The 144179-nt window shown below is 39.2% G+C and overlaps 7 protein-coding genes and 1 long non-coding RNA gene across 13 annotated transcripts in view; 4 read left to right on the top strand and 4 right to left on the bottom strand.

The window, feature by feature from the left end:
* Nucleotides 1–18877: 18877 nt before the first annotated feature.
* On the bottom strand, nucleotides 18878–27576 carry LOC131936949 (atrial natriuretic peptide-converting enzyme). Its single transcript, XM_059294131.1, has 7 exons — nucleotides 27486–27576; nucleotides 25396–25509; nucleotides 24622–24735; nucleotides 23175–23294; nucleotides 21907–22020; nucleotides 19884–19988; nucleotides 18878–19005 (listed from the first exon to the last, which is right to left on the bottom strand). Exons 1-7 carry the CDS (start codon nucleotides 27574–27576, stop codon nucleotides 18878–18880), a joined length of 786 nt encoding a protein of 261 aa, XP_059150114.1.
* Nucleotides 27577–29599: 2023 nt separating this feature from the next.
* Nucleotides 29600–32107, bottom strand: LOC131939702 (uncharacterized). The gene is made up of 3 exons (XR_009386463.1): nucleotides 32010–32107; nucleotides 29735–29878; nucleotides 29600–29645 (listed from the first exon to the last, which is right to left on the bottom strand). It is a non-coding gene; the product is annotated as an uncharacterized LOC131939702 (long non-coding RNA).
* Nucleotides 32108–52205: 20098 nt separating this feature from the next.
* On the bottom strand, nucleotides 52206–62018 carry LOC131938769 (tubulin alpha chain). The gene is made up of 4 exons (XM_059296974.1): nucleotides 60887–62018; nucleotides 56496–56619; nucleotides 55056–55219; nucleotides 52206–53017 (listed from the first exon to the last, which is right to left on the bottom strand). The coding sequence occupies exons 1-4, from the start codon at nucleotides 61819–61821 to the stop codon at nucleotides 52882–52884; spliced, it is 1359 nt and encodes a 452-aa protein (XP_059152957.1). The 5' UTR covers nucleotides 61822–62018; the 3' UTR covers nucleotides 52206–52881.
* Nucleotides 62019–62178: 160 nt separating this feature from the next.
* Nucleotides 62179–78219, top strand: LOC131938525 (glycerophosphocholine phosphodiesterase GPCPD1). The gene is made up of 16 exons (XM_059296624.1): nucleotides 62179–62584; nucleotides 63305–63430; nucleotides 64500–64583; nucleotides 66682–66858; nucleotides 67397–67616; nucleotides 68241–68356; nucleotides 69018–69108; nucleotides 70201–70296; nucleotides 71566–71648; nucleotides 72296–72404; nucleotides 73327–73479; nucleotides 74326–74424; nucleotides 75271–75471; nucleotides 75747–75967; nucleotides 77179–77322; nucleotides 77966–78219. The coding sequence occupies exons 1-16, from the start codon at nucleotides 62439–62441 to the stop codon at nucleotides 78009–78011; spliced, it is 2112 nt and encodes a 703-aa protein (XP_059152607.1). The 5' UTR covers nucleotides 62179–62438; the 3' UTR covers nucleotides 78012–78219.
* Nucleotides 78220–79545: 1326 nt separating this feature from the next.
* Nucleotides 79546–88806, top strand: LOC131938837 (aquaporin AQPAe.a). 5 transcript variants are annotated; one of them, XM_059297304.1, is made up of 7 exons: nucleotides 79546–79592; nucleotides 81540–82050; nucleotides 82827–82969; nucleotides 83582–83660; nucleotides 84328–84522; nucleotides 85032–85112; nucleotides 87976–88806. In XM_059297304.1, exons 2-7 carry the CDS (start codon nucleotides 81583–81585, stop codon nucleotides 88093–88095), a joined length of 1086 nt encoding a protein of 361 aa, XP_059153287.1. In that variant the 5' UTR covers nucleotides 79546–79592; nucleotides 81540–81582; the 3' UTR covers nucleotides 88096–88806. The 5 variants fall into 5 exon arrangements, with proteins under 5 accessions (XP_059153287.1, XP_059153219.1, XP_059153076.1 ...); XM_059297236.1 differs by lacking the exon at nucleotides 79546–79592 and adding an exon at nucleotides 80205–80280; XM_059297093.1 differs by lacking the exon at nucleotides 79546–79592 and adding an exon at nucleotides 80232–80328.
* Nucleotides 88807–89455: 649 nt separating this feature from the next.
* On the top strand, nucleotides 89456–98596 carry LOC131939298 (aquaporin AQPAe.a). Its single transcript, XM_059297557.1, has 7 exons — nucleotides 89456–89566; nucleotides 90794–91173; nucleotides 92228–92370; nucleotides 93014–93092; nucleotides 95692–95886; nucleotides 96434–96514; nucleotides 97888–98596. Exons 1-7 carry the CDS (start codon nucleotides 89563–89565, stop codon nucleotides 98029–98031), a joined length of 1026 nt encoding a protein of 341 aa, XP_059153540.1. The 5' UTR covers nucleotides 89456–89562; the 3' UTR covers nucleotides 98032–98596.
* A 2105-nt stretch (nucleotides 98597–100701) lies between these two features.
* LOC131936876 (uncharacterized) lies at nucleotides 100702–130541 on the bottom strand. The gene is made up of 38 exons (XM_059294014.1): nucleotides 130373–130541; nucleotides 127966–128125; nucleotides 127056–127195; nucleotides 126253–126348; nucleotides 124992–125106; nucleotides 124562–124686; nucleotides 120693–120825; nucleotides 120374–120510; nucleotides 119340–119381; nucleotides 119075–119128; nucleotides 118191–118305; nucleotides 117052–117176; nucleotides 115972–116004; nucleotides 115694–115793; nucleotides 111951–112096; nucleotides 111462–111557; nucleotides 110591–110705; nucleotides 109978–110096; nucleotides 109520–109552; nucleotides 107775–107859; nucleotides 107069–107211; nucleotides 105735–105797; nucleotides 105146–105202; nucleotides 104455–104569; nucleotides 103611–103729; nucleotides 102805–102861; nucleotides 102380–102504; nucleotides 101945–101947; nucleotides 101849–101851; nucleotides 101729–101731; nucleotides 101633–101635; nucleotides 101489–101491; nucleotides 101393–101395; nucleotides 101297–101299; nucleotides 101201–101203; nucleotides 101105–101107; nucleotides 100989–100991; nucleotides 100702–100734 (listed from the first exon to the last, which is right to left on the bottom strand). Exons 1-38 carry the CDS (start codon nucleotides 130410–130412, stop codon nucleotides 100702–100704), a joined length of 2751 nt encoding a protein of 916 aa, XP_059149997.1. The 5' UTR covers nucleotides 130413–130541.
* A 9721-nt stretch (nucleotides 130542–140262) lies between these two features.
* The window catches only part of LOC131939360 (uncharacterized), a 4854-nt gene continuing 937 nt past the window's right edge, over nucleotides 140263–144179 (top strand). Inside the window, exons 1-6 of one of the 2 annotated variants that reach the window (XM_059297756.1) lie at nucleotides 140263–140444; nucleotides 141256–141337; nucleotides 141674–141771; nucleotides 142217–142325; nucleotides 142791–142979; nucleotides 143499–144179. The exon at nucleotides 143499–144179 is cut by the window's right edge and continues 937 nt beyond it. In XM_059297756.1, the coding sequence (XP_059153739.1) occupies nucleotides 141265–141337; nucleotides 141674–141771; nucleotides 142217–142325; nucleotides 142791–142979; nucleotides 143499–143728 (699 nt within the window). In that variant the 5' untranslated portion in view covers nucleotides 140263–140444; nucleotides 141256–141264 and the 3' untranslated portion in view covers nucleotides 143729–144179. Of the gene's footprint in view, nucleotides 140445–141252; nucleotides 141338–141673; nucleotides 141772–142216; nucleotides 142326–142790; nucleotides 142980–143498 lie in introns of both variants that reach the window. The other variant, XM_059297680.1, reaches the window with a different exon arrangement.

Raw genomic sequence — 144179 nt, 5'->3', positions numbered from 1 at the left:
GCTAATAATAATAAGAGTAACCAAATGATTCATTTTTGAAACGAAATATGATCTTCAATTACTCGGTTTTAATATGGAAGATTCACCCTTTTAGACACACACTTCAACTATAATCACTTAGTTTATTTTCTCTTAAACATACATTATTCTAAGAATTGTTTGAATTGTCCATAAAGTTGTGATGAATTGGTGTTTGTATGGGTGTGTGAGTGCTCGCTGAGAATAGATGCCCCCATTGACGGACACATTCTGACACGCCTTGTCAAACAGTAAAACAGTGTAAAACAGTATCGATCTTTGTATGTATCGGCTATAAAATAACGGTAGTCGTAAGTGGGAAATGTTTTGCTGTGTTTGAATTCAACAGATAGCGAGACGACAGGCAGGATTTAACACCCTATAACCACTCCCTTACAAATTAAATCTAAATTCACAGTTGCGGACACGTGAGTACAAACAATTACAGATACATACACTTGTATTTATTACGTGTTTTCTATTTCATATTTTGTTACACAATACTTGACGTGTTGAACTCGTGACAAATCAGGTTACCTCACCCTGTGCCAATAGTCCCAGTATCACCACTGGGTTACCTCACCCTGTGCCACGAGACCCAGTATCACCACTGGGTTACCTCACCCTGTGCCAATAGTCCCAGTATCACCACTGGGTTACCTCACCCTGTGCCACGAGACCCAGTATCACCACTGGGTTACCTCACCCTGTGCTACGAGTCCCAGTATCACCACTGGGTTACCTCACCCGGTGCCACGAGACCCAGTATCACCACTGGGTTACCTCACCCTGTGCTACGAGTCCCAGTATCACCACTGGGTTACCTCACCCGGTGCCACGAGACCCAGTATCACCACTGGGTTACCTCACCCTGTGCCCATAGTCCCAGTATCACCACTGGGTTACCTCACCCTGTGCCACGAGACCCAGTATCACCACTGGGTTACCTCACCCTGTGCTACGAGTCCCAGTATCACCACTGGGTTACCTCACCCGGTGCCACGAGACCCAGTATCACCACTGGGTTACCTCACCCTGTGCCACAAGACCCAGTATCACCACTGGGTTACCTCACCCTGTGCCACGAGACCCAGTATCACCAATAGGTTTGACGTAAAAAAATCTAGACTTCTCTCATAATGCAAAGATTTGCTTTCCAATCCGTGACTCTATACAACTTAGTCGTGCAGTTCCGTTCCGTTCCACAAGCTAGTAAAACTCTGATACAGTGGCTAAAAACTAGTATAAACCTAACCTGTACTAACCTTGGAGATCTGTATGAAACTGAGGCAATCACACACGTACTTGGACGTACGCCTGGCTAGATCCTCCCCCCCCCCATGGCTTCGCCACCGAACGTCAGGCCAAACCACCCACTAGCCTACTTGGTCAGGGTAGTTCTCGGGGCTTCTGGTTCTATTAGGACTCGGTTATTCCTTAGCCTCTTTCTTAAACCTAACCGTGGTCCGCCTCGTGGTAGAAGGAAAGGACAACAGCTTCTCTTACGAGGGCGCCTACCTCCCTAATTTAAACCCAGATTTTTATAGAAGTACTTGTCCACGTCGGAAATCCCACTTAAATGCTCCACTGTCTATGCTGGACTAACGCTGGGCATTCAACAATGACATGCTCCATTGACTCTATGGCATCGCTGCAGTGCCGACATTAGTCATCGTGGCCAATTTTCTGACCGTGCAAGTACGATCTCGACGGGCAGTGTCTTGTTCTTAGCTGGTTAACCATAGACTGTTGCAGCTGCAAGGCCACTAGACAGGAGGATTGGGTCACCCAACGTTCCAGTGCTCAATGTAGACTCCGTACCCCGCCCGTGTAAATCTTTTGGTGGCTGATCCATCGGTGTACGCTCGCATGCACAGGGCGGGGTACCGCTCATTGGCCGCTTCCGCGGCATTCAGTAAAGCCTTCATGTCTTCCCCTTTCTTAAGCCCACCCACCCCCCCCCCCCCCCGGCAAGGTGAGGCAAAGGTCAGGACATTCCGACAGTTCCATGGGGGGTCTGTCGGCCCCAGCGCGGCTCACTGTTCGGTTCGTAGGCATCTTATATTTCTCCTGCAGAGCGCCCTGCAAAGCTCTGTCTCTTGAGCCGCACCCGTCCTTCAGCCAGGACGGAATGTGTTAGTTCTCCTTAGTCTAGCCGTTCGAACCTTTTCGCTGCTTTTAGGACTGCCTTCTGTACCCTGAATTTCAAGGGTTCAACGATTGCAATCATTTCACTGGTGAACTCGGAGTTGTTCTGTACGTCCCAGTAACAATACGCATCTCTTGGTTCTGGACTCTACCCAGGCGTTCCAGGGCAGTCTTATTTGCATGGACCGGAATGGGTAAACCTTTATTTTAACACTCTCAAATCAGCCGTGTTAGTTGCGGGACCACAGAGGCAGAGGCGTAGCTTGGGGGGGGGGGCGTCAAAAGGGCTGGACAATTTTTTTAAAGCTTTTCCAAGTCGATAAACGTTACCACTATTAAAACTTTTATCATGACGGTGCAAGGGTGGGGGGGGGGGACTTTTATATTAAAATGAAATCGCAAAATTAAACTGGATTTTGAGTAAACAACCTTTAGTATTTAGAAAGAAACTAAGTGTACTTTATTTCGATTTTGTCACATCTTTAAAAAAAGTTAGTTTCGTTAAAACCCGCTCTACAAACTTTATCCAAGATGGTTTGGAAGAGTGTGTGTGTGTTGGTGGGGGGGGGGGGGGCGCTTTTTTCGCGAAAAAAATGGCAAGTTTTTGTACTGGATTGGTGAGTAGACAACTCTCTTAACACTTAGTAAAGAAACCAAGTGTATTAACGCGTAATGTACTATTTCACAAGCCAGTTTTGTTAAGACTAGTTCTTTGTAAGATTCTTACGATTCTCTCAACTTCAACGTGAGAGATCTGATACTTTTGATTGATTGCATTACATCTTGCCTGGATCACTGTATTAAAGAGAAATAAATATAACGGATTCTTGAATAGCTATCCGATCAGTAAAATGACATACGGTCGAAGCGAATGGGCGGAAGACGATACTCTTGCCGGAATTTTAAGAGCTAAAAACATAAGTAGAAAATATATTTTTTATATTGCTTGTTTTTTATAACAAGTCCAAATACTTCAATTTTTAAATAGTTCAGTCCACTAGATATACTAAGCAATGTAACAAAAAAGATAGAAAACAACACCAGCTGATGCTTTTTCACTTTTTTCAACCTAACTGATGATTTAAAACAGGGGTCTCCAAACTACGGCCCGCGGGCCGGATGCGGCCCGCGAGGTCCTCTCATCCGGCCCGCGGATATCTTTTTGTCCATGGAAACGAATGTTTGTTGGTGTTGGCTAAGGAACTTTGCCCAGAAAATTAATAACACATTTGAAAATATAGCTTTGGGTACAACTACCGTTGCCTACCGTGTTGCAGACATTGGTGAAAACATTGTGACTCAAATAGCGAAAAATGCAAGCAAGTTTCGCAATAATTTTTCAATTGCAATGGATGAGTCGCTGGACAGCGGTTCCACCTCTCAACTGCTTGTATTTATTAGAGGTGTGGCTTTTATGACACTGTTACCGGAGAGGATACACTCAATGAGTTAAAAAAAAACAACATTTGCTGATTATAACTTAGACTGGACTAACCTCAGTTATCTAACTGTTGATGGAGGAAAGTGGCATAAAGAAAGGCTTGATTGGACAAGCGGAGCAGATGTGTAATGAGAAAAAACATTCTACAACCAATGTTCCTGCACTGTATTATTTATTTAACAGCAAGCTTTTGTGTTTCTTTCAGACTTTTTTCTCCAGGGGGAGGGGGTGGACGACGACACTTGAAATTTGTATATATTTCTATATAAATTATATTTCGTGAGGGGGGGGGGGTGCTCTATTACCCCGAAGAGATGCCTGGAAAAAAAACCTGGCTCCCGGACTGATTTTTGATAGTTAATGCGGCCCTCGGGCTGAAAAGTTTGGAGACCCCTGCTCTAGATCGTACCAACTTTCGAATAGAATCATAGCTGAGATCAACTACGTAATGACCTATAAAAGGAAATTTTCGTTTGGACTGAACAATCATTATGTCTCGTCATATTGGTTTAGCATTTTGATCCAGGGTCCCATATCGTCATGCTTCATCACGCAGTCAGAAATCTGCATAAATAATATCACACATTCCCCCCCCCCCCTTCCTCCTTTAAAAAAAACCTGATTACAAATCGCAATATTTTTTCTTGAAAATACATGATTTATATCACGTCATAATCCGCGAATATCCTACCCAAACGGTCACTTGAGATTGAATCCCACCCCCCTTCCCCCCCTCCCCCCCCCCCCCCCCCCCCCCCCCCCCCACCCCCTCCCTTTCTAGGTTGTGCGATGTCAAAAACAATTTTGATTAAATGTTGCTAAGTATATCACATACAGACTGATAAGAGATTGGTGAATGTTTTTTAAAAAATTCTATTTCCCCAGATTATGCGATTCCAACTTGCCAGTGGTGTTGGCGTCTGTCTGGTTTTAGCCTGCGTGGTTATTGGTACAGTCGAGATACAATGGGGACCCGGCAGAGACCGATGTAGCCCAAACGTGACGACACGGCGTCCCTCTCCACCGGCAGCCAAACGGGATGACGACGGGATTAAGCTCAGTCAGCTTATCAAAAGGAGTTTCAGATACAGATGCCGATCAAGCTTCAGATACAGATGCCGATGAAGCTTCAGATACAGATGCCGATGAAGCTTCAGATACAGATGCCGATGAAGCTTCAGATACAGATGCCGATGAAGCTTCAGATACAGATGCCGATGAAGCTTCAGACACCAATCCTGAGGGATCCGAAAACACCAATCCCGTGGAACCCGCAGACGCCAATCCCGTGGAACCCGCAGACGCCAATCCCGTGGAACCCGCAGACGCCAATCCCGTGGAACCCGCAGACGCCAATCCCGTGGAACCCGCAGACGCCAATCCCGTGGAACCCGCAGACGCCAATCCCGTGGAACAAATACAAGTCGACCCTGATGAACCTAATAATGTTGACCAGGATCAAGATCAGCCTGCTCCCCCATCAAAACCAAAGGGTGAAAAGCCTTCTAAAGACAAGAAAGATGAATCAACTGGCAAGAAGGAAGGCCTGATGGATAAGGTGCTGCAAATAGTGAAAGCAGGCATAGAAAGCGGCATGAAGGAGCTAGGAAAATCCTATGAAAATGTGAAGAAGCTGGTTACTGAAACGATGAAAGGTATTACAGAGCAACTAGTTGGTTGGAAGAAAAAATGATTCAACTATTTATGTTTGAAAAATTAAATTGAAAGAAATTAAATTCTTATATCTGATGTTTTATTTTCCTGAATTAAAATAGGCTGATCGTATAAACTTTAGGGGTCGAGTCGGTAAAGCTCATGGTTGCTAAACCGAAAAGTCTCGAGTTCGAACCCAACACTCGGGCAGATGAGGCTTGATAGCAACTATACTGGGACAGACAACTCTTAAATCAAACAACTGAAGATTGTTCTTGGTCGAACAATGGCTTTTGAGGCAAATCCAAAAAGAAAAGCAGGCCGAAATCGGAGTCAACGACCTCTATGGTGCATAACCAGTTGACACGTAATACTTTATTGTGTTAGAGGTAATCCCTCTACCACTAGAATTAAGAACGAAGAAGAAAGAAGTATGAACGTTTTTCACAATAAATGAAGGGTGTACCTTGTTGGTTTAATAACGCGGTTAAGGATAGTCATGCCACTCTTTAGGTGTTCTTACAAATATTGCCAAACAGTTTTTGTCGAATATTACAAACACAGCGCAATCAATGCCGATAAAAATAATTTGTTTTTCGTACAATCACTAAACTTAGTATAGAACACTTAACAAACAAAACAGTGAGGTTCAGGAATAGTGCATCTCCATCGTTAATATTGACATATCACTAACCCTAATCGCAGTCGTAATTCTAACCCTATATATATAATAATACACTACTATTTAAAAAACTCTAAAGAAAGGAGGTGGGCTGGGTATGTAGAGGGTTATGGAAGTGGGCTGGGTAGGGTAAGGTTATGGAGATGGGCTGGGTAGGGTTAGGATATAGTGGGCTGGGTAGGGTAAGGTTATGGAGGTGGGCTGGGTAGGGTTAGGATATAGTGGGCTGGGTAGGGTAAGGTTAAGGAGGTGGGCTGGGTAGGGTAAGGTTATGGAGGTGGGCTGGGTAGGGTTAGGATATAGTGGGCTGGGTAGGGTAAGGTTATAGAGGTGGGCTGGGTAGGGTAAGGTTATAGAGGTGGGCTGGGTAGGGTAAGGTTATGGAGGTGGGCTGGGTAGGGTTAGGATATAGTGGGCTGGGTAGGGTAAGGTTATGGAGGTGGGCTGGGTAGGGTTAGGATATAGTGGGCTGGGTAGGGTAAGGTTATGGAGGTGGGCTGGGTAGGGTAAGGTTATGGAGGTGGGCTGGGTAGGGTTAGGATATAGTGGGCTGGGTAGGGTAAGGTTATGGAGGTGGGCTGGGTAGGGTTAGGATATAGTGGGCTGGGTAGGGTAAGGTTATGGAGGTGGGCTGGGTAGGGTTAGGATATAGTGGGCTGGGTAGGGTAAGGTTATGGAGGTGGGCTGGGTAGGGTTAGGATATAGTGGGCTGGGTAGGGTAAGGTTATGGAGGTGGGCTGGGTAGGGTTAGGATATAGTGGGCTGGGTAGGGTAAGGTTATGGAGGTGGGCTGGGTAGGGTTAGGATATAGTGGGCTGGGTAGGGTAAGGTTATGGAGGTGGGCTGGGTAGGGTTAGGATATAGTGGGCTGGGTAGGGTAAGGTTATGGAGGTGGGCTGGGTAGGGTTAGGATATAGTGGGCTGGGTAGGGTAAGGTTATGGAGGTGGGCTGGGTAGGGTAAGGTTATGGAGGTGGGCTGGGTAGGGTTAGGATATAGTGGGCTGGGTAGGGTAAGGTTATGGAGGTGGGCTGGGTAGGGTTAGGATATAGTGGGCTGGGTAGGGTAAGGTTATAGAGGTGGGCTGGGTAGGGAAGGGTTATGGAGGTGGGCTGGGTAGGGTTAGGATATAGTGGGCTGGGTAGGGTAAGGTTATAGAGGTGGGCTGGGTAGGGAATGGTTATGGAGGTGGGCTGGGTAGGGTTAGGATATAGTGGGCTGGGTAGGGTAAGGTTATGGAGGTGGGCTGGGTAGGGTTAGGATATAGTGGGCTGGGTAGGATAAGGTTATGGAGGTGGGCTGGGTAGGGTAAGGTTATGGAGGTGGGCTGGGTAGGGTTAGGATATAGTGGGCTGGGTAGGGTAAGGTTATGGAGGTGGGCTGGGTAGGGTTAGGATATAGTGGGCTGGGTAGGGTAAGGTTATGGAGGTGGGCTGGGTAGGGTTAGGATATAGTGGGCTGGGTAGGGTAAGGTTATGGAGGTGGGCTGGGTAGGGTTAGGATATAGTGGGCTGGGTAGGGTAAGGTTATGGAGGTGGGCTGGGTAGGGTTAGGATATAGTGGGCTGGGTAGGGTAAGGTTATGGAGGTGGGCTGGGTAGGGTTAGGATATAGTGGGCTGGGTAGGGTAAGGTTATGGAGGTGGGCTAGGTAGGGTTAGGATATAGTGGGCTGGGTAGGGTAAGGTTATGGAGGTGGGCTGGGTAGGGTTAGGATATAGTGGGCTGGGTAGGGTAAGGTTATGGAGGTGGGCTGGGTAGGGTAAGGTTATGGAGGTGGGCTGGGTAGGGTTAGGATATAGTGGGCTGGGTAGGGTAAGGTTATAGAGGTGGGCTGGGTAGGGAAGGGTTATGGAGGTGGGCTGGGTAGGGTTAGGATATAGTGGGCTGGGTAGGGTAAGGTTATAGAGGTGGGCTGGGTAGGGAATGGTTATGGAGGTGGGCTGGGTAGGGTTAGGATATAGTGGGCTGGGTAGGGTAAGGTTATGGAGGTGGGCTGGGTAGGGTTAGGATATAGTGGGCTGGGTAGGATAAGGTTATGGAGGTGGGCTGGGTAGGGTAAGGTTATGGAGGTGGGCTGGGTAGGGTTAGGATATAGTGGGCTGGGTAGGGTAAGGTTATGGAGGTGGGCTGGGTAGGGTTAGGATATAGTGGGCTGGGTAGGGTAAGGTTAAGGAGGTGGGCTGGGTAGGGTAAGGTTATGGAGGTGGGCTGGGTAGGGTTAGGATATAGTGGGCTGGGTAGGGTAAGGTTATAGAGGTGGGCTGGGTAGGGAAGGGTTATGGAGGTGGGCTGGGTAGGGTTAGGATATAGTGGGCTGGGTAGGGTAAGGTTATAGAGGTGGGCTGGGTAGGGAATGGTTATGGAGGTGGGCTGGGTAGGGTTAGGATATAGTGGGCTGGGTAGGATAAGGTTATGGAGGTGGGCTGGGTAGGGTAAGGTTATGGAGGTGGGCTGGGTAGGGTTAGGATATAGTGGGCTGGGTAGGGTAAGGTTATGGAGGTGGGCTGGGTAGGGTTAGGATATAGTGGGCTGGGTAGGGTAAGGTTATGGAGGTGGGCTGGGTAGGGTTAGGATATAGTGGGCTGGGTAGGGTAAGGTTATGGAGGTGGGCTGGGTAGGGTTAGGATATAGTGGGCTGGGTAGGGTAAGGTTATGGAGGTGGGCTGGGTAGGGTTAGGATATAGTGGGCTGGGTAGGGTAAGGTTATGGAGGTGGGCTGGGTAGGGTTAGGATATAGTGGGCTGGGTAGGGTAAGGTTATGGAGGTGGGCTGGGTAGGGTAAGGTTATGGAGGTGGGCTGGGTAGGGTTAGGATATAGTGGGCTGGGTAGGGTAAGGTTATAGAGGTGGGCTGGGTAGGGAAGGGTTATGGAGGTGGGCTGGGTAGGGTTAGGATATAGTGGGCTGGGTAGGGTTAGGTTATAGAGGTGGGCTGGGTAGGGTAAGGTTATAGAGGTGGGCTGGGTAGGGTTAGGATATAGTGGGCTGGGTAGGGTAAGGTTATAGAGGTGGGCTGGGTAGGGTAAGGTTATAGAGGTGGGGTGGGTAGGGAATGGTTATGGAGGTGGGCTGGGTAGGGTTAGGATATAGTGGGCTGGGTAGGGTAAGGTTATGGAGGTGGGCTGGGTAGGGTTAGGATATAGTGGGCTGGGTAGGGTAAGGTTATAGAGGTGGGCTGGGTAGGGTAAGGTTATGGAGGTGGGCTGGGTAGGGTTAGGATATAGTGGGCTGGGTAGGGTAAGGTTATGGAGGTGGGCTGGGTAGGGTAAGGTTATGGAGGTGGGATGGGTAGGGTTAGGATATAGTGGGCTGGGTAGGGTAAGGTTATGGAGGTGGGCTGGGTAGGGTAAGGTTATAGAGGTGGGCTGGGTAGGGAAGGGTTATGGAGGTGGGCTGGGTAGGATAAGGTTTTGGAGGTGGGCTGGGTAGGACGAGTTTATGGAGGTGGGCTGGGTAGGGTTAGGTTATAGTGGGCTGGGTAGGGTTTGTTTATATCTTTGTTTCTCGGGGGCTGGGGTGATAGCACGAAGTGCCGCACCCTCTTTAAAACTATAATACGCTATTATCGAAATAGATCTAAAGACACAACCAAAAGTAGGCTAAATAAGCTTGCATTCTAAAGCAGTGGTTCTTAACCTTTTTTGGAGGAATCGAACCCTACCAGTTTCATATGCGTCTTCACGTGAATCATATGTCGGGTGTGTGTCTTGACCTCCGCCGAAGCTCTGAGACTAACATAGCGAACCTCTTGGAGATAAAGTTGTACCTTAAACACAAACATGCGGGGCGAAATTTTTTCTCTCGGTGTGATTGGCGCTTCTTTCATGACGCCTATATCGCCTTCCCCTCCCCTTTTTTCCACTAAATGCCTCTCTTTTCCCTCTACGCCCTCGAATTTTTTACCCATCCCCCTATTTCTTGTCAATTGCCTCCCCCTTTTTTCATTACCCCCTCCCCCCCCCCCCCTCCACACACACCCGTTTTTTGTATCCACCGCCTTTTTACACCCAGGTTAATTGATAAAATACATAATAACCCTATCATTCCTATTTACTACTTTACTAGTGAGATCTAAACACGAAAACTACATGGAGACCTTGAAAGTTTGTATGCTGGTCGTGATCTTCTTATTGGCTGTGGGTGAATGTCGGATGGATGAGAAAAACCAACTTGAAAAAAAACAGTTGTACAATGACCAAAACATCCAAGGTAAATCTAGTACCCAGACTGTAGACATATGCCCAGACTGTAAACATGTACCCAGACTGTAGACATGTACCCAGACTGTAGACATGTACCCAGACTGTAGACATGTACCCAGACTGTAGACATGTACCCAGACTGTAGACATGTACCCAGACTGTAGACATGTACCCAGACTGTAGACATGTACCCAGACTGTAGACATGTACCCAGACTGTTGACATATACCCAGACTGTTGACATATACCCAGACTGTAGACATGTACCCACACTGTAGACATGTACCCAGACTGTAGACATGTACCCAGACTGTAGACATGTACCCAGACTGTAGACATGTACCCAGACTGTAGACATGTACCCAGACTGTTGACATGTGCATAGACTGTTGCCATTTGCCAAAACTGTAGAAATGTACCCAGACTGTAGACATGTACCCAGACTGTAGACATGTACCCAGACTGTAGACATGTACCCAGACTGTTGACATGTGCATAGACTGTTGCCATTTGCCAAAACTGTAGAAATGTACCCAGACTGTAGACATGTACCCAGACTGTAGACATGTGCACAGACTGTAGACATGTACCCAGACTGTAGACATGTACCCAGACTGTAGACATGTGCACAGACTGTAGACATGTACCCAGACTGTAGACATGTACCCAGACTGTAGACATGTACCCAGACTGTAGACATGTACCCAGACTGTAGACATGTACCCAGAGACATGTACCCAGACTGTAGACATGTACCCACACTGTAGACATGTACCCAGACTGTAGACATGTACCCAGACTGTAGACATGTACCCAGACTGTAGACATGTACCCAGACTGTAGACATGTACCCAGACTGTAGACATGTACCCAGACTGTAGACATGTACCCAGACTGTAGACATGTACCCAGACTGTAGACATGTACCCACACTGTAGACATGTATCCAGACTGTAGACATGTACCCAGACTGTAGACATGTACCCAGACTGTAGACATGTACCCACACTGTAGACATGTACCCAGACTGTAGACATGTACCCAGACTGTAGACATGTACCCAGACTGTTGACATGTGCATAGACTGTTGCCATTTGCCAAAACTGTAGAAATGTACCCAGACTGTAGACATGTACCCAGACTGTAGACATGTACCCAGACTGTAGACATGTACCCAGACTGTTGACATGTGCATAGACTGTTGCCATTTGCCAAAACTGTAGAAATGTACCCAGACTGTAGACATGTACCCAGACTGTAGACATGTGCACAGACTGTAGACATGTACCCAGACTGTAGACATGTACCCAGACTGTAGACATGTGCACAGACTGTAGACATGTACCCAGACTGTAGACATGTACCCAGACTGTAGACATGTACCCAGACTGTAGACATGTACCCAGACTGTAGACATGTACCCACACTGTAGACATGTACCCAGACTGTAGACATGTACCCAGACTGTAGACATGTACCCAGACTGTAGACATGTACCCAGACTGTAGACATGTACCCAGACTGTAGACATGTACCCAGACTGTAGACATGTACCCAGACTGTAGACATGTACCCACACTGTAGACATGTACCCAGACTGTAGACATGTACCCAGACTGTAGACATGTACCCAGACTGTAGACATGTACCCACACTGTAGACATGTACCCAGACTGTAGACATGTACCCAGACTGTAGACATGTGCACAGACTGTAGACATGTACCCAGACTGTTGACATGTACCCAGACTGTAGACATGTACCCAGACTGTAGACATGTACACAGACTGTAGACATGTGCACAGACTGTAGACATGTACCCAGACTGTAGACATGTACCCAGACTGTAGACATGTGCACAGACTGTAGACATGTACCCAGACTGTAGACATGTACCCAGACTGTAGACATGTACCCAGACTGTAGACATGTACCCAGAGACATGTACCCAGACTGTAGACATGTACCCACACTGTAGACATGTACCCAGACTGTAGACATGTACCCAGACTGTAGACATGTACCCAGACTGTAGACATGTACCCAGACTGTAGACATGTACCCAGACTGTAGACATGTACCCAGACTGTAGACATGTACCCAGACTGTTGACATGTGCATAGACTGTTGCCATTTGCCAAAACTGTAGAAATGTACCCAGACTGTAGACATGTACCCAGACTGTAGACATGTACCCAGACTGTAGACATGTACCCAGACTGTAGACATGTGCCCAGACTGTAGACATGTACCCAGACTGTAGACATGTACCCAGACTGTAGACATGTACCCAGACTGTAGACATGTACCCAGACTGTAGACATGTGCCCAGACTGTAGACATGTACCCAGACTGTAGACATGTACCCAGACTGTAGACATATACCCAGACTGTAGACATGTACCCAGACTGTAGACATGTACCCAGACTGTAGACATATACCCAGACTGTAGACATGTACCCAGACTGTAGACATGTACCCAGACTGTAGATATGTACCCAGACTGTAGACATGTACCCAGAGTGTAGACATGTACCCAGGCTGTAGACATGTACCCAGACTGTAGACATGTACCCAGACTGTTGACATGTGCATAGACTGTTGCCATTTGCCAAAACTGTAGAAATGTACCCAGACTGTAGACATGTACCCAGACTGTAGACATGTACCCAGACTGTAGACATGTACCCAGACTGTTGACATGTGCATAGACTGTTGCCATTTGCCAAAACTGTAGAAATGTACCCAGACTGTAGACATGTACCCAGACTGTAGACATGTGCACAGACTGTAGACATGTACCCAGACTGTAGACATGTACCCAGACTGTAGACATGTGCACAGACTGTAGACATGTACCCAGACTGTAGACATGTACCCAGACTGTAGACATGTACCCAGACTGTAGACATGTACCCAGACTGTAGACATGTACCCAGAGACATGTACCCAGACTGTAGACATGTACCCACACTGTAGACATGTACCCAGACTGTAGACATGTACCCAGACTGTAGACATGTACCCAGACTGTAGACATGTACCCAGACTGTAGACATGTACCCAGACTGTAGACATGTACCCAGACTGTAGACATGTACCCAGACTGTAGACATGTACCCACACTGTAGACATGTACCCAGACTGTAGACATGTACCCAGACTGTAGACATGTACCCAGACTGTAGACATGTACCCACACTGTAGACATGTACCCAGACTGTAGACATGTACCCAGACTGTAGACATGTGCACAGACTGTAGACATGTACCCAGACTGTAGACATGTACCCAGACTGTAGACATGTACCCAGACTGTAGACATGTACCCAGACTGTAGACATGTGCACAGACTGTAGACATGTACCCAGACTGTAGACATGTACCCAGACTGTAGACATGTGCACAGACTGTAGACATGTACCCAGACTGTAGACATGTACCCAGACTGTAGACATGTACCCAGACTGTAGACATGTACCCAGAGACATGTACCCAGACTGTAGACATGTACCCACACTGTAGACATGTACCCAGACTGTAGACATGTACCCAGACTGTAGACATGTACCCAGACTGTAGACATGTACCCAGACTGTAGACATGTACCCAGACTGTAGACATGTACCCAGACTGTAGACATGTACCCAGACTGTTGACATGTGCATAGACTGTTGCCATTTGCCAAAACTGTAGAAATGTACCCAGACTGTAGACATGTACCCAGACTGTAGACATGTACCCAGACTGTAGACATGTACCCAGACTGTAGACATGTGCCCAGACTGTAGACATGTACCCAGACTGTAGACATGTACCCAGACTGTAGACATATACCCAGACTGTAGACATGTACCCAGACTGTAGACATGTACCCAGACTGTAGACATATACCCAGACTGTAGACATGTACCCAGACTGTAGACATGTACCCAGACTGTAGATATGTACCCAGACTGTAGACATGTACCCAGAGTGTAGACATGTACCCAGACTGTAGACATGTACCCAGACTGTAGACATGTACACAGACAGTTGACATATGCCAAAACTAGCCATTTTATTTTTATGTAGACATGTTTTATTTTCCTTTTTGAGTTATAAAACGTAGGGGGAGTTAAACGATAAAAGTTCAATTATTTTTAAATTACTGAATTATCTCCCCTACAATATCAACACTGTTATGATCACTAAATGATTATATTTCCACAGATCAGCCATTATCGACCAGAAACACGGATCCTTACAACATTTGCAAGTATTTTTTAACAGCGGTAAGACTATATGTGGTACGGGTTAGTGGATCATGCTGGAGACATATAATGGACACTTCTTTACGTATCTCAGGTCAAGTAGACACGTCATTGATTCTTAATGGTTCTCGCTAACTTAGACATCAGTAGCGTATATCTTTAGACGTCAGTAGCGTATATCTTTAGACGTCAGTAGCGTATACCCTTAGACGTCAGTAGCGTATACCTTTAGACGTCAGTAATGTATACCTTTAGAGGTCAGTAGCGTATACCTTTAGATGTCAGTAGCGTATATCTTTAGACGTCAGTAATGTATACCTTTAGAGGTCAGTAGCGTATACCTTTAGAAGGCAGTAGCGTATATCTTTAGACGTCAGTTATGTATACCTTTAGACGTCAGTAGCGTAAACCTTTAGAGGTCAGTCGTGTATACCTTTAGAGGTCAGTAGTTTATACGTTTATACGTCAGTAGTGTATACATTTATATGTCAGTAGTGTATACTTTAAGACGTAATTTGTGTATACGTTTACACGTTAGTAGTGTATACCTTTAGACGTCAGTAATGTATACCTTTCGGGAGCCGGACGTTTTCCCGAAAGACACTTGCCCGAATGCCGTTTGCCCGAAGGCCGATTTCCCGAATGGACACTTGCCCGAATGCGACAAAAGCCCGAATGGACACTTGCCCGAATGCGACAAATGCCCGAATGGACACTTGCCCGAATGCGACAAATGCCCGAATGCCACTTTCCCGAAGGCCGTTTGTCCGAAAAATGTTAACATTATATATTACCAAATAATCATTCGTGATCAATTTAAATTTAAAATGTTGATAAACAAAACATATCTACAAAAAAGAACTGAAAAAAAAATATTTTATATTACCACGCAGACATTTTATATTAATTTTTATTTGCTATATAAAAAGTGTAGAAACAAGACAAAAAATACCATTTTCGTTTATAACAAGTTTTTAAAATGAATTTTGCTTTCTTTATTTAAGTAATCGCTTCAAAACATTGTCTAAACAAGGTGCATTAATTGGAGATCAAACGTATTTGACTACCTTTAGTTTTTAATTGCCACCTAGACCGCGGCTAGTTCTGTTGTGAAATGATCACCCCACAATTTTACATAACAAGATAAATCAAACAAACCCGTCTCTGTTCAATGTTGCGAGACGCCGCGACGCACACACCGTGTCATAAGCGCTATAAAGCCACCGCAACACGTCGGCTAAACAAGGTGTTCAAACTTACATCAAAAGAATGTTAGGACATCGCCGCCAACATCACTTTACATTTATTAAAGAATAAAGATTTTTTACAGCCATTTCTCAATTTTGAAAAAAAGAACACAAAACTCTAAATTTTAAAATTATAAACAATTTTGCTTTTATGCTTAGATTTGTGTTTATTATCAAAATTTCAAACTTAAATTGATAAAGAATCTCTATTTAGTAATATTATTTATTATCTAATATTAACATTTTTCGGGCAAACGGCCTTCGGGCAAGTGGCATTCGGGCATTTGTCGCATTCGGGCAAGTGTCCATTCGGGCATTTGTCGCATTCAGGCAAGTGTCCATTCGGGCATTTGTCGCATTCGGGCAAGTGTCCATTCGGGCATTTGTCGCATTCAGGCAAGTGTCCATTCGGGCATTTGTCGTATTCGGGCAAGTGTCCATTCGGGCAATTGTCGCATTCGGGCAAGTGTCCATTCGGGCATTTGTCGCATTCGGGCAAGTGTCCATTCGCGAAATCGGCCTTCGGGCAAACGGCATTCGGGCAAGTGTCTTTCGGGAATTTGTCGTAGACCCGATGTCTGACGTCGCGCTGTTGACTGCTAAAGTCAGTAGATTATACCTTTCGAGGTCATGCTGTAGATTGATGACGTCACTGCTAGTCGCCTTATGACGTCACATATTGTCAGATAGTTTGAGCGCAGCTTTAATCTAGAAACGAAACCTCAGCGACCATTGTTCTTTAAACTAGAGCTCCGTGACTATCTATATCAAGATAGCTCTAATCGAGTGTTTGGCTTCATTGCAGGACGAGTGCGCCCGTGAAACTGCCAGAATCACCGAGGAGGCTAGAAAGTCAATAAGTGGTCCAAGAAAGTTTCCCGGCTAAAGATCGGACCCTCTGTCGACGTTATCGAGTTCCCTCAGAGAGGATGAGGCAGACGATGACGTCACATACTGACCTTTCCACGACGTCATGAGCATTGGGCGTTAATGATTTAATTTTCATTAAATATTGCTCAAATTATTTTTGACTACTATTTTTAAAGTGTCTTTAGCTGATGTTCTTGAGTGGTCTATTAGAAATGCAATGAGTCGAGAGTTTACTGATCAGATTTTTAAGGTTGCTACTGGGTGGCACGGTGCCCTATAGAGCAATCTGCCCTTCTAACTACGACGCCCTGTCAATAATTAAGTAATTAAATTGGGCCTACTTATCAGTTTTGAGTCAAACGTTGATCAAGATGACAGGGAACCGAGATCAAGATATTGGATTATATGACTAAGCAGCTCCGATATACCCACTGTGAGCTGTGTAAGACATTTAAAATATTGGTCTATTACAGGCAGTAAAAAGCTACACAATCCGACAAATTAAATAGCAATGTAAGTACCTTACTAATAATCCACAATGTTTCTTCATAATTTTATCAGAATACCTGATGACGATCACATTTCAACTATTTGTAGCGTTTCGCGGTTCGCACCGAAAAACCTATGGCCTTAATCGAACGGGCAAAGACATGAATTGATCATTTCCATTACATGTTGCTTATAGATCCAGACAGAAATTACACTTGAGTCAACTCTTTATTACATTATGCTACAATAGAACACCAAGAGCGATCACCTAGCAATATTCTAGCAGCTTAAAATACATGAGCTAGTTTAGGTGGTTCTGCAATTTAAAAAAAAATGATAATCATCTAATTACCTGCGTTAATTGGTCTTGTACATAAACATAATATATTCTACAATAAAAGACACGTGATTTGATAGGATGTGGGTGGGGTATGTAATGTGTGGGTGAAGTAGGAGATTGGGTGAGATAGGCGATGTGTGGGTGAGGTAGATTATGTGTAGGTGAGGTAGGTGATGTGTGGGTGAGGTAGATTATGTGTGGGTGATCTAGGAGATGTGTGGGTGATGTAGACGATGTGTGGGTGAGGTAGAAAATGTGTGTGTGAGGTAGGAGATGTAAGGATGTGTGTGTTATTTATGCATTGTTTGGGTGAAGTAGCTGCTGTGGGGGTTATTTAGGCGATGTTCTAGTGAGAGGTGATGTGTGGGTGAGCTTGTTGGTGTTTGGGTGAGGTAGTGGATGTGTGGGTGAGGTAATCGATGTGTGGGTGAGGTAAGCGATGTTTGGGTGAGGTAAGTGATGTGTGGGTGAGGTAAGCGATGTTTGGGTGAGGTAGATTATGTGTGGTTGAGGTAGGTTATGTGAGGGTGATGTAGGAGATGTGTGGGTGAGGTACATTATGTGTGGTTGAGGTAGATTATGTGTGGTTGAGGTAGATTATATGAGGGTGATGTAGGCGATGTGTGGGTGAGGTAGGCGATGTGTGGGTGAGGTAGGAGATGTGTGGGTGAGGTAGGAGATGTGTGGGTGAGGTAGGAGATGTGTGGGTGAGGTAGGAGATGTGTGGGTGAGGTAGGAGATGTGTGGGTGAGGTAGGAGATGTGTGGGTGAGGTAGGAGATGTGTGGGTGAGGTAGGAGATGTGTGGGTGATGTCCGCGATGCGTGGGTGTGGTAGAAAATGTGTGGGTGAGGTAGGAGATGTGTGTGTGAGGTAGGAGATGTGTGGGTTGGGTAGGTGATGTGTGGGTGAGTTTGATGATGTGTGGGTGAGGTAGGAGATGGTGGTGTAAGTAATGAGTGGGTGAGGTAGACGAAATGTGGGTGAGGTATGTGATGCTCGGGTGAGAGAGGTGATAAATGAGTGACGTATAATAAATTATAGACTACTATTTAAATAACTATAAAGAAAAGCGTGGGTATCTTCCTAAACATTAGTAAAGGTATCCAATAGATACTAAAGTGATTTAAATATTAACAGACCTTAATTGGAACAAAAAGTGTGTGCAAGGTTGAATAAAATAGGCTACAATTTATTGTCTCTCTTTGTTTATTTCAAAATGCAAAAGCAAAGAATAGTGTTGTTAGCTTATCCTAATATATAAAAGCCCACGTTTGCACTTCTCTCTCTCTCTCTCTCTCTCTCTCTCTCTCTCTCTCTCTCTCTCTCTCTCTCTCTCTCTCTCTCTCTCTCTCTCTCTGTCTGTCCGCAACATATTTTCGCCGGATATCACGTCAGAAGCGATATATGGAGAACTTTATACGGACTTTTGTTGAAAATAATATGGTAGATGTTTTAAATGTATAACCACAATTTTATTTAAAGAAGAGAAATAAAAAATAAAAGCGTATTCGAATGTAGAAAAACAATGTTAATCATGAAACCGGAAAAGGATGATGATCGGATCGTTTCCCGACCCACCGGAAAACGCAGCATCGGCAACGATCGACGATGTTGGCATAGTTACAAGAGGGACAAATGCAGGGATCACGAGTTACTGGACCTGCAGACAAAATGGTGAAGAGCGTAGAAATAAGTAAATTAAGAAAGTTTGTAAAGCAAGTTACTAAGTAGTTTCATTGGTCGAGAAAGTGCGTGTGGAATATTCTCGAACCCAACTTTAGGCAGTGAATGCAATTTTAAAATAAAATAAAATTCAAAACTTCGTTCACTTGGATTAGCATTTAGATTTGCATTTTGCCTGATTTGGTTACCAAATGCGTTACCACATCGGATGACATCAAACCTTCTCACGCCATCAGTTCTGATTGCGTGGTCATTCGAAGAAGGCCATTTAATGACCAAGGGTTGAAGTATATTTACAGAAACACTCCTGAATTTTCTATTCATTAACACCATAGAGCTATAGGTCTTCACTTTAATAAATCGGTCTGTGTTTATAATGTAATTACATTTTTTTTAATAAGAGAAGATTTGGCGACACAACACATATATAAAACTTTCTGAAATGTAGTTAACATTTTTTTTCCTGTTTTAAAGCTAGCGAATTATCTATGGGGCCCTCCACAAATCGGTTTTAATACTACGTCCCATTTTTAAATACGGGCTTTACTTGATAAGATTACACCACGGCAATAAATTAATTAATAATACGTCAATAAATATAAATAAATCAGATAAAAAACAACAACCTTATTAAAAGAAATGTGTTTTGTGATATAAACAGCGCCATCAAGATATAAACCAAGACATCATCTACATATTTTTTAAAATATTTCACCCGTATATATTGTATTTAATCTCCAAACAGTATTACAATGTTAATAAGATAAAACACTCGTATAAAATGTTTTGCAAAAATGTAATATCAAGAGTACCTAATGATATTACGTTTTAATACATGGTATGTCTTTGACTTACTGCAATTTTTTTCATCTGCTCCGTCTTGACAATCAGGAACACCATCACATATGCGCCTATTTAAAACACAATGCTGGTCGCAATGGAAGCTGTCTGTACAGTTCGCTGATGAGGATTTCAATTTCAACTAAAATTGTTGCCAACCATGGACTAAATCTATTTTTAACTTAACATTAGAAAAGTAAAAAAAAAAAGGAATAATTTAAGGGTATAGGCTCCTCAAAAAAATAAAATAAAATATTTATATATGTATATATTTGTGTATCGTATATAACATAAAATATTTGCATATATCAGTTATTCTTAAATTTAGTATACATTTTTATGGTATTTTAACATACCAAATTTTGGAAATTGAAAAACTTTTTGAGGTTCTTCTGCTATAAAAACTAGCCATCTGACTCTATTAGAGTTAGTAAATGAATGATTAATGATTATATGACCAATATATATGTTAGTTTTAAATCTTGAGACCTTCACAAAAAGTTACTTTTCCAAGATGGCTGCCGTTGCCATTGCAACCATACTTTAAGAAGAGTTCCTTTAATTTAGTAACCGTATTTTAGATAGACTCAAATAAATAAATTAAATAAGGGTTAATAATTAGAAATCGTCTTTTTTCCGGTGTCTAAACCCTTACTTACTTTAAGGTAATATCTGTTAGTCAATATGTATATTTTTTAATCAACAAGTGATGCAAATCAATTGTAATTAAATCATAAATATAAAAAAAACATTTTAAGCCAAATAATATCAAACTATAATTTTATTGGTAAATGCTACAATATTTAATAAATAAAGCGTATAGCGGTTTATCTAATAAAAAAGCTCAAATGGTTTCTGTGGCTCTGTATGTAACGGACAGCGGATAGACGCAGTTGAAGAATATAGTAAAAACTCGACTTGACAGCCATAGTTTAATAGTCTTAAAGCATAACATATTTAAATTAAGGATTACAAAAATAATGTCGATGGTTTTGTAAAACAAGTTTTATTTAATGTCAAGTAAAGTAAACAAATTCGAAGAAAATGTATCATCCTTCACAAAAATTTTAAAAGTGTAAATTTTTTTCCTTTATTTTTTATATTTTCATCTTTTTCTTTTGATTCATTACACTTTTCTTTTACCTTTCTTTAAAAAAAAAATTACATCGCGGGACAAAAATACTTTTTAATAGTTTGTTTTGGTGTTAGAAACAAAATTCTGCTTGCGTTTGAGTTTGTGTTTGCATTTGTGTTTGTGTTGTGTTTGCGTTTATGTTTGCTTTTGTGTTTGTGTTTGCTTTTGTAATTGCGTTAGTTTGTGTTTACATTTGTGTTTTTGTTTCCTTTATTGTTTGCTTTCGTTTTTGTGTTTGCGTTTGTGTTTTGTTTGTGTTTGTGTTATGTTTACGTTTGATATTTTGTGTTTTGGATTTGGTTGGTTGTGGTTATTGTTAAGTTTAAAATTACAGTTGGGTTTCGGGTTATGTCTTCATTTGTCAAACGCCCATACCGGGTATATGCTGCTAAATAAACACGGCCCTTTACTGATAGGTTTTTCACAGAGGCCAGTGCAGGGCCTGGTCGGAACGGCTAGTTTATTTATAAAAATTGTTAAAATTAAAATTGACAAGCTTATTTTTTTTTTCTAAAACTAGTTTTGAAGTTAATTATTGTAGATTTATATACTAGTAATAAGCTCTCAGTTTTATTTGTCTTTTAAATTAGACTATAACAGGAAACGCGCATTTAGAAATATCCATATCTAAATATTTCATTATTTAGAATATCATATCACTATTCTGAATATTGAATAATAATTTTTTTTAAATTAGTATTAATACATGTGTAATAGCTTTATAGATAAACCATATACAAATGATATCAAGAATATATTAAATTATCGTTAGCGAAAGTTTTGTAATGAGATCTAAATAATTAACAGCCAGGTTAATATTACGAATGTATTATTCCATGTTGAAACACGTCATGTGTATAACTCTGACAAAATTATACAGGAACATTGTTTTGTCATACTTACTACAATTTATTTCATCAGATGAGTCAGAGCAATCTTTAACACCGTTACACCTTAGTTTCTTGTCGATACACTCTGCGCTATTGCACTTGAACTCTTTGGAAGGCTTGCAATGTTCTGGTAATGAGTTTATTGGAATCAAACGCATCTTAGATAACTAAGTCTATATCTCGATCTGTTCCTATACATTTGCATGTGCATTTGCATATACCTGTTCTCAAAATTGCATATGAAACTGCAACTCTACATTTATTTATACATATACGTCCATCACACACACACACACACACCACACACACACACACCACACACACACACCCACATCACACACACACACGCACGCACGCACGCACACACGCACATACACACACACACTAATGACGGATGAGCCGTCACTGCGTTGCATTATGGCATTTTTGCTGTGATCAATTGACATCCCTATAAAAAAATATTACAACTTCTAACATAGCACCAACACACCTGTCTAACGCTGAGGAAGTATTGTAATCGTGCACAAAAATCACATGAAATGTCGACAGTTTTCATCGTTGTACACCTCAGTACTTCATCATATACGGAGTATAGGGGACTTATTTTAATCGGGCAAAAATAATAAATGCAGATTTATCAAAATTTCAGCTTTCTATGCGTAATCGAGTCGGAAAAACTGGGCTTTGTAATTCTGTACATATGTTTGTGTGTGTGTATATGTGTGTATGTGTGAGTACAATTACAGCTAGGTTAATGAAATTTCATATATAAGTATTATATCAAATTTGTAGTTCCTTAACAACTTTTCAGCGATTTCCGGTAACCAAAAGTGGAACTTAGTCTACTTTTGGTTTTACATAAGCCTTTAACTTGACTACTCTTCCAGATAGATAAATAAAATTGTACATGTAAGTAAAAGATCTAATTCAAAGTTATAGTAATATCCGTTGACCGGAAGTAGTAATTTACGCTATTTCCGATTTCTTAAAAAGAAAACAACCAAAAAAAAACTCGCTTATGAATGTATCAAGTATTAATAATATTCCGCACTATTGTACATATATTATTTGCCATTCACTTGGTGCGCAATTCTTTTTCTACGAGATTCTATTCTATTTTAAAAAGTTTAGGTAACTAAAAATGGTTTAAAAATTAAGTCCATATCCCGAGTTACCACCCACCGTTGTTTTAAATAAGAATATTCAAGAAAGTTTAGGGGAGATCACTCCCGGTATATTTAGTTTGCTGCGAACAGAAAACGTAAGTCTTTTCATACTTACTACATTTATCATTAAACTCATCAGAAAAGTCGCCACAGTCATCTATGTGGTTACAAACTTTCGTTTGATTGATGCAAAAACCGCTGGTACACTTGAAGGAAAGCGGTTCGACGCAAGATACTAGTGGCAAAAGTCAATTACATTTTATTGTAGTAACACATCTATGTGGGGGTAAATAAGCCTCAAGTAATTAAATATTTATAAGTTACTAATGGGACGGCGTGGCCTAGTGGTAGAGAGCCAGGCTGATAACCTGAAAGTTTCGAGTTCAAATCCAGGCTCTAGTCAGTAGACGTCCCTAAGTCCACCCAGCTATGGCGGCTGGGCATGATGGGCATGATGCTGACTACACTATCCGTTCATAATCTGAGGATTCTGAAACAGAAACAACTCTACTTCATTTTACCAACGTCTTGTACACAAAATGGAAAAGATGATTATTATACAATAAAACTTATAGCTTATCACTAATTGTGTCTTTTTAATTTTTATTTTCTATTACAAAGTAAAAGTACACAACATAATTCAATAACAATTCTGTAGAATACTAAAAGCCTCAACTTAAAAGCTAAATATAGACAGAGTTTCTTCCAGGCATCTCTTCGGGGGGAAAGTCTTTCGAAGAAAGTCTACCGCCCCGTACGAAATAGAATTTATATAGAAAAAATATATATTTTAACAGTGTCCGACCCCCCCCCCCCTAAAATTTCAAGTGCCACCCCGGAGAAAAAAGTCTGGAAGAAACACTGAACATAAATACATTATTTTTCCGGTTGTCAGATGTTTGGTTTAAATAAAATTTTGCATCTAAAAATGTGTCACTTGCTTGAACATTATGTAATTATTTATTGGATTGTTATCTTTCTTACTTTTGTCCATCGCCGAGGTCAATTTTATTATTGGAAATAAAACGACTCGGTAGCTCACAAAATACCGAGGAAATTAATGTATAGTTTCTAATGGAAACCAGTTGCGTTTGTGTATGTATAACTTAGCGTTTTAAGAATGAGAATATTTTTGCAGAATCATTGTATACAAAGGCCGTTTGTGTAAGACTTGACTGGAAGAAACTCTGGGTATTTCTTCCTTATTGGTATGCCTCTTTTGATCTTTGTTTTTCTTGTAATCAGCGTCAGTCTATTTCTTATTTGCTTTCAATTTAAACGTTCGAAAACATTCATACAAACTTTAATACGATCTAGATGGCAAGCACACAATTTCCTACATACATTTAGACTAATGGAGGGGATCTTGCAGTGATTTGACTAATTAATTATCTTTCACTAAATGATGGCACAACTTAAAACGTATTAGTTTAAAAAAAACTACTCCCTATTTACTGAAAGTTATAATTTTCTAGATACTGAATGTTTTATAATTATATGAAATATTATCTTAATAAGTCGCTGTACACATTTCTTATAAATAAATGAAATCTCGAACTTACCGCAGTTTTCTTCATCCGATAAATCGCCACAATCATTATGTGTGTTACATCTTAACTTGTTGGCTATACAAACATTGTTTAAACAATGGAAGCTCTCAGTACCTTTACAAGATTCTGGTAGGAGAAGTCAACAATTAGGGCATGCATACAAATTCAGGCATTTTCTGACAGCGTATTTTCAATACATTAAACACAAAAATAAGGAACCAAAAACTAAAATCTATCTATAATCATTTTTATAACATTTGTATTAGCGTACTTGCTTCACTGATTTATACCTATATATTTTTAGCTTATTAGAAATCGATATGTACGAGCCGTATCGGCTAGGATTCGTTCAGGCAATTAATACCCATGTTTAAATTTAATTTTTAACGTAAACATATATATATATATATATATATATATATATATATATATATATATATATATATATATATATATATATATATATATATATATATATATAATGTATTTATATACAGGCTGATATATATATATACATATATACAAATATACAAATATATATATATATATATATATATATATATATATATATATATATATATATATAATGTATTTATATACAGGCTGAAATATATATATACATATATACAAATATACAAATATATATATATATATATATATATATATATATATATATATATATATATATATATATATATATATATATACATATATGAATGGCTGATTGTATTGATCAGTATCTACACATACTTGAAAACACGAGAATGATTCTATTGTCAAACTTACTACAGTTGGTTTCATCTGATCTGTCACCACAGTCATCAACGCTATCGCATTTATTATCTATGTGTGTGCATTTATGTCCAGGACATTCAAAACCATTAGGTCTTTTACAAGTAGCTAGATACACATTTAATAAAACAAATGTTATTGACTGAAAATTTCGATTAACTTATACTGAATTCAATAAATACAAGCTATTCGTAAGTAAGTAAAGCACGTTTTCCAAACGTTGATGCACGTCAAAATTTTGTGAAAAAAGCATACGTACAACAATTTACTTCATCTGATCCGTCTTTACAATTTTTGATTCCGTTACACTTTAAGAGTTGGATGATGCATTCATCGTTGGTACACTTAAATACTTTGGAACCTTTACAGCTGGCTTAAGTGCAAATTAAAGAAGTTTTAAAACATCTATTTATTATAACAAACATAACAGAGTCTAAAAATTATCTCTTCAAAATAATATTTTATATTAAAAATCATTTTTATGATTTGTTACAATTAATCTTTTCCCAAATATAATCAAGTTTACATTAACGGATTAGATTTTTACAAAAGTTATCAACAAAGAATAGTTGACAATAGTTTATTCCGTTTAGATATTATAATAATTACACATACACGTTGAAAGCTATTTAAGAAAATACTTTTTTGACTTAAAAATAAAAATAAAAATTGAACGATGTATTATTACATCTATTCAAATAATTGTCAATTAATTCTCTAAAGTCAATTTGGACAGAGAATTTTTTAAAGAATATTTCATTTACGCCTTGTAAGATGAGATTAGACGCTGTGAAGGCAAAAACTGTTTAAATAATACATCCCACTATGTTCAGTCGTTTTAATAACTATATTAATTATATTTCTTTAAAATATTGAAAAGTTTATTTTAGCAGACCATATACAACAAATACTATGATTATTTCATCTCTTTACACTTACTGATTTTAAAAATACGAGCTGACCCGCGGCGTATCATACGCCGCTACTTAGTTTTTTTATTTTCTAATTTTCAGTACTTCATAGTTAGTGAATTCGACACTACCCTAACTTCCACTCCCCCCCCCCTCCCCGCCACCGTGAAAACAGCCGTCCGAGACGACAGTTTACGGACGACAATGAAAAGATCAAGCAGAACTTCTTTTATCTCCTTAGTTTCAAATCATTTAAAAGCTAAATTATCTGCCCCTAATAATTCGACGATTGTAAACATTCGGGGTGAACCTTAGCTCACCAGAATGGTGGGGGTGGGGGTTGGTAGCTATATGTATATGGAGCGGGGCAGTAACGGCGTGCGTTTACGTGGTGTCTCGCATGGTCGCCATGAAGAGAATTATATATATATTGGTTGCCAGTCATATTTTTCAAAAATAAAATATCAAATACTATAAGTTAATCTACATCACCCCTTTAGCAAGCCCCAGGTTAGGTGTTTGGTCAAACTTACTACAGTTTTCTTCGTCTGATCTGTCACCACAGTGATCCGCGCCATCACAACGGTATACTGAGTGTTTGCAAAGCCCGTTCCTGCACTTGAATCTATCAGGATGATCACAGGTGTCTGGGGTGGGTGTGTATGTTGGGGGGGGGGGGGGGGGGGTTAGACCGATATTTTTAAACATTGTGTTTTTTTTAAAACCTATTTTATATTTCGAAACGTCGAGATGAAAAATAACTTTAAAATAACTTAATAATTAAAACTATTAATAATGACAAATACTAGCACTATTTATAATACCTTTACATTAATCAAAGCACAGATTTAACAGAATCAAAGTACATTTTGTATAAAGTTCATGTAGAGAAAAGTGTTATTTTTCCCAAGATTGCAAAGCTACATTTTTTAATGTAATTTCGCCATTCATTAATTTTTTTTGTCATGGGTATTGCATATAAGAACAAATTAATAATCCATACCATTTTAAATACTTTAAAACATCAGTTTTTTTCCGGAGTTCCTTTAATGTCTATATCGTTGAATTTTTAAACACAACACAGAGAGCACGCAAAACGAGTGACTTTTGATATTTACCACAGTGTTTTTCATCTGACCCGCCGTCTTTACAAGTATCGACACCGTCACAAACATTTCTTGTTCTGACGCATTTCTTGTTGGCGCACAAGAAACAGTGGGGGCTCTTGCAGCTGTCTGGAGGCAAATTGTAAACATGTCCTCATATTCTTGTTTTAATGAACTCGCTTCAACACATACAATGTGTGGTATAAGCATGCTAAGTAATAGTATGACTATAAAAATAAAGCGGGAGTGATCTCCCCTAAACTTTCTCGAATATTCTTATATAACACTACATGGGATGTCAACTTTGGATATAGATATGATTGATCTTTAATCAATTTTTAAATTCTAATACTTTTAAAAATAGAATAGAATCTCGCAGAAAAAAGAATTGCGCACCAAGTGAACAGCAAAAAGTATGTGTAGTAGTCTATAATTTATTTTCTACTTTTTAGTGCATTATTACATAAAAGCTTGTTATTAAAAACTTATTTTTGAATTTGTTTTCAGTACTTTACATGTTTTATTTACAATAGAGTTACATGACTAAAAACCATTGCGCGCCTACTGAACGTGATGGCGCAGCTATTAAACGTGATGACGCGTGTGGTGTGGTTGGATAGACATGCCTACTAATTCGGTCCAAATTTTAATTAATTCATAAAAAATTAATTAGGCATCCAATTAAGTCAAATATAATTTCAGATTGCATTGTCTTCATATCTTGACCCACGTGCCAAATGTGAATCGTATCGGTCAAGAAGAAGTGTCCGAATTTTCACTCCGACGTTTCGATCTAGACAGAAAGACTGATGACAGAGGAGGCGAGTTAATTCATGTCTTTACCCGTTTTATTAGGGCCATTGGTTTATCGGTGCGAACCACGAAACGCAACAAATAGTTGAAATGTGATAGTTATCAGGTATTCTGATTCAATTATGAAGAAACATTGTGGCTTATTAGTAAGGTAATGACATTGCTATTTAATTTGTCGGATTGTGTAGCTTTTTACTGCCTGTAATAGACCAATATTTTAAATGTCTTACACAGCTCACAGTGGGTATATCGGAGCTGCTTAGTCATATAATCCAATATCTTGATCTCGGTTCCCTGTCATCTTGATCAAAGTTTGACTCAAAACTGATCAGTAGGCCCAATTTAATTACTTAATTATTGACAGGGCGTCATAGTTGGAAGGGCATTTTGCTCTATAGGGCACCGTGCCACGCAGTAGCAACCTTAAAAATCTGAACAGTAAACTCTCGACTCATTGCATTTCTAATAGACCACTCAAGAACATCAGCCAAAGACACTTTAAAAATAGTAGTCAAAAATAATTTGAGCAATATTTAATGAAAAATAAATCATTAACGCCCAATGCTCATGACGTCATGGAAAGGTCAGTATGTGACGTCATCGTCTGCCTCATCCTCTCTGAGGGAACTCGATAACGTCGACAGAGGGTTCTATCTTTTTCCGACCGTGTTCCATGCACCCTGTATTGTCTCCGCCGAACCCTCCTGGAGTAACTTCTTGTAGAGTTTTGAATAAAGACGGAGGCAATCGTCCTGCAATGAAGCCAAACAATCGATTACAGCTATCTTTATATCGACCGTGACGGAGCTCTAGTTTAGAGAACAATGGTCGCTCAGTTTTCGTCTCTAGATTAAAGCTGCGCTCAAACTATCTGACAATATGTGACGTCATAAGGCGACTAGCAGTGACGTCATCAATCTACAGCATGACCTCGAAAGGTGTAATCTACTGACTTTAGCAGTCAACAGCGCGACGTCAGACATCTAAAGTTATACATTACTGACGTCTAAAGGTATACACTACTAACGTATAAACGTATAGACAACTTTCGTCTTAAAGTATACACTACTGACGTTAAACGTATACAGTACTGATGTATAAAGGTATACACTACTGACGTCTAACGGTATACACTACAGACCTCTAAAGGTACACGCGACTGACATTTAAAAGTATACGCTACTGACGTCTTAAGGTATACATTACTCACTGACGTCTAAAGATATACACTACTGACGTCTAAGTAAGCGAGAACCATTAAAAATCAGTGACTTGTGTACTTGACCTGAGATACGTAAAAAGTGCCCATTCTGTCTCCTTTATGATCAACAAACCCGTACCACAGATAGGCTTACCGATGTTTTACCACTGCAAATGTTGTAAGGATCCGTGTTTCTGGTCGATAATGGCTTATCTGTGGATATATAATCATATAGTGATCATTACTGTGTTCTGTAATTTCTTATGTATTAAATTTTGTTTAAAATAGTAAACTAGATTTACCTTGGATGTTTTGGTCATTGTACAATTGTTTTTTTTCAGGTTGGTTTTTCTCATCGATCCGGCATTCACCCACAGCCAATAAGAAGATCACGACCAGCATACAAACTTTCAAGGTCTCCATGTAGTTTTCGTGTTTAGATCTCACTAGTAAAGTAGTAAATAGGATTGATAGAGTTATTGTGTATTTTATCAATTAACCTGGGTTTGAAAAGGCGGTGGATACGCAAGGCGTGTGTGTGTGTAGGGGGGGGGGGGTAAGAAAAAACGGGGAGGCGATTGACAAGAAATAGGAGTTTGGGTAAAAAATTCGAGGGCGTAGAGGGAAAAGAGAGGCATTCAGTGAAAAAAGGGGAGGGGATGGCGATATACGCATCATGAAAGAAGCGCCTATCACACCGAGAGAAAAAAATTTCGTCCTGCATGTTTGTGTTTAAGGTACAACTTTGTCTCCAAGAAGTTCGGTATGTTAGTCTCAGAGCTTCGGCGGAGGTCAAGACACACACCCGACACGTGAAGACGCATATGAAACTGGTAGGGTTTGATTCCTCCAAAAAAGGTTAAGAACCACTGCTTTAGAATGCAAGCTTATTTAGCCTACTTTTGGTTGTGTCTTTTGATCAATTTCGATAATAGCGTATTATAGTTTTAAATCATCAGTTAGGGTGAAAAAAGTGACAAAGCATCAGCTGGTGTCGTTTTGTATCTTTTTTGTTACATCGTTTAGTAGGTCTAGTGGACTGAACTATGTAAAAATTGAAGTATTTGGACTTGTTATAAAAAACAAGCAATAAAAAATTATCTTTTCTACTTATGTTTTTAGCTCTTAAAATTCCGACAAGAGTATCGTCTTCCGCCCACTCGCTCCGACCGTATGCCATTTTACTGATCAGATAGCTATTCAAGAATCCGTTATATTTATTTATCTTTAATACAGTGATCCAGGCAAGATGTAATGGAATCAATCAAAAGTATCTGATCTCTCACGTTGAATTTGAGAGAATCGCAAGAATCTTACAAAGAACTAGTCTTAACAAAACTGGCTTGTGAAATTGTACATTACGCGTTAATACACTTGGTTTCTTTACTAAGTGTTAAAAGAGTTATCTACTCACAAATCCAGTACAAAAACTTGCGATTTTTGTTCGCGAAAAAGCGCCCCCCCCCCCCACCCACCCACACACACACTCTTCCAAACCATCTTGGATAAAATTTGTAGAGCGGGTTTTAACGAAACTAACTTTTTACTTTCTCGTATATAAGAAGTATAGAGAAAGTCTTGTAATCGTGCAAAAAAAAAACGGTCAGAAAATTGGCCACGATGACTAATGTCGGCACTGCAGCGATGCCATAGAGTCAATGGAGCATGTCATTGTTGAATGCCCAGCCTTAGCCCAGCATAGACAGGAGCATATAAGTGGGATTTCCGACGTGGACAAGTACTTCTATAAAAATCTGGGTTTAAATTAGGGAGGTAGGCGCCCTCGTAAGAGAAGCTGTTGTCCTTTCCTTCTACCACGAGGCGGACCACGGTTAGGTTAAAGAAAGAGGCTATAGAATAACCGAGTCCTAATAGAACCAGAAGCCCGGAGAACTACCCTGACCAAGTAGGCTCGTGGGTGGTTTGGCCTGACGTTCGGTGGCGAAGCCATGGGGGGGGGGAGGATCTAGCCAGGCGTACGTCCAAGTACGTGTGTGATTGCCTCAGTTTCGTACAGATCTCCAAGGTTAGTACAGGTTAGGTTTATACTAGTTTTTAGCCCCTGTATCAGAGTTTTACTAGCATGTAGAACGAAACGGAACCGCACGACTAAGTTGTATGGAGTCACGGATTGGAAAGCAAATCATTGCATTATGAGAGAAGTCTAGATTTTTTACGTCAAACCTATTGGTGATACTGGGTCTCGTGGCACAGGGTGAGGTAACCCAGTGGTGATACCGGGACTCGTGGCACAGGGTGAGGTAACCCAGTGGTGATACTGGGTCTCGTGGCACAGGGTGAGGTAACCCAGTGGTGATACTGGGTCTCGTGGCACAGGGTGAGGTAACCCAGTGGTGATACTGGGTCTACTGGCACAGGGTGAGGTAACCCATTGGTGATACGGGTCTCGTGGCACAGGGTGAGGTAACCCAGTGGTGATACTGGGTCTCGTGGCACAGGGTGAGGTAACCTGATTTGTCACGAGTTCAAGATGTCAAGTATCTTGTAACGAAATATGAAATAGAAAACACGTAATAAATACAATAAGTGTATGTATCTGTAATTGTTTATACTCACGTGTCCGCAACTGTGACTTTAGATTTAATTGGTGAGGGAGTGGTTATAAGGTGTTAAATCTTGCCTGTCGTCTCGCTATCTGTTGAACTCAAACACAGCAAAACATTTCCCACTTACAACTACCGATATTTTATAGCCGATACATACAAAGATCGATACTTTTTTACAATGTTTTACTGTTTGACAAGGCGTGTCAGAATGTGTCCGTCAATGGGGGCATCTGTTCTCAGCGAGCAATCACACACCCATACAAACACCAATTCATCACAACTTTACGGACAATTAAAAAAATTCTTCTTAGAATAATGTATGTTTAAGAGAAAATAAGCTAAATGATTATAGTTGAAGTTTGTGTCTAAAAGAGTGAATCTTCTATATTAAAACCAAATAATTGAAAATCATATTTCGTTTCAAAAATGTATAATTTGGTTACTCTTGTTATTATTAGCCATTTTAGCAATGCACTACTTATTACGGAACAAACCATATAAGAACAAACAGGATTATGCTTTGCAGTAAATAAACAAACAAGATTTTAAAGATTGTTTTGTCTTATTTCATTTTCAATTTTAGCGTATTTATAACTTTTGTAATAAATTTTTAGTGAAATACAATTGTGATAAGAAAAAAAGATTCAATTAAACACATACTTTACCACTCACCACAAGATCAAATAATTATATTGTACACTTTAAAAAGTTGTAATTAGCATTCCAACCTCTGCCTCCAACTTCGAATTAATATCAGAATAGTTTTAAGACAAGATAAAAATTCGAAAAATGGTTTTAATAACGAGCTTTTTGTAATTATGCACTAAAAAGTAGAAAATAAATAAATCTCGTAAAATATATAATAATACACTACCATTTATATAACTATAAGGAAAAGAATGGGACACTTTATTATTATTTAGATACTTTTACTAATATTTAGGAAGCGACCCACGCTTTTCTTTACGTTTATATAAATATTAGTGTATTATTTAGAATAATAGTTTCGCTGTCTGTCTATGTATCTATTTATCTATCTATCTATGTATCTATCTGTCTGACAAGAACGCTCTAGAGAAAACACAAGCAAATTAAAAACTTTCACAGTAAAGCGGCTGGTGAAATATGACGTCATATAGTAGAAAATAATATCAAGCCGGAGAGTGCACACAGTAATATGACGTCATTGATTTTCGAGTAAACATTGAATAAAAAGGCAATTTTGTCTAATCTAAGTGGTTTGCGTGAAGAGTTTCATTCATACAATTCTTCGCGTAGGGGCGAAGCCCCACCCCCGCGTAAGAACGTCTGAGCCCCCCCCCTCCCCAACTCAAAAGAAATTTCTTCATCGATACTCTACTCTACAATAAAATTACCGTCTAATTAATGTGTCTAATCTAAAAAGTTGTTTCTTTCATGCAATTCTTCGGGTAGTGGCTAAGCTCGACACCAGTGTTTCTTTCAGACTTTTTCCTTCCCGGAGGGAGGAACTTTTTCTAATCTAAAAAAGTGTTTAGCGTGCACAGTTGTTTTTTTGGCATCTCTTCTGGTAGGGGCGAAGCCCCGCCCGGGTTCTTCCTTTAGTTTGTATGATCTACAAATGCGACCAGTGTTTCTTTCAGAATTTTTCCTCCTCGGAGAGGGGTGGGGGTACTTGAAATTTTCGGGGGCGGGGGTAGAATTTTCTGGGAGGGTGCGGACACTTGAAAAAGTATATAATTATATTTCGTTGAATGGGACGGTAGACATATTTTGGAGTGTGTGTGGGGGGGGGGGAGGGGGGGGCGAAGCCCCCTCCTCCCAAGTAGAGTTGCCTGAAAGAAACTCTAAATGCGACTTTTGTCATGAATGAGATTAGGTGCATGGTTTAGGGATATGCCTATGACTATATTTTGTATAAATTAAAGTACCGAGAAAATAGACAGCACTATCAACCTAGCGCCCGTTGTACCCTTCCTCAACGGGCCATTTTTCTCGTAGTATAGTATATTTTAAGAAGTTTATTTATTTACTAATTTTCAGTACTTTATTTTTTTTTAATTTTCAATAGAGTTGTATGACTAAAAACCATTGCGCACCTAATGAACGTGATCACATGTGTATAATAGTGCGGAATAGTTTGATGATACAGCCTACTAATTTGGACAAAATTTTGATAAATTCATAAAAACTTAATTAAGTCAATTTTAATGTCAGATTGCATTGTCTTGACCCATGTGCCAACTTTGAACCGTATCCGTCAGTTAGAAGTGTCCGAATTTTTGCTCGGGCGTTTCAATCTAGACAAACTGAAGACAGACAGACAGAGACAGTGTGTTAAATAAAAGCTTTCAATAAAAGATTGTAAAATAATTTAATACAAAACGTTTTGATAGCATGCTTTTATGTAATACTGCACTAAAAAGGAGAAAATAAATTATACACTACTATTTTAATAACTATAAAGAAAAGGGTGTGTCTCTTCCAAAATATTAGTAAAGGTATCCGACGGATACTAACGTGACTTAATTCATAAAAAAAATAATTTGGCTACCAATTCAGTCAAAATGAATGTCATGTTGCATTGACTTCATGTCTTGACCCACGTGCCAACGTTGAGCCGCATCTGTCAGGTAGAAGTGTCCGAATTTTTTGCTCGGGCGTTTCGATTTAGACGGAGGACAGAGACAATGAGTTACATAAAAGCTTATAAAACAAACCGGGAGAGATCTCCCCTAAACTTTCTCGAATATTCTTATATAACACTACGGGGGACGGCAACTCGGGATATAGACATACTTTTTAATCCATTTTTAATCACTGAAATTTTTTAAAATAGAATAAAATCTCGTAGACAAAAGAATTGCACACCAAGTGAACGCCAAATAAAAAAGTGCATACTAGTGCGCAATATTATTAGTACTTTAAAAATTTACATTAGTTTTTTGAGAAATCGAAAATAGCGTAAATTACTTCTTCCAGAAAATGGAAATTACTCAAAATTTAACAGATGGTAGAGAAATAAATCTTTTACTCACATGTGAAATTTCATTTATCTATCTGAAATAGTACTCAAGTTATAGGCTTTTGAAAAATTCAAAGTAGAAAAAGTACCTCTTTTGGTTATCGGAAATCGCTCAAACGTTGATACGGATCTACGATTTTGATAAAATACTTATATATGAAATTTCAGCAACCTAGCTGTAACGGTACTCAAGTTATCGTGTTTACACACAGACACACACACAGACAGACAGACACACAGACATACGGACAGAATTGCAAAGCCCAGTTTTTCAGACTGGATTACGCATAAAACCTCTTAATTTTAATAAATCTGGATTGATAATTTTTGCCCGATTAAAATAAGTCCTCTATACTTCGAATGTGAAGAAGGACTGAGGTGTAATACGGTGAAAATTGTTAAATTTCAAGTGATTTTTGTGCACGATTACAATACTTTCTCTATACTTCGTATATACGAGAAAGTAAAAATCCATTTCCATTTCCTGTTCCATTTCCGGGTCCGCTTTTCCTTTTGCTTTTGCGTTTGCTTTTGATTTTGCTTTTGCTTCTACTTCTACTTCTTCTACTTCTACTTCTACTACTACTTCTACTTCTACTTAATATATGATTATAATTATATTTATGCTTAACATTGTTAAAAAATGGAATCACGGTATCGTCCGCAGCCATCATTACCATGACGACGGTAAAAGAAAGTAGGTCAGTCGATAGGATATTTTATAGCTATAAATTAGCTATAATTTTGAAATAGTATATGAATGCAACTCGGTATATAATAATTAAATGTCAATTTTTTAATCAGATTATACCAGACAGTCTGGTCTTAAACAAGCTTGTGGTGGAACTGCTTCTCCCCTTAAGCTCAACTTTCTAAAATGTATATTTTATCGGGAAAAGCTGTTTTGGTATAAACACAGTGCAAATACAGGGATAATAACATATAACATAGTGCCTCTTACTTTTCATCGAAAAATAAAATTAGTTAAAGGAAATATACAATTAAACAAAGTCTTTAACGCACGATATTGTAGGTAAGAATTGTTCTAAATGCCAACTATTGTAAAACGAAATAGTCGACTCCAGATAATCTAACTCTTCAGTGTCATCGTTAAATAATAATGTAAGAGATAGAAGTATCATATTTATTACATTTTATCCCCAGGTTTTGTCATTAGAAACACATATCAAGGACAAAAGCACTCAGGAAATTAAGAAGCGTTTGACTTGACAAAAATAAACTCTATTGTCATCGCTGTCTTGCTGTATGGATGCGAGGCATGGACCCCCACGCATACCTCGGAAGAAGTATCTAGGCCCTGGTAATGAGATGTCCTAGGTATCTGATTCAGAGACGACATAATTAATGAAAAATTTCGCAAAAAGATCACTACTGCGATGAATCCTATTGAGAGATTAATGAGCTTAGTGAAAACAAGAAAGAGAACTGACGGGCTCGTTCAAACAATAATGCCAGGCACTGTGCCAAGAGAACGAAGTGGGGGAAACCAAAGAAAGTCATTTGATGCAGAGCTACATCGAGCATCAGAAGACTGAGACAGATGTCGCAAAGTTATACAACAATACTTAATTTTTACTAGTATTACACTGTAGTTACTTTTTGTTGTTGGTTGATGTGTAGTCGTTTATCGTAACGTTGGTATACTTGTGTTTGTGTGGAGGAGTAGATGTAGCAAATACCAGACAACTATACTTAATTTTCAGTAGTATTACACTGTAGTTACTTTTTGTTGTTGGTTGATGTGTAGTCGTTTATCGTAACGTTGGTATACTTGTGTTTGTGTGGAGGAGTAGATGTAGCAAATACCAGACAACTTCTAACACGCTGTGTTTCTATTTGGTTGTCCTATCTTTTGAATTACATTTTACTCATGTCAGGGAGGGGCATTAAGAGGCGAATGAGATTAAATTTCTTGCCCCCTAAATGAGGGGTTAAGTTTTCTTAGTTACGTGCGTTTCATTTTCGGCCGAGGGTTCATAGATAAATTGTCTGTGTGGTGGTAATGGCCTACTTTTGTTGGGTATACAAAATTGGCTTCTTTTCTTCTTTTTTTTAAAAGACATCTGCTTGATGTAAATGATTTAGCTTTTAGTGATATAGTTAAATACAGTTAAATCGCAGAAAAAAACAACACATATCTAACAAAATATTTATAAAACATTTCTAACTACCACTTACAAAACGTTATCAAGACATAAACAAACACATCTAAAATTTATAAAAAAAACCTTCTTTAATTTACATTGACAAATACGTAACACATATCTAAACAAACCTACACTAACGCACTACTAAATAAACATACAAAAAAATAAACAAATACTTCTATAATTTACAGAGGCAAAAGCACTCTCTAATTTACATTGACAAACACATAAAAACATAGCCAATAAAAATACACAAATTATATACAAGCACCTACATAATTTACAGCAACAAGCCTATCTCTAATTTACATTGACAAACATATAAATAGAATAAGGGATTGGGATAGGAATAAGAAAAGGATTAGTAAAAAGGATTGTAGCAAGGATAAGTGAAAATATAACAAAATCGATATTTCATAGATGGTTATTTTTAGTCTTTACATAAAATGGATACCAAAGGTATACACGTATGCATATTTTAATTATAAAAGATAGTTATTTCGTTTAAGCAAACTTTATTCAGACTTTAATTATTTTTTTTATTAGAATTAAACAAACATTGCTTTTTTCATAAATTGCTCTGCCCATGTTTCATTTGTACAATTATTGCAGTAAAAATGTTGATCCTTATTCAAACATATATTCTATATTGATTTTCTACGGATATAATTAAACAGATGTTGTACCTTCATAATTTTTAATTAAAATATTTCATATAGAACTATAGATATGTGGAACAACAATATTATACAACGTAGACATTGTAATTGTGTGTACCATGGTGTATACGTTGAGCGTTCAACTAGTTATGACAATGAACATAACTTTTGACTAAAACCAGGGGGTCGGCGTGGTCGAGTCGGTAAAAGCTCATGGTTACTAAACCGAAAAGTCTCGAGTCCGTAACATAATTTACAGCAACAAGCCTATCTCTAATTTACATTGACAAACATATAAATAGAATAAGGGATTGGGATAGGAATAAGAAAAGGATTAGTAAAAAGGATTGTAGCAAGGATAAGTGAAAATATAACAAAATCGATATTTCATAGATGGTTATTTTTAGTCTTTACATAAAATGGATACCAAAGGTATACACGTATGCATATTTTAATTATAAAAGATAGTTATTTCGTTTAAGCAAACTTTATTCAGACTTTAATTATTTTTTTTATTAGAATTAAACAAACATTGCTTTTTTCATAAATTGCTCTGCCCATGTTTCATTTGTACAATTATTGCAGTAAAAATGTTGATCCTTATTCAAACATATATTCTATATTGATTTTCTACGGATATAATTAAACAGATGTTGTACCTTCATAATTTTTAATTAAAATATTTCATATAGAACTATAGATATGTGGAACAACAATATTATACAACGTAGACATTGTAATTGTGTGTACCATGGTGTATACGTTGAGCGTTCAACTAGTTATGACAATGAACATAACTTTTGACTAAAACCAGGGGGTCGGCGTGGTCGAGTCGGTAAAAGCTCATGGTTACTAAACCGAAAAGTCTCGAGTTCGAACCCTCGGGCAGATGAGGCTCGTTAGCTGGGGACAGCCACTCTCCTAGGAGAGACAACTCCAAAATTAAAACAACTGCTGCCTTGTAGTTTGTTCTTGGTTGGACAAAAAGAAAAGCAGGCTGAAATCGGAGTCAATGGCCTCAATGGTGCATAAACAGTTGACACGTAAAGCTTAATTGTGTTGGTGGCGTGGTCGAGTCGGCAAAAAGCTCATGGTTGATAAATTCGAACATTGGCAGATAAATCTCGATCCCCTTCAACACTAATAATTAACAACGAAGAAGAAGAAGAAGAAGACTAAAACCAAACCACTAAACCAAAAACACGATACGTAAGATTCTATGTATGACGTGTCTTGAAATAATCCTTTGCTCAATTAATCAAAGGCAGTTTCCTCCATGCATTATCCCTTTTGTACCAATACCCATACTCCATCTTCAAAACATAGTGCAGTAGGATATTAAGCAAAGGTGAACCAACACCTAATGATAGGAATAGAAATAGGAAAGAAAAAAAAACTTAAATTGAAATATAGCACTTACTACTGTAAGGTTATAAGATGTTTTAACAAATACTTGTTTTGCAGTTTTTGTCGTTAAACGATGAGATCTTGTAGTCTAAAATTATGTAGTATTCAACAAGTTGAAGGAATTAATGAATACATGTTTAAAGCCAAAACTAATTTTTTGAGCTGACACGCTGATATAATGGATGGCATGTGTAGGAAATTACTCCCTAACATTAACCAACTCGGATATTACACACGTACACATTATCCCACCTTTACCGGGATACTCCCCTCTCCCCTTGAGATTACATATAATATAGATGCATATACCTAACCATCTCTATGTCCAACTTCCAATCACTAACCATACTACTATCCCTATACGTATTTCTAACAATATATATATACTAGCCGCCCCGGCCAGGCCCTGCTCTGGCTTCTGTGAAAAACCTTCCTGTTAAAGACCATCACCTGTGTGTTTAGTAATCATCATAAACCCGGCATTGCCCACCCAAACCACAACAAACCAAAATCAAAACAACAAAACGCAAACATAACGCTAACACAATTACAAATACAAACGAAAACAAAAACCTAACAACAAACCCAACCACAAACACCAATACCAACACACACAAAAACAACGAAAAAGCAAACGAAAACAAACCAAATCCAAACGCAAAACCAACCAAAAACACAAATACAAACCTAAAGAAAAAAAACACAAACAAAAACGAAAAAAGAAAGAACAAAAACGAACCAAATCAAAACGCAACCACTAACGCAAACCCACCTAAACACAAAGAAAACACTAACGCGAACATAAACGCCCGGGGCGGAATCACCTGTTTTAGCTTAATGAACGACTATAGTACCCCAACTTATTCATAGTCTTTTGCACTCACTTAAACGAACGCGCCTGTTTCAATTTAATGAACAATTTTAATACTCCAAGCTTATCCGTAAAATACCTACAACATTTGCACTTGATCAATCCCCGCTAATTATGTAATTATTTTTTTTCCCAACACCAAAACAAAGTAATAAAAAGTAATTTCTTTTCCACTAATGTAATGGTTTTATAAAGGGAAGTAATTGTGGTTTCCTAATTTATCAAAGGGAAGTAGGCGCTATAGGACTAAATAAAGACATAATTAGAATTTTTGTAAAAGATATTTTTTTTGAAACGTGTGTTTAATGAACATGCCGAAAATTATTACTTTCAGTTTGATAAATGAAAACTATTTCCCAAAACTTTCAATATTAATTTTTTAACTCATAAATTTAGACCATAAGGACTTTAATTATCTAACACTTAAATCCATTGAAGTATGTCAACGACAAGCTTATTATACAGAATTGAGCTTTATATATTAGATTATAGTTTTAAATCATCAGTTAGGTTGAAAAAAGTGAAAAAGCATCAGCTGGTGACGTTTTGTATCAAATTTGTTACATCGTTTAGCAGGTCTAGTGGACTGAGCTATGTAAAAATTGCAGTATTTGGACTTGTTATAAAAAACAAGCAATAAAAAATTATCTTTTCTACTTATGTTTTTAGCTCTTAAAATTCAGGCAAGACTATCGTCTTCCGCCCACTCGATCCGACCGTATGCCATTTTACTGATCGGATAGCTATTCAAGAATCCATTATATTATTTCTCTTTAATACAGTGATCCAGGCAAGATGTAATGCGATCAATCAAAAGTATCTCATCTCTCACGTTGAATTTGAGAGAATCGTAAGTATCTTACAAAGAACTAGTCTTAACAAAACTGGCTTGTGAAATTGTACATTACGCGTTAATACACTTGGTTTCTTTACTAAGTGTTAAGAGAGTTGTCTACTCACCAATGCAGTACAAAAACTTGCGATTTTTGTTCGCGAAAAAAGCGCCCCCCCCCCCCACCCACACACACACACTCTTCCAATTCATCTTGGATAAAGTTTGTAGAGCGGGTTTTGACGAAACTATCTTTTTTAAAGATGTGACATCATCGAACAAAGTACAATTCGTTTCTTTCTAAATACTAAAGGTTGTTAACTCAAAATCCAGTTTAATTTTGCGATTTTATTTTAATATAAAAGTGCCCTCACCCCCCCCCCCCTCCCCCCACCCCACCGTCTTGATACAAGTTTTAACAGTGGTAACGTTTATCGACTCAATTATTCCGATTTAAGTCTAGAAAAAGCGACCCCCCCCCCTCCTTCATCTAGGAAGAGCCCACGATGACTAATGTCGGCACTGCAGCGATGCCGTAGAGTCAATGGAGCATGTCATTGTTGAATGCCCAGCCTTAGCCCAGCATAGACAGGAGCATATAAGTGGGATTTCCGACGTGGACAAGTACTTCTATAAAAATCTGGGTTTAAATTAGGGAGGTAGGCGCCCACGTAAGAGAAGCTGTTGTCCTTTCCTTCTACCACGAGGCGGTCCACGGTTAGGTTTAAGAAAGAGGCTATAGAATAACCGAGTCCTAATAGAACCAGAAGCCCGGAGAACTGCCCTGACCAAGTAGGCTCGTGGGTGGTTTGGCCTGACGTTCGGTGGCGAAGCCATGGGGGGGGGGGAGGATCTAGCCAGGCGTACGTCCAAGTACGTGTGTGATTGCCCCAGTTTCGTACAGATCTCTAAGGTTAGCACAGGTTAGGTTTATACTAGTTTTTTCCCACGTTTTCTTTAACTTGCTTTCTCTGTTTGTTTATTTGTTTATTTGTTTGTCTTTCCAATCAAATCTTGCGATCGAAATTTCTGGCACTTCCCAGTTAGCTAGCGCGCTGAAATTTTCAGGGAAGCTTTCTTTTGGATGACCATTGACTATTCAATTGTTATTATTACTAAATTGATCAATGGAAACATTTTATTGATCATTTTAGACCGCTATATAATCTATATATATAATTCTCCTCTGCGAGCCATTAGAAAAAAAACGAGCGACGCGTACCTCGCGCGCAGTGAAGCGAACGATTCCACGTCGCCACAGGCTTAGGGGCAGATAATTTAGTTTGAACCGAGTTTAAAGTTACACGAGGTAGGCCAGTTTGGGGGAGACGATATGGTTGAGTGGTTGGGCACACGATTGCTATCCCACTCGACACGGGTTCAAATCTATGTGTTCTAGTCAGTAACGTATTCACACAACGTGTTTTTTCCCACGTTTTCTTTAACTTGCTTTCTCTGTGTCTTTGTTTGTTTGTTTGTCTTTCCAATCAAATCTTGCGATCGAAATTTCTGGCACTTCCCAGTTAGCTAGCGCGCTGAAATTTTCAGGGAAGCTTTCTTTTGGATGACCATTGAATATTCAATTGTTATTATTACTAAATTGATCAATGGAAACATTTTATTGAGCATTTTAGACCGCTATATAATCTATATATATAATTCTCCTCTGCTAGCCATTAGAAAAAAAACCAGCGACGCGTACCTCGCGCGCAGTGAAGCGAACGATCACATGTCGCCACAGGCTTAGGGGCAGATAATTTAGCTTGAACCGAGTTTAAAGTTACAGGAGGTAGGCCAGTTTGGGGGAGACGATATGGTCGAGTGGTTGGGCACACGATTGCTATCCCACTCGACACGGGTTCAAATCTATGTGTTCTAGTCAGTAACGTATTCAAACAACGTGTTTTTTACGAGTTGTCTTTTTACGAGTTGTCTTTTTACGAGTTGTCTTTTTACGAGTTGTCTTCGTTTACCCAAAAAAAGTGAAAAGATAAAATCGATAGCAAGATTTTAATGCAAACAAACAGACAAAGACTAAAAAGTAGAAAATAATAATCATTAAAAAAGTTTTAAAAAACCCACGTTTTCTGATTGAACTAAAAAGTAGAAAATAAATGCTATAGGCCCTACATCACAATAATGCAAGCGATCACTCTACTATAAGCGAGCAAAAACGTGGGGCGCCGTGATTTTCTTACAGTTTCTAATACTGTTGACTCTCTACAAGCTCCCTAATAAAAGTCAATAGTATTATCTAATCAATAGTAATATAACTTTTACTTCGGCGCCCCACGTTTTTGATCGCTTATAGTAGAGTGATCGCTTGCATTATTGTGATGTAGGGCCTATAGCATTTATTTTCTACTTTTTAGTTCAATCAGAAAACGTGGGTTTTTTAAAACTTTTTTAATGATTATTATTTTACGAGTTGTCTTTTTACGAGTTGTCTTTTTACGAGTTGTCTTCGTTTACCCAAAAAAAAGTGAAAAGATAAAATCGATAGCAAGATTTTAATGCAAACAAACAAAGACTAAAAAGTAGAAAATAATAATCATTAAAAAAGTTTTAAAAAACCCACGTTTTCTGATTGAACTAAAAAGTAGAAAATAAACGCTATACATCACAATAATGCAAGCGATCACTCTACTATAAGCGATCAAAAACGTGGGGCGCCGTGATTTTCTTACAGTTTCTAATACTGTTGACTCTCTACAAGCTCCCTAATAAAAGTCAATAGTATTATCTAATCAATAGTAATATAACTTTTACTTCGGCGCCCCACGTTTTCGATCGCTTATAGTAGAGTGATCGCTTGCATTATTGTGATGTATAGCGTTTATTTTCTACTTTTTAGTTCAATCAGAAAACGTGGGTTTTTTAAAACTTTTTTAATGATTATTATTAGCCACTGTATCAGAGTTTTACTAGCATGTAGAACGAAACGGAACCGCACGACTAAGTTGTATGGAGTCACGGATTGGAAAGCAAATCATTGCATTATGAGAGAAGTCTAGATTTTTTTACGTCAAACCTATTGGTGATACTGGGTCTCGTGGCACAGGGTGAGGTAACCTAGTGTTGATACTGGGTCTAATGGCACATGGTGAGGTAACCCAGTGGTGATACTGGGTCTGGTGGCACAGGGTGAGGTAACCCAGTGGTGATACTGGGTCTGGTGACACAGGGTGAGGTAACCCAGTGGTGATACTGGGTCTCGTGGCACAGGGTGAGGTAACCAAGTGGTGATACTGGGACTATTGGCACAGGGTGAGGTAACCCAGTGGTGATACTGGGACTCGTGGCACAGGGTGAGGTAACCCAGTGGTGATACTGGGTCTCGTGGCACAGGGTGAGGTAACCCAGTGGTGATACTGGGACTCGTGGCACAGGGTGCGGTAACCCTGTGGTGATACTGGGTCTCGTGGCACAGGGTGAAGTAACACAGTGCTGATACTGGGTCTCGTGGCAAAGGGTGAGGTAACCCAGTGGTGATACTGGGACTATTGGCACAGGGTGATGTAACCCAGTGGTGATACTGGGACTCGTGGCACAGGGTGAAGTAACCCAGTGGTGATACTGGGACTCGTGGCAAAGGGTGAGGTAACCCAGTGTTGATACTGGGACTCGTGGCACAGGGTGAGGTAACCCAACCTCTGCCTCCAACTTCGAATTAATATCAGAATAGTTTTATGGCAAGAAAAAAATTCGAAAAATGGTTTTAATAACAAGCTTTTTTTAATAATGCACTAAAAAGTAGAAAAAAATAAATCTCGTAAAATATATAATAATACACTACCATTTATATAACTATAAGGAAAAGCGTGGGACACTTTATTATCATTTGGATACTTTTACTAATATTTAGGAAGCGACCCACGCTTTTCTTTATAGTTATATAAATAGTAGCGTATTTTAGTATATTTTAAGACGTTTATTTATTTACTAATTTTCAGTACTTTTTTTTTTACAAGCTTTTATTTAACTCACTTCCTCTGTCTGTCTGTCTAGATCGAAACGCATGAGTGAAAATTCGGACAGTTTTACTTGACCGATACGATTCACATTTGACACGTGGGTCAAGACATGAAGACAATGCAATCTGAAAATAAATTTGACTTAATTGGATGCCTAATTAATTTTTTATGAATTAATTAAAATTGGACTGAATTAGTAGGCATGTCTAGCCAACCACACCACACGCGTCATCACCTTCAATAGCTGCGCCATCAAGTTCAATGGCTGCGTTCAAAAACCATTGCGCGAAATGGTTTTTAGTCATGTAACTCTATTGTAAATAAAACATGTAGAGTACTGAAAAAAAAATTCATAAAAAAAAAATTCATAAAAAACGTTTTAATAACAAGCTTTTATGTAATGATGCACTAAAAAGTAGAAAATAAATTATAGACTACTATTTAAATAACTATAAAGAAAAGCGTGGGTCACTTTAGTATCTATTGGATACCTTTACTAATGTTAAAGAAGACACCCACGCTTTTCTTTATAGTTATTTAAATAGTAGTCTATAATTTATTTTCTACTTTTTAGTGCATCATTACATAAAAGCTTGTTATTAAAACGTTTTTTATGAATTTTTTTTCCAGTACTTTACATGTTTTATTTACAATAGAGTTACATGACTAAAAACCATTGCTCGCCTACTGAACATCACGTTCAGTAGGCGCGCAATGGTTTTTGAACGCAGCCATTACGTGGTCGTGATGGCGCAGCTATTGATGACGCGTGTGGTGTGGTTGGCTAGACATGCCTACTAATTCGGTCCAAATTTTAATTAATTCATAAAAAATCAATTAGGCATCCAATTAAGTCAAATTTAGTTTCAGATTGCATTGTCTTCATGTCTTGACCCACGTGCCAACTGTGAATCGTGTCGGTCAAGTAGAACTGTCCGAATTTTCACTCCTGCGTTTCCGTCTAGACAGACTGTCGACAGACTGACGACAGAGGAAGTGAGTTAAATAAAAGCTTGTAAAAACGTTTTAATAACAAGCTTTTATGTACTAATGCACTAAAAAGTAGAAAATAAATTATAGACTACTATTTAAATGACTATAAAGAAAAGCGTGGGTGTCTTCCTTAACATTAGTAAAGGTATCCAATAGATACTAAAGTGACCCACGCTTTTCTTTATAGTCATTTAAATACTTTAAGTATTTTTAAAATGGATTAAAAATCATGTCTATAGCCCGAGTTCCCATCCCCTGTTGTTTTATATAAGAATATTCGACAAAGTTTAGGGGCGATCACTCACGGTTTATTTTATTTACACAATTACAATATTTTCTCTATAATTTGTATATGTAAAAGTAAAAGGGGCTATTCTCTTCAACGAATATTTTAAATCCGCCCCTGAGCTGAACACTGAAACGGGATATGCTTCATTTGTTTGTATCTTAGTGCTGCGCTGTGCTTTGATGTTGTATGATGTACTGTGATGTTGTATGCTGTGCTATAGGCCCTACTTCTTTAAACATGTGACACTCTAGAAATGATTCTGCTTTTCTATGTGTGCTCTCATGAATTCTTTACCCCTTAACATGGTAGTTCTAAAAAGTATTTGAAAACGAATCGGCGCATTTTTAGCGCCTTTTTAAATGCTTTCAAATTCATGCATCTGGATGTTAAGTGCATATCTAACAGCCATTTTGTCTTATTTTTTTAAAAATAACTCAATGACACCAACCAATTTTGTAATACGGAATTCTTTTTTAAAACAACAAAACACATTTTAAATTGTACATACACTAATGTAAGTGCATTTTACCTTCCTATTTCCTTAGCCGCTAGTTAAAAAAGAAAAGATATGTAAGACAAGCTAACAACAACTTTAATCAGATCAATCATTTCTTTATTATTTAATTTAGTATTTTATTACAATCTACTCTCATGAGTCTACACAGATTTATGCACCAACAACATCCACACCACTCTCCTGGCCATCCATAACAACAGAATAAAACACGCCACTCGTAATAACACCAAACTTCGCTTCTTCAGTATTATCTTACACTTTATACACATCCACATCTACACCACACTGCCCGTCATCAGCATCATCTTACACTTCAAACACATCCACATCTACACCAAACTGCCCGTCATCAGCATCATCTTACACTTCAAACACATCCACATCTACACCACACTGCCCGTCATCAGCATCATCTTACACTTTAAACACATCCACATCTACACCACACTGCCCGTCATCAGCATCATCTTACACTTTATACACATCCACATCTACACCACACTGCCCGTCATCAGCATCATCTTACACTTCAAACACATCCACATCTACACCAAACTGCCCGTTACTCACAGCCACCTGTTACACATGAACTCTTTGCCCCTCAACAGTTTTGTTGTCTAGAATATTTAAAACAATCTCACGCGTTTTAATCGTCCTTTGAAATTTACAAATGTCACACTGCATTAGTTATTATCGTAAGCAAGCATTATGCAAACCAGTAAACCATACAAAACTATTATGTAGCATTACTTTGAACTCAGCTACGGAGGCATCCATCTGATGTAATGAAGCGTTATGTAAACCAGTTTACCTGTAAACTTCAAAGGCGAATAATTGATTGATCTAGCCTGTACAGGTGCGCGGACCTTTGACCACAGGTGCTTTGACCATAAGGGCTTTGACCATAGGGGGTTTGACAACAGCGGGGCTTTGACTATAGGGGGTTTGACCACAGCGGGGATTTGACCATAACGGAGCTGTGACCATAGGGGGTTTGATCATAGAGGGTTTGACCACAGGTGTTTTCGCAGCAGAGGGTCTTTGATCACAGGTGGTTTGTCAACGGGTGTTTGATCACAAGCGCTGTGTCCGGCTTTAAACAGGTGTTTTTTTTCCATATTTGGTCTTTGATCACAGGTGTGAGGGTGTCAGGATCTCAACGAATACACAACCAACACGATTGAGGCTGGGTATCACAGTAACCTTTATTTCTCTTTAAACGCGCCACCTAGTCCCACATCAACCTGTCTGCTTTCACTCCAACTTTCAACTGTCCTCCGCATTCGTTCCTACACACCACCTTTCTCCCGCTCACAACACAGCCACTGTCACCCGACCCGTCGCTTTCCTTGTACCCTCGTTCACTCCGTACAACAACATACACGTCAACACACCCGGCCTCGCGTCTCACTACATGATACATACACACACACAGTGACCCGTTCCACGTATTCACCTTTCATACACATTACATCACCACAACAGTTTTTTTTGTCCATATAGGGTCTTTGATCGCAGGTGGTTTGTCCAATGCTGGCGTTTGATAATAAGCGCTTTGTCCATATATTGTAATGAATTATTTTAAATGTTGTGTAATTATATTTTAAATTGCGGCAGGATATATTAATATGTTAATTCATCATATATAAATACAAGTCATCTAAACCATACAATTATTACTTCTTTGACTACACTGTTGGCATGTTTTTTATCCTTTGTCATCCTTTCTATTTACGTATTTCCAAGTACATCTACATTATTTATTTGTGAAACTTGTTATATGTCGCATTATTTATGTTCCATTTAGATTTAAAATAAATTCTATGAGGCGTAGCACCAGCCTTTATGTGGAGACTAAAGTATCGTTTTTTAACTTTTTTTAGTACGTTAATTTCTATTAATGGACTCCCAGGAAACATGTATAAAATCGTATTAATTGTATCACAAATTTAAATCAAATAACAATCTATAATATCTATTTTAAAATCTATATATTATGGTTAACCCCCCTCTGTGGTCAAAGCCCCGCTGTGGTCGAACCCCCTATGGTCAAACCCCCTATGGTCAAACCCCCTATGATCAAACCCCCTATGGTCGAACCCCCTATGGTCAAACCCCCTATGGTCAAACCCGCTATGGTCAAAGCAGCTGTGGTCAAAGCACCTAGGACCCCTGTACATACTTCCTATGCTGACGTCACCACAGGCGAACTCTACACCTACCCAACTCTACTTCAACTGCCAAGTGTCCTGCCAAGTCTCAGACAACATGAGTATATATATATATATATATATATATATATATATATATATATATATATATATATAGATGTATATGTATATACAGGTCTACATAAGAATATATATAGTTGCAATTGTTGTCAACCCACTCCCTTTTGCCTAATAGCGTCAATTTGTACGCACACTATATTAATTCAACTATTCACTCGAGTGGAAAAATCATCGTAAATTATTATATTTTGGTGTCACCCCCTCCCCGGTCGTTGGTTGACTTATTAGTTTTTTCAAATACTTAGAAAAAACCTTCAATCCTCTGTAAATTATGCAGTTAGTGTCACCTCCCCGAGTGATAGTTTTAAAGCGTGCACAGTTAATAGTAAAGATGTTTATCTATGGTCAGTTATTAATACAGTGGATTAACTCGAATGAACCCTTAATTGAACTGACAAAAAGCATTTTCTTGTATATATTTTGTAGGTTTTCGCCAAGGACTCATCGCCCCTAAATAGTGTCTCCGGTGCCGTCCGTACCCTTCGCCTCGGCCTTGCGACACCTCTGTAGAATATAAATACTGTAAAACAATAACATTATGCAGAATTAAGATCCTGTAAAAGAAAAACATTTTTGGGTCTATACATTATTTTTTTTAATGCTTTGACGCTAGATATATGCAATATGTTTTAACAATAAATTGTGTAGTGTGATGGGCTACGATAAGTTATTCATTTGGCTTAGGCAGTGGTGAGGCAGTTTTTTTGTTACTAATTGTGTAGTTTGTTAAATTATTGTCTAAATGAGAATTTAAATAATACTACGAAAGTGTGGAACTACAACAGGTTATAGAACTCACACCGCAAATATTATGGAAAGTATTTTTACGGTTATTTCCCTTTGACCATTTTAAAATTTTAGCAAAACGCTGTAATGATAGAAATCAATATTTAAAACTTTTAAAATTGCTGCAATTTTTAATCGTAAGACAGCTGTCATTTTTGCAGGGGTAGCGGGCAGGTAGCTACGCCACTGTGTTAAGGACAATTTTAGCTACCGTAAGGACCAAATTAGTGATTTTTAACACTGTCAGTACTTCTCCTAATTTTTCGAGTTTGTCAATTAAAATTCCAGTTGCCCTTTAATTAACGAGCTAGGATTAATTTGATTGAAGAACGATAAAATTAAAGTTTAATACTTCAGCAGACGGCCAAATTAAACCGAAAAGTTTCCTGTTTAGTCTTTATAAACTGTTTGAAACACTTTCATCTTTATTTAATGATAAATATGTTCAATTATTTGGGTATTAACACTGCTTAAGTATTTGTTTTGTATTATAAGCTATTCGAAAAACACATCCCCAATGATAATAATCTTGTATACTACTATTTATTTTTATTTTCAATACTTCCCTATTCCCACATTTAGGAAGATGCACAACGCTCGCCAGATGTGTCCTCAACCATCTGATTCACCCATTAGGTCAGTGCTGGCACACAGCAAGCTTATGCCAAATGTGTAGGGGAGGTGGTGGTAGAACGGAAACTTGGACGTCACAAGTTTGGTGCCAGTGCTGGCGACCGATGGCAAGGGTTGGGGTGGGCAGGGGGGGGGCCTGGGCAGGGGTGGGGGTGGGCAGGGGTGGACTGTGCAGGGGTGGGCTGGGCAGGGCATGGGTGGGCTGGGCATGGGTGTACTGGGCATGGGTGGGCTGGGCAGGGGTGGGGTGGGCTTGGCATGGGTGGGCTGGGCAGGGGTGAGCTAAGCAGGGCTGGGCCGGGCATGGGTGGGCTTGGCAGGGTGGACTGGGCTGGGCAGGGCTGGGCTGGGCAGGGGTGGACTGGGCAGGGGTGGGCTGAGTAGGGTTGGGGTGAGCTGGGCATGGGTGGGTTGAGCAGGGGTGGGCTGGGCGGGCATGGGTGGGCTTGGCAGGGGTGGACTTGGCAGTGTTGGGCTGGGCAGTGATGGGCTGGGCATGAGTGGGGTGGGCTGTGATGGGTTGGGCAGGGGTGGGCTAGGCAGTGATGGGTTGGGCAGGGGTGGCTGGGCAGAGGTGGGCTAGGCAGTGATGGGTTGGGCAGGGGTGGCTGGGCAGGGGTGGCTGGGGAGGGGTAGGCTGGGCACGGGTGGCTGGGCAGGGGTGGGCTAGGCAGTGATGGGTTGGGCAGGGGTGTTCTGAGTAGGGGTGGGCTGGGCGGGCATGGGTGGGCTTGGCAGGAGTGGACTTGGCAGTGTTGGGCTGGGCAGTGATGGGCTGGGCATGAGTGGGGTGGGCTGTGATGGGTTGGGCAGGCGTGGGCTAGGCAGTGATGGGTTGGGCAGGGGTGGCTGGGCAGAGGTGGCTGGGGAGGGGTAGGCTGGGCACGGGTGGCTGGGCAGGGGTGGGCTAGGCAGTGATGGGCTGGGCATGAGTGGGGTGGGCTGTGATGGGTTGGGTTGGGGTGGGCTGGGGTGGACTGGGCAGAAACGGTACTGTATCAGGCTAATCAGCTATTTGATGAAAGAAAAGTATTTGTTGTCAAACTAATCCCAGCCCGTGGTGCCAACAAATCAGGTGGCTGGCAAAGTGGGTGTGGTCAACCCTACATGATACACCCTGTCTAACAAGTTTAGGAAGCACCTATTGTTAAAATAGTTATTTAATCATCGTCTTACGAAATTTGTCTAAAGATCCTATTAGGGTTATATTCTTCGAATTTCTTACTAATAACAACATTAAGACATATTGATTACTTAAAGCTAATAATCACATTAAGACATATTGATTACTTAAAGCTAATAATCATATTAAGACGTATTGATTACTTAAAGCTAATAATCACATTAAGACGTATTGATTAAAGCTAATAATCACATTAAGACGTATTGATTACTTAAAGCTAATAATCACACTAAGTAGTATTGATTGCTTAAAGCTAATAATCCTAAGAAGTATTGATTACTAGCATAGTATGCTTGTAAAAATATTAAATTTAGAAATAGTAAACCCTAGTAGCAAATTATTGTTATAACTGCACAATAAAAGTACTTTTCCTTCTCCCCACCCCCTTTCCCCCACCACCCCACAAATTAATTTTTTAAAAGTGTTACTTATGTAATGTGAATGATGCATGTAAGTTTGTAGTTGATTGAAATACAACAACACGTTAGCTTGAAACATTGTCTGTAGTGTTTTTATCATGTCATGTAGGGATTGAACGAACTACTTTTGATCGAGTGAGGAAACAAAACCACTATAAAAAATAAACAATGGAGAACAGGTACAAGTTAGTGTATTCAAAAATTGAATCATTTTTTAATGGCAAACACCTTGACTGTGTAGAGATTTGAATCTAAGCTACTATTTTTTTATTAAAAACATTGAAGGAAGACATTTCCAGAAGATTCTATTTTTTCTCTTGACAAAATTAGGGAAAAAAAAACAACTAACGAACAATATGGCTATACAAGTGTAAACTGAAGTTCCGTATTTCTAAAAAGGTGTTATTTGTTATTTTTACACGTAAAACAAAAAGTTGTAAAATTGATATTCTAGATTTAATGCTAGACAGGTAATTTTTTCTATTTTTTCTTCTAAGATGTGATGTCGGATTTAAAATAAAAAAATCTTTACAAGTTTATAAAAACAATAAGATATTCATCACAGTGTCAGCTTCAATCTATTTTTAATGTGGAAAAATCTTTCGATGTTTGCTTTAGTTTTTTTTTTCTTGCAGATTTCTTGATGTGATTTTCTATTGGGTAGATGGAGTGATGCCCCACTGAAGTGTCAGACAAATACACACAACGTTGCAGACTTGAACGAGCCCTGACTGATGATGATTGCCGTGCTGTTTAGATACGATTTTCTTCTCTAAGTACCGGTACTTCAAAGTTGCTGAGTGACGTTAGGTGATCCCGTGTTGATTCCCGTTGGGACGCTCTCTTGGACTTTCGTTTAGTATTCTTCTAGGTCTTCTTCATCTCCGCTCTCTGTGGAATTCAGACCAACTTCCTCGTAATCTTTCTCTAGGGCCGCAAGATCCTCACGAGCTTCTGAGAACTCGCCTTCTTCCATGCCTTCACCGACATACCTGTAAAATATTTATGTATAAACACATTTCGTTAAAACCAACTTAGCAAATAATCAAACCAATTAAACATTTTGTACACAGAGCTCATTTGTTTACAAACTATTTGCAAACGTAACATTACTTTTTAGAATGTTTAGTAATTTATTAGCTTGTCACACTTAGCTAACGTATTAAAGTTAGATATCAACCTACACATCTATATATATAATTCTCTCCTGGGAGCCGTTAGAAAACAAGCTGCAAGCGCCTCCTTGCAGTCCCCTCTCTTTCTCTCTATCACTATCAATACCACCCACACCCCACCCCCACCTTGTCTGGTGAGCTGTGGTCACGCTAAATGTTTACAAAGCTAAATGTTTACAAATCGTAAAGCCGTAGAGCCGGGTTTCTATTAGGGGCAGATAATTTAGTTCGATTTTAAACTTACAGGAGGTAACTAAGAAATAACTAAGAGGAGGCTGCTTTCACGGGGGGGGGGGGGGGGGGTGTAGGGTCGGGGTTAGGGGAAAGGGGGGGGGGGGGGGGTTAGTGTTTTAAAGCAAATATTTTCAGTGGCAGCATTGGTACTGTCGAATTCACAAATTATGAATTACTGAAAAGTAGAAAATAAAACAACCAAATAGCGGCGTATGATACGCTGCGGGTCGGCTCGTTTTGTTATAACAGGCGACAGTCAGACGACGGTAAACAAGCACAAGTTGTGTTGTGATGTGTGTGTGGGGGGGGGGGGGGGGAGGGTGGTCTTTAGAAATAAAGTATCGGTCATATTCTTGGTGTTGCGTATCTTTACTACATAGCAAAACATGAAGTCAGGTATTGTCTAACACAGATGTGCCGTGAGTCCCATATCTTTACTACATGAAGCCCCAGTACTAACACTGAAATAGCTGTCGTTGAATTATAACATTGCTTGTATGAATAGGTCTATTATCGGTATTGCTGTTAGGGTTCGGGTGAACCATGGGCTATTGATAAGCCTTAGGGTAACAATAAGCGTTAAACAAGAGGGTTAATGATACCAATAATTAATAGTTACTATACAGCCTTCAGGCGATCATAGATGTGCCGCTATTCGGATTTGATTTTTAGGTTGATACATCTAGTGTTTTTTTACACAACTTGTGTACAAGTGTTGGTCTAGAGCAGTATTATCACAGGGCGGTGTGTGTGTGGGGGGGGGGGGGGTGACCATACCAGGTGACACTTCCCAAGGCTAGGGTGCCAACCCTAGTTCACCCCTCACCGTGTGTCTCACTACCTTGTGACGCAATTGAACCAGGCGACCTTCCTATGAAGTTGCTAACCTTCAATCTCGCCACAGTCTAACTGACCACACCCCCTCCTGTAGAGTTGTTAACCTTCAATCTCGCCACAGTGTAACTTGCCCCACCCCCTCCTGTAGAGTTGTTAACCTTCAATCTCGCCACAGTGTAACTGACACCACCCCCTCCTGTAGAGTTGTTAACCTTCAATCTCGTCACAGTGTAACTTGCCCCACCCCCTCCTGTAGAGTTGTTAACCTTCAATCTCGCCACAGTGTAACTGACACCACCCCCTCCTGTAGAGTTGTTAACCTTCAATCTCGTCACAGTGTAACTTGCCCCACCCCCTCCTGTAGAGTTGTTAACCTTCAATCTCGCCACAGTGTAACTGACCCCACCCCCTCCTGTAGAGTTGTTAACCTTCAATCTCGTCACAGTGTAACTTGCCCCACCCCCTCCTGTAGAGTTGTTAACCTTCAATCTCGCCACAGTGTAACTGACCCCCACCCCCTCCCCTCTGGCTAACGTTTCAATCTTTGGGGGTTACAACGAGACAGACCCAAGCTTTGATTAGCAATTAGTCTGGCAGTAGAGTTCTACATCTAGCTTAGATCAGATTAACCTCGCATAGCACATATACAATATTTTATATTAAATGATAGTTTTAAACTAACATTTTACAAATAGACAGAACTATCAAGTTTACGATAAAACAAACATCTGCTGCACTACACTGTGTTCGCCTAATGAAAGTCCCAAACCCACTATCAACTTACCAGTGTACGAAGGCGCGTTTGGCGTACATCAGATCAAACTTGTGGTCCAGCCTAGACCAGGCCTCGCCAATTGCTGTCGTGTTACTCAACATGCAGACTGCCCGGTTGACCTTCGCCAGATCCCCTCCTGGTACGGTGGTCGGTGGTTGATAGTTGATTCCAACCTGTCGGGTACAAGAATGTCGCATTGTGTGAGAATGTCGGGTAGAAGAATGTCGCATCATGTGAAAATGTCGGGTAGAAGAATGTCGCATCATGTGAAAATGTCGGGTAGAAGAATGTCGCATGATATGAAAATGTGTAAAAATATCGGGTAGAAAATGTCGCATGATAAAAAAATTTCGGGGAGAAAAATGTCGCATGATATGTTAATGTCGGGTAGAAATATGTGGCATCATATGAAAATGTCGGGTAGAAAAATGTCGCATCATATAAAAATGTCGGGGAGAAAAATGTTGCATGATATGAAGATGTCGGGGAGAAAATGTCGCATCATATGAAAATGTGTAAAAATGTCGGGTAGAAAATGTCGCATAATATGTAAATGTCAGAAAACTGTCGCATGATATAAAAATGTCGGGTAGAAAAATGTCGCATGATATGAAGATGTCGGGGAGAAAATGTCGCATCATATGAAAATGTGTAAACATGTCGGGTAGAAAATGTCGCATGATATGAAAATGTCGCGTAGAATATGTCGCATGATAAAATATCGTGCAAAAATGGTAGAAAATTATCGCTTCAATTAAAAATGTTGCGTACTAAAATGTCGGGGAGAAAAAAATGTCGTATCATATGAAAATGGGTAGAAAAATGTCGCATGTGAAGATGGTAAACTATAATGCATCATGTGAAATATAAAGCGCTAAGGTTTGTCGAATACGCCAATATATTCGCTTATGGTCAGATTTAGCATTAGTGATACGATCAAGGTAAGAACTAGAGTTGGTGTTGTTAGATCAAGAAACAGGTATCTCTACAAGCCGACGTGTATTGGAGCTTGCTGGATATAGTTTGGAAACCAAGATGTTCAACAATAAGTATGTAACAATATACTTGCACCTCTACTCAGTAAAGTCCAGAGAAAATATGAAGGACCCTGAAATTATCATAGTTAACCTGAAACTACCAATACTAATGCTTATCACTCATGCTAGAGTTCAGTGTTAAGATATTCAGAATTTTGCTTTGTTATGTATTGGGGGCAGTTCTGAAGGGTATCTGACTCATGCTGGGGAAAGAAGTTTACTTGGCATAGTGCTAACCATTACATCACCGAGGTAAAAAAAAACATGAACTCTACTTCACTTGTCCGATGGATATTTAGGTCTTAAATGACGTTTTACTTGATTATAATTATGGGAAAATATCGGTTTTCTGTGGTATGACATGTAAGTCTATGCCGGTACGTCTAATCATCAATGTGAGTAACGCACTAACCTTGAAACCTGTAGGACACCAGTCAACAAACTGAATGTTCCGTTTGGCCTTGATTGAAGCGATGGCTGAGTTGACATCCTTGGGAACGACGTCGCCTCTAAACAGCATACAGCAGGCCATATACCTAAACATCGGTGAAAACATTGCTTATAACATACAGCAGGCCATATACCTGAACATCGGTGAAAACATTGCTTATAACATACAGTAGGCCATATACCTGAACATCGGTGAAAACATTGCTTAAAACATACAGTAGGGCATATACCTGGGCATAGGTCATTGCTTAAAACATACAGCAGGGCATATACCTGGGCATAGGTCATTGCTTAAAACATACAGCAGGGCATATACCTGGGCATAGGTCAATGCTTAAAACATACAGCAGGGCATATACCTGGGCATAGGTCATTGCTTAAAACATACAGCAGGGCATATACCTGGGCATAGGTCATTGCTTAAAACATACAGCAGGGCATATACCTGGGCATAGGTCATTGCTTAAAACATACAGCAGGGCATATACCTGGGCATAGGTCATTGCTTAAAACATACAGCAGGGCATATACCTGGGCATAGGTCATTGCTTAAAACATACAGCAGGGCATATACCTGGGCATGGGTCATTGCTTAAAACATACAGCAGGGCATATACCTGGGCATAGGTCATTGCTTAAAACATACAGCAGGGCATATACCTGGGCATAGGTCATTGCTTGAAACATACAGCAGGGCATATACCTGGGCATAGGTCATTGCTTAAAACATACGGCAGGGCATATACCTGGGCATAGGTCATTGCTTAAAACATACAGCAGGGCATATACCTGGGCATAGGTCACTGCTTAAAACATACAGCAGGGCATATACCTGGGCATAGGTCATTGCTTAAAACATACAACAGGGCATATACCTGGGCATAGGTCATTGCTTAAAACATACAGCAGGGCATATACCTGGGCATAGGTCATTGCTTAAAACATACAGCAGGGCATATACCTGGGCATAGGTCATTGCTTAAAACATACAGCAGGGCATATACCTGGGCACGGGTGAAAACATTGCTTAAAACATTTATTCAACAAGCCAAATACCTGGTAAAACATAACCTACAACAGAATCACAAAAGACTATAATAAGTTCAAGAAAACCATTTTAATTTTTTTCATTTATGTTTTCAGATCAGCCAAACACAATTAGATCTGTGAAACAAGATTTAACCCCCCCCCCCCCCCTAAATACCATTATATACATCCCCACAAACAAACACACACACTGAATAAAACAGTAATAGGACAAAATGACATAAACTAAGATGTCCATACATTCACCAAAGTTACGGCTAGGATTAGGGCTAATAAGGCAAGAGCTAGATTAGGACTAAGGCTAAAATAGCGCTAGGGCTAGAATAGGGCTAATGCTAAATAGGAATAGGGCTAATGCTAAATAGAAATAGGGCTAATGCTGAATATGGCTAGGGCTAGAATAGGGCTATGGCTAGAATAGCGCTACGGCTAGAATAGGGCTAGGACTAGATTATGGCTAGGGCTAAATACAACTAGGTTTGGAATAGGGCTAAAGCTAAATAGGACTAGGGCTTGAATAGGGTTAGGGCTAGACTAGTGTTTGATTAGGGCTAATTCAAGAAAAGGGTTACGGTTAGATAAGGGTAAGGGCTAGAATAAGCTGTCGAAGAATAGGGCTAGGGTAATAATAGGGCAAGGGTTAGAGTAGGGCTAGGGTTAGAATAGGCTAGGGTTAGAATTGGCTAGGGTTAGAATAGGCTAGGGTTAGAATAGGCTAGGGTTAGAATAGGCTAGGGTTAGAATAGGCTAGGGTTAGAATAGGCTAGGGCTAGAATAGGCTAGGGCTAGAATAGGCTAGGGTTAGAATAGGCTAGGGTTAGAATAGGCTAGGGTTAGAATAGGCTAGGGTTAGAATAGGCTAGGGTTAGAATAGGCTAGGGTTAGAATAGGCTAGGGTTAGAATAGGCTAGGGTTAGAATAGGCTAGGGTTAGAATAGGCTAGGGTTAGAATAGGGCTAGGGTTAGAATAGGCTAGGGTTAGAATAGGGCTAGGGCTAGAATAGGCTAGGGTTAGAATAGGGCTAGGGCTAGAATAGGGTATGGGCTAGAATAGTCTTAGAGATAGAGTAGACTAATGTTTGATTAGGGCTAAGTCAAGAAAAGGGCTACGGTCAGATAAGGGTAAGGGCTAGAATAAGGCTGTGGAAGAATAGGGCTAGGTAATAATAGGGCAAGGGTTAGAGTAGGGCTAGGGCTAGAATATGGCTATGGTTAGAGTAGGGCAAAGGTTAAAATAGGGCTAGGCCTAGAATAGGGCTAGTTTGTTTTTAATAGGGCTATGTCTAGAATATGGCTATGGTAGAATAGGGCTAGATCTACAATAGGACTAGAATAGGGCTAGGTTTAGAATAGGACTAGTTTTTATAGTGCTGTCTAGAATAGAGCTAGGGCTAGAATAGGGCTTGTTTTTTTTTTGTTTTTTAAATAGGGGACGTCTAGAATAGAGCTAAAGCTAGAATAGGACTAGGGGTAGAATCGGGCTAGTTTTTTTTTGTTAAATAGGGGGACGTCTAGAATAGAGCTAAAGCTAGAATAGGACTAGGGGTATAATCGGGCTTGGGCTAGAATAGGACGGGCTAAAATATGGCTAGGGCTATAATAGGGATAGAATTAGAGTAGGATAAGGGTTAGAATATGGCTACGGCTAGAATAGGGCTAGGGCTAGAATAGGGCTAGGATTAGAAAAGGGCTAAGGTTAGAGTAGGGCAAAGGTTAAAATATGTCTAGAGCTAAAATATGGCTAGGGCTAGAATAGGGATATGTCAAGAATAGGATTACGGTAGAGAAGTTCTAAGTTAAGAATATGGCTAGAGTTAGAGTAGGGCTAGGGCTAGAATAGGGCTAGAATAGGGATAAGGTTAGAAAAGTATTAGGGCTAGAGTAGGGCTAGGGTTAGAATATGGCTAGGGCTAGAACAGGGATAGGGCTAGAGTAGGGCTAATGCTAAATAGGACTAGGGCTAGAATAGGGCTAGGGCTAGAAAATGGCTAGGGCTAGAATAGGGCTAGGGCTAGAATAGGGCTACGGCTAGAATAGAGCTAGGGCTAGAATAGGGCTAGACTAGATTATGGCTAGGGCTAAATAGGACTAGGGCTAGAATAGGGCTAATGTCAAATAGGAATAGGGCTAATGCTAAATAGGACTAGGGTTAGAATCGGGCTAACGCTAAATACGACTAGGGCTAGAATAGGGCTAGGGTTAGAATAGGGCTAGGGCTAGAATAGGGTATGGGCTAGAATAGGGATAGGGTTAGAATAAGGCTATGTCTATCTAGGGCTAGAATAGGGCTATGGCTAGAATAGGGCTAGGGTTAGAATAGGGCTAAGGCTAGAATAGCCTTATAGATGGAGTAGTGTTTGATTAGGGCTAAGTCAAGAAAAGGGCTACGGTTAGATAAGGGTAAGGGCTAGAATAAGGCTGTGGAAGAATAGGGCTAGGGTAATAATAGGGCAAGGGTTAGAATAGGGCTAGGGCTAGAATAGGGTATTGGCTAGAATAGGGATAGGGTTAGAATAGGGCTAGGGTTAGAGTAGGGCTAGAGCTAGAATAGGGCTAGGGTTAGATTAGGGCAAAGGTTAAAATAAGGCTAGGGCTAGAATAGGGCTAGGGTTAGATTGGTGCAAATGTTAAAATAAGGCTAGGGCTAGAATAGGGATAGGGTTAGAACAGGGCTATGTCTACCTAGGGCCTAGGGCTCGAATAGGGCTAGGGTTAGATTAGGGCAAAGGTTAAAGTAAGGCTAGGGCTAGAATAGGGATTGGGTTAGAATAGGGTTAAAGCTAGAATAGGGCTGGGTTTAGAATAAGGCTCGGCCTCGAATAGGGATATGGCTAGAATAGGGCTAGCTAGGGCTAGTTAGGGCTAGGGCAGGGCTAATATGTGTAGCAAAGCATTAACTTTGAACACATAAAGTTGGAATTTTTAAAGTCACACATAATCCTGTATCAGTAGATGGTTGCTATTTAGATTCTAGATCTAAATCCAGTAAGTTTAAGGCACGCAGGCCATTGTTAGAGCACACAATTAGCAAACCAATAGTCTCGAGTTTGAATCCTGATTAGCGTGTGTTGGTAGCCCATAAGTCGATGAATCTAAGTAGATGGGTACACGACCAAGTTTAAACTTACATGCGGTGTCGATTTTTATTTAAAATAACTTGAGTCTTGAAACAATAGCTGTTTGTCACAGTGATGACCAAACTCTCTATCCATTTGCAGAGGCCAGATAAATTTGTTCATCTGCCACATTGGCAGTGAGGATGCTGAAATTATTCTAAAATAAAAGTAAAGTAATGACAGCACTTACCTGCCGCAGCGTGGGTCACATTTCACCATCTGATTGGCTGGCTGGAAACAGGCGTTGGCCATGTCTGCAACTGTAGTTCTCTCATGGCAGGCCTTGTCGGCAGAGATGACTGGTGCGTACGTGGCTAATGGGAAGTGGATTCTGGGATATGGCACCAAATTGGTCTGGAATTCATTGAGATCGACATTCATTGCTCCCTCGAAACGCAATGATGTGGTGACCGATGAAACCACCTGGCTGATCAGGCGGTTGAGGTTCGTGTAGCTTGGGCGTTCTATGCCCAGGTTTCTGCGGCAAATATCGTATATTGCCTCATTGTCTACCATAAAAGCGCAGTCAGAATGCTCTAGGGTTGTGTGTGTGGTTAAGATGGAGTTGTATGGTTCTACAACAGCGTTAGAAATTTGAGGAGCAGGGTAAACAGCAAACTCTAGTTTCGATTTTTTACCGTAGTCTGCAGACAATCTTTCCATCAAAAGGGAGGTAAAACCCGAGCCCGTGCCGCCCCCAAAGCTATGGAACACAAAGAAACCTTGAAGACCTTCACAGTTATCTGTTAGTTTTCGAATTTGATCAATTACTGTATCTAGAATTTCCTTACCGACTGTATAGTGTCCTCGCGCGTAGTTGTTCGCGGCATCTTCCTTGCCGCTTATTAAACATTCAGGATGAAACAACTTACGGTATTCTCCGGATCGCACTTGATCAATAACATTGGGCTCTAAATCGACAAATACTGAACGAGGTGTGTACTTGCCATCGCCGATTTCACTGAAGAATGTGTTGAATGAATCGTCGATGGGTCCTCCTTCTGCCTCCTCTGGGATCAGTAAACCGTCAGGCTGTATTAAATGTTCCAAACAATATAATTCCCAGCAAGAATTTCCAATCTGCACGCCGGCCTGGCCCAGATGGATAGAGATGCATTCACGCATTTTCAATTTTTCGCGCGAAGCAAATCTCACAGTCCAGCAGAGAGGTAACGGAGGATGTTACGAGGACCCCAATAAACGGCGTTCCTCTTTTCCTTATGATGTTACGAAAGATCAATGTTAGCACTTCTTCTTGCCTACACAGACTCCTGTGCGTTACCGGGCATGACGTGAAAATAAATATGATGACGTACATCCATAACAACACTTTTCTGTGTTGCACATAAAGTCTCGAAACCAAAGTGTTCGACACTTCTCAATGAAAACCCCATTGAAATCCTCAAATGTTTACATACTTGTATTCACGCTAAATAAAATTAACTAAACCATACTTACTGGAAATTATACTAACCGTGATTAATTACAAACAGTTGTAATGTTAACGTAAATAAAATGGGCTTAAAACTTAAGTTTTTAGAACCAAAACAAAGATAGATCTTTTAATGATGGTGCGCAAATGTATAATGAACGCTGGCGACGTTGAACCCGGAAGTAAACATCAAATGGGCGTCTGATGATCAGACCCAAAATAATAATTAATGGCGTGAAATTGTATAAATAGTTTAAAAATAGGTGTTTAGCTTGTTTTGTTGTTACGATTCAGTATTTTACGTTTTAAGATGTCTTCTGCTAAACGTAGTACGAAAAGAATACAAATAAACTTCCGTATTCGCATAAATATTCCTCCTAGATATTATGTTTACATTGTTGGAAATGGCACTGAACTAGGGGAATGGCAGTCAAACTTTGCTAAAGTCATGTCACAGTAAGTAGATCTACCTAATTATATAGAAATGATTTCGGTTTCTTAGCTATTTAAAATCAGGTAGAAATAGGTAGAAATCCTAGTTTATTGTAGCCGTATCGTGAATAGACATTGAGTCTGTTGTCAGTATTATCCATAACCTCATAATAAATGTATAACAGGGTCTGTGCATGTTATTGTTAGCCATTATTATTATAGTGCTCAATCAGAAAGTTATATTAGGTTGGACATGGGTAAGGGCGGATTAATATTACAATTAAGGTACGTTTAATTATTGTTTTTCAATTATTAAATAGCGACAAGTTTGGTTTAGCCAGGGCCAAGGAAAGGGCTTGAAATAGGGTTAGTTAGGGCCAGGGCTAGGTTTGCGATTTAGACTAAGCCAAGCTTTGCACTAAGTATAGGCTAGCGGTAATATCAAAGGTTTGACACGATTAGTCGGTATTCGCCTGTACTAGCTGTACGATTTATGCTGATATGACCGGTACACAAATACCGGTTGTATTTTATTTACAAAGCCGTCAAATATTTTTTTCTTCTAAACAGGTATATTAATATGTATATATATATATATATATATATATATATATATATATATATATATATATATATATGTGTGTGTGTGTGTGTGTGTATACAAATCTACATAACAATGTGTGTATGTTATATGCATATGACATGTACATATGTATACTATTAATTTTGTATTCTAATGCCCAGACGTGAAGCCAGCCATATCTGGCAGCTAACTCTGCTGCTAAAGAGCCCAGCGGTCTACAGATACAGATACTTCGTCGGTCGACCGTTACGTAACATTAACCAAACGCCCATTGCCTGTGTCGACGAGTAAGTAGCGCGGATGACCGTGTGTTACCTCACCTAATGTAGCTGGGCTTTCATATTTTTATTTTATTTATGTAAACATGAACAAAGAGAATATGAATTTTCGTTGACAGAGGCGTAGCAAGAGGGGGTGGCGGGGGTACATGTGTACCCTAGGGGGCGCCAAAATGAGTTAGAAAAAAAATTGCAAGCTCAATTTAGCTACAGTTTTGCATTATAAACATTTAAAAAAATGGGGGGGGGGGGTCGCCAAATTGAAAGTTTGTTCCCGGGCGGGATGGAGGGGGGGGGGGCGCCAAATTGAAAGCTTGTCCCCGGGCGCCGGGAAGGGTCTCTACGTCTCTACGCCTCTGTTTGTTGACGATGTTTGCTGAAGAGGTATCACAAGCGCAATCTTAACCCTGACCTAAACCTTGATCCTGTTGCTATTCCTAACACCAGTCCCAATCATAACGCTAATTTAAACCCCGATTCTTAAATAGACGCTAATTTAAACCCCGATACTTAAATAGACGCTAATTTAAACCCCGATACTTAAATAGACGCTAATTTAAACCCCGATACTTAAATAGACGCTAATTTAAACCCAGATACTTAAATAGACGCTAATTTAAACCCCGATACTTACATAGCCACTGAGATGAATACATTACAGAAATGTAACTTCCATACAATACCAACCTTTGGCTGGTGACAGCAAAGAAAACTGGGCGTAGTGCTGACCACTCTAGGTCTTCATAAGCCGGGGTCACTGGTGAACGATACGTCATCAGCCATTGTTGATCTTCTCATCTGAACGATGACGTTTATATGATACGAGATTACTCTCTTGAGAGTAGCATCAGTGGTGTCAGCATTGTCAGTCGTGCTAGTAGTGTCGGTAATGTCAGTGTTGTCAGTATAGACATTACTGACAATGCTGACACTGCTGATAGTAAATTTAATAATAATGAGAGTGATGTTAGTAGTGTCAACACTGACAGTATTGTCTTTAGTGTCAGTACCACAACTACAGCTACATAGGTTAGCACTAGTGTTTATGTGGACTCAATAAGCACGTGTTTATTTTTAGAGTCAACATGGATTTTGTGGACTCGTATTGGAACTCAGTTTGTTATTGGGAGACGACATTACCCAGCAGAATGCTGCACACTAGGTGGGTAGATGATTGTCCAGCATCTGGCATGCTAGGTTAGTAGTTTCTTGTCCAGCATCTGTCATGCTAGGTGGGTAGTTTCTTGTCCAGCATCTGGCATGCTACATGCTAGGTGGGTAGTTTCTTGTCCAGCATCTGGCATGCTAGGTGGGTAGTTGATTGTCCAGCATCTGTCATGCTAGGTGGGTAGTTGATTGTCCAGCATCTGTCATGCTAGGTGGGTAGATGATTGTCCAGCATCTGGCATGCTAGGTGGGTAGTTTCTTGTCCAGCATCTGTCATGCTAGGTGGGTAGTTTGTTGTCCAGCATCTGGCATGCTACATGCTAGGTGGGTAGTTTCTTGTCCAGCATCTGGCATGCTAGGTGGGTAGTTGATTGTCCAGCATCTGGCATGCTAGGTGGGTAGTTTGTTGTCCAGCATCTGGCATGCTACATGCTAGGTGGGTAGTTTCTTGTCCAGCATCTGGCATGCTAGGTGGGTAGTTGATTGTCCAGCATCTGTCATGCTAGGTGGGTAGTTTGTTGTCCAGCATCTGGCATGCTAGGTGGGTAGCATGTTGTCCAGCATCTGGCATGCTACATGCTAGGTGGGTAGTTTGTTGTCCAGCATCTGGCATGCTACATGCTAGGTGGGTAGTTTCTTGTCCAGCATCTGGCATGCTAGGTGGGTAGTTGATTGTCCAGCATCTGTCATGCTAGGTGGGTAGTTTGTTGTCCAGCATCTGGCATGCTAGGTGGGTAGTTGATTGTCCAGCATCTGTCATGCTAGGTGGGTAGTTGATTGTCCAGCATCTGGTATGCTAGGTGGGTAGTTTGTTGTCCAGCATCTGGCATGCTAGGTGGGTAGTTTCTTGTCCAGCATCTGTCATGCTGCATGCTAGGTGGGTAGTTGATTGTCCAGCATCTGGCATGCTAGGTGGGTAGTTTCTTGTCCAGCATCTGGCATGCTGCACACTAGGTGGGTAGTTTCTTGTCCAGCATCTGGCATGCTAGGTGGGTAGTTTCTTGTCCAGCATCTGGCATGCTAGGTGGGTAGTTGCTTGTCCAGCATCTGGCATGCTACATGCTAGGTGAGTAGTTTCTTGTCCAGCTTCTGTCATGCTACATGCTAGGTGGGTAGTTTCTTGTCCAGCATCTGTCATGCTGCATGCTAGGTGGGTAGTTTCTTGTCCAGCATCTGGCATGCTAGGTGGGTAGTTTGTTGTCCAGCATCTGGCATGCTAGGTGGGTAGTTTCTTGTCCAGCATCTGATATGCTGCATGCTAGGTGAGTAGTTTGTTGTCCAGCATCTGGCATGCTAGGTGGGTAGTTTCTTGTCCAGCATCTGATATGCTGCATGCTAGGTGAGTAGTTTGTTGTCCAGCATCTGCCATGCTACATGCAAGGTGGCTAGTTGTTTGTCCAGCATCTGGCATGCTGTACACTAGGTGAGTACTTTCTTGTCCAGCATCTGCCATGTTAGGTGAATAGTTTCTTGTCCGGCATCTAACATACTAGGTGAGTAGTTGCTTGTCCAATATCTGGTATTCTGTACACTAAACTTCTAGCCTGCTACATGCTAGGTGGTTAGCTGTTTGTGCAGCATATGGAATGCTACATGCTAGGTGGTTAGCTGTTTGTCCAGCATATGGAATGCTAGGTGGTTTGCTGTTTGTCCAGCATATGGAATGCTGCATGCTAGGTGGTTAGCTGTTTGTCCAGTATCTGGCTTGCTGCATGCTACATGCTAGGAGAGTATTCCAGCATGTAGCTGCATGAAGGTGGGTTGTTTCGTCTTAAGCATGTCGTATTGAGCGGCAGTTAATCAACGTTGTTGTTTACATAGACGGAGTCGGCAATAGCCAGAAAACTGGGGTCAGTCAGTACAAAGGCTATAATTATAACAAACAGACAAATATATCTATCTTCTATTTGTAGACGTAAAATGTTGAATATGTTCTAAAAGAATGCATCTTGTTTTAGTAAATAGGAACCGTGTAAACACTTACTAACAGTGTAACGTAACACGTAAAATGAACCTTCTATCCAAGACACAAAAAATTGCCGGATGTGTCTGACATGATGTTTTTCAATCCTTGAAACAAAATCTGTTCTCAGAAATTTGCCAGATGTCTATGACCTGCCGTTGGTTGACCTTGAGAAGCGCTTAAACCCGTTCCAGGATTGGTCGGTGGGATGGGTACAGGACGCCTCTGAGATCCGGCTCAGGATCCGGTGCTTGGACTCTATACAGATGGCCCTGCAGACTAAAGAGGAGGAGAGGCTTAGAGTTAAGTAAGTTGGGTTAGTGGCAGTGACAGAGTGAAGTCGTGTAAGTTGGGTTAGTGTCAGTGTGACGTCAGTGTAAGTTGGGTTAGTGTCAGTGTGACGTCAGTGTATGTTGGGTTAGTGTCAGTGTGACGTCAGTGTATGTTGAGTTAGTGTCAGTGTGACGTCAGTGTAAGTTGGGTTAGTGTCAGTGTGACGTCAGTGTAAGTTGGGTTAGTGTCAGTGTGACGTCAGTGTAAGTTGGGTTAGTGTCAGTGTGACGTCAGTGTAAGTTGGGTTAGTGTAAGTGTCAATGACAGGGTGAAGTCAGTGTCAGCGACCAAAGTTAGCTGACTGCAGGTGTGGGATTCAATTTATTTTTATTTGGTCAAATTCTCACCCCTTACCTTACACCCCCCCCCCTTGACCCTTTTCACCCACTTCACCTCGGTATAACCGACTTGAGTAATATTATTTTAGTTTACTACATAAGGATATCAAACCATGACCTATGTTCACAATGCCACCATGACCTATATTCACAATGTCACCATGACCTCCCCAGATGTTCTCCAATAGACTTCCAGGAAATGATCCTGCCGACGGTCAGCCCGACTAAGCTGGGATGTAAGCCTGAAGAGAGTGACCTCTACCAAAGGGTCATCAGCGCCACCAAGCTGTCCATATCCGTCCTGGCCAACTCGCCCTGTGGCCCCGGGGGATTCACACTGCCCGACTGCGCCAACAAAACGCCCATATTCGCTACCGACGCTATGGTAACTAAGGTAATGCTAATTAGCTATTCGTCTTAATTAATTTTTTGTCTTTTGGATAAAGACTAATGACATATGGCTGTTGTTAATATGTTATCAACCTTGATTGTAAGGCTGGCTTGGTGGATTAAAGGAATAGTGCCATAATGTCTGGCGAGGGTTGGATGTATAATATCGATTAGTTAAATGATTGGCATGAGGTGTGTCGAGATGAAACTTAGGGTAAGGTTTCGAATTTAACATTGGGTTAGGATCACAATACAGCGCTTACATAAAGATTGGTTTTATAGTGAGAACTAGGGCGATGGTTAGGATAGAGATAGCAGCAGATAAACAAACACCCACCGGGTCTAGACTATATAGACTAATACACCCTACTGAATGTAGGCTTTTGTCTAACAAGCCCCCCCCCCCAACTCTGTGGTCTAACAAGCCCCCCCTCCCCCTAACTGTGTCTGTGGTCTAACAAGCCCCCACCCCCCAGTCTGTCTAACAAGCCCCACCCCAACTGTGTCTGTGAACTAACAAGCCTCCCCCCCCCAACTCTGTCTGTGGTCTAACAAGCCCCCTAACAACCACCCTACCATGTGTAGCACCCATTAAAAGTTCCACTGTTTTTGTTACTGTCCCCACCAGCTCAGCATAAATCCCGCCCCCCAGCCGGAGCCTGAGACCGCCCGGTGCCAGCTACAAGTCGACGGGTACTTCAGCTTCAACATCTTCACCATGTTTCCAGGGGCTCTTGGCTTCAGGTCAGTTCTACAGCTCAATCATAGTGGGTGGGATTTGGAGGGGGGGGGGGCATTAATGACGTCTCCTCACCGAATACATCAACAATATTCCCTCATTGAAACTCGTCGTCAAACTGATGCTGCAATTCTATCAAATTATAATGATCATTGTGATGAAAAATAACCAAAATTCAACAAATTCTTCCTAAAATATATGCCACTTAACATTATTTAACACCATTCAAACAATCTCCAATTCTGAACACATCCTACCACTCCCCCCCCCAACCACTTTTGAAGTTTGACGATACAAATTCAACCATGTATGAAAACCCTATAGGAGCGCAATAATTTTTCTGTGTTTTCTAGACTTACCATTCATATTTACTCCCGCAACAATAAATATGTCCTGTTGTTTTTCAATAAGAATTTTACCCCCCCCCCCCCCCATTCCCACCCTCTCTCTCCAACACTTACCAATTGTACGCGAGTAAAAACAAAAACGCGATACAACTAGAAATCTGTAAGCTGGTGTTTAGGGGGATTTAAAGCGTTAATGTGCGTAATAGTTATGGTTGATTCAACGTGTTAATGTACGTTATGTTAATTGAATTAATCAAATGTGCATGAGTACGTGACGTTGTGTTCTGGAGCTAATGAGATGCATTCATCTGATTGCCAGGATGGAGTTCTATGTATCAGAACCTGTTGAGGACAAAATGGTCGGGTACTCGTACATTCTGCCCGTGTCAACACCTAAAGCAGTTAAACAGGTAATCAGGGCAGTTAAACAGGTAATCAGGGCAGTTAAACAGGTAATCAGGACAGTTAAACAGGTAATCAGGACAGTTAAACAGGTAATCAGGACAGTTAAACAGGTAATCTGGGCAGTTAAACAGGTAATTAGGGCAGTTAAACAGGTAATCAGGACAGTTAAACAGGTAATCAGGGCAGCTAAATAGGTAATCATGGCAGTTAAACAGGTAATCAGGGCAGTTAAACAGGTAATCAGGACAGTTAAACAGGTAATCTGGGCAGTTAAACAGGTAATTAGGGCAGTTAAACAGGTAATCAGGGCAGTTAAACAGGTAATCAGGGCAGTTATATATAATCAGGGCAGTTAGACAGGTAATCATATCAGTTAAACAGGTAATCAGGGCAGTTATATATAATCAGGGCAGTTATATATAATCAGGGCAGTTATATATAATCAGGGCAGTTATATATAATCAGGACAGTTAAACAGGTAATCAGGGCAGTTAAACAGGTAATCAGGGCAGTTATATATAATCAGGGCAGTTAGACAGGTAATCAAGAAAGTTAAAAAGGGCAAACAGTGTGGTTGTGTGTGGAAATGAGGGTGGGGGTGACTGGTAGAATTGTGTGATAATGCGAGGACTTTTGTGACTAACAAATCATTAAGTTAGATTTGGACTTAGTGGTAAGTTATGTCGTGGTTGTTACAACGGTTAAAAAGTGATTGTATAGACTATCTAGATAAGCTTTATTGATGGAGTAGTCAAGTTCTGATGGTTTTTGTTAGCGTCAGTAGGTTGAAGTTAATTTTTGTGGATAACGTTAATGTTTGTGGATTATGTTAAAGTTTATGGATTATGTACGTGCATTTACCGTACACGTATATTTGATTTACTTAATTTTGTAATTAGTTGCAGTTTTCAGAGATGTTTTCACTGTGAGCGTGTGTGTGTTTGTGCGTGCGTGCGTGCACGCGCGTGCATGTGTGTATAGTGTAGAGATTGCCTCAAATGTGCTTAAATTTTAGTAGACTGTGTATGAATATTTGGAATTTTGTCTCATTGATGACTTGTTGATATAAATAATGAATTGATTAACTGCTCCTATAGTTTCCGGTGTTTTCACCAACGACCCAACAGATAGGTCACGTGATTGTGGACTGGATGTTGATCTCACCGACACCAGATCTGGACCACAACATGGAAGTAGGTCAAGGTCGTATGTCAGGGTCATTTCGGTTGGGTGATTCCAAGTCGGTGCTAGATGGAAGGATTGTGGTGTGGCGTCACTAGGTGGGGGTGTCAATACGGTGATATCAATGGGTGGGGTGTCACTGGGAGGGGTGTCAATACGGTGATATCAATGGGTGGGGTGTCACTGGGAGGGGTGTCAATACGGTGATATCACTGGGTGGGGTGTCACTGGGTGGGGTGTCACCATGACGGCGACACTGGGTGGGTGTTACCATGATGGTGTCACTGGGTGGGTGTTGCCCTGATGGCGTCACTGGGTGGGGTGTCAATACGGTGATATCACTGGGTGGGGTGTCACCATGATGGTGTCACTGGGTGGGTGTTGCCCTGATGGCGTCACTGGGTGGGGTGTCAATACGGTGATATCACTGGGTGGGGTGTCACCATGATGGTGTCACTGGTGGGTGTCACCATGATGGTGTCACTGGTGGGTGTCACCATGATGGTGCCACTGGGTGGGGTGTCAATGGGTGGGGTGTCACCATGATGGTGTCACATGGTCATCGTGGGGTGTCACCGGGTGGTTTGTCACCATGATGGTATCAACCATGTTGGGTGTCACCATTTAAGGTTGTTACTGGTAGGAGTGTCACAATGATGGTGTCACTCGAAGGGGTGTCACCATGATGGTGTCACTTGGTGGGTTGTCACCATGATGGTGTCACTGGGTGGGGTGTCACCATGATGGCGTCACTGGGTGGGGTGTCACCATGATGGTGTCACTGGGTGGGGTGTCACCATGATGGCGTTACTGGGTGGGGTGTCACCATGATGGTGTCGTTGGGTAGGGTGTCACCATGATGGCGTCACTGGGTGGGGTGTCACCATGATGGTGTCACTGGGTGGGGTGTCACCATGATGGTGTCACTGGGTGAGGTGTCACCATGATGGCGTCACTGGGTGGGGTGTCACCATGATGGTGTCGTTGGGTAGGGTGTCACCATGATGGCGTCACTGGGTGGGGTGTCACCATGATGGTGTCACTTGGTGGGTTGTCACCATGATGGTGTCACTGGGTGGGGTGTCACCATGATGGTGTCACTGGGTGGGGTGTCACCATGATGGTGTCACTGGGTGGGGTGTCACCATGATGGTGTCGTTGGGTTGGGTGTCACCATGATGGTGTCGTTGGGTTGGGTGTCACTTGGTGGGGTGTCTGGATGTGTTGTCACCATGATGGTGTGACATTACCTGTCAGATGTATGTCATACAATATTTCAGGTCTCCTACCAGAACTATTGGAAGACAGAGAGGAGGAAGTCAGGACAGGACACCACTGAGTATGGCTTTGGTCGCAGCTTCCTGTGAGTGGCGAGACTAGCTGCTATGTCTTGTGTGATGTTAGCTAGGCTCACTTTTGTGATGTTAGCTAGCTTTACGTTTGTGATGTTAGCTAGGCTCACGTTTGGGATGTTAGCTAGGCTCACGTTTGGGATGTTAGCTAGCCTCACGTTTGTGATGTTAGCTAGCCTCACGTTTGTGATGTTAGCTAGCCTCACGTTTGTGATGTTAGCTAGCCTCACATGTGTGATGTTAGCTAGCATCACATTTGTGATGTTAGCTAGGCTCACATTTGGGATCTGTTTTTAGTTAAGCACCTTTTTTCCGTTCGTGCCAAAGACATATTGAGCATATAAGGGACATTGTGGTCAACATTATCCCCAGCCGCTTATGTTTCACAAACGTGGGTCAGGGACCCGTCAGAGCTGTGTGGCACGTGCTACAGACTTGAACCCGGGATCCGAGACTTTCGAGATAGCAGTCTCTCTGCTATTAGTTTTTTTTGTGAGAGATCGTCTCTTTTCAATGTCTTGTTGGTGTATTCAATTATCACAAGTTGGTGAAAGTGTCAGTTTGTAATGCCTTTAGCAACAAATCCAGTAAATAACTCCCTATATACTTAAATCAATCAAATGTTCAAGTGTTTTTGCCTACTCCCATTTGCCACCAGACACAAGAAGATCATCCGAGTCAAGGAGAACACGCTGGCATCGCTGTACACAGCAGGGGAGGAGAAGGCAAACTTTCTTCATCTCGCCATACAACTCACCAAAGACAAGGTGAAGAAATGCTCTAAATAGGCTTCAGTCATCCCGGGCAGATGGGCTCGATAGCTGGGGACAGCAACTGTTATAGGAGAGACAACTCCAAAATCAAACAACTGCTGCCTTGTAGTTTGTTCTTGGTTGGACAAAGGCTATAAAAAAAGATCCAAAAAGAAAAGCAGGCTAAAATCGGAGTCAACGGTCTATAATGGCGCATCACAAGTTGACACATTTAATGCTTAATTGTATTGGAGGAAATCCGTTTCATCACTAAATTAAGGGCGTGAGATCCGGAAAAAAACGGGGAAAAAACTTTTAAATTAATAAGCCTTTTTATTTATTTGCATGTACCAGGGACTCTTCTGAAAATATGGTTACCGTAGAAACCCCTCATATAATCATTGATCCGTTTTGTACTAGCACCAATAGAGTCAGCTGGCTAGGTTTTGTAATCGAAAAACACCTAGAAATTTTTTGTTTCAAATTTTCAAAAAAAAATTTATGGTGAAATTCCATTGAATTTAGCATTAATTTCAATGGAATTTCGCCATAAAGAATTTTGAAAATTAAAACAATATTTCTGGAATGTTTTCTTATAGAAAAACTAGCCAGCTGACTCTATTAGTGTTAGTACATGAAGGATCAATGGTTATATAGCCGATGTATATGTTAGTTTATGAAATTTTAGAACTCCAGAAAAGGGTGTCTTTTTCAAGATGGCCGCCTTTGCCATGACAACCATAATTTCAAAAGAGTCCCTGATGCATGGAAATATTTTCCTTTACCCTAACTTACATACACAGAAATAAATCAATAAAACATTTTAATTAAGAAGTTGGCTTTATCTGGAGCCTATCACCTTAAGAACGAAGTACAAGAAGTCTTACAAAAGTCTTACAGTCCAAATAAAAGTGCGGGGTAAAAAATATATTTGCAGGTGCCGGTGTTGTTCCACGCCTTCAAGGTCATGCTGGCGTACCACAGGAGGAGCCACGAGACGGAGTTCTACATGGCACCGGTCAAAGATCTGGAACACACGTTCTTGAGAGCTCTGAAGATTTCTTATCACCCCAAAACACGAAAGTTCATGGTCAGTTTAGTGTGACGTCAGTTGCACTCATAGTCAGTGTAGTGTGACGTCAGTTTCATTCATGGTCAGTTTGGTTTGACGTCATTTTAATGAATTGGTCAGTTTAGTGTGACGTCATTTGCACTCATGGTCAGTGTAGTGTGACGTCCGTTTCATTCATGGTCAGTTTGGTTTGACGTCATTTTAATGAATTGGTCAGTTTAGTGTGACGTCATTTGCACTCATGGTCAGTGTAGTGTGACGTCCGTTTCATTCATGGTCAGTTTGGTTTGACGTCAGTAGCATTCATGGTCAGTTTGGTTTGACGTCATTTTAATGCTCGGTCAGTTTAGTGTGACGTCAGTTGCATTCATGATCTCTGTATAGCTTCGTCATTGAATGCATGGTCAGTTTAGAGTTAAGTCAGTTTAGTTCAGGATCAGTGTGTACTTATCCAAAGCATGCCAGATCTGGGTCAGTTTAGAGGTAGGTCCATGATCAGTGTATAGTTACTGCATTTTAATTGTGCATTTGAATTTATGGTCAGCTTAGTGCTACGTCATTTCAGTTCTCGGTCAGTTTAGAGTTACGTCACGCTTTAAATTAATCAACTTAAATACAGATCATTAAAGCCTCATTAGTTAACAAAGAGAGCCACAATAATTCGTTTGTGTTTCGTCAGTCTATGACAGTAGATGTGTCATTTAAATTGACACTATTAATATGACAGTGACATTCGCTGTGATATAACAGCAGCTACCACTGACGGATATTTGATTGAAATAGTACTTTTATGTAGGACTGGTATCAGCTTGATGGACTGACACAGAAATAATTTTCTCTATGCTATCCATGTACCTATCGCAGGAGCAAGGGACAGATAGAGACCCACTGGACCTAGAGCCGTTCCCGACCCTGGAGAATTGTCTGGAGAAAATTGGACAGGACATTGGTTTCCTCATAGAGGTAGATGTGTGTTTACGTGGGGTGTTTACGTGAAGTGTGTGTGTGTTTACGTGAGGTGGGTTGTGTGTTTACGTTAGGTGTGTGTGTGTTTACGTTAGATGAGTGTGTATGTGTGTGTTTTTCCTGAGATGAGTGTGTTTTTGTGTGTTTACGTGAGGTGGGTTTGGTTGATTACGTGAGGTGTGTGTTTACGTGAGTTGGGTGTGTGTGTGTGTTTACGTGAGGTGGGTGTGTTTGTGTGTTTACGTGAGGTGGGTTTGGGTGATTACGTGAGGTGTGTGTTTACGTGAGTTGGGTGTGTGTGTGTGTGTTTACGTGAGGTGGGTGTGTGTGTATACGTGAGGTGTGTGTGTGTGTTTACGTGAGTTGAGTGTGTGTTTTTACATGAGGTGGGTGTGTGTTTGTCAGGTGTGTGTACACGTGAGTTGTGTGTGTGTGTGTACATGTTACGTGTGTATGTTTACCGTGAACTAGATAAATAGATATTCAACACGTTAGATCCTTCACGTCTGACTTGTGTATGTGTGTGTATGTGTGTGTTTGTGTGTGTATGTGTGTGTATGTGTGTGATCACGTGAGGTAAATATGCGCCACATGACCCAGGCTTATATTTACCCTCCCCAGAGGCGTAGCGAGGGGGGGGTGAAATTAGTACCGGGCGCCGACCTTAGGGGGGGGCGCCAAAATGGGTTTGAAAAACAAATTGAAAGTTTGAGGGGGGGGGGGATGCAAATCGAAAGTTTGATCCGGGGGGGGGGGAGGGGTGCAAATCGAAAGTTTGTCCCCGGGCGCCGGGAAGGGTCACCACGCCTCTGATCCTCCCCCTCCCCCTGAACCTACTGGCAGGTCAAACATCCTCAAGTAACCACCAGTAACCAGATAGAGCTGGACGATTACTTTGACCACAACACCGCCCTGGACGTAATCCTAAACACCGTGTTTAATCTGGCGGCTAAGCGGAGGATAATCTTTACCTCTACCGACCCCGACACGTGCGTCATGCTGCAGCGAAAACAGAATCGATACCCTGTTTTATTCAGGCTTAAGGTTAGTACTCGATTACATTGTCTTCAAGATTTATGTGGCGCATTCTATAGAAAGACGCACTTAACCTTACTGGAGACAACAGTATCTCGGAGATCTAGATATATCAAAATCCATACCCCAAAACCTAAACTAATGATTAAAATAACGCAGATTCCTACTCGTATTCGGCTGAAAGTAGAGGTTGGAGCATTTCATCTTTCACAAACAGTTGTCACTATACTTAAAATTTCAGCCAATCATCATATTGTTACCACCCTCTCCCCCACCCCCCACAGTTAAACAAGAGTGGCCACCCCTACTACCAAGACCTCCGGGCCGGATGTGTGGACACGGCCCTGCAGTTCGCCGTAGCCGAGCGCTTCCTGGGCGTGTACCTGTCCACCTACCAGGTGCTCAAGGACCTACAGGTGATAGATCAGGCGCAGAAGATGGGACTGGTGGTCTTTGTTTATGCGGACGGCAACTTTAACATTGATCTCACTAATCCACTAGCTAGGTAGGTCGTTGTATAAAAATGGATCTGACTAATCCGTTAGCTAGGTAAGTCGTTGTATTAACATGGATATGACTAATCCGTTAGCTAGGTAGGTCGTTGTATTAACATTAATCTGACTAATCCGTTAGCTAGGTAGGTCGTTGTATTAAAATGGATCTGACTAATCCGTTAGTTAGGTAGGTCGTTGTATTAAAATGGATCAGACTAATCTGTTAGCTAGGTAGGTCGTTGGATTAAAATGGATCTGACTAATCCGTTAGCTAGATAGGTCGTTGTATTAAAATGGATCTGACTAATCCGTTAGCTAGGTAGGTCGTTGTATTAACATTTATCTGACTAACCCGTTAGCTAAGTAAGACTTTGAGTCACTTATGTTGAGCCCACGTGACTTTTGTTGAGCCCACGTGACTTTTGTTGAGCCCACGTGACTTTTGTTGAGCCCACGTGACTTTTGTTGAGCCAACGTGAATTTTGTTGAACCCACGTGACTTTTGTTGAGCCCACGTGACTTTTGTTGAGCCCACGTGACTTTTGTTGAACCCACGTGACTTTTGTTGAGCCCACGTGACTTTTGTTGAGCCAACGTGAATTTTGTTGAACCCACGTGACTTTTGTTGAACCCACGTGACTTTTGTTTAGCCCACGTGACTTTTGTTTAGCCCACGTGACTTTTGTTTAGCCCACGTGTTTTTTGTTGAGCCCACGTGAATTTTGTTGAACCCACGTGACTTTTGTTTAGCCCACGTGACTTTTGTTTAGCCCACGTGACTTTTGTTGTGCCCACGTGACTTTAGTTGAGCCCACGTGACTTTTGTTGAACCCACGTGACTTTTGTTGAGCCCACGTGACTTTTGTTGAGCCCACGTGACTTTTGTTGAGCCCACGTGACTTTTGTTGAACCCACGTAATCCAAGCAATCCTTGCTTCTCTTTCCACTTTCCTAAAGATTGCTTAGGTCCTAATTCTTTACACGGAGTTCGTTTTGTTAATGAGAAAGATTTCACCAGATCGTTTATCAATCGCAGTAATATTTTTTTTCTACGTGATATATATTTAATACTGTCAGTCCAATAGCATTTAACTCTTATAAATCCCGAAACTTCAATTTATTACATATGAATCTTTTGCCCCAGGCTGACCCCTCCTTCCCCGCACACCGTTGTGACGCCCTAACTTCTGCTTGAGTTTAACTCTCTGATGGTACTTCCCAGGCACAAGGTGGACGGGTTGTGCACGAAGATGCTGGGGTTCACAGAGGTCAAGGACAAGCACGAGCCTGTCTTCCATCTGTCAGAGTCGAGAAGTAACTCTGAGAAGGTCACCAAGGTCATCTTAGAGGGCGGCTTCCAACCCAGGTAATATTTATTTATTTAAGTCCAAGGACGTTCCCTCAACTTAGCCCGTATCTAAACTCCAATCCTTATCGTGACCCTAAGGGGTCATCATAAATGACGTCACACTCGTAGGGGGGAGGGGGGGTCCGTAATTTTGTGATGATGTGTGATGAGGGGGAGGGGGGTTCAGATGTTGCGACGTCACATTTTTGCATTATAAAAGGGCAATGTTAGAAAACGAATTTTAGACGTTATTTCGCGTTTTAGATAACTGTTTTAATAAATTGTAATAGTTTAGATAAGATTTTGGAAAAATATCGATGTTTTAAAAAAATTCAACTGCAATTTTGAGGGGGGGGGGGGGGTTGTAGGTTGAGGTGTGACGTCATTTTAATGGTGGGGGGGGGTCTGGCTTTTTGTGACGACGTGTGACGTAGGGGAGGGGGGGGGGGTAAAAATCGTCATAAAAATCGTGACGTCATTTATGGATGACCCCTAATCCCAAGACTTTATCTGAACCCATCCCTGAACAAAATCCTAATCCTGGCCATAATCCCTAGATTTTCTCCCTGAATCTATACCTGAATACTATCCATTAGGCCTGCACCAAATATATGCACACAGTTCTATTTGTGTTGTAACAATGTGTATGTGATATTCTCAGTGCTATGAAAACTGCAGACAGACTATGTTACATGATGAAACCATGAAATCTGATGTCTACTTTGGACCTTGGATTCACCAATTCCTTGGAGAAAAAAATAAGTGTTCTCAGTAAAGAATAAAAACGATCAGTTGCAGTAAGGTATTATAGCTGTGTATTGTCTATTGTCTTGTTATTGGTGCTCATTGTGCAGAAAACTACAGTGTCTTTATATATGTACAAAACCTATGGGAAAAATGAATTAAAAATCTTGAATGAACCGAGGTTGTCTCCCTTATTTCGAATTCAATTTAATTTTCTCTACTTTAACAAAATTATTGTTTTTTTTTATGCTGGTGAGGGTACGTTGAGAGGATTTTTTTTGTATTAGATATATCATAATATAGAATAGTGTTGTAATGTTTACAAAGCAGTTTCTAAATAAATATGGAGAGGGGGAAGAATCGTTATAAAAATCTATCCAGTAGCTTGTAAGTTACCTGCCCCTATTGTGTTAGTGTTCGTTGAAATAAGCCAACCGTGTACTAGAAAGAGTTTACGCTTGACGTCTTCCTGATCATGCCATGGCTAGTATTAGTATTTTTTTAAAAATCTTGTTATCTCCCCTTTTATTGTTGAATTTAGTAATTTTTAAATTTACATTTTAATGACTAATTGTCTACCTAATTTGATTATAATTCGATATTCTTGCATTCTCATCAAAGATCGACCACTGTGCCGAATTCCAGCTCAATACGACGATGGGAAGTGGGTTAAAATATTATTTCAAGATTTGCCACATAGATGTGGGATTGTCCACCTTTGTGCACTGTTGTCTAGTGGGTGTAGTATTGTCTACATAGATGTTGGACTGTCCATATACTTGTAGGACTGTCTACATAAATGTAGGACTATAGGACTGTCTACATACATCTAGGACTGTCCACATATATGTAGGACTGTCTACATACATGTTGGACTGTCCACATTAATACAATACTATCAACACTTGTACTTTGTGTGTTTGTGTTTTGCTACTAGCGTGTGTTTGTGCACTCGAAAATTTTCTACTCATGTTGTAATCGTGTGCATCATTCATTAAAGTTGGTGTACTCACCAACAGGATAAAGCCACACATATGCATGTAAAACCTCAGCGCTATTGTCCTATAACAAAACACAACACCTGGTGTTGCTAGACTTTATGCACAATACCGCAACACTTTATAAATTTTTTACACGGGGACGTATCCCATAATCTTCTCATATAAAAGAAAGCTATCTGTTTAGAATTTGACTTAATCTTCCCGTTCGTTTGTATGAAAACAATAAAACCAACATAAATATTAGTTAACTTGAACAAAATACTGCTTATAATCAATCCTGTTTTATATGTCCCCTATAGTTTATGGCCTATACAACAACTAATACCGTCACAACCAAGTATAAACTGCGGGATTTGATCCCTAAAAGATGTACCCTTGTGTGTTTTATATAGATGGACATGCGAGGCTTAGAGGGCAGGCTAGAACTGACTTAACTCACTGAGCTAATGTGGGATAGATAATCGTAGGTCGCATGTTGTTGTGTGTAGATTGTTCCTGATGATAGAGTTACTAGGGTCTAGTTGATGGGACTGTGTTTCTTGGGTAAGTGAACGTGTTAGGGGGAGGGGGGGGGGGGGGGGGGGTTATTGTAGGTAGTTAAACTAGGATCTCTAGGAGGGGGGACTAAGATTTGGGGGTCATAGAGTTAGGGTGGTTGAAAGTGTTAGGTGGAGGGGTCATTGTATATCAATTGTTAAACTAGGATCTGTTAGGTGGAGGGGGTCATTGTATGTCGATGGTTAAACTAGAATCTGTACGAGGGTGCTATGATTTGGGGGTCATACAATTGACTGAAAGAGTTAAGTGGAGGTGTCAGGGGTAACGTAGTTTACCTGATTGTTTTTGACCATTTGGCTCAGAGTTCTAGTGACTAGTATATAGTTAAGTGTGTTACATATTTTGCCAATTTCTTAACATTCTCTCCCACCCCCTCTCCCCTAACCTTGTGTTCTCATCTCCTACAAACGCCACCACAAATATCCCTTTTGATTTAATTGGCGTCAATTACCGAGGGTCATTTCCATGAGTCAGGTGTGTATTATGTTTTCATTAACGAACATTTAGGATGTAATTAGCGTCATAATTAAAAACCGTCTCGACATGTATATGATTAAACAACATCAAAATGATTGGCTAGCTTTCCGCTTCTGTTGTGTCAATTACAATGCACGTAATAAGAAGATTAGCTAACCATGTCGTTACGTGTTGTCAAATAACAATTCTCATACAGGTGAGGTAGTAGTCGAGTTTCGTATGAAGGTAACTATTCGATGTCAAGGTAACTATGTAGATATAATGTTATGTAGACCCTCTATTTATATTAGGTGGTGTATTTATAATTAAATAAAGTGTTAATAATTAAATATAATATGTATAATTACACAGTTATTTATATTAAAAAGTAGCAAGTTTAATTAAATGTTGTTTTAATTTTTAATTTTTAAAATTAGTGTGTTATTTTTAATTAATTATTGTATTTAGAATAAAATATCGCATTTGTATGGAGTATTATTATATCGAGGTGAATATAGAGATCACAGTGAAGTGTGGTTTAAATAGTAAAGTATTAATATAGGGTGCGGACATCGAGTCTACTAAAATAGTGATAACGTGCTTTACTACTAGCCTACTGCGGTCTCGATTAATTAGGTACCAAGCATTGATAAGTAGATATAAACTGTAGGTGTCAGTAATAACAGTAGGCTACAAGCATTGATAAGTAGATATAAACTGTAGGTGTCAGTAATAACAGTAGGCTATAAGCATTAATAAGTAGGTATACACTGTAGATATCAGTAATAACAGTAGACTACAAGCATTGACTGAAGTGTGCGGCTTTATACACGGTACGGTGGAGAGGTGTCGCTGAGTCATTGCCAGTGTTCCTTCCAGACTTTTTTCTCCAGGGGTGCACTTGAAATTTTCGAGGGGGGGGGGGGTAGACTCTTTTCGGCGGGCGGGGGATGCCTGGAAGAAACTCTGGTCATTGCTCGTCTGTCACAGGAATGTAGGAGTAGATCTAAAGACAACAATGGAACGGCGTGGCCAAGGGGTAGAGCATTTGGTGGCGAACCGTGTATCAGGTCCGTAAGACGCACCTGAATCGTCTAAAGCGTACCTAAGTAGCTTGATGGGTAGGTACACGTCGAAGAAAGAGTTAAACTCTACTTCACCTACTCAAATGACGACAACGTGCGAAATGATTATTTATATTAAATAATATTATCGGGTAATGTTTGTGTTAAGTAAGCCGGTGTTGTTAAATAAATGCTGTTTTGTCAGGTTTTTTATCGAGGCTAACCGTACTTAACCACACGTCTTAACCACATACGTCTTAACCACACGACTTATCCACACGTCTTAACCTTACGTTTTAACCACACCACTAACCTCGAAAGTCTGCTCCACCGTTTTTTTCTACATCACACCTCTATAAATAACTTAGACTTTGAACTGAATAAAAACAAATTCATGTCCCGCCCTCTACAGGAATTACAATCTTCACCTATACTCTAAGCTCTCCAACAGAACTATGTCGTCCATTTGTTTGTCCAACAAAGTCGATGTCGCACCTGATGACAGACACACACTGGACACCACCGACATTGACAAGAGCCAGTCCAACAATCTACCATACGACAGACAAACGGAATCACCCAGTCGGACCTTCACCCCCACGCCGTCCGCGGTTCGATTCGCTGAAGGCGACGGCCCGGATGATTCGAGATCCGAACACAAACGGCGCATGTCCGTCGCGCCAAGACTGTCAGTCTTTGAGCCATCAAACGCCGCGGATATCGTCAGGATAAAGAAAACGTACGGAGCTCAGGTGAACTTAGGCTACAAGATCCCGAAAAACTGGAACTGGATTGGGGGGACGAAGGAGTTCACCACGGTCAACCTGTACAGGCAGCTAGCCACGGAGTTCTTCGGGACGTTTCTCTTGGTTTCCATGGGGTGTTCGGTGTTGAACCCGTTTAAGGAGCAGGGAACTGACGCGGTAAGTTTTCAAGAAACTAACGCGGTAAGTTGGCAAGGAGCTGACGCGGTAAGTTGGCAAGGAACTGACGCGGTAAATTATCAAGGAACTGAATCGGTAAATTATCAAGGAACTGACTCGGTAAATTATCAAGGAACTGACGCGGTAAATTATCAAGGAACTGACGCGGTAAATTATCAAGGAACTGACTCGGTAAATTATCAAGGAACTGACGCGGTAAGTTGTCGAGGAACTGACGCGGTAAATTATCAAGGAACTGACTCGGTAAACTATCAAGGAACTAATGCGTTTAGTTGTCATGTAACTGACGCAGTAAGTTATCAAGTAACTGAGGGTAGTAACATTTCAGCAAACAAAACATTATTGAGGTAAGGTATCATAGAACTAAACAATGAGGTATCAAGGAACAACACATTAGTGAGGTAAGTTAAAGTAATCAAGAAACTGATATAAACAGACGAGGTAATTTTCAAGTGTGTAAGGTTAAGACAAGTTATTAAATGACACGTGACATTTAAATGCTTAGAGCATTTCTAGTAGGCTGTAGACATGTTTGCAATCATTATGAGCGGGGTACCAAATGACACATGACATCTAAATGTCAACCATGCATTTACAGGAACTGGACATGTCACCTATCATGCTGAGCTGGGTGCAAAATGACAAATGATATCTAAATGTCAACTATGTATTTATAGGCTCTGGATATGTCCTCCATTATGCTGAACTGGGGGTCAAATGACACATGAATCTAAATGTCAACCATGTATCTACAGGCCCTGGACATGTCATCTATCATGCTGAGCTGGGGCTTTATCGTGGCCAGCCTAGTGTGGACCATCGCCCACGTCAGCGGCTGTTTCCTTAACCCGGCGGTCACCATCTCCATGTTTGTCAACAAAAGGATCCCTCTAGCCAGGTGAGTGCGGGGGTGGGGGTGGGGGTGGGGTGGGGCTGGATGAGGGTGGGGTGGTGGTGGTGTGGGGTTGAATGAGGGTGGGATGGGGGGTGGTGGTGGTGGGAGATTTATGTGCATGAGGCAACTGATCACAGAGGATAACTATTATCTGTGTATGAGAATGGTTATTACACACACACGCCCCCAAACACACACACACACACACATACAGGCCTATATATCCTCGTTGCTTGTATGTTGTGTTGTTATATAAGTTAAAATTTTAGTTTGCAACAAACAATATTTCGATCCCCTACTCACCGAGCATTGCTTTTAAGCGTTTTTAAAATAAATCCTACCATGTATAGATAGATTTTTAAAAGCTAGTTAATTATTTATAGTTACAATTTATTTAAAAGCTAGCTAATTTAGTTAAAATGTATTTAAGCTAGCTAATCATCTATAAAATTAAAATTAAGAAGCTAGCTACCTATATAACAATGTATTAAGAGATTTCTTTTTAAAAACTTATTTTTTATTGAGTGTTAAAATAATTTGAACCTGTGTATCTCAATGCTTCTAAATAATGCATCGCTAGAACTGTACAGATATGTACAACTTGTTTGTGTACAGGTGTTTGGCGTACATTTGTGTGCAGGTACCTGCAGCTATTTGTGGTTCAGCATTTCACACCTGGATTCGGGGCAATAAGGTGAGTTACCCCACAGGAGAGCTATCACAGAGGTGAGTTACCCAACATGTGAGTTACCCCACATGTGAGTTACCCCAAAGGTGAGTTACCCCACAGGAGAGTTACCACACAGGTGAGTTACCCCACCGGTGAGTTACCCCACCGGTGAGTTACCCCACATGTGAGTTACCCCACAGGTGAGTTACCCCACAGGAGAGTTACCCCACAGGTGAGTTACCCCACAGGTGAGTTACCCCACAGGTGAGTTACCACACAGGTGAGTTACCCCACAGGTGAGTTACCACACAGGTGAGTTACCCCACAGATGAGTTACCCCACATGTGAGTTACCCCACAGGTGAGTTACCCCACAGTTGATTTCCCCCACATGTGAATTACCCCACAGGTGAGTTACCCGACAGGTGAGTTACCCCACAGGTGAGTTACCCCACAGGTAAGTTACCCCACAGGTGAGTTACCACACAGGTGAGTTACCCCACAGATGAGTTACCCCACAGAATAATAACCCCACAGGTAAGTTACCCCATAATTTATTATAACTTTTCTACCTCATATAAAAAGTTGAACGTTTACCTTTACCCCTGTACGTTAAGCAGTTAAACATCCATCTCCCCCAGCCCCCTCCCCCATCCTAAATAGTTAAACCTTTACCCCTGTATGTTAAACAGTTAAACACCACCTGTCAAACCCTCCTGAATCGTGAGATGGGCGTGACCGAGTTCAAAGGTTTCATCGTGGAGATGTACTTGACCTTCATCCTTCTCTTCTTCGTCTTCGCCACCACCGACAGCAACAGGCAGGACCACGGGGGGTCACACGCCCTCATGGTGGGGGGCGTCATCGTCCCCCTCGTCAACATTGGCGTGAGTCTATGTCTGGTTTAGATGGGTGCAGTACTATAGTTAGGTGCAGTGCTATAGCTAGGTACAGTACTATAGCTAGGTGAAGTGATATACCTAGGTGCAGTTCTATAGCTAGGTGTAGTGCTATAGCTAGGTGCAGTGCTATAGCTAGGTGCAGTGCTATAGCTAGGTGAAGTGATATACCTAGGTGCAGTTCTATAGCTAGGTGTAGTGCTATAGCTAAGTGTAGTGCTATAGTTAGGTACAGTGATATAGCTAGGTGCAGTGTTATAGCTAGGTGAAGTGCTATAGATAGATGCAGTGCTGTAGCTGATGCGTTGCTATAGCTAGGAGCTGTGCTATGGCTAGGTGTTGTGCTATGGCCGATGCAGTGCCAAAGCTTATAGTTATTTTAGATATACTGATTTAGTTAGGTACAATGTTATAGATTTGGTCAATATTAGAATTCCTAACATAGCCAGGTAACATAATGAAACTGTATTTGTCCACTATCTACACCTTGACCACAGGCGGAGATGACAGGGGCGGCCATGAACCCAGCACGGGCCATGGGTCCTGCCGTCATACACGGCAACTGGGATGCGCATTATGTAAGTGATGTCTGCGTGGTTCGCCAGTTAGCAATGTTTTATAACAGTGAAGGTTCCAATAGCGCTCTACTCTCCACCGCAAAGGCAAAAAGGAATACAAATAATGTTGGTGTTTCCGTAGTCACCGGAGGGCAGTGGATGTTTTTTTTTTCTAATTGTAGCTTGTGCATAGAGAATAACCCGTGTCAATCAAGTTATAACCTTAACCCTAGTCCTAAACATTAGACTGAGACGTATTTACTTGTATTAACTTCGCGCAGAGAATTACCTATTTTTTTTTTAATCTTCTTACTAAAAGTTATAGGTTATCGTACTTACCTTATTACGCGTACAGATTTATTGTGACCATTTTATTTATGGTTGTGTTGTTCTGACTTATTGTTTACATATGTATTGTTGTGACCTTTTTACTAACAGATAAAGGTCATTACTGTGACCAAATTTTCTTCAGATGTTGATTATTATTGTTACCTCACTACTAACTGATGTACTTGTATGACCTCGCTACTAACTGATGTACTTGTATGACATCACTACTAACTGATGTACTTGTATGACCTCACTACTAACTGATGTACTTGTATGACATCACTACTAACTGATGTACTTGTATGACCTTGCTACTAACTGATGTACTTGTATGACCTCACTACTAACTGATGTACTTGTATGACCTCACTACTAACTGATGTACTTGTATGACCTCACTACTAACTGATATACATGTATGACCTACCTACTAACTGATGCACTTGTATGAACTCACTACTAACTGATGTACTTGTATGACCTCACTACTAACTGATGTGCTTACATGACCTCACTACTAACTGATGTACTTGTATGACCTTGCTACTAACTGGTGTGCTTACATGACCTCACTACTAACTGATGTACTTGTATGACCTTGCTACTAACTGATGTACGTGTATGACCTCACTACTAACTGATGTACTTGTATGACCTCACTACTAACGGATGTACTTGTATGACCTTGCTACTACCTGGTGTACTTGTATGACCTCACTACTAATTGATGCACTTGTATGACCTCACTACTAACTGATGTACTTGTATGACCTCACTACTAACTGATGTACTTGTATGACCTCACTACTAACTGATGTACTAGTATGACTTCACTACTAACTGATGTACGTGTATGACCTCACTACTAACTGATGTACTTGTATGACCTCGCTACTAACTGATGTACTTGTATGACCTCACTACTAACTGATGTACTTGTATGACCTTGCTACTAACTGATGTACTTGTATGACCTCACTACTAACTGATGTACTTATATGACCTCACTACTAACTGATGTACTTGTATGACCTCACTACTAACTGATGTACTTGTATGACCTCACTACTAACTGATGTACTTGTATGACCTTGCTACTAACTGATGTACTTGTATGACCTTGCTACTAACTGATGTACTTGTATGACCTTGCTACTAACTGATGTACTTGTATGACCTCACTACTAACTGATGTACTTGTATGACCTCACTACTAACTGATGTACTTATATGACCTAGCTACTAACTGATGTACTTGTATGACATCACTACTACCTGGTGTACTTGTATGACCTTGCTACTAACTGATGTACTTGTATGACATCACTACTAACTGATGTACTTATTTGACCTGGCTACTAACTGATGTACTTGTATGACATCACTACTAACTGATGTACTTGTATGACCTCACTACTAATTGATGCACTTGTATGACCTCACTACTAACTGATGTACTTGTATGACCTCGCTACTAACTGATGTACTTGTATGACATCACTACTAACTGATGTACTTGTATGACCTTGCTACTAACTGATGTACTTGTATGACCTCACTACTAACTGATGTACTTGTATGACCTACCTACTAACTGATGTACTTGTATGACCTTGCTACTAACTGATGTACTTGTATGACATCACTACTAACTGATGTACTTGTATGACCTTGCTACTAACTGATGTACTTGTATGACCTCACTACTAACTGATGTACTTGTATGACCTCACTACTAACTGATGTACTTGTATGACCTTGCTACTAACTGATGTACTTGTATGACCTCACTACTAACTGATGTACTTATATGACCTCACTACTAACTGATGTACTTGTATGACCTCACTACTAACTGATGTACTTGTATGACCTCACTACTAACTGATGTACTTGTATGACCTTGCTACTAACTGATGTACTTGTATGACCTTGCTACTAACTGATGTACTTGTATGACCTTGCTACTAACTGATGTACTTGTATGACCTCACTACTAACTGATGTACTTGTATGACCTCACTACTAACTGATGTACTTATATGACCTAGCTACTAACTGATGTACTTGTATGACATCACTACTACCTGGTGTACTTGTATGACCTTGCTACTAACTGATGTACTTGTATGACATCACTACTAACTGATGTACTTATTTGACCTGGCTACTAACTGATGTACTTGTATGACATCACTACTAACTGATGTACTTGTATGACCTCACTACTAATTGATGCACTTGTATGACCTCACTACTAACTGATGTACTTGTATGACCTCGCTACTAACTGATGTACTTGTATGACATCACTACTAACTGATGTACTTGTATGACCTTGCTACTAACTGATGTACTTGTATGACCTCACTACTAACTGATGTACTTGTATGACCTACCTACTAACTGATGTACTTGTATGACCTTGCTACTAACTGATGTACTTGTATGACATCACTACTAACTGATGTACTTGTATGACCTTGCTACTAACTGATGTACTTGTATGACCTCACTACTAACTGATGTGCTTACATGACCTCACTCCTTGCAGATCTACTGGTTTGGACCTATCGTGGGCGGCGTGCTGGGAGGTCTTTTCTATGACGTCTTGTTCTCTGAGCGTGTGGTCAGCTGGCACAGGGACACACAGATCAACATGACCTACGACTGACCACGGACATGACCTACGACTGACCGCTGACATGACCTACGACTGACCGCTGACATGACCTACGACTGACCGCTGACATGACCTACGACTGACCGCTGACATGACCTACGACTGACCGCTGACATGACCTACGACTGACCGCTGACATGACCTACGACTGACCGCTGACATGACCTACGACTGACCGCTGACATGACCTACGACTGACCGCTGACATGACCTACGACTGACCGCTGACATGACCTACGACTGACCGCGGACATGACCTACGACTGACCGCTGACATGACCTACGACTGACCGCGGACATGACCTACGACTGACCGCTGACATGACCTACGACTGACCGCGGACATGACCTAAGGCTTACCGTAGAGGTGACCTTCATTATACCCTTGAGATGACCATTGCCTAACTGTTGAGATGACCTACGACTGACCATTAACGTGACCTTCGCATAACCATTATCTTGACCTTCGCATAACCATTGAGATGACCTTCACCTGAGCGTTGAGATGACCTTAAGCTTAACGGTCGAGATGCTATGAGCGACAAAAGCTTTTATAAATGAAAGCAAATTAGTATTATTTTCTTATTTTAGTGTATTTAAAAGATTGTTATTATCACGTTTTTTTTTTAAATTATTTATCTTTAATGTTCTATATTTAATTTTTGTAATTAAAATTTCTTTATAATGAAATAAATATCCTGTTGAAACAAAGTAAATTGTCTTCATATGTACTTGTATTCGGTATTTGTATAGTATAGTTCGGATTATTATAAATATTTACATTTCACATTTAGATAACGTTGCAGTGTTATTAAAGAAAAAGATAGAGTAAAAAATGTTGGTTCCGTAAAATACGACCTAATTTCTAATAGTTCTGAAAAACTAAAATATCTACTTCTTCTAGTGTATTAAATTACTTATAGAACATGTATAATGTATATATGTGAGCCCTGACAGAAGTAGGGGGGGGGGGCAATTAAAGCTTGACCTACACTAGGCAATAAGTAAACAAACAAAACACCAAACAAACCAAAGTAAATAAACAAAACATTCAGCCAAGTTACTGGATGGAAAGAAAGAAGAGAAAAGAAAAACAAAAGAAAACATATATCTAATGCATGAAAAATATATATGTATATATAAATATCTATGTATATATAAATATATACATATGGTTAAAAGAAAATCTAAATACTAACTACTGTTAACGATAGCTAACTAAGATCTCAAAAAAATACTAATCCCTACTACTAACACACTAATTCTGAACTCTAAAATACTAAAACCAAAATCTAAAAATTGCGCTTTTTGAACGCGACAAGTTAGCGCGGTGCGGAAGTGTTCCACATCGTATGTAAATAGCCAGATAGAATCGTTGAGTTTTTTAAAAAACATCCTAAGCATTTGGCGACGCCTTTGGTTATTTTCTATTGAAACAGTTGGAAATACAATACAAAGATGGGTAAATGCTGCAAGCTGGTGTTTAGATTTCATAATTTCGTGTGCTGGATGCGGCCACAATCCAATCGTTATTGCCGATCTAGATCTAGAATCTAGAAACTAGATTAGTTCTAGATCTAGATCTAGAATCTAGAAACTAGATTAGTTCTAGATCTAGATCTAGGTTCTAGATCTAGATCTAGATCTTTAGATCTAGAGTTCTAGTTCTAGACTCTACTTGATCTAAATGCAACTTTAGATCTAGATTCTAGAGATCTAATCTAGATTGTAGATTTACATCTAGATCAGTGGTTCTAAACCAGTGTTTCTTCCAGACATTTTTTTCCGGGGGGGGGGGGGGGGGGCACTTGAAATTTTCGGGGGGGGGGGGGGGGGGCGGTAGAAACCCCGAAGAGATGCCTGGAAGAAACTCTGTTCTTTACCTTCTTAGAGGCATAACCCCACTATTTTTTACGCGCATTTGCCGAAGTCTTAAAAACCCAGTGCCAAATTGAGTCTAAAACGGAGTTATTTCTGTACCATTCCAACATTCGGTGGTTATTCCTGAACTAAAACCACATACAAATCTGGCCGATAAGTTAGTCATTAAAAAAACTAGACATTATGCCTAGATCTTCGATTTTTCTAGAATTTTTTCTGTAGACGATCAAGTAATTAAAACTTATTTTTGTAGACAATGTCCTTAAGTTGCTGTGGAACGTTATGTTCAGACGGTAGAGCATACCAATTCTCACCGGAAAGTTAAGAGTTCGAATCAGTGTCAGCAGAGCGTCCCTGAGTCCGTCCAGCTCGGATGGGTACCTGACTCACGTTAGGGTGGGGGGGGGGGGGAGGAGGCTGGGAATTGTGTTGACTACACTATCCCTTCATAAGCCAAGGTCACTGAAACAGGAGAACTCTACTTCCACTGCTGTATGGACCGTCATGTTATCAGGGATTCATTACTTTATTAGAATTACCAAACTACTTGAAGTAGAGTCGGGGGAAAGTGCCAGATTTTTTTGAGTACGTGCATGGATATAGACCATTCCGAGTTTCCATTCTGATGAAATAATTGCCTGTTTTGATCTAGAGTTCTAGTTCTAGACTCTACATAATACAAATTTAGATCTAGATTCTAGAGATCTAATCTAGATTGTAGATTTACATCTAGATCAGTGGTTCTTAACCTTCGTAGAGGTATAACCCCACCATATACATAATCGCCTGTTTTGATCTTCCTACCCAGTGAGCAGGACAGGACCAGAGAACGCGATGGACAACCGTGGTTCTAGTGTGGAGGTGTTTGATTCGAAACCTCCTTCCACAATTCTGGTGGAGCAGCCCTCTTTCCAGCAGCAGAAAGAGCGGGCGGCATCGGTTGTGTCCAACCGCTTCACCCAGGAGGAGTACAAGGCCACCCAGCTGACGACGGCCCAGAAGACGTACGGGGCACAGATGAAGCTGGGCAAGAAGATATCCAGGCTCAGGCTATGGGCCGGCGGGTTCATGGAGTTCACAAAGGTCAACTTCTACCGGCAGCTGGTCACGGAGTTTTACGGCACGTTCGTGCTCGTCTCGGTCGGCTGCTGCGTCATCACGCCTGTCAAGCCGCAGGGAACTGATGCGGTAGGTGGAGTAGATCGCAGGGAACTGATGCGGTAGGTGTTGTAGGTCATAGGGAACTGATGCGGTAGGTGTAGTAGGTCATAGGGAACTGATGGGGTAGGTGGAGTAGATCGCAGGGAACTGATGCGGTAGGTGTAGTAGGTCATAGGGAACTGATGCGGTAGGTGTAGTAGGTCATAGGGAACTGATGGGGTAGGTGGAGTAGATCGCAGGGAACTGATGCGGTAGGTGTAGAAGGTCACAGGGAACTGATGGGGTAGGTGGAGTAGATCGCAGGGAACTGATGCGGTAGGTGTTGTAGGTCACAGGGAACTGATGCGGTAGGTGTAGTAGGTCATAGGGAACTGATGGGGTAGGTGGAGTAGATCGCAGGGAACTGATGCGGTAGGTGTAGAAGGTCACAGGGAACTGATGTAGGTTTAGTAGGTCGCAGGGAACTGATGCGGTAGGTGTAGTAGGTCACAGGGAACTGATGTAGGTTTAGTAGGTCGCAGGGAACTGATGTTGTAGGTGTAGTAGGTCACAGGGAACTGATGTTGTAGGTGTAGTAAGTCGCGGGGAACTGATGCTGTAGTTGTAGTAGGTCACAGGGAACTGATGCTGTAGGTGTAGTAGGTCACAGGGAACTGATGTAGGTTTAGTAGGTCGCAGGGAACTGATGTTGTAGGTGTAGTAGGTCACAGGGAACTGATGTTGTAGGTGTAGTAAGTCGCGGGGAACTGATGCTGTAGTTGTAGTAGGTCACAGGGAACTGATGCTGTAGGTGTAGTAGGTCACAGGGAACTGATGCTGTAGGTGTAGTAGGTCACAGGGAACTGATGCGGTAGGAGTTATAGGTCACAGGGAACTGATGTTGTAGGTGTAGTAAGTCGCGGGGAACGGATGCGGTTGTTGTAGTAGATGACAAGGGACTGATGCTGTGGGTTTAGTCACAGAGAATACGCGGTAAGTGGAGTCGTTAAAGTTGCTTGGCTAATAGACGCAGTTGCTAGATTTTTTCTTATTTACTAATTGACTTGTTGATTTGTTAACAAATGTTTGACTTTGTCCCCAGGCTCTCGATATGGCCTCCATTATACTAGGGTGGGGCTTTATTGTGGCCAGCTTAGTGTGGACCATCGCCCACGTCAGCGGCTGTTTCCTTAACCCGGCGGTCACCGTCGCGATGTTTGTTAACAGAAGGATCACCTTTGTTAGGTTAGCCATTCATCTATTGTAATGTTAGCCACTCATCTGTTTTGGTGTTAGCCACCCATCTTTAGAGGTGTTAGCCACTCATGTGTTGTAATGTTAGAGTGTTAGCCACTCATTTGTAGAGGTGTTAGCCACCCACCTGTAGTGGTGTTAGCCACCCACCTGTAGTGGTGTTAGCCACCCATCTGTAATGGTGTTAGCCACCCATTTATAGTGGTGTTAGCCACCCATCTTCAGTGGTTTTAGCCACCCATCTTCAGTGGTGTTAGCCACCCATCTATAGTGGTGTTAGCCACCCACTTGTAGTGGTGTTAGCCACCCATCTGTTGTGGTGTTAGCCACCCATCTATATTTGTGTTAGCCACCCATCTGTTGTGGTGTTAGCCACTCATATTTAGTGGTGTTAGCCACTCATCTATAGTCAGCCAACTGACTAATGTATATTTGATTCACTTGTCGATTCGTTTTTCAAAGAAGTGTCTGAGTTAAATGGCCAGAGCACTTATAGTTTTTAAAATTCAATAGCACTAAAATTAACTGTGTGTGTAGTTGCTTAAAGTGTCTAATGTTAAATTAACTATACTTATGGTTTTGGTCAAGAGTCTGACCTTGACCTACCTTTAAAAGAATTGTTTCTCACCTGTAGGTGTGTGGCGTTTATCATGGTGCAGGTACCGGGCGCCACATGTGGTTCATTTTTCCACAAGTTTCTACGTGGAGACAAGGTCAGTTTTGTGTCACTTCAAGTTTTATAAGACTTGATGCTTTTATACAACTTGATGCTTTTATGAAACTTGTTATAATGTTTTATAACACTTGATCGGTTTATATAACTTTTTATAATGTTTTATAAGACTTGATCGGTTTATAAAACTTTTTATAATGTTTTATAAGACTTAATAGTTTTTATACTACTTGATGGTTTTATAAAGCTTTTTATAATGTTTTATAACACTTGATCGGTTTATAAAACTTTTGATAATGTTTTATAAGACTTGGTCGGTTCATACTACTTGATGGTTTTATAAAACTTTTTATAATGTTTTATAAGACTTGATAATTTTGCACGGCTTGATAGTTTTACAAGATTTGATATTTTTATAAGACTTGACTTGACAGTTTTATAAGAATTTATAGTCATTTAAGCCATAATCCTAATATATAGTAGCCCATATGCGCACTTCTCTGTCTCTGTCTACAACATATTTTCCTATGCTATGAGATCAGTATCTTCAGTGGTATATGGAAAACTTAATGAATCGGACTTTTGTTGAAAATAATATATTGGATGTATCAAATGTATAAACTAAATTTTATTTGTAGACGGAAAAAAAATAAAGGCATATTTGAACGTAGAAACACATCTTTAATTATGCACCCGGAGAAGTGTAAAACGCTCTAGAGAACTTTTAAGTAGCACTAAAACTATCACCAACAAAATGACGACACATATAACAGTCAAATATCTTTACGAAACAATGTCAATAAAAAGTTTAAACTTCGGAAAGTACACAACACTAATGGCGTCATTGATTTTCGGATAAAAATAGAATTAAAAACTCTAATGTTGAAAAGTATACACAATACTAATGACGTCATCTTAAATGAGATTCGCTTCCCGCAACCTTCCAATTTTAGAACATTAAGTAATGAACTATTCCATTCAAATTTGATTTTAATCTATAGATCTACTTATCAAGACGTAAGCTATGAAGTGTATACAGTTTTCTCGGCCGAATAATAATAACAATAAATTAGTTTGAAAAACAACAGAAATACTATTAAATAGCCGGGTTTTTAACGGAATCGTCTTAATCAGTGTTGTGTTGACTAATAATGTATTTTGATTTTTTAAATTTTTTAATGGGTAGCCTATGATTAGATGTGTCGGATTTTTAGCTATTTAATTATTTCTTTGCTTTTTCACTAATATCGTTCAACGTGTAGTAAAGAATATGCGTTTTGACCAATCACTATTTTATCGAATACATTCTTCAAACACTTATAACATTACAAAAATATTAGCCTAAAATTCACGTGTAACAGACACCGATAGCTAGTGAATCTATAACACTGAAGCTCAATAGTTATGTTCAATAAGTCGTTAAAGTACTTAACATTGTTCAAATTCAAATCAGTTTCTCACAAAATTCTAGTCTGTGTTTGAGTGAATACAGGACTGTCCTATACTTAAATTCAGTTAAACACCTGTCTGTCAAAAATTGTACAGTAGTTAAACAACTGTCTGTCCAAATTTTATAGTAGTTAAACACCTGTCTGTCCAAATTTTATAGTAGTTAAACACCTGTCTGTCAAAAATTGTACAGTAGTTAAACAACTGTCTGTCCAAATTTTACAGTAGTTAAACACCTGTCTGTCAAAAATTGTACAGTAGTTAAACAACTGTCTGTCCAAATTTTACAGTAGTTAAACACCTGTCTGTCCAAATTTTATAGTAGTTAAACACAAATGTCTGTCCAAATTTTACAGTAGTTAAACACATGTCTGTCCAAATTTTATAGTAGTTAAACACATGTCTGTCCAAATTTTACACTTGTTAAACACCTGTCTGTCCAAATTGTACAGTAGTTAAACACATGTTTTTCTCATACCTAAACAGTCAGTTAAATGCCTGACCCTATACGTGCAGTTAAACACCTGTCTGTTATAGTTAAACATATGCCTGTCATACTTGAACAGCCAGTTAAACACATGTCTGTCATAGTTAAACATATGTCTGTCATACTTTAACAGCCAGTTAAACACCTGTCTGTCATAGTTAAACATATGTCTGTCATACTTGAACAGCCAGTTAAACACCTGTCTGTCATAGTTAAACTCATGTCTGTCATACTTGAACAGCCAGTTAAACACCTGTCTGTCATAGTTAAACTCATGTCTGTCATACTTGAACAGCCAGTTAAACCCCCGTCTGTCATAGTTAAACTCATGTCTGTCATACTTGAACAGCCAGTTAAACACCTGTCTGTCATAGTTGAACATATGCCTGTCATACTTGAACAGCCAGTTAAACACCTGTCTGTCATAGTTAAACTCATGTCTGTCATACTTGAACAGCCAGTTAAACACCTGTCTGTCATAGTTAAACATACGTATGTCATACTTGAACAGCCAGTTAAACACCTGTCTGTCATAGTTAAACATATGTCTGTCATACTTGAACAGCCAGTTAAACACCTGTCTGTCATAGTTAAACATATGTCTGTCATACTTGAACAGCCAGTTAAACACCTGTCTGTCATAGTTGAACATATGCCTGTCATACTTGAACAGCCAGTTAAACACCTGACCTGATACTTGCAGTTAAACACCACCTGCCAGACGCTCTTGAACCGAGACTTCGGGGTCACAGAGTTCAAAGGTTTTATCGTGGAATTTTTCCTGACCTTCCTGCTGCTCTTCTTCGTCTTCGCCACAACAGACCACAACAGACAGGACCACGGTGGTTCTCACGCCATGATGGTCGGGGGTGTCATCATCCCGCTTGTCAATGTGGGGGTGGGTATGGTAGTGCTAGCCTTGTTAAAGCAATCTGTTGCAGGCCTTAACATCCAGTTATGTTAGTGGCCAAAATTTACGTTAAAATTTGCATCTAGTTATATTAGTAGCCAAAGTTTATGTTAACATTTTCGTCTAGTTATATTAGTGACCAAAGTTTACGTTAAAATTTGCATCTAGTTATATTAGTAGCCAAAGTTTATGTTAACATTTTCGTCTAGTTATATTAGAGACCAAAGTTTACGTTAAAATTTGCATCTAGTTATATTAGTAGCCAAAGTTTATGTTAACATTTTCGTCTAGTTATATTAGAGACCAAAGTTTACGTTAAAATTTGCATCTAGTTATATTAGTAGCCAAAGTTTATGTTAACATTTTCGTCTAGTTATATTAGAGACCAAAGTTTATATTAAAATTTGTTAGCTGTTGTATTAGTTGCCAAAGTTTATGTTTAACCTTTCATCTAGTTATATTAGTGGCCAAAGTTTTTGTTAACAATTTGATCTAGTTATATTAGTGGCCACAAAGTTTTTGTTAACAATTTCAGGCTGAATTGACGGGAGCTGGGATGAACCCGGCTAGATCATTCGGACCAGCTTTTGTTCATGGAAATTGGGACGCGCACTACGTGAGTTTGTTATTATACTTTCTGATGCGCACTAGTTGAGTTTATTTTTATACTTTCTGATGCGCACTAGTTGAGTTTATTTTTATACTTTCTGATGCGCACTAGTTGAGTTTATTTTTATACTTTCTGATGCGCACTAGTTGAGTTTATTTTTATACTTTCTGATGCGCACTAGTTGAGTTTATTTTTATACTTTCTGATGCGCACTAGTTGAGTTTATTTTTATACTTTCTGATGCGCACTAGTTGAGTTTATTTTTATACTTTCTGATGCGCACTAGTTGAGTTTATTTTTATACTTTCTGATGCGCACTAGTTGAGTTTATTTTTATACTTTCTGATGCGCACTAGTTGAGTTTATTTTTATACTTTCTGATGCGCACTAGTTGAGTTTATTTTTATGTGATGAGACGCGCACTATGTGAGTTTGTTTAATAGGATGAGACGCGCACTTTGTGAGTTTGTTTAATATAATGATACGCGCACTATGTGAGTTTGATTAATATGATGTCACGCGTACTAAGTGAGTTTGTTTAATATAATGATACGCGCACTATGTGAGTTTGTTTAATATAATGATACGCGCACTATGTGAGTTTGATTAATAGGATGAGACGCGCACTATGTGAGTTTGATTAATAGGATGAGTCGCGCACTATGTGAGTTTGTTTAATAAATTAATATGAATGGACGCGCACTACGTGAGTTTGTTTAATATAATGAGACGCGAACTATGTGAGTTTGAATTCTTAGGTGGTTGTGAGTGATCTTTAATTTTGTTGGCAAGTATGATGATGCTATGTGAGATAGTTTATGTATGTGCTCATGTCATTTTTTGTTTACATGATAGTGTTATGGTAAGCACTAAATTTGTTTTTCACCATCTTTATAAAACTACCACTGCCTTAAAGGCCCTGGCGTCGTCATTGTTGTGTAAGAATAACATTAGCACAAAGTTCCATAACTGGATGTAGTTCTATACATTGGAATTGTTCTATATTAGTGTACAGTGTAACACGTTTGTAAAACTGCTAGTAACACTCTAATGGACCCAAGATCAGTGGCGTAGCGAGGTCCGGTGTCACCCAGAGGCGTGGCGACCCTTCCCGGGGACAAACTTTCAAATTTTCGATTTGCACCCCCCCCCCCCTCTCAAACTTTCGATTTGCACCCCATCCCCCCTCAAGTTTTCGATTTGCACCCCCCCCCCCCTCTTTTTTCTCTATATATTTTGCTATTTTTTGCCTTGGTGTCACCCCCTTAAATGGTGTCACCCGGTACGGTCCGCACCCCCGCCCCCCCCCCCCTTTGCTACGCCCCTGCCCAAGATAGCGGTTTTATATAACGTATCTCCCCCTCCCGTCAATTCCCCAGATCTATTGGGTAGCCCCAATCTTAGGCGGTGTCTGTGGCGGTTTATTCTACGACCTGATGTTCTCTGAGCGGGTGATCAGCTGGCACCGTTACCTTCACGTGCAAGAGATTCATGATGAAGAAGAGGAAGACAAGGACTTATAAGGACGTTGAACAAAGTAATTTATCATTACAGTGACGTTAAGAATGTATCTGGTCAATACACTGTATATTTTTCTTTTTATATTTGTTTTTTTTTATCGTTTTATCATATTTAATATCAATGATCTACTACATGTGTTTAGTTATTTACAATATAGAGTCTGGTATATGTAGAGGTGCATGGGCTGGATGGTAGTTTTAGCGTGAATTCTACAAGTGGATGCTAATTTTAGCGGTGTTGCTAATGTGTATGCTAATTTTAGCATTAGCTACAAGTGGATGCTAATTTTAGCGTGGTAGATGTAGAATGAAATTTAAGCCAACATTGGGAGGGACACATTGTTGATGGTGAGTAGATCACCTCCCTATCCTGTGCGAGCTCTAGTCCTTGACAGAGGGGTTTGAGAGATGATTCTCTACTCAGTCATCAAATGCATTCATTGATAGAGACTAACGTTTCAGTCGGCAGTTTATCTTCACGTGCAATCGTGCCCACGAAACGAGTAAAGAAAAACGTCTTGTGTGAATGCTTTGTATAGATGCTCTCATTAAAAAAAAAATTTCAACGTTTTCTCTGTTAGCGTTCTTTTTTTCAATATCTTTGGCGTTTGTTGTTTGCGTTCATCTATGTAAATATACTCAAGCAGATGGACAACACAAAACGTGAACGAGAGTAGCCTCAGTAACATCAGCAGAGACAGTGGCGTAGTGAGAGGTAGGGGAGGGGGGGTGTGGACAGCACCGGGTGACACCATTTAGGGGGGTGACATCAAGGCAAAAAATAGCAAAATATATAGAGAAAAATGATAGTTCCACTTTATTAAGTGATTAATTCGAGTGTTAAAAAGTCTTTTAGGAGCAAAGTGGACAAATCCCGACAAGGGGGGGGGGGGTGTGCAAATCAAAAGATTGAGGAAGGGGGGTGCCGTTAAGGGTCGCTACGCCTCTGGGAGGGTGACACCCGACCTCGCTACGCCACTGAGCAGAGACGCTATAGAACACGCCCGGTGTGAATAAAAAAATCCTGTTGCGTGTATTTCTGTTTCTTATAGAGAAAGTCTTGTAATCGTGCAAAAAAAAAAAATCCAGATTTTTGCAAATCTCGACGTTTTACAGCTCACTGAGTCGGAAAAACATAGTTTTGCAATCTTGTCCGTATGTCTGTGTGTGTGTAAACACCATAACTTAAGTAACGTTACAGCTAGGTTGATGAAATTTCATATATAAGTATTATATCAAAATTGTAGATCCGCATCAACTTTTGAGAGATTTACGATAACAGGAAGTGGAACTTTTTCTACTTTGAAATTTTCAAAAGCTTAGAACTTGAGTACTATTTCAAATAGATAAATGAAATTTCACAAGTAAGTATAATATTGGATTCTCTGCCATCTGTCAGATTTTGAGTAATTTCCGTTGACCGGAAGTAGTAATTTTTGCTATTTCAGATTTCTCAAAAAACTAATGTAAATTTATAAAGTACTAATAATATTCCGCACTTTTATGCACATTTTATTTGGTGTTCAATACTTTTTTTCTACGAGATTTTATTCTTTTTTAAAAAGTTTAAGTATTTAAAATGAATTAAAAATATTGTCTATATCTATATCCCGAGTTGCCATCCCCTGTTGTTTCATATAAGAATATCAGAGAACGTTTAAAGGAGTAAATCCCGGTTAAAAACACATTAAGCTAAAGGGAAGTATATGTAACAACAACAAAATTCGACAAAATTTCAATTTGTAAACAAGCTTTCAAGATAAAGTAAGAAAAACGTTAAATTAAATGTACATTTTATATTAGATACATTTTATGAAAAAAACGGTGCATGTTTTACTTTTGATTATGTTTGTTAGTAATGTAAATAACAATTTGTACTAATATACACTGCAATTCAGATTTACTGCACTCTATGATACAAGTAGAACGTATTACTCTATGATACAAGTAGAACGTATTTACAAGGGAAAATACGAGTGAATCATATATTTTTACTAGGCTGATTCTATGTGTTAGTGTATTGTTATTCTGGATTATATGTGTAAATATTAATGTAATGCTATTGTTCATTTTGTGTTGATATTAATGTAATGTTGTTGTTTCTATGTGTAATTGTTAATATAATGTTATTGATTTTTCTATGTGTGATAATTCCTATAACGCTGTTTCTGATAAAGAATAGTTTGGGCAGCTAAGTACAAACTGTAGCGGAGTGCAGAGTGAGGTTGTTCTTTAGCCAACATTTATACCAACACAATAGGGATATTCAATTTATATGAAATAAATAACATAAAAATCATTGTTAAGAAATAAAAAATAGGAATGTACGTGAAATTTCAGAAAGTTATTATTTTAAAATTACTGATACATTAGCCTGAAGTTTCTTGCAAGCTTCACCAATGGATCTCCACTCCCGCCCCTTAGACTTAAAACCGGGCACCATTTAGGGAAATGGAATTGTTTATAGCAAGGTGGGGGGGGGGGCGAAGCTATGAATCTATGATCCCGCCTAAACAAAGTTATACAATTTGGAGAGTCTTTTGAAAACAATAGATTATTTAAATTGAGTTGTTTGAATTTGAGATACTACAACATAATGTATATATGGCTTGAAGTAATTTTATAACGGCCAGCCGAGGTGGATAATTGTGGATAGAATAGCCAGACCCACGATCATGGACATGGATATCCGTGCTGTCGCCGCTCCTGAAATAGTGGGGGACAATGTATATTTGTTATAATTATTGTCAGACACGAAAGAAATTGTAATAGAAAAGTTATTGTCAGACACGACAGAAATTATAATAGAATAATTATTGAGCAAGGATGTACTACACATCTCATGACTTAAATGCGGAGTTACAATTGATATTGGAAATCACATAATTCAATACTCAACCGGAACAAAATATAGAGTCGATGTCAACAAAACACACATTCTGTCAACAAAACACACTTACATTCTGCCAACAAAATACATCTACATTCTGTCAACAAATTATATCTACATTCTGTCAACAAAATACACTTACATTCTGTCAACAAATTAAACTTACATTCAACAAAATACACTTACATTCTGTCAACAAAATACACTTACATTCTGTCAACAAAATACACTTACATTCTGTCAACAAAATACACTTACATTCTGTCAACAAAATACACTTACATTCTGTCAACAAAATACACTTACATATTCTCAACAAATTACACTTACATTCTATCAACAAAATACACTTACATTCTGTCAACAAAATACACTTACATTCTGTCAACAAAATACACTTGCATTGTGTCAACAAAATACACTTACATTCTGTCAACAAAATACACTTACACTCTGTCAACAAAATACACTTACATTCTGTCAACAAAATACACTTACATATTCTCAACAAATTACACTTACATTCTATCAACAAAATACACTTACATTCTGTCAACAAAATACACTTACATTCTGTCAACAAAATACACTTGCATTGTGTCAACAAAATACACTTACATTCTGTCAACAAAATACACTTACACTCTGTCAACAAAATACACTTACATTCTGTCAACAAAATACACTTACATTCTGTCAACAAAATACACTTACATTCTGTCAAAAAAATACACTTACATTCTGTCAACAAAATACACTTACATTCTGTCAACAAAATACACTTACATTCTGTCAACAAAATACACTTACATTCTGTCAACAAAATACACTTACATTCTGTCAACAAAATACACTTACATTCTGTCAACAAAATACACTTACATTCTGTCAACAAAATACACTTACGTTATGCCAACAAAATACACTTACATTCTGTCAACAAAATACACTTACATATTCTCAACAAATTACACTTACATTCTGTCAACAAAATACACTTACATTCTGTCAACAAAATACACTTACATTCTGTCAAAAAAATACACTTACATTCTGTCAACAAAATACACTTACATTCTGTCAACAAAATACTTACCGTTCTTTTTGCCACTGGTCTGAGCGACGCTGTTACCTGGGATGCCACTGGTAGGACCTGTGGGTGGGGTTTGGTGGGGTGGGGAAGTTTTTAATAATCGTCTGTGATTGTGTACAATCGTCGGGGATTGTGTACAATCGTCGGGGATTGTGTGCAAGCGTCTGTGAATATGTACACTCGTCGGAGATTGTTAGCTGTCATATAGTACCAAACGACATGTGTCACAATGTGTCAGTCAACAAGAGTTATCACACAGTACCACAGGAAATGTGACAAATTGTGTCACAGTTAACAAGATTTATCACACAGTACCACAGGAAATGTGACAAATTGTGTCACAGTTAACAAGATTTATCACATAGTACCAAACGAAATATGACAAATAGTTTCACAATTTGACTCGGCTTATCACAGCAATCTATACCTTTTGTAACAGTGCCATTGCCAGTTGTGTCGTATGGAGGTGTCGAGGACTTGAGTAGACGATCATCTAGTAAAAAAGGTTTTTTTTTCTTTAGACAGTATAACAAACTGTCTTCACTAGCTCAACCAACTTAATGTCATGAAGAATTGTAGAAATGTTTACCACTGAATGATGTTTAACTCTACACATTTAAGTCACTATTCGTTCGGTTCAAATGTTAAAGGATTGATAGTGTTTTACCTACAACACCACCGCCATCACCTAAGATTAAAGGTGTCTTACCTACAACACCACCGCCATCAACAAAGATTAAAGGTGTCTTACCTACAACACCACCACCATCACCAAAGATTAAAGGTGTCTTACCTACAACACCACCGCCTTCGCCAATTCTATCACAATCCTTGGATCCCAGATTAACCACTGAAAATGGACAAAATGTCGTCGAAAAAAAATTATTTTGACGAAAAGTCGTGGTCGAAATGTTATTTTTTAAAATAGCTTACTAAAGACTTACAGCTTAATTAATTATCAAATATTTTTTAATTATGTAGTTTTATTTTTCAAAACAGTAGGTGGTCAGTATAAGTGGAATCAAGTTAACTTAGAGCGACTGAATTAAACAATGAACTCGGATATGGTAGGAAGCCTAATAGAAAGTAATGCCATCATTGGTACAAAGCTTCATGCATAAGGCTTGTAAATGGGGTTATGAAGAGTCTACCACTTCATTGGTACAAAGCTTCATGCATAAGGCTTGTGAATGAGGTTATGAAGAGTCTACCACTTCATTGGTACAAAGCTTCATGCATAAGGCTTGTGAATGGGGTTATGAAGAGTCTACCACTTCATTGGTACAAAGCTTCATGCATAAGGCTTGTGAATGGGGTTATGAAGAGTCTACCACTTCATTGGTACGAAGCGTCATGCATAAGGCTTGTGAATGGGGTTATGAAGAGTCTACCACTTCATTGGTACAAAGCTTCATGCATAAGGCTTGTGAATGGGGTTATGAAGAGTCTACCACTTCATTGGTACGAAGCGTCATGCATAAGGCTTGTGAATGGGGTTATGAAGAGTCTATCACTTAATTCGGATTAGGATTATGTTTTGCTTTCAAAGTTTTTCTAATGAATATCTCAAGTTCGACAGACTAAACAAAGAATTGTTACCCTCGGTACAGTCTCCGTGGAGAGAGACCAGGAACGCTTCCAGACTTTTCACCTCGTCAGAGCTCGCGTTACAGCTGCACAGTGCCAGACGTGAGCATTGGATCAGGTCCATGCTCGTGCTGGTGGGTGGGGCGGGGGGTGGGGAGGGAGGGAACAGGGGGAAGGGGGGTAAAGAAATGAAATATACGAAATGATGTCGTGTTTGAAAATATTGATCTCAAAAGCAAAGAAAATAATATGGATAGGATTGTGCATTTACAAAAAAAAATCCTCTATCTCTTCTAGCTTAATGACATGGAATACAGACACAACAAAGAAACGATAGAACGACTTAAACAAGTTGAATTCAGATGGACTAATTACACAGTAAACAAGTGGACTAATTGCCCATTAACTAAATGGCCTAATTACCCAGTAAACAGATGAATAATTATCCATAAAGTAAATGGCCTAATTATACAGTAAATAGTTGAGCTAATTACACAGTAAACAGATGGACTAATTTCACAGTTAACAGACTGCCTAATTACACGTTAATTAAATGGACTTATTACACAATATTTAACTGGACCAATTACACATTAATTAAATTTCCTTATTACAAAGTAAACAAACTGACTAATTACACATTAATAATTTGGACTAATTACAACTAAATTAAATTAATTAATTACACATTAATTAAATGGACTAATTGCCCATTAATTAAATAGACTAATTACCTGTTCATTAAATGGACTAATTAAGCATATTAAATGGACTAATTACACATTAATTAAATGGACTAATTAAACATTACTTAAATGGACGAATCAGACATTTTCTAACTTTCAAATCAACTTACAAGCAGAGCGGGACATATTCTTTCATGCCAAGGACGTTGACTCTATCGTTGTCGTATTTATCTGCGCAGTCCAGTACAGTTGGACATTTGCTTGACCACTGTTTTAATTGGGGGCCTGGAATTTTGTAATTAACTAATCATTTCATGTTATTAAAGACAATATTGAGCATTTGCTTGACCACTGTTTTAATTGGGGGCCTGGAATTTAGTAATTAACTAATCATTTCATGTTATTAAAGACAATGGTGGATGCTTGCTTAACCATTATTTTAATTGGGAGCCTGGAATTTAGTAATTAACTAATCATTTCATGCTAATAACGACAATATTGAGCATTTGCTTACCATTATTTTAATTGGGAGCCTGGAATTTAGTAATTAACTAATCATTTCATGCTAATAACGACAATATTGAGCATTTGCTTAACCATTATTTTAATTGGGAGCCTGGAATTTAGTAATTAACTAATCATTTCATGCTAATAACGACAATATTGAGCATTTGCTTAACCATTATTTTAATTGGGAGCCTGGAATTTAGTAATTAATTAGCCTTTTCGAGTCATAAACGGCAATATGTTTGGATTAGATTTAGCGTCAATAGTTGTATCAGTTCTGATTTCTTCAATTATCATCATAAAACTATAACCACAAGATAATATGTCCTCAATCTAGCTGATCCAAACACTAACTTGTTGAGAGGTTAGACTGGATAACTGGGCTTGGTATTGGCAAGGCTGTATATTTATCTGTGGATACAAGTGGATAACTCATAGATAAATAGTGTTGGGTTAACTTTGTCTACGGATACATATGTATAATTCATGGATGTATAACTCGCTTGAACCAAGGGTTTTGAACTGAATTTTTAGGATTTAAATTAGTTGATAGATATTTTATAAATAATATTTTAAAAAAAATGTTTAAACATTTATTGTTAAAACGTGTGAATGTCGTACGTTAGTTATAAATAGATTTCAGTTCAATTTCAAGAAATCGTAAACGAAAAACTGTTTCTAAAAATTCGTTTTAACCGCTTAGTTCTGTCAAAAAAAAAATACAAAAAAATATATCTTCTCTTGATTTTTCAGCTTAAATATATTTAATCGCTTGTCTAACAATTAATTAACTAATTGTGTTCTTTATTTTACAAAGGAGTGATTTTAAAGACAGGTCGACTTAGATGTATACAACAACTTACTAACACCGTATTAGAGAGTAAGATCTATACAACAACTTACTAACACCGTATTAGAGAGTAAGATCTATTCAACAACTTACCAAAACATTCAAACCCGTAAGTAAGGAACGCCATCGGTACTCTTAAAGCCAAATCGTTAATGACTGAAAATGAAATCATTAGGGTATCATTAGGGTAAGATTTAATTAAGATTTAATGGACCCGAGAGAGAATAGTCTCTAAAGTATTTGAGAGGCCAATACAATATTTTTAAAATCGTGTACGGTGTGATTACAATTAATATGGATATAAAATCCTGACTGTTTTTTGGGACTTTAAAAAAAGAGTAGATCTATTTGACGTTGTGGTATTTTTGGTAATTATACACAATTTTAAAAAAAAGGCAAAAGCAATTTGGTTAACGCGGGGTAATGGCGACATAAATAATGGCATTCGATAGACTAGCTTAAATTTTATTATACAAAATGTCAAAAAAAAATAATTGCAGAAGTAGGTCATGAAGTATTTATAAACTTGATCTGCAAAGTTTTGTAAACAAATAACTATCGATCACGGAGTTCCTGTACAGCCAATCAATGTTTGTATTACGAAAGTAAAACATCGGGTTATAACTTAGGCTTGGTGAAAATAAATAGAAACTCAACAAAAGATTTTCAAGTTCTCTGGATTTGCAGCTTTTGTAACATTGACTATAAAAATATTAAATTTCTGAAATATTTTTAGTCTTAAGTTTTTATTTTTTATTATGAAGTCAACTTATTAAAAACGAATTTTATCCATGTCAACAATATGATAGAATATAGAAGGATTCTCGTCTACTCGGTGTCCTCCATAAACATTCTTTTCACAGTTACGTACACAAGAAAACTAATTACATAGGTAGGTGAATGTATTAACGCTAGGCTGTTTTGTTAGGGTAATTATAAAGTTAATTAACTGTGTAGCCCAACTTTGGAAAATGTGTGGTAACTACTAATTGTGTGTGTGGTGGTTATGGTTGTGGATGTGTGGTATTGATTGATTGAGGGGTTGTTATTGATTGATTGTGGGGTGGTATTGATTGGTTGTGGGGATGGTATTAATTGATTGTGGGGATGGTATTAATTGATTGTGAGGGTAGTATTCATTGATTGTGGGGACGGTATTAATTGATTGTGGGGTAGAATTAATTGGTTGTGGGGATGGTATTAATTGGTTGTGGGATGGTATTATTTGGTTGTGGGGATGGTATTAATTGGTTGTGGGGATGGTATCGATTGATTGTGGGGATGGTATTAATTGGTTGTGGGGATGGTATTAATTGGTTGTGGGGATGGTATTAATTGGTTGTGGGGATGGTATTAATTGGTTGTGGGGATGGTATTAATTGGTTGTGGGGATGGTATCGATTTATTGTGTGGTTGTTTGCGAATACCTTGTGTGCACCTTGGTGACGTGTACAGGAAGTGCATTGTCCTGGCCACGTTGACGTAAGCTCTCTCGGCGCGTGCTGGATCATAGAGCAGCCCGCACGTGCATGTGACGTCATAGGCGCAGTTCAGGTAATTGGCCCACTCTCTGGGGAGATAATACTTTAGTGAGGTCAAGCAACCCACACCTACATGCAAACCTACACACAAATCTACACAACAATCCTATAAACAAACCTACACAAGAAACTGTTACATACAAATCTTCACAATAAACCTACACATACAAACTTACACAACAAATCTACACACAAACCTACACAATAAACCTACCAAAAAAACCTACACAAAAAACAGTCGCATACAAACTTACACAACAAATCTACACACAAAACTACGCAAACACACCTACACTTATACCTAAAAACCTACACATAAAACCGACACAAGAAACCTGCTTATACAACCTTACACAACAAACCTACACACAAACCTACACAACAAAACTACAAGCACAAACCTACCAGACCATTCCCACCTATTTAAAACCACCCACCATCATCGACACCTAATACCAGCAACCAACAACTTCTGTTTTCTTGTCGGCCTCTACAAAGTTGTACTTCGTGCTGTTATTTAACTCAGCCTACATACCGATTAAATAGTTAGTTGCAAATGTATCTGATTATCATAATTAATTGAAACTCTTACAAGCACTGCAGACTGTTGTCCTCGTATTTGGACATCCTGTCCAGACAAATGTCCGAGGTCCGGGCCTTCTGGCACCAGCTGGTTTCTGGGAATCAATTGAAAACAATTTCTATGAGAACCCAAATCACAAGAAACAATTGGAAACAATTTCTCTGAGAACCCAAATCACAAGAATCAATTGGAAACAATTTCTCTGAGAATCCAAATCACAAGAATCAATTGGAAACAATTTCTCTGAGAATCCAAATCACAAGAATCAATTGGAAACAATTTCTCTGAGAACCCAAATCACAAGAATCAATTGGAAACAATTTCTCTGAGAATCCAAATCACAAGAATCAATTGGAAACAATTTCTCTGAGAACCCAAATCACAAGAATCAATTGGAAACAATTTCTATGAGACCCAAATCACAAGAAACAACTGAAAACAATTTCTCTGAGAACCCAAATCACAAGAATCGATTGGAAACAATTTCTCTGAGAACCCAAATTACAAGAATCAAATGAAAACAATTTCTATGAGAACCCAAATCACAAGAATCAATTGGAAACAATTTCTATGAGAACCCAAATCACAAGAATCAAATGAAAACAATTTCTATTAGAAACTAAATCACAAGAATCAATTGGAAACAATTTCTCTTAGAACCCAAATCACAAGAATCAATTGGAAACAATTTCTATGAGAACCCAAATCACAAGAATCAAATGAAAACAATTTCTATGATAACCAAAATCACAAGAAACAATTGGAAACAATTTCTCTGAGAACCCAAATCACAAGAATCAATTGGAAACAATTTCTATGAGAACCCAAATCACAAGAATCAATTGGAAACAATTTCTCTGAGAACCCAAATCACAAGAATCAAATGAAAACAATTTCTATGAGAACCCAAATCACAAGAATCAATTGAAAACAATTTCTATGAGAACCCAAATCACAAGAATCAAATGAAAACAATTTCTATGAGAACCCAAATCACAAGAATCAAATGAAAACAATTTCTATAAGAACCCAAATTACAAGAAACAATTGAAAACAATTTCTCTGAGAACCCAAATCACAAGAATCAATTGAAAACAATTTCTCTGAGAAGCCAAATCACAAGAATCAATTGGAAACAATTTCTCTGAGAACCCAAATCACAAGAATCAATTGGAAACAATGTCTATGAAACCCAAATCACAAGAATCAATTGGAAACAATGTCTATGAGACCCAAATTACAAGAATCAATTGGAAACAATTTCTCTGAGAACCCAAATCACAAGAATCAAATAAAAACAATTTCTATCAGAACCCAAATCACAAGAATCAAATAAAAACAATTTCTATGAGAACCAAAATCACAAGAATCAATTGGAAACAATTTCTATGAGAACCCAAATCACAAGAATCAATTGGAAACAATTTCTATGAGAACCCAAATCACAAGAATCAATTGGAAACAATTTCTCTGAGAACCCAAATCACAAGAATCAATTGGAAACAATTTCTCTGAGAACCCAAATCTGAATCAACTTTACCCCTTTTATGGAAGTGAACTCTCCCAAAAACATCGCATTTTATTTTAGGGCTGGAATTTATAGTTAGAGCCATTTTCGGACCTGGGTTAGGGCAAGAGAATAAGGATAGAGTTGATAGAAAATTATGGTAGCTTTTAGCCAGCTATTAGTAGCAATAAATCTTCTTTTGAAAGAATTGATTTTTAAAATATGTGAAAATAAACAGCCCACCTACCGTCACAAGACGAAAAATTAGAATGGGCGGCGTCTGAAAATAATTAAATCATGTTCATTAACGTAAGATAACATTGGTTCTGATGGTAAATGTACTGTTATTATGGGGAAGGGATTAAGGAGAGCAGTGTTTCTTCCAGGCATCTCTTTGCCCCCCCCCCCCGAACGAATAAGAATTTATATAGAAAACATAATTTTACCGCTTTCCGCCCCGCTCCCATTGAATTTATTTGTCCCCCCCCCCCCCCCCCCGGAGAAAAAAGTCTGGAAGAATCACTGTTTGAGAGGTAACTAAAGGTAATTTTAGAGTTCATTTTAGAATGTACTCACATTTGAAGCAGTTATTTTAGAGTTTCTTTTAGAATGTACTCACATTTGGAGTAGTTATTTTAGAGTTTCTTTTAGAATGTACTCACATTTGAAGCAGTTATTTTAGAGTTTCTTATAGAATGTACTCACATTTGGAGCAGTTATAATTGTGAGCTGCTATGCTCATCTGTATTGTATGTTTTTCTGTTTCAGATTTACCACAGCCACAATAAGCCCTCTCTTCACATTTGAGTGTGTTCACTTGGTTCCTGGATAGACGTTATACACAGTACTCAATTTAAAGTGTACATAGTATATACTGTTATACAACTAGAAGTTATAAATTTCTAGAGGTTTTAAAATTATTTACATTAAGCAAAGAAGCGGTTAAAAACATTTTACTATATACTGAGGTATTTTGTTTGTGAGATAAGTAGTTCGAGCTTTATTCTAACATTACAATCATGTAGGACACAGTCCAGTAGGACACAGTCCATTAGGACACTGTCCAGTAGGACACAGTCCATTAGGACACTGTTCAGTAGGACACTATCCAGTAGGACACGTCCAGTAGGACACTGTCCAGTAGGACACTGACCAGTAGGACATAATCCAGTAGGACACAGTCCAGTAGGACACAGTCCATTAGGACACTGGCCAGTAGGATACAGTCCTGTAGGATACAATCCTGTAGGATACAGTCCTGTAGGACACGGTCCTGTAGGACACACCCTACTATAGGACACAGTCCTGTAAACCTTACCTGCAGACCCGCCTGGGGTCAGTGGTGTACAGAGACTCAGCATAGATGACGACATCCTGGTCATAGCACGGCCTGAGTGCTGGACACTCGCTGGACTTCTGCACCTTCACTGGCACTGGCGGCGGCATGGACAAACAGATTGAATGCAGCCAATATCTAATCTACTCACCTTAACTTACTCTAAACAATTAAACATTATTAAATAGCGCAGTGGCGTAGCGAGGTCGGGTGTCACCCGGTGCGGCACTTAATGGTGTCACCCCCCCCCCCCCCCCAGAGGCGTAGTGACCCTTCCCGGGGACAAACTTTCAAGTTTTCAATTTGCACCCCTCCCCTCAAACTTTCGATTTGCACACCCCCCTTTAAGTTTTCGGTTTTGCACCCCCCCCCCCACCCCCCCTCAAACTTTCGATTTGCACCCCACCCTCAAGTTTTTCTCTATATATTTTGCTATTTTTTGCCTTGGTGTCACCCCCCTAAATGGTGTCACCCGGTGCGGTCCGCACCCCCCGCGCCCCCCATCGCTACGCCCCTGAAATAGCGACCGCTACATTAAAGAAAGATCTGTTTACAAATAAATTGTGACAGCTACATTAAACAAAAATGTTTATGCATTTTGGGGATTCATAAATTCTCTGCATGAGTGGCGTCCAAGATTTGGCTGAGCTGTCTGTTTTAGAACTCCTCACATTTTGAGAAAATCAACTGTTGCGCCACAATGACGCCAATAAAGGTTATGCGAGGATTTATTGATTGACTTATTGACTGCAAATGCATTACCACATTATATTTATGACTGTAAAACCACTCCCTTCAATACACCGAACCAACATCTGTTGTCCAGTAAGAGAGAACATAGACCAGAACTCACCTTGTTGCCAGGCAACCACGAGTTTTTTCTTGGCCGCGTCTTCCGGTGTATCTCCAGGGCAGGGGAAGCCGGGCTGGATTTCAAAAGGCCCCGTTACTATGGTAACGGAATGATTCGATTAGAGATAACATTAACAAGTTAGTGTTTGTCTTTCAATTTATTATACAACTAAATATCATCTTATGAAATAGGTAATACAAACTATTACTATACCTATATACACGCATGAATGTTAAAAGTTAACTCAAATACGGAATGAAGGAAATAAACTGGTTTAAATTAAACAGGCATGGTTTCATATTTTAATATTTTCATCAAACAAATAATGACGTTTCAAGCCCACATCCAATCAGTATTATTATTACTAAAATGTTTAGTTGACTTAAAACTTGAAAAATCGCAAATACTCTACTACTGAGAACTTTGTAAATAAACACAAAAGTTTCAACCAGACGGGGTTTGAACCCACATCTATCAGCCTAGCCATACCTGCGGAACAACCAAAGGCGTCGTAGCTGAGGGCGTTGTCTGTGAGGACTTTGAAGGTATCCACAGCTGACGGGGCTGATCCATTCCTCGTTAATCCACATCCACAGCTGATCTGCCTCACGCACGCTGCTTTATCCAGTAAGTTTCTACACAATAAATATATATTTACACAATAAACATATATTTACACAATAAACATATATTTACACAATAAACATATATTTACACAATAAACATATATTTACACAATAAACATATATTTACACAATAAACATATATTTACACAATAAACATATATTTACACAATAAACATATAATTACACAATAAACATATATTTACACAATAAACATATATTTACACAATAAACATATATTTAATTTTTTATGCTTTCTGGATCTCCTTCGTTACTTAAATAGGCTAAAACGTGCTCTTTATTTAGGTTGAAACCAGTACCGGTGCCAGGCAAAACTTATTAAAACGCCCCATTCCACGCAAATTAATTTCTAAAACATTCTTATAAGAAAACTATTAATTTAAAGTAGCATATTAATTTATTATCAATTGCATACACGTTAAAAGGAGACATCAAAATCAAATTTTTACTTGCCTCCACCCCCCCCCCTCCCCACCCCAGGTAAAAAAAAAGTCTGGGAAAAAAAACATAGAAAAACAATAACAGTTCTTGTACTGTTGGCTCTCTGCAGACCTCCCAAGGTGAGTTCCAGAACGGAACGTACCTGTTTTAAGCTTGACTGTCTTTAGTTAGAATTGTAAAATGTCTATATTGTGCGATTATGAAACGATTTTTTTTTAAATAAAAGGTTATAAATGTTATAGATTCCAGTCTACAATTGTTATGTATGAATTCTTTAGGAGAGGTTGAAAAATATGAAAAATGTATTGCAATCTACAACGGCTACTGATGTATTTGTTTTTTTAACTTGATAATGATAAAAAAACCTAACAAACTATTTTGTTTAGCTTCTGCTCTTAATAATTTTTACAATAGCAAATAATAACTTAAATTTGTATTTATAAGTAAGCGGTCAACCAAAGGTGCAGGAATTTGAAATGAATGTTAAGTTAAGCAACAAATTATCTCCCATTTCGAAACCCAAAAACCAAAATTTCATTCAAGGGAAATAACTTTCACAAGAATAACTAAATTAACCTAGTGTAACTAAGACATGCTTGAAAAACACAATAAAACGCTTTAAATGTCATTAAGTAATAATTATAACAAATATTTTATATTATCTATGTAAACGTGTCAAAAGAATATATTTTACTCATTGACTACTTAACAGTAGACTTTATTTGAAAGTCGTGCATGGTAACTTTATAACATACTTCTAGTCAATTTACTGACATTCTATTATCGGCTAAGCTACGTACACTAAAAATATTACTTAATTTTGGATCCCCTAAAAAAAGGGACGCCTTTCAAAAAAATCAAATACGGGTAACTGTTTAAGATAATGCTTTAATTATTGATTAAATATTAAAAATAAATATAATTAGAAAAACAAACAAAAAAATACCAGCCTATATACTATTATAAATTAATACTTTAAGAGTGGTAATATTGATTCATAAAAAACTAAAGATTGTTCAACTATAGAATGCCTACGTTTTTACTTTCTCGTATATACGAAGTATAGAGAAAGTCTTGTAATAGTGAAAAAAAAATCGAGATTTTTACAAATCTCGACGTTTTACACCTCACTGATACGGAAAAACATAATTTTTCAATCTTGTCCGTATGTCTGTGTGTGTGTGTGTGTCCGTGTGTAAACACGATAACTTGAGTACCGTTACAGCTAGGTTGATGAAATTTTATATATAAGTATTTTATCAAAATCGTAGATCCGTATCAACTTTTGAGCGATTTCCAATAACCAGAAGTGGTACTTTTCCTACTTTGAATTTTTCAAAAGCCTATAATTTGAGTACTATTTCAGATAGATAAATGAAATTTCACATGTAAGTAAACGATCTAATTCTCTACCTTCTGTTGAATTTTGAGTAATTTCCGTTGACCAGAAGTAGTAATTTACGCTACTTCCGATTTCTCAAAAAACTAATGTAAATTTTAAAAGTACTAATAATATTGCGCACTATTATGCACTTTTTTATTTGGCGTTCACTTGGTGTGCAATTAATTTGTCTACGAGATTGTATTCTATTTTTAAAACTTTAACTATTTAAAATGGATTAAAAATCATGTCTATAGCACGAGTTCCCATCCCCTGTTATTTTATATAAAAATATTCGAGAAAGTTTAGGGGAGATCACTCCCGGTTTATTTTGTAGTGTGTTCCGTCCTGAATTGCAATAATCTAACTTACGATAAACTCGAATACTCGATATACTCTACTACATTCACAACACATATCTAACTTCGATACCTAAACATAACTAAATACGATTCTCCAGAATTACGACACCACTTCGCTTAACTTCACCAAGCTCTACAAACGATACTCCCAATCGATAACGATTTAACTGGACCTACTACTACACGTTAACAGCCAACACACTTAGATACCTTAATACCACAAGACTCGATAGTCCCGAACTCCAGAACTACGATACCTAATCACCTACATTCTCATTTCTCTACTACCAATCAGATTGTACTAGATCTTCAACTACACAACTAAAGTAAAAAAAATTCGATACTTTGAACGCCTCGTCATTACAAAACTCTATTCACCAGAACAGATTTCTAATTCAAAGTCAGAGAAAACGAGACTTACAAGCCCTATAAAAACCAAAATTGTACGTGTTTTGGAACGACCCGTCATGTGCTGGATGCAATCACTAAATCAACATTAAAATTAGATAACCGTTTGAAATGTTCGAAATTTAAATTACGAATATATTTAATCGTTTTCTACATCAATTATGTGACACGAAACTAAAAAGGCAAAGTTACTGGTAAAAAGCGACCCGACCTTTCCAAATTAGGGAGGTTGGGATGCTTTTTCACCATCGCGAATAAATATAGGCCTATATAGACCTACTTTTGGGGTGGGGGGCGCAAAAATTCAGAGTTTGTCCTGGGCGCCGAAATAGATCGCTACTCCTTTGTATATTACCATCTATAGTTTATAAAAGATAATCAAAGTTATTAATTATTAGGTACTTTTTGATAATAGCTATTAAACCTTTTTGCGCCCCCCCTAGGTATGGCGCACAAGGCGACCGCCTAATTCACCTTATATGTAGCGCCGGCCCTGGTTGAAACCAGTTTTAAAAAATTCTTTTTCCTAATATAAATTGTCTTTACACAATATAAATTTTATGCCCTGGTTCATATGGTCTTGTGTCAGTTAATATTACAATTTTCAATATTTGTGACATATTTAAAAATGGTACCGAAACTGATGACTCTTTCAAATAACTCAAAATTGAAACTTGTTAATACATTAATATAAAAATTAAGCTATATTTCCAAACCAACGTCTACCTACAATTATTATTTTCAAAATGGACGACTTACATACAAGCTGTCCTAACTAGCTGACTTACATACAAGCTGTCCTAACTAGCTGACTTACATACAAGCTGTCCTAACTGACTTACATACAAGCTGTCCTAACTAGCTGACTTACATACAAGCTGTCCTAACTGACTTACATACAAGCTGTCCTAACTGACTTACATACAAGCTGTCCTAACTGACTTACATACAAGCTGTCCTAACTGACTTACATAAAAGCTGTCCTAACTGACTTACATACAAGCTGTCCTGTGCGGGTCCTCCCCATTGCCTGCTGGCCTGCCCAGCACCGCGTCACACGGCTGTAGCGGAGCTGTGTTGTTACACAGCCGCTTGTCTAGAGATGTGTAGTTGATGTGTTGGTCAGTGTTTTGTCTTAATTGGTGTAATGATTGCTTAATAACATATTAATGACTAACGTATGGACACTTTACACTTTAAAGCTTGAATGCATGTGGTCTATTTATAGAATTGTTGTAAAATACGAACTTTCATTTCAATGAAAAAAAACTCACCGAAGCAGTTAATGACCGGTGTGGGTGGAATAACTGAAATGATTTAAACATGAGCATTTACATGTAAAATATTAAACTTTCATGTACATACAATAACATACATCTTTTATCATCAAACTAACAGCATTTCCGTCGTTTATATTTTTATATCTAACGGGTGAAGATGAGAGTTCCAATCTACTGTTATCAGACGACCAATAGAAAATGTAAAAAGTTTTACACAGTAGATTTACAAACACACACACACACACAAACACACACATACACATAGACACATACATACATTTACACACACATACACACAAACATACACACACATACACACAAACATACACACACAAACACACACACACACATACACACACATTTACACACATACACACACATTTACACACATACACACACATTCACACACACATATACACACATACACACATACACACATACACACACATACACACACAAACACACACATACACACACAAACACACACATACACACACAAACACACTCTCACATACAAGCACATAGCCAACAATAATGAAAATTTAATTGCATTCCCTTGCCATAAAACACCTGGCCAGTGACCAAAGTGACTTCTTCTACTTTATACAGCACCCCCCTTTCCCCCCCCCCCCCCACACACACGTAAATCACCGACCACATGACATACTCGCAACTGGTTCATAACACTCCCAGCCATCAGCATTCGACCTTGTGACCTATTGGCCAACGGCCAATAACATCCCAACACACCACCAACCGACCAAGTGACCCTAACACCCCACCCACCCCCACCCCCACCAACCGACCACGTGACCTACTGACCACTGGTGCCTAACACCCCCACCCACCACCAACCGACTACGTGACCTACTGACCACTGGTGCCTAACACCCCCACCCACCACCAACCGACTACGTGACCTACTGACCACTGGTGCCTAACACCCCCACCCACCCCCACCCACCAAGAACAACCGACCACGTGACCTACTGACCACGTGACCTACTGACCACGTGACCTACTGACCACGTGACCTACTGACCACGTGACCTACTAACCACGTGACCTACTGACCACTGGTGCCACACACACTGTCCAGCGTCTGGCGCTTGCTGGCCAGGACCTGAGAGAAGTGGCTGTGTAGAGTTCCACACGCGCACGTGATGTTCTCCAGACACACGATCTCGTCAGACACGGCACTGACAGGACAAAATGTGACATGTGACATGTGTCATAGAACAAAATGTGACATGTGACAGAGAACAAAGTGTGACATGTGGCATGTGTCAGAGAACAAAGTGTGACATGTTGCATGTGTCAGAGAACAAAGTGTGACATGTTGCATGTGTCATAGAACAAAGTGTGAAATGTGACATGTGTCAGAGATCAAAGTGTGACATGTGTCAGAGAACAAAGTGTGACATGTGACAGTCAGAGAACAATGTGTGACATGTGTCAGAGAACAAAGTGTGACATGTGAGATGTGACATGTGTCAGAGAACGAAATGATACATGTGACATGTGACAGACTACAAAGTGCGACATTTCACATGTGACAGAGAACAACGTGTAACATGTGATATGTGTCAGATACGAATTGTGACATGTGATAGAGAAAAATATCTGTGAAATGTGATATACGACAAAAAAATAACTGTGACATGTGACAATTAGGGAACACTAACAAGGTTTGACCAACTATGTGTAAAAGTCGAAGAACAAATTGTGACAAAAAGTGTGTATGTGTGATACTGACAGAACAAAATGTGACACATAGCATGCCGCAACAATGACAGTGGCGTAAGCAGGGGGGTTAGGGGGTCATAACCTCCCCATAGACCCATCAGTATATATATAAAGTATGAGGGGGGGTGCAAATCGAAAGTTTGAGGGGGGGTGCAAATCGAAAGTTTGAGGGATGGAGTGCAAATCGAAAGTTTGAGCGGGGTGGGGTGCAAATCGAAAGCTTGTCCCCGGGTAAAAATTGGACCCCCCCCCCCCTTGAGACGATCCTGGCTACGCCACTGAACAAGGAAACCATAAAAACGGAGAAATGGAGTGCTGAATAAAAACATATTGTGTCCAAGATATCAACTCTACTTTACCTGCTCCTTGGTTGAATTTAATTAACAAATTAATTTTAAAAACTACTTTGAACCCTCCCACTCCTAATGATCTGACCTTGTGAACTTTAATGCACTTCATGTACTCACCGACAGAGGGCGTACAGGTCCTTGATGTTGAGGGCCGCTGACGCCCTCTCGTCATACAGGGACATGCACCTGACCACACCTGGACATTGCACTTCCTCCGTCAGTGCAAACGGCTCTAAGGGAGATGGTGTACAATTGTAATCGAAACTTTGATTGTTAGGTGAACTTGTAAGCGAGATATGAATAGCTTAGTAAACTTATAATAGAAGTATCGACAGCTTAGAGAACTTGAATTCGAAGTACCGATACCTTGGTCAGATTTGTATCAATAGCTTAGCGTAGTATCGATACCTTGGTAAAATTGTAACAAAAGTATGGATAGCTAGGTGGATTTGTAATCAAAATATCGATAGCTTGGTAAAAATGGAATCGATGTATAAGTAGTTTAATAAAGTTGTAATAGAAAAATCGACAGCTTTGTATTTGGAGTATCGATACCTTGTTAATTTTGCAATTCAAGTATAGACGGCAAATGAAAGCTTGGTAAAGGTTTAATAAAAACTGCCCATAGCAAGTTAACATTTGAACCGAACTGCCATTAACCTTGTAATCCCCTAAAAGATTATACGATTTAAAACTATGTTGATATCTATTTGTTAAGCGAATATTTTAACTTTTTTTTGTGTTGTACGTTACTTATAATTCATGTCGTCATACAACGACGTCATACAGTGGCGTACGCAGGGGGGTTAGGGGGGGGGGGGTCTTAACCCCCCCCCCCATAGACCCCTCGGTATATATATAAAAAGTATGAGGGGGGTGCAAATCGAAAGTTTGAGGGGGGGGGGGGGGGTGAAAATCGAAAGTTTGTCCCCAGGTAAAAATTGGAACCCCCCCCCCCTTGAGAAGATCCTGGCTACGCCACTGACGTCATACATACTGACCTGTGGCTGACGTCAGTTTAATCACTTTCTTATCAGCCGTTACGTTCTTGTCACCTGCAACAGAATTTTCAGATAGGGTCTTTTAATTTCCTTAATTAAATGAAACTTCAGGACAAATGAAAACAATTGAACCACTTCAAAGAATCTTCTTATTAACAAAATAATATCAAAATAACGGAAATGAATGAAAAAATGCAATGAATTCACAGAAAGTTGAACATTCGGTAGAGTACAAAATGAAACAATTTGTAGTTATGTTTTTTACCTGGGCAGGGAAACCCCTTCTCCCCAGCTGGGAACACCACACCTGTCAAACATATAGGTTAACAGTTACCGGCGAGGTGCAGGTAGATGTTACATATGACTATAACAGTGAAATGTTGGTAGATTGTATCTTGGGAGTGTGTGAGATTGCATCAGGGAGACAGTGGCTGTGCGCATGCGCGAAGGGAACAAGTGAAGAGGAGGCAAGAATATGGCGTAGCTTGAGTGAACACGCTGCCTGTGTGAAAACAAAATAAATATGAAAAACTGCAAAAGAAGGCTTGTCTTTTGATTCTGTATGTGTAATATAAAAGGTAGGAGAAAGGCCTGTGACAATGACATATGTACTTTACTGAGTGAAAAGAAGTGCCTCAATTAGACCTACCACTGATATATAACCGTATACAAAACAGGGCCTACCACTGATATATATATGTAACCGTATATTAACTTCTCCTACCACTGATATATAACCATATATCAACTGGACCTACCACTGGTATATAACCGTTTATCAACATGATCTACCACATATGTAACCGTATATCAAATGGACCTACCACTGTTATATAACCGAATACCATCTGGACCTACCACTGATATATTAAACCGTATATCAACTGGACCTACCAATAATATATAACCGTATATCAACTGGACCTACCACTTATATAACCGTATATCAACTGTACCTACCACTGTTATATACCCGTATATCAACTGTACCTACCACTGTTATATACCCGTATATCAACTGTACCTACCACTGTTATATACCCGTATATCAACTGTACCTACCATTGTTATATACCCGTATATCAACTGTACCTACCATTGTTATATACCCGTATATCAACTGTACCTACCATTGTTATATACCCGTATATCAACTGTACCTACCATTGTTATATACCCGTATATCAACTGTACCTACCATTGTTATATACCCGTATATCAACTGTACCTACCATTGTTATATACCCTATATCAACTGGACCAACCACTGATATATAACCGTATATCAACATGACCTACCACTGTACTGAGTGCAGTTCTGCTTGGTGTCAAAAGCGAACCTTGACATGGCCACTGTGGTGTAGATGTCCTGCCTATGGTAGAACCCACACTGGCAGACTAGGTCACTGTAGCAGTTGATGTAGGTCACCATGTGCCTGTGGATTTGTTGAGAAACTTTAGCAACTTACCGAATATGTTTTAATTAACGCGAACTTTTGAAATAGGCAAGGCATAACTAAAGATAGTAAATGCAGCTTCAATGAAGAGAAGTTTACAGCTATACTAAAAGGATTGGAGGACAATCATCCAAGAGAAGGCTACAGGTCCACAATTTTACCTGCATACTTGCTCAGGGCTGGTTGCCGTGGCAACGTTTGCCTGTAGTTCCATGTCGCACTGGACGCCAGGCTGTTTGAGGCTGCACGTGCCCCCACAGTTAACCTCGAGCATGGGTGCGCTGAACTCACTCACTGAAACAAAACATGAACTCACTCACTGAAACAAAACATGAACTCACTCACTGAAACAAAACATGAACTCACTCACTGAAACAATACATGAACTCACTCACTGAAACAAAACATGAACTCACTCACTGAAACAAAACATGAACTCACTCACTGAAACAAAACATGAACTCACTCACTGAAACAAAACATGAACTCACTCACTGAAACAAAACATGAACTCACTCACTGAAACAATACATGAACTCACTCACTGAAACAAAACATGGACTCACTCACTGAAACAAAACATGAACTCACTGAAACAAAACATGAACTCACTCACTGAAACAAAACATGAACTCACTGAAACAAAATATGAACTCACTCACTGAAACAAAACATGAACTCACTCACTGAAACAAAACATGAACTCACTCACTGAAACAAAACATGAACTCACTGAAACAAAACATGAACTTACTCACTGAAACAAAATATGAACTCACTCACTGAAACAAAACATGAACTCACTCACTGAAACAAAACATGAACTCACTCACTGAAACAAAACATGAACTCACTCACTGAAACAAAACATGAACTCACTCACTGAAACAAAACATGAACTCACTCACTGAAACAAAACATGAACTCACTCACTGAAACAAAACATGAACTCACTCACTGAAACAAAACATGAACTCACTCACTAAAACAATACATGAACTCACTCACTGAAACAAAACATGAACTCACTCACTGAAACAAAACATGAACTCACTCACTGAAACAAAACATGAACTCACTCACTGAAACAAAACATGAACTCACTCACTGAAACAAAACATGAACTCACTCACTGAAACAATACATGAACTCACTCACTGAAACAAAACATGGACTCACTCACTGAAACAAAACATGAACTCACTGAAACAAAACATGAACTCACTCACTGAAACAAAACATGAACTCACTGAAACAAAATATGAACTCACTCACTGAAACAAAACATGAACTCACTCACTGAAACAAAACATGAACTCACTCACTGAAACAAAACATGAACTCACTGAAACAAAACATGAACTTACTCACTGAAACAAAATATGAACTCACTCACTGAAACAAAACATGAACTCACTCACTGAAACAAAACATGAACTCACTCACTGAAACAAAACATGAACTCACTCACTGAAACAAAACATGAACTCACTCACTGAAACAAAACATGAACTCACTCACTGAAACAAAACATGAACTCACTCACTGAAACAAAACATGAACTCACTCACTGAAACAAAACATGAACTCACTCACTGAAACAAAACATGAACTCACTCACTGAAACAAAACATGAACTCACTGAAACAAAACATGAACTCACTCACTGAAACAAAACATGAACTTACTGAAACAAAACATGAAATCACTCACTGAAACAAAAACATGAACTCACTGAAACAAAACATGAACTCACTCACTGAAACAAAACATGAACTCACTCACTGAAACAAAACATGAACTCACTCACTGAAACAAAACATGAACTCACTCACTGAAACAAAACATGAACTCACTGAAACAAAACATGAACTCACTCACTGAAACAAAACATGAACTCACTCACTGAAACAAAACATGAACTTACTGAAACAAAACATGAACTCACTCACTGAAACAAAACATGAACTCACTCACTGAAACAAAACATGAACTCACTCACTGAAACAAAACATGAACTCACTCACTGAAACAAAACATGAACTCACTCACTGAAACAAAACATGAACTCACTCACTGAAACAAAACATGAACTCACTCACTGAAACAAAACATGAACTCACTGAAACAAAACATGAACTCACTCACTGAAACAAAACATGAACTCACTCACTGAAACAAAAAATGAACTCACTGAAACAATACATGAACTCACTCACTGAAACAAAACATGAACTCACTCACTGAAACAAAACATGAACTCACTGAAACAAAACATGAACTCACTCACTGAAACAAAACATGAACTCACTCACTGAAACAAAACATGAACTCACTCACTGAAACAAAACATGAACTTACTCACTGAAACAAAACATGAACTCACTTACTGAAACAAAACATGAACTCACTCACTGAAACAAAACATGAACTCACTCACTGAAACAAAACATGAACTCACTCACTGAAACAAAACATGAACTCACTCACTGAAACAAAACATGAACTCACTCACTGAAACAAAACATGAACTTACTCACTGAAACAAAACATGAACTCACTCACTGAAACAAAACATGAACTCACTCACTGAAACAAAACATGAACTCACTCACTGAAACAAAACATGAACTCACTCACTGAAACAAAACATGAACTCACTCACTGAAACAAAACATGAACTCACTCACTGAAACAAAACATGAACTCACTCACTGAAACAAAACATGAACTCACTCACTGAAACAAAACATGAACTCACTGAAACAAAACATGAACTTACTCACTGAAACAAAATATGAACTCACTCACTGAAACAAAACATGAACTCACTCACTGAAACAAAACATGAACTCACTCACTGAAACAAAACATGAACTCACTGAAACAAAACATGAACTCACTCACTGAAACAAAACATGAACTCACTCACTGAAACAAAACATGAACTCACTCACTGAAACAAAACATGAACTCACTCACTGAAACAAAACATGAACTCACTGAAACAAAACATGAACTTACTCACTGAAACAAAACATGAACTCACTCACTGAAACAAAACATGAACTCACTCACTGAAACAAAACATGAACTCACTCACTGAAACAAAACATAAACTCACTCACTGAAACAAAACATGAACTCACTCACTGAAACAAAACATGAACTCACTCACTGAAACAAAACATGAACTCACTCACTGAAACAAAACATGAACTTACTCACTGAAACAAAACATGAACTCACTCACTGAAACAAAACATGAACTCACTCACTGAAAGAAAACATGAACTCACTCACTGAAACAAAACATGAACTCACTCACTGAAACAAAACATGAACTCACTCACTGAAACAAAACATGAACTCACTCACTGAAACAACACATGAACTCACTCACTGAAACAAAACATGAACTCACTCACTGAAACAAAACATGAACTCACTCACTGAAACAAAACATGAACTCACTCACTGAAACAAAACATGAACTCACTGAAACAAAACATGAACTCACTCACTGAAACAAAAACATAGGTAAATATTTAACAATTTGAGGAAATGTATTGTTGCTGTAAGGTCCATACGTGTTTGACACTGACGAAGTACTCGGTGTTTAAACCTGTGCCATGTACTCATGTGTTGTACACTGACCAACTCACCTGTTTTACACGAAATACTCACCTGTTTTACACGAAATACTCACCTGTTTTACACCTGTTTTACACTGAAATACACGCCTGTTTTACACTTAAATAATCATATGTTTTACACTGAAGTACTCACATGTTTTACACTGAAGTACTCACATGTTTTACACTGAAGTACTCACATGTTTTACACTGAAGTACTCACATGTTTTACACTGAAGTACTCACATGTTTTACACTGAAGTACTCACATGTTTTACACTGTACTTGCATGTTTTACACTGAAGTACTCACATGTTTTACACTGAAGTACTCACATGTTTTACACTGTACTTACATGTTTTACACTGTACTCACACGTTTTACACTGTACTTACATGTTTTACACTGGGCCACGTATTCCTTCTTCTCGAAGTTGTTGACGGCATCAGCCGCCGGCTCCTCCTTGAGCTGGCACTCGCAGACTTTAGACTCGAAACACTTGAAGAAGGTCGTGAAGGTGCTGGCACAATAGATCATTCATTCGTTATTGAAAAGGCGTCAATAGACACTCGTGAGACATTTCTATACATACGCTTTGAATAAGCTAGGGAAAAGAACTCCAGATCAATGTGAAAGGGAAGCAACTCATTGAGGTGAGAGTATACCTGATTAATAATACATTCTTGAATTTGTGTCTTGATATAAAAATATACGAGAGAAATTTTGTGAACCTTATGTGAGAGATTTTTTTTTTTCATTTGTGTTAATTTTTCGATTTGTGACAAATTAATGATAGTCTGTGACATTTAAGTGACAATAGCTTACCCACAAAAGGCTGTAAAGTTTTTGTTAAAGGTGGACATGATGGCCGCAGCATCACGTGACTTGAAGCAAGTCTCCAGGGCCGGACACTTCTGGATCAGGCCTTGTATGACGGGGGCTGGGGGAGACATGGGGGCTGTATTATGACTTTACTTAGTCTTTACTGCTACGTTAAAGTTAAGCATATAAGTCGCTTTAAGTTAACAACCTAGCTTCACCCATCCACCCAGATTTTGGACCTACCTCCCAGTTACACCCAGATTTAGCACCTACCTCCTTGTTACACCCAGATTTAGCACCTACCTCCTTGCTACACCTCAGAATTAGCACCTACCTCCCAGTTACACCCAGATTTAGCACCTACCTCCCAGTTACACCCAGATTTAGCACCTACCTCCCAGCTACACCCCAGATTTAGCACCTACCTCCCTATTACAACACCCAGATTTAGCACCTACCTCCCAGCTACACCCCAGATTTAGCGCCTACCTCCCTATTACAACACCCAGCTACACCCCAGATTTAGCACCTACCTCCCTGTTAAAACACCCAGAATTAGCACCTACCTCCCAGTTACACCCAGATTTAGCACCTAACTGCCTGTTACACCCCAGATTTAGCACCTACCTCCCTGTTAAAACACCCAGAATTAGCACCTACCTCCCAGTTACACCCAGATTTAGCACCTAACTGCCTGTTACACCCCAGATTTAGCACCTACCTCCCTGTTAAAACACCCAGAATTAGCACCTACCTCCCAGCTACACCCCAGATTTAGCACCTACCTCCCTATTACAACACCCAAATTTAGCACCTACCTCCCAGCTACACCCCAGATTTAGCACCTACCTCCCTATTACAACACCCAGATTTAGCACCTACCTCCCAGCTACACCCCAGATTTAGCACCTACCTCCCTATTACAACACCCAAATTTAGCACCTACCTCCCAGCTACACCCCAGATTTAGCACCTACCTCCCTATTACAACACCCAGATTTAGCACCTACCTCCCAGCTACACCCCAGATTTAGCACCTACCTCCCTGTTAAAACACCCAGAATTAGCACCTACCTCCTTGTTACACCCAGATTTAGCACCTACCTCCTTGCTACACCTCAGAATTAGCACCTACCTCCCAGTTACACCCAGATTTAGCACCTACCTCCCCGTTAAAACACCCAGATTTAGCACCTACCTCCCCGTTAAAACACCCAGATTTAGCACCTACCTCCCCGTTAAAACACCCAGATTTAGCACCTACCTCCCGTTGTATTCTGTACCACAGGAAAGTTGTTGTCCTTGCCTGTGTCACGATCAACGCAGGTGATCCCAGGTTTTTGCGGGTAGACAAGTTTATCTGGTTGAAATCAATCAAATGTTTCATGTTTTAGTAACATTGCATAAATGTGCAGGTATTCGTTAAGTAATACGGTTACTCAATCGCAAAAATGTGATTTTCATATTATCACTCCTTAATGAACAATTCTACTATAGAACTAGAATCAACTTTTCAAATTACAACCCTCACTCTTCTCCCCCTTTAATGTACATCTTTTACTTAAAACTCTTGCAGTAATTCCCCCTTTGATTAACATTTCGCAGTTATCCCCTTTTGATGAACATCTTTTACTTACAACTCTCGCAGTTATCCCCCTTTGAAGAACATCTTTTACTTACAACTCTCGCAGTTATTCCCCTTTGATGAACATCTTTTACTTAGAACTCTCGCAGTTATCCCTCTTTGATGAACATCTTTTACTTACAGCTCTCGCAGTTATCCCCCTTTGATGAACATCTTTTACTTACAACTCTCGCAGTTATCCCCCTTTGATGAACATCTTTTACTTACAACTCTCGCAGTTATCCCCCTTTGATGAACGTCTTTTACTTACAACTCTCGCAGTTATCCCCCTTTGATGAACATCTTTTACTTACAACTCTCGCAGTTATCCCCCTTTGATGAACATCTTTTACTTACAACTCTCGCAGTTATCCCCCTTTGATGAACGTCTTTTACTTACAACTCTCGCAGTTATCCCCCTTTGGTGAACATATTTTACTTACAACTCTCACAGTTATCCCTCTTGAAGTAGTACAAGTTTCTCATGATCTCCTTGTAGGCCTGAGACAGCATGAAGCTGTCACTGGGGTACTGGCAGGCACATAGAGCCTGATCTGTGCATTGGGCGTAGTCAAGTCTGCTCCTGGGAAGGTGGGGGGGGGGGGGGGGGGGGGGCACGTCAATCAAAACATGCACGTGAGATTGGGTCAAATGATTAGTGTACTTAAGCATGCACATTAATTTAATGGGTGTCAAAGTTTTAATTTTTGAGTTGTTGAGATTGTATAAAAATGTTTGTTTATATGGTGCGTTGATGTCGTTTTTAAAAATGTAGTTTTGTCAAACACACGTATGGAAATTTTAATATTTACTCAATAGCAGGAACAGATGTTTTTCAACGTTTGTTTAACTGTCGTGAGGCAGTGAATCATGTTAACTGCAATAATACAGTGGCTAACAGCCTAGAGCTGTTTTATATTGTATGATGCTGTTTCAGACTGCTGACTAACTGTAACTTTCCTATATTGTATGATAGATGTCGTATTATGGCTGTCGGCCTAAAGCTATCGTACATAGTTTGGTTATTGTCTTATTATGGCTGACTGCCTAAAGCTGACAACATCCACGAATGCCCAGACAACCACCAACTACCAGACAACCACCAACTACCAGACAACCACCAACTACCAGACAACCACCAACTACCAGACAACCACCAACTACCAGACAACCACCAACTACCAGACAACCACCAACTACCAGACAACCACCAACTACCAGACAACCACCAACTACCAGACAACCACCAACTACCAGACAACCACCAACTACCAGACAACCACCAACTACTAGACAACCACCAACTGCTAGACAACCACCAACTGCCAGACAACCACCAACTGCAAGACTTACTTGCAGACCTCCTCCATGTTGTCGCCGGCGGCACTAACGGAACTGTCGAACACGCTCCGGCACTGGCCAAGCTGCTGTGCGTTCATGCATGCCGTCGTCAGGGACGGTGCCACGGCTGGTTCCTGTTTACTTGATGGGTCAGCCTGACCCAGGACGGACGCTGGGAAACGTAAATCAGTTTTAAAACATCTTATGCAATCCGGCCCATATGCAGAAAATAAAGAAGAACTATAGCGGCAGAATAAAAGGCTGAGCAATAATTGTTTTATTGTCTACTTTTCTTGTGATCCTGCAACATTTCAGAGCTTTATTTCCGGGGTGTAAATTATAGATTGTAGAAAGTGTTAGTGGATGCGGCATGTTCCACAAGGATTCTAACTCCGGACACAAAGTAATTATTTACACACCTACCCTATCTTAGGTCATATTACACATGTTAACTTACATTACATTCATTGAGACACCTCTCACACCCAATAGCCCCTAAAACACACAACTCCACATACTAGACAGTACCTAGCTATTCCCTATTACTCGATATGAAGCCAGCTACATCAAAATCTATCATTGTGTGCACGCACACTGTCGATACATGATCTAAGCTTGACAAAAACAAATGTCGCACTTCTGTGTATAATAGTGTATATAATTCTCTGATTCAGCTTGATGCAGTATTACTACTAAAAGTAATTGGTTTATTATCATAGAGATCGTTGATACCGATATTTTGAATCGCACCTGGATAAGAAAAGTACGTTTTTTTATGTTTAGGGTCGTCAATACCTCACCCCGAAAAAGCAGTTCCCCCCGCCCCTCCCCCCAGGTGTGACGTCACCGGTAGTTTGTTTACTGCAACAACAGGTCATAATCTTTCGCATTTATAATGTTGTCTAGGCAACATCACATACCGAATATATATGTTTGTAGCTTGAATAAAATTTAAATATTTAAAATAATATGCCAGTCTATTTTTGTGTATTAAACAAAAGAAAAAATGCATAAATTATAGGATACACTGGCCAGTAATGAAAGCTAACAAATGAAATATTGTTGAGAAGATAATAATTCGAGTTAACGCCCTTTAGTAGACTCAGATACTTGTCAAATGTTTGAATACAAACAAGCCATTAATTCTGCCCAACTAGCTGAGGTCTATCTCACCAATCTAGATGTCCACCCTGCTACACCCTGGGGCTTGAATCACAAATGGTTTGTTTTTATGGGTCTCCTGGGACGCTAATCTGCTGGATGAGAGAGAGTTATCCCCCATCAAAGAGAACCCTTGTAGTGATCTTATCTTGACTAATGTTTCTGTTGTTTGTCCTAGGAAGACGATGAAGCAGAAAATTGTCTAGGGTTAAATGTCTTCATCTTTTTTTTTTATGTCGTATGATGTGAGCATTTCATGAAACCTTTGTCATATATTTGTGTAGTTTCTTTGAATTAAAATAAATAGCAACATATGGTGTTTTAATTGGCAAATATTTTGAGAGTTTCTATCGATTCCTTTAACCGACAACATCTGGGGATAGAGTTAACACATTCTGCAATCGTTAACGTTTTGACCCTCACGACATTATCATCCAGATAAAAAAAAAAGCTTCTCTTTGCTTCATGAACCGACCAGTCTTGAGAAACCAAACCAAAACTTTGTTTATATTGATTTCATCGAGAAAGAACACCATGCAAGTGTAAAAATTAAAGTAAATATCCCTTTCAAACCTGGATGTCCATGGGACAAGTGAAGTAGAGTTCACTTGTTTCTGTGACCTCGGCATATAGAGATAGTGTTGTCAGCACTATGCTCAGCCGCCTTTACTTTCCCTAACGCGAGTTAATTACCCATCAGAGTTGGATTCGAACTCGAGACTTACGGGTTAGCAGTCCAGCACTCTACCGCTAGACCACTCCGTCCCCGACGCAGGCCTAAGTCATGTAAAGAATGAAAGCGGGCACGAATGTTGACAACTGAGATGTTGACTGGAACTTGAAAGTTGTTAGAAATCAGAAAAGGAAATTTTGTAATATAATTAACCACGAAATATATATTTTACTCTACCTTGATCTGATAGTATGAAAGTATAAAAGAAGGAAAAAGCATACAAAAATATATAGCTACCCCCCCCTACACCCACCACCACCACCACCAACACTCAATACACACAGATAAAACTTAATTAATGAATTGTGTCGAATTTGTACACTATATTACTATACTTCACATGTTAAAATGAATTTTCACTTTAACTGTATAGATACTAAAACGGTATAAATACTTTTTAATTTTAAATGTGTTACAAAAAGGAATTTTATCCTCAGTAAACACAAATATAAGACTGCACAACATATTTCTGTACTCATTCTTTCATGTGAAATAAAATTCAAGAGTATAAAATTTTTTACTTACAAACCAGTAAACCGAATGTGAATGCCTGCATCAAACCCATCTTGCAACTAACTAGCTACTGACAAATCCTTGATTCACGAAGAACAAATAAAGAAAGATAATCCAAAACCAAGGGAGGCAATCCACGAATTGTAAATTTCTTGACGTATAATCAGTTTTCTACTTGGCAAGGTGGGGTTTGTTAAATTATTCTGTAACAAAAAATGTGATGATCTGAAGTTTAAATCCCAAAACTATCTTTGAAGTTTTGAACACGGTAGAAAGTTTGAATATTAAGATCTTTCATTCGAAAAATAAATCAAAATAAGTTACTTTCCTATTCCTCATAAAAAGGGTAATTTCTAAGAAAAAATGTCCGCATACCTAGTTCAACTGCACAAAACTTGACACTAGAAGTTTGACGTACCTTGTGGATGAGGCCATGTGTTACCTAGAGGCGGTGCGATCATCTCGGCCACGCCCTTCCATCCCAAGCGGTAGATGGGTGTGTGTGTGTGGGGGGGGGGGGGGGCGATACATAAAGCTTCCATCCCCTAAACTTTTGTTTTGTGTATTTGGCATTCCTCATGATGCCCCTTCCTATCCTGCTGTAATATTTTCATTTCTATAAAGTTTATTGCTAACTTTAGTAATTACATTTGTAATGTAGGCCTATTTTTCATGCACCATTCAACTCAAGGGAAATAAGAATGTCATATTTTTAAAGAAACGAATTATTCTTCGTTATAAAACCATTTTAAAAATGTAGACATTGCTTTTTACATACTATTAATGCACTAATTAAAACTATAAACTATTTGCGTATAATACAGTTGTTTTTTTTAAATCTAATTTTTAAATATAATTATTCGACATTCTCGCACAAATATTTTGACATGGTATTTTAAAAAAAAATCATTTATACGAGTCTGTTTCTGTGTACACCAGAAAGCACATAGTTATGATTTCACCCCGTACGTTGAAGCGAATCCATTACCGGGGCTGATTATGCATGCGTTGTGTTGTTTATGCTGTCCACGATGTTCAGTCTGTGTACGAGGACTCGGTCTACCTTTACACACAAAAAACACGGTTATGTCCCCGTGATGGACAGAACCCTGAGTGGTACACCGTCCACATTTGCATCTGGTCGGGAGCGACGCAGCAACAGGACACGACGGAGATTGACGGTGGGGGAAGACTGCGGCGGAGCTGCATAAGAAATTGATAGTTGAGGTGTTGTAATTTTTTAATTGATGGCAGGTTCTAAATAAAGGTTGGCGGTTGTTGTTTCTCTGTTATGTCATGTTTGGTATTTTCGTGTAAATAAAAAAAAAGCAGGTATATCGTGTGTTGGTGTTTGGTTTAGATTTATAATCTTTATTTAGGGATGAGGCTAGATTTGGGTTATGTATTGTTATCGTAGATTGCTATTTTTAGTATCAAAACACATGGCATAGGCAAAGAAGGACGTGGTCATTTTTAAAGGTGAGTGTGTGGTCAACCACACTCAGATGATTGTGTAATCATATCAACCCTCAAGTGCGGTTAACTTCATTCAAGTGATTATACAGTCAACCAGAGTTATTGTGTGCTCAATTACCGTCACGTGATTTGTGATCACACCTGTTTACAATAAGAGGAGCATGAAGAGAGAGGGAGAGAGGACGGAAAGAGGACAGAGAGAGGACGGAGTGTGAATGGAGAGTGGATGGAGAGAGGACGGAGAGGGGACGGAGAGAGGAGGGAGAGAGGATGGAAACTGGACGGAGAGAGGAGGGAGAGAGGATGGAAACTGGACGGAGAGAGGAGGGAGAGAGGACGGAAAGTGGATGGTGAGAGAATGGAGAGAGGATGGAGAGAGGATGGAGAGAGGATGGAGTGTGAATGGAGAGTGGATGGAGAGAGGGCAGAGAGAGGATGGAGAGAGGATGGAGAGAGGACGGAAAGAGCACGGAGAGAGGAGGGAGAGAGGACGGAGAGTGGATGGAGAGAGGACGGAGAGAGGATGGAGAGAGGACGGAGAGAGAATGGAGAGGACGGAGTGTGAATGGAGAGTGGATGGAGAGAGGGCAGAGAGAGGATGGAGAGACGAGGGAGAGAGGACGGAGAGAGGATGGAGAGAGGACGGAGAGAGAATGGAGAGGACGGAGTGTGAATGGAGAGTGGATGGAGAGAGGGCAGAGAGAGGATGGAGAGACGAGGGAGAGAGGACGGAGAGAGGACGGAGAGAGGACGGAGAAAGGAGGGAGAGAAGTCGGAGAGATGAAGGGAGTCCTCCTATGTTTGTCTCCAACAATCTTCCTTTGATTACAGCAGACTTGATCAGTCCATGTCCCAATCAGACATTCAAATCTGAGATATCTGATTGAGCATTTATAGGGTGGTTATGGCGTCCCTGGTTGTAATGTAGTTGTTGGGTGGGGGAGAGCTTCGTCTGTGGGGGGGGGGGGTTATTTAGTTCAGGTGTTTATTAAGCAGTTGACTTTGATAGTGATATGACCACTCATGTGTCCGATGGGTGTTACTTTTGGTGGTCATCATGTGTGAACCAGTGGCGGAACTAGGAAAAAAGGGCCACCCCGCAAAAAAATTTGTTGGGCCCTATAAATTATATATATATATATATATATATATATATATATATATATATATATATATATATATATATATATATATATATAAACTAAATACGAAAATATCATCGTAGAATAGGCCTACTCAATTCGGGCTTGTTCGAAATTTGAAAAAAATTAAAATTCTTAGTTCTTATTTTTAATTAAAGCATATTACAACAACACATCATTTGTGTAAGTGCTATTAGTCTGTTTTGAAATTCTCTGTTTCAATGTCTGACGAGTTGATTCCTATTACAAAGCGGTCAAAAAATTATGAAGCATGAAAGCTATGTATGTGTAATGGTTTCTCGCCATATGTTTATTTTTATTTTTTTTTTGTTTTTATATTATTAGTTTTTAATACATTTCCTTTTATATTATGTCATTCTTTATTTTGGGTTTTTTAAAATAATAATTAAGCGAAGTAATTGCTTTTTAATTTGTTTAGTGCTAAAAATAAGTTTTTTATTTAAGAGCACACATATTTCACTTTTTAAAAAAAGGGAAATAAGTCATGGAAGTGGTTTGAACGTTTCCCTGTCTTTAACACTACAACTCATGTAGCTATATATGTTTTTCCTTTCTGAAACAGCGATGTTAGATACTGTAGAACATCACTACTGTAGTAAATCTGTTGTTTTTTTGTTGCTTTTTTTTTTGCAAAAAAAAAAATAAAAAAAATTAACTTCTAAAACGTTGATTCAGGTAGGCTTTGGGCCCCTAAATGGCCTGGGCCCCCCCGCATTGCGGGGTCTGGCGGCACTGTAGTTCCGCCCCTGGTGTGAACACACATTCACTCATCGACGCCACGTATGCTCGCACATAAAGTATACAACTTCGGATATAGTGAAGTAAAACAACAACATGGCTCATCAACACCATGTATGCAGAACATAAAGTATCAGTCACACATTAACACAACTTGGGAAACACATAACGTATAACAACACACACACATAGAGACATCTTCTGACACACACATAATGTGTGATGAGAGATAGAACTCAATTCATGTAAAAACAATAATGTCATCCCTTTCCCTTCAGGGATAATGTATGCAGTCGAGTACAATCTATTTTTAGAGGTAGTTAATAAGTGTCTTATCGACTTGATGGAGGAGGTTTTTTAACCTTAAGAAATGGTTGTTATGGAGTCGCATGTAGCAATGGTAATAATATGCATTTTGTTGTTTTCTGCTAATTTAAATTCAAAAAGGAAAGTATGCGCTGTTCATGGGGTTTTTTTTTCCGTTGTTTCCGTTTTTTTTTAAAAGTGCGTTGAGTTCATTCCTACCTTGAGAGTGGGGTGGCGTAGGGAGGTGATTAAGTCTATTTTTGAAGGTTCATTTGGTTTTCTTGAATAAATATGTGTAGAGTAAAATATAAATTAATATACATAAGGACAGGCTGTTTACGGTATGAGGTTCCATTTTCACAGTTAAAAGATGACAATACGCAGTAAATATAAAACATTATACAAGCAAGTATATTGTTTGAGTGTGGATATATATATATATATATATATATATATATATATATATATATATATATATATATATATATATGTGTATATATATATGATTAATATATATTAATGTGGCTCATGTCAGGTATGGGCCCTGACGCCAATTTATCGTGTTCAGTAGCTCGACCACGATATCCCTTGAAATATTGCATCAATCAAAATATTTAAATACTGTTTTAGTCCTAAGATAATTAGCTTGAGTGCTACAATATATTTTACACAAAATATTATTCTTCGCTGAAAAATATTTTATAAATGAAAAGGTACATTTATCATGTTGTAAAAAAAAATCCTAAATAAATAACCCTGTTTATTTTGTGACGATAGTAGTTTCCCCTGTGTTTACAATTGTAAGACAAGCCTTGTAAATAAAGGTGAGTGGTACCTGTAGCAACACGCTGGCTACGGCCCCTTGTTGTGCACTTTTGTCCTGGGTTATTTACCTTTGATCATTTGTTTCCCTTTTTGGACTTGATGACTCACGAGTGGGGTTTAAACTATTTAAGTAACATCTTGGACTTAACTTTAATTAAAGACGACGCTAAATTTTAATTGTTTACAGAACTTAATTACCACGTTGATATCGGACGACATGACTTTCTTGGTCTGAGCTACCGTAGGGAAGGTGAAGTAGAGTTAATGTGTATCTACGGCCTCGGCTTAATATTGATGAGGCCAGTTTTTATTTTCTCTGAATGGAACTATATTAGTATGGCATCTGACAATAGTTGAATCTTGCGCTCTACAGAATTAAAATAAACCGGGAGTGATCTCCCCTAAACTTTCTCGAATATTCTAATATAAAATTACGAGGGATGGCAACTCAGGACATAGACAATATTTGTTATCTATTTTTAATTACTTAAACTTTTTATAATAGAATAGAATCTCGTAAAAAAAGAATTGCACACCAAGTGAAAAGTTTCCCTTTCAAACCTGACGGTCTATGGAGCAAGTGAAGTAGAGTTCACTTGTTTCTGTGACCTCGACATATGAAGAGTAGTTTGGTCAGCACTATGCCCAGCCGCCTTTACTTTCCCTAACAGGAGTTAGGTACCCATCAGAGTTGTGGACCAAGTGAACGCCTAATAAAATGTGTATAAAAGTGCGGGATATAATTTGTACTTTATAAATTTACATTTTTTTGAGAAATCGGAAATAGCATAAAACGCCAAAACGTTTATATATTTGTATTTATAAATTTTGCCTGATTAAAATAAGTTCTTTATACTCCGGATTTGATGAAGGACTGAGGAGTAAAACGGTGAAAACTGTCAAAATTTCATGTTATTTTTGTGCACGATTACAATACTTTCTCTATACTTCGTATACACTTCGTATAGTAAACTTAAACACAAACATTTTTAACCTCGACAACTACTGCCCATTTACTGCCGAAATTTCTGCCCAAGAACTGCCCGAACTGCCTAAGTACTACCCAATAACTCTCCACTGCCCAAACTCAACCCACATAGATGCCCACAAATTGTTCAAATATAGTTTCGCCCATTTGCTGTCCACACACTATCCAGTATACAAACTAACAGTCCACATTCTATCCAGTATACAAACTAACAGTCCACATTCTATCCAGTATACAAACTAACAGTCCACATTCTATCCAGTATACAAACTAACAGTCCACATTCTATCCAGTATACAAACTAACAGTCCACATTCTATCCAGTATACAAACTAACAGTCCACATTCTATCCAGTATACAAACTAACAGTCCACATTCTATCCAGTATACAAACTAACAGTCCACATTCTATCCAGTATACAAACTAACAGTCCACATTCTATCCAGTATACAAACTAACAGTCCACATTCTATCCAGTATACAAACTAACAGTCCACATTCTATCCAGTATACAAACTAACAGTCCACATTCTATCCAGTATACAAACTAACAGTCCACATACTATCCAGTATACAAACTAACAGTCCACATTCTATCCAGTATACAAACTAACAGTCCACATTCTATCCAGTATACAAACTAACAGTCCACATTCTATCCAGTATACAAACTAACAGTCCACATCCTATCCAGTATACAAACTAACAGTCCACATTCTATCCAGTATACAAACTAACAGTCCACATTCTATCCAGTATACAAACTAACAGTCCACATTCTATCCAGTATACAAACTAACAGTCCACATTCTATCCAGTATACAAACTAACAGTCCACATTCTATCCAGTATACAAACTAACAGTCCACATTCTATCCAGTATACAAACTAACAGTCCACATTCTATCCAGTATACAAACTAACAGTCCACATTCTATCCAGTATACAAACTAACAGTCCACATTCTATCCAGTATACAAACTAACAGTCCACATTCTATCCAGTATACAAACTAACAGTCCACATTCTATCCAGTATACAAACTAACAGTCCACATTCTATCCAGTATACAAACTAACAGTCCACATACTATCCAGTATACAAACTAACAGTCCACATTCTATCCAGTATACAAACTAACAGTCCACATTCTATCCAGTATACAAACTAACAGTCCACATTCTATCCAGTATACAAACTAACAGTCCACATCCTATCCAGTATACAAACTAACAGTCCACATTCTATCCAGTATACAAACTAACAGTCCACATTCTATCCAGTATACAAACTAACAGTCCACATTCTATCCAGTATACAAACTAACAGTCCACATTCTATCCAGTATACAAATTAACAGATGTCAACGTACAACCCATATTGACTGTTGTAGACATCCTAGACACAACATCTAATAAGACATCGGATCGCTCTACTAATGAAAACTTTGCTATGAAGAGATAACTCAATTCATCTTACCATGCTTTAACATTCATTATATGAATCCTTTGGCTTTACGTTTTTTCAAAGGAGTCAAAGGGAGATAAAATTAACATTTAAATGCTTTATTAAAAATACGAGTTGTTTCCCCTAGTAATGGATGGAATTGGAGTACCTCGATGGTTGTACGACATCCACTGAGTGTCTGTGAGCGTGAGTACTCGACAACCCAGCAAATCTAAACACAAACTAACAAAACAGTTTGAATTGTTGAAACAGTTTAAAGACTAGAACACTGGATGACTTACAACAAATAGCCTCCATCTAGTAGAACATGTTAGAACCTAAATTCTACCGTGCAAATACATGTGTCAAGAAATTTGAATTCTATGACAATAAACCGTGGCAATAGTTTTTATAGAGTGGGTGTTTAGACCCCCCCCCCCCCCCACACACACACACACAACACATGGTCACCCGTCGATTAGAAAAAAAAACTGGACAAAATTCCATTAGATATAATAATAGAAAAAAGTCTTACCTCAATACACCCACTCTTATTCCTCCCCGCCCCATAAAATCACGTCAATTCTATATCAACTTGATTTATATGTTACTATTTGTTTGTATAAATATACAAAAAGAATACGGCATTACATTACCTCCTCCATCCCCACCCCCACACCCAAATGTTATTTGATTCCATTAAAACATTTTTATAAGACACCACTTCAGAAGCCAAAAGTAATTGTTAGATTTTAGTTAAACAGCTTTGACAGTGTTATACGAACACAAACTGTCGTTAACAGCCATTAACTTCCTATTCTTCATTCAACACGGTTATACCATAATGAAGATTTAATAGTCTAGTAATTTTGGATTCTTTTAAAATGTGTATATTTCAATGTTAAATTCAACACTACCCACCCTACTCAAATCACTGTGTCCATTAACTTCCCATTCTTCACTCAACACGGTTATACCATAATGAAGATTTAATATGCGTATAGTCTAGTAATTTTGGATTCTTTTAAAATGGGTATATTTCAATGTTAAATTCAACATCACATGCCCTGCTCAAACCATAGCTTTCACACAAAAAAATCGATCTTGTCCGTTTCGAAGTCATAAATGAATGACTTTAAATACATACCATCTACAGATAAATATAGAAACTAGGTCAGGGAGTTCCCGCATACTTAGATCAAGTTGCGTGTGTCTATATTTAGATTCGACGCCAGGTAAATTCTCGGAACACGTCATGTTAATACGTCATAAGTAACGGGAAAAACGTTGGCTTTGATTATAAGTCTAAAATTTTACAAAACTTTTTTTTTTGAAGGGGAAATTTCAATACAGTGGGAATTTTATATCGAATAAATATTCTGTACAGCATGTTTTGTTGCATTTTTATTTTTTTAAAAATCACCTGTGGTGAATCAACGACAGTTAGAGATTATTGATGTGTTGAATTGATCTAATACTCTTGAGTTACTGACACTGAAGTAACTTCGTCTAAGTATAATAAACATTGAAGAAGAACATGCTTTATTATTGTTTCACGATTATTTCTTTTCTATTGCTGATAAAATTCAATTATAAAACAACGAACGTTATGGTATCTGAAACCACTTCTCCTTTTAGCAGTGTATAAGATTTAATAAAAACAGTAAAATTTCATAGTATAAACATACACACATACATATACATATTCATTTACATAAGCTATGCTACAAAAAGTTGTTTTACAATCAATCTAGGTCAACAGCGTAATGTCTATTTTTAGCATGGAGATTCCTGTGAACAGGGGAGTTTATCAGTTTAATTCAGTCCGTAAATAAAAATCTGATGTAATACCGAAACCTACAGCTTTCTGTATCAAAGAATAACGTCATTCCTACATTCTGTTTGCAACACTTGTATCATAAATATACGACATAATCTTCAGAGAAAATGATGAAAAATTAAATAAATAAAATGTAAATAAAATGACATATACATACAGGAAAGAGTAGCTATTGCATTTAATATAAATTTTAAAAAAAGTTTATGTTAATTAATTATAGTCGAAATAAATGTTGCGTCAAGTCTTTTTTATTCCCAAGATAAAGTTGCGCTGAAATGTAAACAATTAAGTAGGCCTATTACTTAATTCATCTTTAGTGAATGCTATATAGATTATTGATCAGATCAGTGTATGAATTTTACTTTACACGTATACTCTACTTCAGCTGCTATCTGTGAATCAGCAGACAACCTACATTTAAAAAAAAAAATCTCGCTGTTTTGTCAGCAATTATTGATATTTACAATAACATAAAAGAAGTTTTTTATTTAAAATGTTTTTAATCTTCGTTCTTAGGTAGGTGAACTCTACTTCATCTGTCGTACGAATCTTAGATCCAAATGGGTAACTTTGCTTGTTACTTAGCCTTGGTCATATTTTTGTTTTTTTTATTTTTTTATTTCAAAGAGTTTACAGTTATTTAATTAATTAGTTAATTAAAATTTAGCAAAATAATTAATTGATTAAAAAAACACACAAATAACCAAGTGATATAAACAATTTATCCTTAAAAACGAAACTTTAAATGTGTAGTGGAGATTTGTATAAGTAAGTATCATGAGTAAAACCACGATTCATTTTACAGATCAGCCACGTAAAAGGTTATAAATAATCGTAACAGATAATAGTGTCAAGATTCGGTATCGTCGTGATGGTATGTCGGAACGATTACGCGATAGTCGATATGCCCTGACGTGGTTTCGGTATCAGAAATCCACTAAATTACGAGATCGTCCAACACCTAATAGAATCGAATGCTATTTTTAAAGATGAGAAACATCAAATTTGGTTTGAAATAAATACAATTTCTGCTGATGACGTGTTCAAGGGTTTCGGTGTTGGCGGTAAAATCCGTTAGGTCATACGTCATAGGTACGACACAGTGGGTATATAAGCCAGGTGCTAACTGTGAGTTTAGTGGGAGAGAAGAAAATATTAAAGGAATATATCACAAGTTCACATAACACGCATCTTTATAGTATTTAATAGCTACGACATCTATATTATAATTTCATCAACTGAAAAAAAAAAATTTTTACCGTAAATTTTGTTGGTTTTATTAATTCGATTACCCAAAAAGGTAAGTAGATATTTTGTTAGTACTTATATGTAACATTTGTATAGGGTTGCATGTTAATCAAGATTTAACCATACCTACATAATTGGAGAGACAATACTATAAGATCAATGAACCGACATCTTAAACCTAAGCGTTACATAATACACAAGCTAGAGATGAACTAACGACATAGGGAAATACAACGCAGACGAAATATGTGCATCTGATAGATGAGAATCAAATCTTTTATGATAGACACAAGTGCGAGGAAATTGTATTGTTCTATACTACATAGATCTATTTGGTGTGATTATTTATTGTGAGATCCAAGTGAAATTTTCATCATATCTGGAGGTTAGTAGTGTAGATGAAGTAGAGTTCACATTTTGATGCGACTTGTGCTAACTATTGCTCAATGCCAACGCCCACCGGCTTACTTGTGATTCGTGCCACCCCCACCCCCTTTATGCGTATGATAGGTAGTCTACCCAGGCACATATTATCCGTCTTACATATGGCAGTGGCGTAGCTAGGATTTTTGGGCCCATATGCAAAAAGTGTTAGTGGGCCCATCAGAGGCTTTCGATTTGCACCCCCCCCCCCCTCAGACTATCGAATTGCACCCACCACCCCCTCAAACTTTCGAAACAGGGCCCCTATTTGCCTTGGGCCCTATGCCTTGCTTACGCTAGATTTACGGTAGCTACGCCATTTACATATGGTGTCTATATGATATGTGTTTACGTCGTTTGTGTATATGTACAGATATTTATTTGTACATAGCAGTATTCCCATATTTACAGTAGCTAATGCAGATTTATGTCTTCAGCAGACATAAAGTATGGCATCAGGTCTTGACATGAAGAAAGTCTGTCTAGAATGGTTTCATTCGAATCCAGAATATAGGAACTTCCGTGAGTGGCTTTTCTCATATCTTATTATATGTTGAGAGGAATTTAACCCGTTTTTAGAATAAATTTTAAATCTTCATTACTAATAAAGCATTAGCACTGATTTTATTTTTTAGGTAACAGTTACCCAAGTATTTTGGAATTTATAATATTTTAGAATTACATTTAATGTCTTTTTTTTTTTAAATTTAGAATTTGAAAATTATCGGTTTTAATGTTTCATCTAATTGATCGGTTGGTGTGTTTTAATTTTTAGTTCGTTTTACCTAAATAGATAACCAAACTTGTATTGACTATTATGTTTTACGTTTGATTAAAACTCCTTTGCCCTAAAAACAGAGCCAGAGATAAACCTAGGAAACTTGAAGCTCACTCTTGAGACCCCCACATGGTCTCAGGACAACTTGAAGGCACAGAAGAATGGCCCCACCCGTAAGGTAATTATAAGAGATTGTTACACACGTAAGGTAATTATAAGAGATTGTTGCAAACGTAATATAATTATAAGAAATTGTTGCACACGTAATATAATTATAAGAAATTGTTGCACACGTAATATAATTATAAGAAATTGTTGCACACGTAATATAATTATAAGAAATTGTTGCACACGTAATATAATTATAAGAAATTGTTGCATGGACTACCCTCAATGCACTCTTAACCTTGATCTCCTGTCTAAACCTCAAACTGTTAACTAGGCCTCATGATGATAATAATTTCTATCAATATTTAACATGAAGTATCTACTATTTCCATCACAATTAACCCTCTATATCCTGCAATTTGCCGCGCTAATTCACCTATAGAACACCACTCCGGCTATTAACCCTTAAAACGCTGTGAGTTAGCCACTATGTTTAACTCTTGTCGCTGTTTCAGGTGACACTTAAGTACGGCACTAACATGACTGAACTGTACAGTGACTTAAAGATTGAGAAGAACTCAGAAGTCGTTGACTCGGTCACTATTCAGCAGGGGAAGCTACTCGGTGAGTCTTTTTTGACGAGTTGTCTTTAAGACAAAAAGCGGTCATCGAAATCTAAAATAAGTGCTTCAGTATATATAAAGACTTTCTCTATTTAGACTTCACAAAAAAAAAAAAAAAAAAAAAAAAAAAAAAAATCTAATTTTATATTAAAAGAAGTTTCGATGTTTTTCAGTTCAAACATATAAAAAAATAAATTTCTTAAACAAGAATTAGCTAATGAAAAGCTATTGAAAGCTACAACAGTGAAACGCAATTATTACTTCGTAGACAACGCTTAGTTATTTTTAATCTTGTTTGATTAATCTTACACGAATGGTTAATGTTTCATGTATAGGTATTTCAATTATTTCAAATATTTTATTGATTAAAATTTCAATAAGTTATTGTTAACATTTATCACAATTAATTTCACTAAAACCATATTGATCAGAAATTAATAATTAATCGAATAACTTTTTACATTAGGCATCAATAAAGAAGTGGAGATTTCACTTCCAAATAACGCCCAGAGAGCCTCCGTCAAGGTCAACGTAGGCCGTGATATTGTAGAAGAAAGCAGGAACGGCAAGCCAATCAAAATCCAGGGTGGGCGGCCTAGCACCATAGGCGGCACGGTCACCGCCACAATCTCGCCAAAAGAGTGCTCATTCACAGGTACAGTTTTAGTCGGCCATTTCATTGGTCTGCCATTTTTTCGGTCGGCCTTTTTTTTTGTAGACTATTTTGTTGGTCGGCCATTTTCTGGTTTATAGAGTCGTCTTCTGGTGAATATTTTAAGCAAAATTTTCGGATCAATTGTCGAGTTTAGGGAAGTGTGTCTGCGTGTCTGTGTGTACGTTAGTGTGTACCTAGGACTGGTCAAGTCTGGGGCCGAGAGAGAGAGAGAGTGTGTGTTTAGTGTTAGTCTCGTTTGATCGTCGTTTGAGTGAAATGTCTGACTGATTTTACATATTTGATGGTGATGAAGTTTTTTTTTAATGGTGTAAGTTTTTATCTTTCAAAAAAAATATGTTTCGATTTCCGAACAATTTTTTATATTTTTCAAGTTTCGATAGGCGAAACACATTTTAATGGGGGTTTTTTATGTTTCAATATCCGAATAAAAACAAAATTTTCATGATTCGATATCCAAACAAAACAATTACGTGATACCAGCTTACCATTTGATTTCAGGACAGTTCCAGTGCAATGCTAGGCTAAGCGGTGACGTCATTTTCACGTTTCCCTACTACGGACAAAGAGCACAGGAGCAGCAAAACATCGTTCAAATCATCAGGGATCTCCAGAGTCCATCACGTGATGACATCAAGATGTTTGAGGCCATGTTTGACCACATCAGGTGGCCACTAAAGGGGGAGGTGGAGTTGAGGTGGGATGGTAACTATGACGTCACCTGGAACTAGATGATGTCAACAGCAGATAAAATAATTTTGTTTTACTTTATCGATGATCGCTGTGCTTATGTATCACTGGACCTGTTGTTATTATAGATGTTACAAAAAACACTACAAGAAATACATTTTTTTTTAATTTTTAAAATGACAAATTTAAAAATAAAAGTATATTTTATTTTGATTTTTAGTCCCAACATCATGTATTTGATAAGTATATTTCTATAATTAAATGCAATCAGTTTAAAATCATCAAGCAAATACAAATCAAATGTATTAAAACACATCTTTTAGATATAAACACAATAAAAGTCATCTGGACCTTCACATAGTAAAAACCACTTAATAAAAGACACTAACATTACTAATAAAAATATTATCTATGCTCGATACTATTCTATTTTATGATTTGTAAAGTAGCCTATCAATATTAACACAGCAAAAACCAAAACGTATGCCTAAA

This window comes from Physella acuta, unplaced genomic scaffold, assembly GCF_028476545.2.
Source record: "Physella acuta isolate Inbredline_101_S28 unplaced genomic scaffold, ASM2847654v3 ptg000006l, whole genome shotgun sequence".
NCBI classification, from domain to species: Eukaryota; Metazoa; Mollusca; class Gastropoda; family Physidae; genus Physella; species Physella acuta.
This window is presented reverse-complemented; position numbering and strand designations above follow the sequence as displayed.

Excerpts from the sequence above, each read along its gene's own strand:
- LOC131936949 (XM_059294131.1), bottom strand. The coding sequence starts at position 27,576 with ATGAGGACATGTTTACAATTTGCCTCCAGACAGCTGCAAGAGCCCCCA. Across the intron at positions 19,989-21,906 it reads ATCTGATGAAATAAATTGTA|CGAACTGTACAGACAGCTTC; the intron begins GTAAGTATGACA and ends AATCCTCATCAG. Across the intron at positions 19,006-19,883 it reads AGCAGATGAAAAAAATTGCA|GTCCAGTAACTCGTGATCCC; the intron begins GTAAGTCAAAGA and ends TTTTGTCTGCAG.
- LOC131938769 (XM_059296974.1), bottom strand. The coding sequence starts at position 61,821 with ATGCGTGAATGCATCTCTATCCATCTGGGCCAGGCCGGCGTGCAGATT. Across the intron at positions 56,620-60,886 it reads TGTGACCCACGCTGCGGCAG|GTATATGGCCTGCTGTATGC; the intron begins GTAAGTGCTGTC and ends ACCGATGTTTAG. Across the intron at positions 53,018-55,055 it reads AAACGCGCCTTCGTACACTG|GTATGTCGGTGAAGGCATGG; the intron begins GTAAGTTGATAG and ends AATATTTTACAG.
- LOC131938525 (XM_059296624.1), top strand. The coding sequence starts at position 62,439 with ATGTCTTCTGCTAAACGTAGTACGAAAAGAATACAAATAAACTTCCGT. Across the intron at positions 72,405-73,326 it reads TACAACTCACCAAAGACAAG|GTGCCGGTGTTGTTCCACGC; the intron begins GTGAAGAAATGC and ends ATATATTTGCAG. Across the intron at positions 77,323-77,965 it reads GAGGGCGGCTTCCAACCCAG|TGCTATGAAAACTGCAGACA; the intron begins GTAATATTTATT and ends TGATATTCTCAG.
- LOC131938837 (XM_059297093.1), top strand. Across the intron at positions 82,051-82,826 it reads AGGAGCAGGGAACTGACGCG|GCCCTGGACATGTCATCTAT; the intron begins GTAAGTTTTCAA and ends ATGTATCTACAG. Across the intron at positions 82,970-83,581 it reads AAAAGGATCCCTCTAGCCAG|GTGTTTGGCGTACATTTGTG; the intron begins GTGAGTGCGGGG and ends GTTTGTGTACAG.
- LOC131939298 (XM_059297557.1), top strand. Across the intron at positions 91,174-92,227 it reads AGCCGCAGGGAACTGATGCG|GCTCTCGATATGGCCTCCAT; the intron begins GTAGGTGGAGTA and ends CTTTGTCCCCAG. Across the intron at positions 96,515-97,887 it reads GAAATTGGGACGCGCACTAC|ATCTATTGGGTAGCCCCAAT; the intron begins GTGAGTTTGTTA and ends TCAATTCCCCAG.
- LOC131936876 (XM_059294014.1), bottom strand. The coding sequence starts at position 130,412 with ATGGGTTTGATGCAGGCATTCACATTCGGTTTACTGGTTT. Across the intron at positions 111,558-111,950 it reads CGCCTTTGGTTGTTCCGCAG|TAACGGGGCCTTTTGAAATC; the intron begins GTATGGCTAGGC and ends CCGTTACCATAG. Across the intron at positions 109,553-109,977 it reads CAATTATAACTGCTCCAAAT|ACGCCGCCCATTCTAATTTT; the intron begins GTGAGTACATTC and ends AATTATTTTCAG.